At 46.7% G+C, this 144,179-nt stretch overlaps 2 protein-coding genes across 6 annotated transcripts; one reads left to right on the forward strand and one right to left on the reverse strand.

Annotated features, from left to right (window-relative positions):
• Positions 1–7,189: 7,189 nt before the first annotated feature.
• Positions 7,190–8,782, reverse strand: LOC122926110 (tigger transposable element-derived protein 1-like). Its single transcript, XM_044277496.1, has 2 exons — positions 8,710–8,782; positions 7,190–8,655 (listed from the first exon to the last, which is right to left on the reverse strand). The coding sequence occupies exons 1-2, from the start codon at positions 8,780–8,782 to the stop codon at positions 7,190–7,192; spliced, it is 1,539 nt and encodes a 512-aa protein (XP_044133431.1).
• Positions 8,783–41,478: 32,696 nt separating this feature from the next.
• On the forward strand, positions 41,479–118,188 carry A4GALT (alpha 1,4-galactosyltransferase (P blood group)). 5 transcript variants are annotated; one of them, XM_044278020.1, is made up of 3 exons: positions 41,479–41,525; positions 95,484–95,637; positions 116,968–118,188. In XM_044278020.1, exons 2-3 carry the CDS (start codon positions 95,629–95,631, stop codon positions 118,045–118,047), a joined length of 1,089 nt encoding a protein of 362 aa, XP_044133955.1. In that variant the 5' UTR covers positions 41,479–41,525; positions 95,484–95,628; the 3' UTR covers positions 118,048–118,188. The 5 variants fall into 5 exon arrangements, with proteins under 5 accessions (XP_044133955.1, XP_044133956.1, XP_044133957.1 ...); XM_044278021.1 differs by lacking the exon at positions 41,479–41,525 and adding an exon at positions 74,149–74,273; XM_044278022.1 differs by lacking the exon at positions 41,479–41,525 and adding an exon at positions 74,922–75,041.
• The last annotated feature ends 25,991 nt before the right edge of the window (positions 118,189–144,179 follow it).

Raw genomic sequence — 144,179 nt, forward strand, 5'->3', positions numbered from 1 at the left:
CATTTTTACAACATAAATAAATTCAGACCCCCCAGTCCGGACTGATAACCTAATTCACACTCCAGATCAAACTCCAAAATAAAGACACTAGATCAGACCACAAAGTAAAAAAAAAAAAAATCTGTCCCCAAACTAGAATGTACATACTTACTCTGCTGCTTTCTCAGGTCCTGTTCAGCTCTGGGCAGTTGGCACTTGAGTCAGGGAAGCAAGGGCTAGAAGGTGCCAGCAGTCTCTGTAAGGGAGCATGGAACAGAGGCAACAAAGGCTATGTTGGGAAGAGGCAGAAGAGGGTGGCAGGGGCTTTGGAGGTGAGGGTTATCAGTAGGTCACCGGCTATGTGTGGAAGAATTGGGGACATGGGAGACAAAAGGTGACAGTAAGAGGGCCCAGGTGGACTCAGGTTGCCCAAAAAGTGCTAGGGCATCATCTGGTCCACGACATTCCTGGTTTTTGTATGTTTCCCTTATGTCCTTTGCTTGTTTGCCTTTTTGTTGTGTTTCTGTTTTTAATTAAATATGCAAGATGTCTTGGATTGCACGTGGAGGTGCACAAGGGTGATGCTTTAACCCTGTATGGTTCCTGAAGCTGTGAAACTGCTGCTTGCAGCCTGTGTGTTTAGTTTATTTGCACTAATGCACTTTACCTTTCCTCCCCTCTAGACTGTCGGAGTTAGTGTCCCTTGGATGACACTCGTTGGGGCAGAGGCACTCTTAGTTTTTAGTGTTTAAAGTAAGAGAACTAATATTGTAAGAAAAAGAAGCCTGTTCTGTTTCATGCCATTATTCTCATCCACATGGCGGATTTAGCCTCTTCTTCTTTAGGTGCCACAAAGCTGCTCACGGTTTAGCCCCACTGAATGTCCCTTCTTGGCGCAGTCACAACTTTATGCCTCCAGCCGCGAAACTGCAGTGCTGACGCCCAATGAAAATAATAGGTGCTACTTAAGGTCCCTTTACACTGGACAATTTAGGAGGTGATTGTCAGGAACAAAGAGTTTCTTCTCGACAACCGCCTGCTCATCAGTGGAAGAAAAAGTTGTATTTACATTCAGCGATCTCCTCGGCAGCACCTTTAGGGCCGTTCACACGACCGTATGTTTTTTTCAGTGTTTTGCAGGCCATTTTTTCTTTTTCAGTAGTGTTTCCGGTTCCGTTTCGTTTTTCCGTATAGCATATACAGTATACAGTAAATACATAGAAAAAATTGGGCTGGGCATAACATTTTCAATAGATGGTTCTGCAAAAACGGAACGGATACGGAAGACATATGGAGTACATTCCGTATGTGTTCCGTTTTTTTTGCGGACCCATTGACTTGAATGGAGCCACAGACGTGATTTGCGGGCAATAATAGGACATTTTCTATCTTTCAGCGGAACGGAAAAAAGGAAATATGGAAACAGAATGCATACGGAGAACATTCTTTTTTTTTTTGTAGAACCATTGAAATGAATGGTTCCGTATACGGACCGTATACTGAAAGCAAAAATGGCCCGTATACGGAATGCAAAAAACGTTTGTGTAAACGAGCCCTTACATTGGCAGATAATCGCTAACAAGCGTTCCTACAAAAACGCTTGTTAGTAATTATCTGGCCAATTCTCGGTCAGTGTAAATGTCATTTTACTCCTAAACAGTATATGCTTCTCTCTCTCTTTGAACCTTTGGAAGAAGTCCCACATAAATACCTGTTCTTAAAGGTAACCTGTCATCAACTTTATGCAGACCGTACTGAGGACAGTATAAAATAGTGACAGAAATGCTGACCTCAGCGATGTGTCACTCATCAGCTAAAAGTAAGTGGTTGCCGAGAACCAGCATCATAATCATTGCAGCCCAGGCCTGGAAAAGAGTCACAGCCACCTGAGAAGAGTCCTGGTTATACATAGTGTCCTGCTCTTCCACCCATCTGCTGATGGTTGACAGCGTTCTACCTAGTTTTCTCCCTATCTCTATAGGAGAGAACTGCCAGTCATCAGTAGATGAATGTGGAGATCAGGAGATTATAATAACCAGGACTCTTCTCAGGTAGATTTGACTCTTTTCCAGGCCCAGTCTGCAATGATTATGATGCTGGTTCTCGGCAACCACTTACTTTTAGCTGATGAGTGACACACCGCTGAAATCAGCATTTCTGTCACTACTTTATACTGCCCTCAGTACGGTCTGCATAAAGTTGATGACAGGTTCCCTTTAAATGGAATCTGTCACCTCCAAAAAATGCTCTTAACTACATTAATGCAGGAACAGCACTGCTGCAGATGATTTCAGGTCAGTAATTTGTATTTTCATACTCAATCCCTGTTCTTCAGCTGTATACCCCCAAACCGTCCCTAGAAAATAAGTTCTCTCAAAGCATTCCAGGGCTGGCTTACATACGCACAGTATATGTTTGTGTAATATATGTGTATACACACGTATCTCATCCATACATGGAAATATGAGCACACTGCAGAGTTTGAAAAACTTAACATACTTAGATTTCACCTTTTCAGCAAAATCTGAATATTCGGCAGAGCCATAATGAAAGTGGGCATAATATTTTGGGATATAATGCATAGGGGAGGGACTTGGTCCAAATTGTGCTCTGAATCCCATAGGACTATAGTTACACCACTGTTAATTGGTAAGCTGAAGGAATTCACCACATAGGGGGTGAAAACATCCTAGACCTGAGTGGGCTCCCAACCCAGGAAACACATGATTATAACTGCAGATGCACATTGTAATCATAGTGGTTATCAAAGTTGACGAAGTGGAATTCGATCCGAATTTAAGAAAAAATTTGATTTGCAACAAATTTCCTCACGCTTCGTGGTAACAAATCACATTTTTTCCTAAAATGGCTGCTGCATGTGTGAGGACATGGAGCAAGGAACTCTGGGAAGGCGGGATCACCCATAATGCCATGAATCCAGCCAATCAGCAGCCAGCCAGCTCTGTGATATCACAGCCCTATAAATAGCATCAGCCATCTTAGATTCTGCCATTTTCCATCAGCAGGCGCTAGGGACAGTGCTAGGAAAAACTTTATTGTGCTAAAAAACTATTTATAAGTGCAGTGAAAGATTATTCAAGGTGTAGAGAAAGGATAGGAAGGAATAATTCCACAGCATTTATGTTGAACAGGGTTCAGTAGGGGAGGTTACAGCCCGGGTAATAGGAAGAATCCTATTACACCTTGCTGCACTGACTGGGGACCCACATTGCCATTATACAGCTCTGTAATTCCAGCAAACTGTTCTTATTGGGGTGAAAGTGCTGTTTGATAGAACCATTAACAGGGTTTATCACAAGGAAATATTTATATGTCTTATTTGCCCTTTTGACATCAGACACCCCCAGCCAAGAGTCTGTGGGTTCGTCAGACACAACCCTTAGTTGGCATGTCCCGGGAGCAGGCCATGTGCCCTCACCTGTCCTCAACCTGCCTCTGTCCTTTTCTGTTCCCTCAGCCAGACAAGTATTGTATGCTGTGGGCTCAGCTCCACAATACAGTGAGGACGAGCTACTAGAAGACAGTCAGCAGCCACTGGCAAGCCAAGACGTGGAGAAGACATTCGCCACTTCCTCCACTAGGCGGGCAAGTAGTGATGAGGGGAGTGGCGTGAGAGTTGGTGTTGCGAGCGGTCAGGCTCCTGACCCAGAGACCGTTGAGGAGGAGATCAGTGACATGCAGACATTTTTTTTTCTTTATATAATAATGTAATATTATAAAATCCGGTGTATCCATGATAAATCTGCAGCGTGGGTGCCCTGTGTGGCTTCTACACACCTTCAAAATAATCCTACTGCGGTGTGAATAGATGCCGGATGACCATGACGCTCCATGACCTTCCCAGGAGCTTCTGTCAGGAGCAGCGGTTCATTTCTGAGACGTCCGTATAGTGCGGGGGGAATCCAAAGACCCTCTCCATCTCCGTGCACCACAGGATGTCCTCCTTCCCATCTATGATGACTGGAAACTCGTGATGTTTTCCCTGACAGAGACCAGGGACTGGTAGTTATGGTTTGAATCTTGATATGCTTCGCGACTATTCCGGGCCTCAAGCAATCTTGCAGCTGTAGCTTCTAGAGGCCTGTTCATGCTAGGCAAGTTCCCCCAGAAGTATCTGGCTCGATGAGCAGCCGATACTGCACTTGCATCAATCTTGCCAGGATTCGGCTCCAGGTGAAAATAATTTTTTTTTTTTGGAATGCTTTCTCCAAAACTAAAATTTTTATTCGCCAATATATTATCCCAATCATCAAGGGAAATTCCCGGACAATCAATTTGCCAAGCCTTTGGTCCTGGACGTGTATTATTAAATCGTGTTTTAAGCAACATTTTCAGAAATGTTTACCTTCTGTCCCATATTCCCTATAAATGAATAGACAAATCGGAGAGATTGAGAAAACGATTACACAGAGCATGGGGAATGATGGGGTCAAACATGGAGGCAGAGAAGGATACGAATCAATATATATATTCAAACCTGTAACCAGGTCCCAGCCGACACCAAAGATCCAAGGAGGGGGGCGGCAGGAAGCAGCGGAGACCGAGACATCAGAAGGAGGGTGACCACCCCGCCTGTGCATGAGGCAGCAAGCAGACACCGCCAGACAAGGCGGACAAATGCAGGGGATCCGCCGAAAGTTTGATCCAGCAGAACGTAAAGGGCCCACAGGTGGGGGCATCCCGCGGTTCAGATAGAGAGGCTTGTGTCTTGCATAGTGCTGCGGGATAGAACGGTCGCAGGGAGGAGTGACGTAGCGAACCTACGTCATCACATCTTCAACCCCTATGACGAAGGGGTTACATCATCGGGATAAGAGGATGACAGCTTGCCCGTGAGGAAGCGGCGGAGCAAGCAAGTTGCTAGCGTAGCCGGGAGGCAGCAGGGTGGAAGCAGTGGGAGGTTGGTAGCCAAACGTGCCCGGGGTAGACCACCTGCTTCGCAGGAGCCTACCTGCCAGGGAAGTAGCGGGGAACAGGTTCATGGAGGTAGCGGCGGTAGCAGTCAGTGCGTAGTGTTGGGTCAGTTTATGGGGGTTATTGTTCTGACAGATCAGTTTTCTGGGGGTTATTGTTCTGATGGATCAGAAGAAGGGCAAAATAATCAGTGACGTCAACACAAACTTACTGCTAACACCCTCTCCACTCTGCCGGGGGGCTCTACTTGTATAAGCATTTAATAGAACAGGTCCTGTAGACATCTATGTGGAATCAGCTGGCAACGGTGTAAAAGGAGTGTGCTTCTTCTTGGTGCTAACATTGACCTGTAAGGCTAAGTTCATACTTCAGTTATTTGGTCAGTTTTGGCCCTGTGACTGCCCAAATAAGTGAAGTGTGCAGTAATTCTAAAAGTGACGCCTGTCATCTGCATGTCATATGGACTCACAGTATTATTTCACTACCACAGCAGACTACCTATGTGTGTTACTGCAAGGCACAGTGTTCTACACTCCTATAATGGCTCTCTGCAGCCCGGAAATAGCAGTTTTTTTAACACGAATCGCCGCAAACAATTCGTATTGAACCAAATTTTTTCTAAAAATTTGGCAAATCAGCCGACTCAAGTTTTTGAAAAATTCACTCTAGTTATAAGCACCCCCGATACTAACACATAAAATGCCTCCACATAACTATAAAAGCAGAGTGCCCCTTTTAAGTTACATAAAATACATTAGGAGCAGGACATCTGGAGGGTAAAAAACACCTAAATATGCAGAAGGTTTCAACCCTGGTGGGTTTAGCTTATTTCCTTTCCAGTCTTATGCTCATGAGGAATAAAGTAGCAAGAAAAAGTATGTGAATCCTTTGGAATGATATGGATTTCTGCACAAATTGGTCATAAAATGTGATCTGATCTTCATCTAAGTCACAACAATAGACAATCAAAGTCTGCTTGAACTAATAACACACAAAGAATTAAATGTTACCATGTTTTTATTGAACACACCATGTAAACATTCACAGTGCAGGTGGAAAAGTATGTGAATCCCTAGACTAATGACATCTCCAAGAGCTAATTGAAGTGAGGTGTCAGCAAACTGGAGTCCAATCAATGAGATGAGATTGGAGGTGTTGGTTACAGCTGCCCTGCCCTATAAAACCACACACACACACACACACACACACACCAGTTCTGGGTTTGCTTTTCACAAGAAGCATTGCCTGATGTGAATGATGCCTCGCACAAAAGAGCTCTCAGAAGACCTACGATTAAGAATTGTTCACTTGCATAAAGCTGGAAAGGGTTATAAAAGTATCTCCAAAAGCCTTGCTGTTCATCAGTACACAGTAAGAAAAATTGTCTATAAATGGAGAAAGTTTAGCACTGCTGCTGCTCTCCCTAGGAGTGGCCGTCCTGTAAAGATTACTGCAAAAGCACAGCGCAGACTGCTCAATGAGGTGAAGAAGAATCCTAGAGTGTCAGCTAAAGACTTACAAAAGTCTCTGGCATATGCTAACATCCCTGTTAGCGAATCTACGATAAGTAAAACACTAAACAAGAATGGATTTCATGGGAGGATACCACAGAGGAAGCCACTGCTGTCCAAAAAAAAAAACATTGCTGCACGTTTACAGTTTTCACAAGAGCACCTGGATGTTCCACAGCAGTACAGTGATACCTCGGTTCACGAACTTAATTCGTGAACTGACTCTGGTCGCGAACCGAATTGGTCGCGAACCGAGGCACATTTTCCCATAGGGTTCAATGTAAATCCGGTTAATCCGTGCTGACCTTTTTTGGGGGGTTTTTGAAGCACAAAAATATGAAACAAATTACAATACACATTAGTACAGTATAGTAATGTATAAAGAGAGGACACTAACCTTGCTTGAGATGACTTCTGGCATGGAGGAAGGCAGGTGGGAGGCAGTTATTGTTTGGAGGGAGAGTCCCCCTCCATAAGGATATCAGGGGGATCTCCTTCAGGGGTTTCCTCTCTCCTTTGTCTCCTAGCTGCAGGCTCAGTTTTTCTGAAAAATCTGTCTAATGTCACTTGTCTCTTCCTGCGCTGCATAACCCTCCGGAAATGAGAGACCACATTATCATTCATGAGATTTAGCACTCTGTTCACGTTATGTTGGGGTGGTGCTTTTCAAAAAAATCATGGCACTCATTCCATTTTTGCATAATGGATTTTATGGCATCACTGCTAACCTCCTCCCTTTCTTCCTCTTCCTCAGTGGAATGCTCCTAAAGAAGTGCCTTCTGCTGCTCACTGTGGAGTTCAGTAAGTTCTTCCGTGGTCAGCTCCTCCCTATGTTCCTCAACAAGCTCTTCCACATGAGCACCATCAACGTCCAGACCCATACTCTTGCCCATGGACACAATTTCCTCCACTACCTCTGCATCAGACCCTTCAAAGTCATGTTCACGTTCAGCGACACATTCTGGCCACAGTTTCCTCCAGGCTGAATTTAGGGTTCGGGGAGTGACCTCTTCCCAGGCTTTGTCAATGAGGTTAATGCAGTGGACAACATTGAAATGTTTCTTCCAGAAGTCTTTCAAAGTCAAGGACGTCTCTTCAGTGACATTAAAACACCTAGTGAAGAGCGCCTTTGTGTACAGCTTCTTGAAGTTGCAGATGACTTGCTGGTCCATGGGCTGCGGAAGTGGTGTTTTGTGTTGGGGGGGGAGGAACTTTACCTTGATGAAGTCATACTCAGCATCCATATCATCCACCAAGGCTGGAGGGTGTGCCGGGCCATTGTCCATCAGAAGAAGGCACCTTTCAGGCAGCTGGTTATCAGAAAGATATTTTCTGACGGTGGGTGCAAACACCTCGTGCAGCCATTCCATAAACAATTGCCTTGTGACCCAAGCTTTGGCATTGGCTCTCCACATGACGGGCAGTCTGGCCTTGTTCACATTTTGTTCCCTAAATGCACGAGGGGTCTGAGAATGGTACACCAGTAGTGGTTTAATTTTTAGATCGGCGCTTGCGTTGGCACACAGCAAAAGGGTCAATCTGTCCTTCATGGGCTTGTGCCCTGGTAGTGCCTTTTCCTCCTGCGTGATATAGGTTCTGTTCGGCATTTTTTTCCAGAAGAGCCCTGTTTCATCACAGTTGAACACTTGTTGAGGGACGTATCCTTCTGTCTTCATGAATTCCGCAAAGTCAAACTTGTAGGCTTCTGCTGCGGCCTTGTCAGAACTGGAAGCCTCACCATGTCTAATCACACTGTGGATGCCACTTCTCCTGCGGAATTTTTCAAACCACCCCCTACTGGCTTTTAATTCGTCACTTGCTGCACTTGTAGAGGGGCTTCTTTGCAGTAAATCACTGTGCAATTTCCTGGCTTTCTCACAGATCATAGCTTCACTAACGCTATCACCTGCCAGCTGTTTCTCATTCAACCACACCAACAAAAGTTTTTCCACCTCTTCCAGCACTTGCGTCCTCTGCTTGGTTAACATTGTTACTCCTTTTGCAACATCAGCTCCTTTGATGGCGGCTTTGTTTTTCAGAATAGTCGAGATTGTTGACTTTGCCATCTTGTACTCCGAGGCCAGATCAGTCACACGAATACCACGGTCATGCTTTTCTATAATTTCCTTCTTCAGCTCAATGGTTATTTTCTTCACAACCTTGCTGTCACCTTTACTACTGCTCTGCACTTTCTTTTTGCCACCATGCTTGCGCTGCACATTCTTGTCACCTGCATTTCCACTTTGCACATTGTCACTTGCATTTCCACTTTGCACATTGTCACCTGCATTTCTGTTCTTGTTACCTTCATTGCTGCTCCTCACTTTCTTCTTTCCACTATGCTTCTTGGAAGCCATATTGGGTGTCCAGTGAACTGTACAGTACTGTATGTGCTAAAAAGCACACCAAAAATCAAAAAAATCACTTAAAATGTTTGCAGAGTACTCACAGTACTTCTTTCTGTATCTCTTCTTCTCTCCACGGTCTTCCTACAGGAAGTCACGACCATGTGACAGCCTGGAAATAGCATTAAAATGGCCGCGGCTCCTGTTCGTGAACCGAGGCGGAGTTCGTGAACTGGAGCATATTTTTATTAACTTTTCTGTTCGTGAACCGAGTTGTTCGTGAACAGAAGCGTTCGTGAACCGAGGTATCACTGTACTGGCAAAATATTCTGTGGACAGATGAAACCAGATCCCAACTGTGAAGTATGGTGGTAGGGGCAACATGGTTTAGGGCTGCTTTACTGCGTCAGGGCCTGGACGGATTGCTATGATCGAAGGAAAAATTAATTCCCAAGTTTATCAAGACATTTGCACGAGGACTTAAGGCCATCTGTCCACCAGCTGAAGCTCAACAGAAGATGGGTGTTGCAACAGGACAACGACCCAAAGCATAGAAGTAAATCAACAACAGAATGGCTTAAACAGAAGAAAATACACCTTCTGGAGTGGCCCAGTCAGAGTCCTGACCTCAACCCGCTTGAGATGCTGTGGCATGACCTCAAGAAAGCGATTCACACCAGACATCCCAAGAATATTGCTGAACAGTTCTGTAAAGAGGAACAGTCAAGAATTACTCCTGACCATTGTGCACTTCTTATCTGCAACTACAGGAAACGTTTAGTTGAAGTTATTGCTGCCAAAGGAGGTTCAACCAGTTATTAAATCCAAGGGTTCACATACTTTCTCCACCTGCTATGTAAATGTTTACATGGTGTGTTCAATAAAAACATGGTAACAATTAATTCTTTGTGTTATTAGTTTAAGCAGACTGTGATTGGCTATTGTTGTGACTTAGATGAAGATCAGATCACATTTTATGACCAATTTGTGCAGAAATCCATATCATTCCAAAGGGTTCACATACTTTTTCTTGCAACTGTAATCTACATTCCATAAAGCTGTCTCAAGATCTACTGTATTTAGTTTGGTGTAATAAGATCGGGAAGACTGAGAATTAGATTTGGTGTGCAGTTTGGTGCATGCTCTATACTTATGAATAGTGTTGGGCGCGAATATTCGAATAACGAATATTAATCACGAATATCAGCACTTCGAGAATTTGCAAATACTTAGAATATAGTGATATATATTCGTAATTTCAAATATTCTAGATTTTTTTTAAATCAGTAATCTCCCTTCTTGTTTTTGGGCCAATGAGAAGGCTGCAATGTCTTTGTCTGGGCTTAGCAACATCCCTAGCAACCAATAGGAAAGCTGCCTACCCCTCACTATAGAGGAACCTTCCCAGCATCACTTGTATGCAATATTTTGCAGTTCTGAGAGAGACAGCAGTGTTATTGCTGTGCTCTCTGCTTTCCTGTGTCATTACATTAGATAGTTAGCTTATATATATATATATATATATACAGACGTGGACAAAATTGTTGGTACCCTTTGGTCAATGAAAGAAAAAGTCACAATGGTCACAGAAATAACTTTAATCTGACAAAAGTAATAATAAATTAAAATTCTATAAATGTTAACCAATGAAAGTCAGACATTGTTTTTCAACCATGCTTCAACAGAATTATGTAAAAAAATAAACTCATGAAACAGGCATGGACAAAAATGATGGTACCCCTAACTTAATATTTTGTTGCGCAACCTTTTGAGGCAATCACTGCAATCAAACGCTTCCTGTAACTGTCAATGAGACATCTGCACCTCTCAGCAGGTATTTTGGCCCACTCCTCATGAGCAAACTGCTCCAGTTGTGTCCGGTTTGAAGGGTGCCTTTTCCAGACTGCATGTTTCAGCTCCTTCCAAAGATGCTCAATAGGATTGAGGTCAGGGCTCATAGAAGGCCACTTTAGAATAGTCCAATTTTTTCCTCTTAGCCATTCTTGGGTGTTTTTAGCGGTGTGTTTTGGGTCATTGTCCTGTTGCAAGACCCATGACCTGCGACTGAGACCAAGCTTTCTGACACTGGCTAGTACATTTCTCTCTAGAATTCCTTGATAGTCTTGAGATTTCATTGTACCCTGCACAGATTCAAGACACCCTGTGCCAGACGCAGCAAAGCAGCCCCAGAACATAACAGAGCCTCCTCCATGTTTCACAGTAGGGACAGTGTTCTTTTCTTGATATGCTTCATTTTTTCGTCTGTGAACATACAGCTGATGTGCCTTGGCAAAAACTTCGATTTTTGTCTCATCTGTCCACAGGACATTCTCCCAGAAGCTTTGTGGCTTGTCAACATGTAGTTTGGCATATTCCAGTCTTGCTTTTTTATGATTCGTTTTCAACAATGGTGTCCTCCTTGGTCGTCTCCCATGTAGTCCACTTTGGCTCAAACAACGACGGATGGTGCGATCTGACACTGATGTTCCTTGAGCATGAAGTTCACCTTGAATCTCTTTAGAAGTCTTTCTAGGCTCTTTTGTTACCATTCGGATTATCCGTCTCTTAGATTTGTCATCAATTTTCCTCCTGCGGCCACGTCCAGGGAGGTTGGCTACAGTCCCATGGATCTTAAACTTATGAATAATATGTGCAACTGTACTCACAGGAACATCTAGTTGCTTGGAGATGGTCTTATAGCCTTTACCTTTAACATGCTTGTCTATAATTTTCTTTCTGATCTCTTGAGACAGCTCTTTCCTTTGCTTCCTCTGGTCCATGTCGAGTGTGGTACACACCATATCACCAAACAACACAGTGATTACCTGGAGCCATATATATAGGCCCAATGGCTGATTACAAGGTTGTAGACACCTGTGATGCTAATTAGTGGACACACCTTGAATTAACATGTCCCTTTGGTCACATTATGTTCTGTGTTTTCTAGGGGTACCATCATTTTTGTCCATGCCTGTTTCATGAGTTTATTTTTTTACATAATTCTGTTGAAGCATGGTTGAAAAACAATGTCTGACTTTCATTGGTTAACATTTATAGAATTTTAATTTATTATTACTTTTGTCAGATTAAAGTTATTTCTGTGACCATTGTGACTTTTTCTTTCATTGACCAAAGGGTACCAACAATTTTGTCCACGTCTGTATATATTACAGACAGTTAGTGGGAGATAGTCAGTGTAGGTTAGATAGTGACATAGTGTAGCTGATTCATAGTGTAGCAGGTTCTGCTGTCCATACATACATACCGTATTTTTTGCCCCATAAGACGCACTTTCCCCCCCCAAAAAGTGGGGGAAACTGCGATTTATGGGGCAAATTCTGCCATTTTACATCGCAGTCTGGAGGGGGGAGGAGAAGGGTCGGTGTCATGCAAATGCGGCGGGGCGGTGCGGTCACTGTACTCTGGCCCCGCCCCTCACTTACTGCTTTATTGCTTAAACCTTTTATAATAACTTTCATTGACGTTCCGATCCCCAGCCCCATCTGTACTACTTACTAAATGTCCTGTAGCAGGCAGAGCAGGGCGGGCAGACAGCAGTAACTCACTGGCGTCACGTGCCTGCGCCGCCTACTTCATTCATAAAGTATATTTTATTCATGGTATATTAGGGCATCTGTGGATGCCACTATTATGGAGTGGGGGGATATGTGGATGGCACTGTTATGGGGTGGGGGATCTGTGGGTGACACATATATAGCAGTGCCATCCACAGATCCACTCCCCATAACAGTGCCATCCACAGATCCCCCCATAACAGTGCCATCCACAGATCCCCTCCATAACAGTGCCATCCACAGATCCCCTCCATAACAGTGCCATCCACAGATCCCCTCCATAACAGTGCGTCATCCACAGATCCCCCATAATAGTGTCATGCACAGACCACCATTAGTTCAAAACCCACCAAAAGCACACCTTTTGGTTAAAAATATTTATTTTCTTATTTTCCTCCTCAAAAACCTAGGTGCGTCTTATGGGCTGGTGTGTCTTATAGGGCGAAAAATACGGTACATACTACATACATAGTGCTATATGTCACAAGTTCACAACAATACTTAGTGCACCAATCACTAATAAGTAGTCAGACCTGTTGAAATGTGAAGTTGCACGTATTGCGCCAAAATATTTGCATCATTAGTGCCGATTTTGCAATCGTGAATATATTGGAGCACTCTATCTGCATATAAAGCTATTGTAATGTTCTGCCGTGCCAACCATTTTCTCCAGTCTCAGGAAACTTCTAGCAGCTTGGAAAAAAGTAGCTATAGTGACCCACACCTGTATTTTGCGCGCATTTTGTAAATATTACATTGCCGATTATTCGCGATCAAGAAAATAATCTCAAATTTGCGAATATATGACGAATATTCTACCAAATATTCACGAAATATCGCAAATTCAAATATTGCGCCTGCCGCTCATTACTATTTATGAACCATTACAGATTGAATTGTTGGTTTTCAGAGGAGATGGATCTTGTGTGGTTGAATTTGAGTTCCGCCAGAAAGGCAGATCCTCCCTCTTGAGTTAATTCTTCCTAAATCTTAATTTTGGTGCTGTATTTATAGTGGGGTCTGGGGGTCATGTGACGTGGCCAGCGTCACATGACCGACAGACAGACCTGTCGAGCACCCAGTGATCAGCTCGGCGCTCAAGGAGGACCTAGGAGCAGGGAGCCTCCCAGCTAGCAAAACCGCCCTGGGAACGAGGCCAAACACAGATCCTCGCTCCCGAAGCTGAGCTGATGAAACTCTTCATCTCTTCCGCAGAGGATGTCCAAATTCCAGAAGTCTTCGGGATCCAAATTTGTGAGAAAGTCAGGAAGACTGTGATTCCTTTGTCAGGTTCAGTCATGGTTAGTTAGACCTATTCTGATAATGTTGTGTTATTACAGTTCGATATGAAGGTTCACAGGGACATCACATGATTCCTGGGGACTATTTGCTATAATACCTAGTCAGCGGTGATGGGACGCGTCTATTGCCTGAAAAAAGGAAGTTCTCAACCTAATTGTGGTGTTTCATTACTGGTTAGAAACATTTTTTGTTAGAGTTATTAGTTTCCATCGGTCATGATTTTAATATGGCTGGGTTTTTTCTTCTTTGCTTTTTTGTTTTGTTTTAGGGGCACCATATGAGTGCGCCTTTGGAGCCCTGTGACAGCTATGTTTCCTAAGCTCGGGAGTTCTAGTACACGCTGGTAGAAATTCCCCAATATTGTGCTGTTGTTAGGGCAACATCAGAAATCTGCATTGTTGTTGTATTATCTGTTTTCTGCTGTCATGTATTATGTGTTGCGATTTTGTGTTGTCTGTCAGGTTTTTTCATATGTGTTGTGTATTGTGAACTGTTTGTGTTTACATGTTCTATTGCAGTGTATTGCAATATAATATGTTGTGTGTGTAACACCCCAGACTGGTGTTACCACTACTGCTCCCTGCTACTATCTCTAATATAATGTCATCTTATGTATGTCTTTCCAGGTCCTCCACAATGTGCATTCATAATCTTGTTATGTAACTGTTTATTACATGTAATGTGCCTGGTACACCAGCAGGTGGCAGCGTAAATATCAGAGCTATCCTTAGAGAGAATGGAACTTACCATTCAATTGTCCCCCCTTTGGTCAGAAGTGGGCCAATCCTGCTTGCTACCAGAAGCAGGTGGGGCAGTTCTGGGTTTTTTGGTTGAGACTCCATGTTGGAGCTGCCAGGATTCTAACCTACTTTTTGGCTGAATATAAGTCTGACTACAAGAGTGAAGTGCAGCATAAAGAGGAAACAAAGACACCAAGTTATCTTGTCAGTATAGCAGAGTGAGAGAATAATATAGCAGAGTTGAGTTTGCCTGCCAGTTTAATGCTAAAGCCTGCTGGAACCAAGACAAAGCCTGAAACTGTTTGGAGATACGTTTATTTAAGTAAAACTTCATCTCAAGGTCTGGACTCAAGTTATTTCTTCAAATCCCTCAATTATTCCCGTTATTTATTGCTTTGGAGCCAAAGCCTGGGGTCCAGCCGTATCCAGGTAGGAGCACCATAACACACATAAAGAGACAATTTAGGCTGCAACATACCACTCTACATTTCCTACACCTGGGACACGATAGAAAGGGCCCTTGGGGGAGGTGCCCGTTGCATGTGCTTTGTCAACTGTTTTTGTTATGTGTTGAGTTGTCCTGTATTGTGCATTAGCACTTTTTTTTTTTTAATATATCTAATACTGCAGTTCAAGTCAAAATTGCTTCTTATTCTCACATTTTTTTGTCACTGCAGAAACAGTAAATACACCAAGATACAAAGATTAAGAAGAAGCTGACTGATCGGGTTATATACTAATAGGTATTGATAGAATTGGAACTGCTTGGTATGCATCTATGAGATTTATTTGCATTGTCAAATCTTTCATGTATACTGATCACTTGATTGTCAACAGATTTCACAAGAAAATATGTATGTTTCCTATACTCTTATATTTTCTTTAATAAAAAGACAATTATACAAAAAAAAAAAAGAAGAAGCTGAGAACAGGAGGAACAACATTTTACCAGAGCGCTTTTAGCGCCGTTCTCAGTGTGAAGAAGAGCCACAAGAATGTGTATGTTGGTATTAAGTGTATGACACACAGTATGCATGAAAGATGTTTTACATTTTACCTACACAAGCCACGAAAATCTCTCGGGAGTTGCTCTTAGTTTCTGTATACAGCACATGGACCATGCACAATATAACTACTTTTCTCCTGTATGCTAGATGTAATTCTCAGTATCTGCTCTTATTCTGTATATAAGTACACTGCACAGTACCACTTCTCCTGTCCTGTATACTGGGTGTAATTCTCAGTCTCTGCCCTTATTCTGTATATATGGACACTGCACAGTCACACTTCTCCTGTCCTGTATACTTGGTGTAATTCTCAGTATCTGCTCTTATTCTGTATATATGGACACTGCACAGTACCACTTCTCTTGTCCGGTATACTGGGTGTAATTCTCAGTATCTGCTCTTATTCTGTATATATGAACACTGCACAGTACCACTTCTCTTCTCCTGTATACTTGGTGTAATTCTCAGTATTTGCGCTTATTCTGTATATATGGACACTGCACAGTACCACTTCTCTTGTCCTGTGTACTGGGTGTAATTCTCAGTATCTGCTCTTATTCTGTGTATATGGACACTGCACAGTACCACTTCTCCTGTATGCTGGATGTAATTCTCAGTATCTGCTCTTATTCTGTATATATGGACACTGCACAGTACCACTTCTCCTGTCCTGTATACTGGATGTAATTCTCAGTGTCTGCTCTTATTCTGTATATATGGACACTGCACAGTACCACTTCTCCTGTCCTGTATACTGGGAGTAATTCTCAGTATCTGCTCTTATTCTGTATATATGGACACTGCAAACTATATACAACTTATAGATTCAAATCTAACTAACCCACCACCAGTCCAAAGCAAGTATGCAAACTGATAACCCCCAAAGTTCCAAGGGGATAAACCCTGAGCTTTGAGAAGTCCTAGTCTTTCCCCAGTCGGACTGGGGTCAGTCAGTTTGCAAAGAAAACACATTTTTTTTCATATATATATATATATATGTATATATATATATATATATATATATATATATATATATATATTGCATATAATATATAATAGAAAATATAAATATATACACTCTCTCCTCCCTCCCAGCCCCCCTCCCAACATAACATAACTTAACAATACTAATATAATATTATCATAATACTAACATAATGACTTCCGGTTCCGGCGCGGGCATGTAGAGACGTGTGAGACAGTTGCTCCGCTTCACCGCCGCATCATAACTGCTTGTCCTGCTTCTCTGAGCACAGCCGGAGTGCCATTGCTGCTATAGCGTGGTGTAGGAGCTTTGTATGGAGCGTTACCTATTGAGAAGTGGGCAGAAATCTACGACCCAGGCAGCTACTGATACAGTAAGCACGGATGGGCCCTGTCCTAAGATGGCACCGTTTCCTCCCCCCTCGCCAAGGCATGCGTCGGCAGACGAGCAGGAAGCCCCGGCTATTAACACACAGCTGGACTTATTTGAAACGTCGGGCAAAACGGTGGATGTCAAGATGCTGGCCATTGAAGTGGCGAAACAGTTGGCACCTGACATTATAGCCTCATTGTCCACCACCCTGCATGCAGCACTTAACAAACTACAAGAGGAGGTGGAGTTGCAGGACCACAGAGTGTCCGAAGTGGAGCAGCGGGTGGCCTGTGTTGAGGAGGAGGCTACTGATACAGCACAGAAAATGCGGGACCTTTTTCAGCTGGCTGAGAAGCTTAATGATCGGGTCGAGGACCTGGAAAACCGGTCCCGGCGTAGTAACTTACGCTTGGTGAGTATACCTGAGTCGGTGTCGGTAGCAGAGTTGCGCCATGTATTTGAAGTAGTCCTACCGCAGGCTCTGGGTCTCCAGGGAGGAAGAAGGAAAGTGGAGAGATCACAGAGTGGGGCCCTGGAGAGATCAGAAGTCATCTACCAACGGCCGAGCAGATCAGAGGCCAAGACAGGCAATCTGTAAGTACCTGGACTACTCCGATAAGGAGGACATTTTGCGGGCTTACCGTGCAAGAAGGGAGCCGCTGATCCTGAATGGTGTTAAGGTTCTGCTGTTTGCCGATTATTCAGCGGAAGTAGCGCAGAAGCGGAGGGCCTTTGGGGCAGTCTGCACTAACCTCTTTAAGGCTGGAAACAGGTTTCAGCTGGCATACCCCGCAATATTGAGGATACAGCTACCTGATGGAGGTTCCAAGCATTTTACTGATCCTATGGAGGCGGAGGAGTTTGTGCGGCTCCGGTTGGGTAACAGACAGGAGTTTGCGGATGTGGAGGAGAACCGTAGAGATGCCGAAGCACGAGATGGAGGCAATGGGTGGAATCGGGTGTCTCAGAACTTATCATCTCTTCCGCAGAGCATGTCCAAATTCCAGAAGTCTTAGGGATCCAAATTTGTGAGAAAGTCAGGAGGACTGTGATTCCTTTGTCAGGTTCAGTCATGGTTAGTTAGACCTATTCTGATAATGTTGTGTTATTACAGTTCGATATGAAGGTTTACAGGGACATCACATGATTCCTGGGGACTATTTGCTATAATACCTAGTCGGCGGTGATGAGACGCGTCTATTGCCTGAAAAAAGGAAGTTCTCAACCTAATTGTGGTGTTTCATTACTGGTTAGAATTTTTTTTTGTTAGAGTTATTAGTTTCCATCGGTCATGATTTTAATATGGCTGGGTTTTTTCTTCTTTGCTTTTTTTGTTTGTTTTAGGGGCACCATATGAGCGATCAATGTGTAATGATAACCAGAGTGCTGTCGGGCTGGGAGGCAGTGCTTTGATGGATACTATCTATGCAATGACGGAAAGGTGGGGAGGGGTTTTCTGTCGACAGGTGGGTCTTAGGCTGCAGATAAATTCATGAGAATAATCTCGTGGAACGTGAAAGGTCTGAAGTCTCCTAACAAGCGCATGCAGGTCCTGAGACAACTACGTAGGATGAAGGCGGATATTGCTCTGTTGCAGGAGGAGACCCACCTGTCGACGGCAGACATTTTTATAGGATGAAGAAGTTGTGGGTGGGAGAGGTGTATGGGTCTGCAGCTGTAAATAGGAAGGCAGGAGTCTTGGTTCTTATAGGTCGGCATTTATCCCATACAGTTCATTTAGAAGAGGCAGATGACGAGGGGAGGATGTTGCATCTTCACATTTTGGGTCAGGAGGCAGGTAGCGTGGTCGATCAGTCCGGGTCGGCAGCAGAGATGGCAGCGAGGTAACAGCAGGAGTAGACGGAGGCGTGGTCGGTGGTAAGCAGTGAGTCAATGCAGGCAGCAAATCAGCAAGGTCAAAACGGTCCAGGTTGGCAACAATGGTAAATCAGCAATAGTGGTGGAGGAGCAGAGAGGAAGCTTGCTACAGGCTTGGAGGCACAATAACCAGCAAAGGGCTGGGTTCAAGGGCTGGGTTTTATAGGGAAGTAGCAGGTGCAAGAGATTGGAATAATCAGCAGGTCAAGGCAAGGACAAGAGAGGTAGTTAGAAGTTAGCAGTTAGCTAGAGAATAGTCCAAGGAGAGACGGTAGCCTAGTGGGTAGAGCTACTGCCTGGGACATGACTGGCCACGGGTTTGAGTCCTGACACAAGGGAGGGAATTTACTCAGAATTGAGTTGGTCCAGAATTGACTATTTATTCTTGTCCTCAACAATGTTACATAGAGTGGCGGACATTGCCATAGGTGACATGGTAATCTCTGATCACTCTCCAATTCTTATGGATATTAGAGAAATGTATACTGGGGGGAGTGATTTCATCTGGCGGTTTCCCAATTATCTGGTAAAGGATGAGGAGTTTGCGAAATTAATGAGGGGGTGGTGGATGGAATTTGTTGATGACAATAGGGAGCATGTAAATGATCCGGTATTATTTTGGGAGACGGCTAAAGCTGTTCTGAGAGGTAGGTTGCTAGCCTATGTCTCCGCTATTAAGAAGGTTGCGAGGACGCAGTATGAAAAAGCAAGCACGTGTCTACGGGATGCATACAGTAACTTTCTCTTAACTCAGACCCAGACTGCCAAAGATCGCTGGGTTTCAGCTAAGAGAGACTTTGAAGCATGGGCAGAGAAACTAGAAGTATCAAACAAGTCTCAGTTAGAGGCTAGTTTGCACAGGTTTGGCAATAAATCTGGAAAGCTGTTGGCCTCATTGTAATATTAAATCATATTCAGGTGGTAAGGAATAGGGATGGGACCAGGGAGCACTATCAGAATGCTGGGGATAAGGTGGAAGAGGGGAAGGCCTTTTTGGAAAGGATCTCTCTGCCAAGTCTGACGGATGAGCAGCTGGAGGTCTTGAACGCTCCATTAACGGCAGCGGAAATACAGGCTACTATTAAATCTTTTCCCTCTGGGAAGGCCCGGATGGGTATACGTCTGATTTTTACAAAGTAATGGATACGCAGGTAGTTCCGTATTTGATGTCGTTTTATTCCCATTTGGTTGAGGGGGGGGGGGGGGTATTGCCGGAGCGTATGAATACTGCCCACATAACATTACTTCATAAATCTGGTAAAGACCCGGAGAGCATGGCGTCTTATAGGCCAATATCCTTAATAAACCATGATCTTAAAATTCTGTCAAAATTACTTGCCAATAGGCTGGCGGGCGTCCTCCCCTCCTTGATATCTCCTGCGCAGGTAGGGTTCGTAAAGGGTAGGGCGGCTGTCACCAATTTAAGGAAGGTGCTGCTGGCTCAATCAGTGGCAGGGAAGGCGGAATATCTTGGGCAGGACCCAGCCATTCTCACTTTAGATGCAGAAAAGGCTTTTGATAGTATCAATTGGAAGTGGCTGGGTCTTGCCCTGGATTCGGTAGGTGTTAGGGGAATGTTTCGTACGCTCCTAGATGGGTTGTATTTAGGCCCGAGGGCGAGGGTATGTACGGGAGGGTATTTGTCGGATTCGTTTCAGTTACAGAGAGGAACCAGACAGGGCTGCCCTTTATCTCCCCTCTTGTTTGATCTGGCGATAGAGCCATTATCGAGATGGCTGAACTGAGTTGTTTTTTGGGTTTAAGGGTAGGTAAACAGCAGATGCGCTTGGCTCTATTTACCGATGACATTTTGCTTTTTCTGTCTAATCCTGTTAGAGATATTGGGAGGATTATCGATGCGCTGGAGGAATTTGGCTCTCTTTCTGGTTTAAAAATTAATAAATCAAAGAGCGAGTTCCTATTTTTGAAGGGTGGGGGGAGGCGGGCGGGGGGGGGGTGTGACTTGAGAGGTATACCAATTGCACGTTCCCACATAACTTATTTGGGTATTAAGGTGGGGGCCACTCCCGAGTCCATATATAGACTAAATTATGACCCATTGATACATAAAATAGTTAAGGAACTACAGAGATGGCATGATCTTCCGTTGTCGTTACTGGGGCGAAATCATTTAATCAAGATGATGTCGGTCCCATGTGTAACAATACAGCTTGGACCGCAGCGGCTCCCTGTGACGATACGCTGGCTTGCGCTCCAGCGTGGAACGCACCGGCCGTCTGCGATGATACGCTGGCTTGCGTTCCAGCGTGGAACGCAGCAACCGCCTGTGTTGTTACGCTGGCTTGTGCTCCAGCGTGGAACACAGTGGCCGCCGGGCCTTCTGTGACTCCGCCCACTTACCATTCAGCCCTTAAATTGAAGACAGGTGCTAAGCAGGGTGTTCCACTAATGGAGTGCGCACCCTGCTAGCTCCATGGTATCTGAAGACTCTGTCCACATATCCAAACCTGGATGCCTAACTACATCGTGAAGGACTGTCTACCTTCTTGCCACTGGCTTTCTAGCCAGGACCAACTAACCGCAAGTATATGCCTGTTACCTGCTCTGATTAATGTCCTGGAACTCAGAGTGAACCTACTGCATAGTGTATACCAAACTGTGGACATGCTATACTAACTCTGAACCTACTGCATAGTATATACCAAACTGTGTGCATGCTATACAAACTCTGAACCTACTGCATAGTATGTACCAAACTGTGGACATGTTATACTAACTCTGAACCTACTGCATAGTACATACCAAACTGTGGACATGCTATACTAACTCTGAACCTACTGCATAGTATATACCAAACTGTGGACATGCTATACTAACTCTGAACCTACTGCATAATACATACCAAACTGTGGACATGCTATACTAACTCTGAACCTACTGCATAGTATATATCAAACTGTGGACATGTTATACTAACTCTGAACCTACTGCATAGTATATATCAAACTGTGGACATGCTGTACTAACTCTGAACCTACTGCATAGTATATATCAAACTGTGTACATGCTATACTAACTCTGAACCTACTGCATAGTGTATACTAAACTATGGACATTCTATACTTACTCTGAACCTATGGCATACTATATACTAAACTGAGGACATGCTATATACTAACCTTGAACCTATGGCATACTATATACTAAACTGAGGACATGCTATATACTAACTCTGAAGCTATTGGATACTAGATGCTAACTCTAAACGTTGCACAAGCTTATACTAACTTGTGACTCCTGTAATTCTGAGAGTCCCTCCTTACCATCAGTAAAACTAATTAGATGGATAGCGGTAAATGATTTTGTTACCCCAAACTCTCCGCCTAAGACTGAGAGTGACGCCTGGGGTACATACTGAGTAACCGCGAATCCCACAGCCAAACACAAGGGTGGTGGGATAATAGTGGATGTCCATTGCTTCCGCAGTTGAGATCCTAACTGATCAACTAGGTGCGTTACATATTAGTGGAACCCAGATGGATCCAGCGGAGGTTGCAGGTCACCTCGTCACCCTCACTAAGAGGGTGGAGACCCTCAATGTGACTGTACAACATCTCCAGCTAGAAAACCAGGCACTACGGCAACTTGTCACTCAGGGGCCAGGACACCACCGTGATGGACCTGAACCCAAAGTAAGCCCACCTGAATTATTCTCGGGTGACCGAAGACAGTTCAGGGATTTCCTGAACGCATGCAAATTAATGTTTGAGATGCAGCCCCGGACATACCCAACTGACAGATCAAAAGTACTTACCATGATCTCATACCTCAGGGGGGAGCCCAGAGCATGGGCCAATACTTATTTAGAAAAAGAAGACCCAGTCCTGGAATCCTTTCCTCTGTTCCTTGAAAAAATGGCCCTTCTCTACGAGGACCATAGTAAACAGCTGACCGCTGAGACCGCTATACGCAGCCTTAAACAAGGGAAACGACCTGTAGAGGACTTTATTGCGGAATACACTCGCTGGGCCCGGGAGACTGAAAGGAATTATATCACTCTCAGGAATCAGTTCCGCCTAAGTCTTTCTGAGGCCCTGAAGGACGAATTAGCCCGAGGAGAATTACCACTTACACTTAATGCCTTGATGCAGAAGGCCACCATCATTGACAGACGGCTGAGGGAACGCAGAGCCGAGAGAGTCTCAGGCTTCACACCCAACCCAAGACCGTTCTGCCAGGGTCCTGCTGTAGAGATGATGGAGATTGGGGCGATCCGAGGACCTCTGACCGAGAGAGAGAAAGCCCGGAGACGTAACCTCAAGCTCTGTCTATACTGTGCGTCTGCTGACCATACCGTTGACGGATGTCCCGCGATACGTAAGAAGTGCGAAGGTAAGAGCGGCACGTCTTGTACCATAGGCAGTACAAAAAATAGTACTGGTGGTTACATTTACACGTCTCTCACCTTACAGTGGGACCAAAACCGGATTACCGTTGAAGCCATGGTGGACACGGGAGCTTCGGGGAATTTTATCGACACGCATCTGGTCGAGCGAAATAAAATTCCCCACATGAGAAAAAACGTTCCGATATCCGTGAGTTTCATTGACGGTACCACTTCTAGTTCTATCCATAGTCAGACTCAACCCCTCATGGTGACATGTGAAAATAACCACACAGAATTCTTATCCCTTGATATCATACACTCTCCATTGTTTCCCGTGATTCTTGGGTTGCCATGGTTACAAATACACCAGCCAACCCTCCTATGGAAACAGGGGAGAGTTCAGTTCACGTCACCTTATTGTATGGAGACCTGTTTTCCCCTTAAATCTCTCATGCACGTGGGAGTGAACCAGGTCCCCAGCCAATACGCAGACTTCGCTGAGGTGTTCAGCGCAAAGAAGGCGGAATCTCTTCCGCCCCATAGATCTTACGATTGCCCCATAGACTTGCTGCCGGGTAGTGAGATACCCACGGGTAGAATTTATCCATTGGCACAACCAGAACTTGTTCACCTCAAACAGTACCTAGAAGAGAACTTACGAAAAGGTTTTATTCAGCCTTCAACCTCCCCGGCAGCAGCAGGGATGTTCTTCGTGAGAAACAAAGATTGAAGTTTAAGGCCCATTATAGATTACAGAGCCTTGAACAAAGTAACAATCAAAAATCGCTACCCCTTGCCGCTAATATCCGAACTCATAGAAAGATTACAAACAGCAACAATCTACACCAAGCTGGATTTGAGAGGCGCATACAACTTAATTAGGATCAGAAAAGGGGATGAATGGAAGACAGCTTTCCGCACTCGGTATGGACTCTTCGAGTATACAGTGATGCCCTTCGGGTTGTGCAATGCCCCTGCCACATTCCAAAACTTTATTAACGACATCTTTAGGGATCTACTGGACGTATGTGTAATCATCTATCTTGATGATATACTAGTGTATTCTGATAACTTACACGATCACAGGAAACATGTCCGTTGGGTTCTCGCACGGTTAAGTGTTCATCGTTTATACATCAAACAGGAAAAATGTGTATTCGAGACTACCTCTCTTCCCTTTCTCGGATACATAATTTCACCCAAAGGTATCCAGATGGATCCCTCAAAAATCACTTGCATCCAAAATTGGCCGATTCCGGATTCCAGGAAAGCTCTTCAACGGTTCCTGGGGTTTTCAAACTTCTATAGGAAATTTATTAAGGATTTCTCCGCTACCACTAAGCCACTAACCCGTTTAACTAGTGTCAACACGAAGTTCGTTTGGTCCAAGGACGCCTAATCAGCGTTTGAGTTATTAAAGAACAGGTTCACTACGGCACCGATACTGACTCTCCCAAATCCAAACCATCACTACGTGCTGGAAGTAGACGCATCCCAGGCAGCCATAGGAGCTGTTCTGTCCCAGCGAAGCTCTTTTTCAACTCCGTTACATCCTATCGGCTTCTACTCCCGGACGCTAAATACCGCCGAATTCAATTACCCCATAGGCGAAAAGGAACTCCTCGCCATAAAATGCTCCCTGGAAAATTGGAGGCATTTACTAGAAGGATCAATACACCCCATCACAATTTATACGGATCACCGTAATCTACAATACCTGAAAACCAATAAAACATTATCAGGCCATCAAGTACGGTGGAGTTTTTTTTTTGACAGGTTTAACTTCCAAATTACATACCGACCAGGCTCAAAAAATGGAAAGGCCGACGCCTTGTCACGACTGGCTGAAATTCGCACCTCAGACACGGCCCCCACATGGATCATTCCACCGAAGAAACTCGTCCTTGCCACCATAACGTTGGAAACCCAGCTCAAGGATGCTCCAATTAATGACCATGCTAATACCCCCCCTGGTCTTTCGCAGAATCAACAGGGTCTCCTTTACAAGGACAGCCAACTGTATATACCACCCTCCCTCACCAATCAGGTGATCAAACTTTGCCATGATTTACCCCTCGCGGGACATCTCGGCATTGCTAAAACCACAACCCTGATACGCAGGAACTTCTGGTGGCCAAAGATGACCAAACAAATTGAGGAATACGTTTCCACGTGTGAGACCTGTGCCTCATGTAAAACTGACAGGAACCGGCCTTATGGTCTCCTAATGAGTCTTCCCATCGCCAACAGACCCTGGGAATGGGTCTCGATGGATTTCATAGTTGAACTTCCCCTTTCCAGAGGAAACAACACCATCATGGTGGTAGTGGATTTGCTGACTAAAATGGCACACTTCGTGCCCCTCAAGAAGTTACCCTCCTCCAAGGACACGGCCGTGGTATTCCTGTCTAATATTATTAAGTTACATGGAATTCCTAGCCAGGTCATATCAGACAGGGGTTCGCAATTCGTATCCAAATTCTGGAGAGCACTTTGTTCCAGACTTCAAATCGACCACAGAATGTCTACCGCCTATCACCCCCAAACTAATGGGCAGACTGAAAGGGTGAATCAGTGTCTGGAACAGTTTCTCAGATGTCACTGCTCATTTCTCCAGGATGACTGGGAGGGCCTACTTCCTCTCGCTGAATTCGCCTATAATAATTCTACGAATTCCTCCACATTACATACTCCATTCTTTGCTAATTACGGATTTCACCCTAGGTCTCTTCCTCAAACCAGCCTTCCCACAAACGTTCCAGCCACAGACGATTATCTGACCACTTTGCAAACTACCCTTAAGACGCTAAAAGACAACCTTCAACGGGCAAAAGAAAGACAGAAGCGTTACTACGACCATCATAGGAGAGAAAGTCCTCCCTACCAGGTTGGGGACTCGGTTTGGTTATCAACAAAAAACCTTCGGTTGGGGGTACCTTCCAACAAATTGGGAAGACAATTCCTGGGTCCTTTTCCGATAGAAAGGATTATTAACCCCAACACGGTGAGACTCACCCTTCCTCCTCGATTACAGGTACATCCCACATTTCATGTGTCACTACTGAAGCCGTTTAGACCTAGACCGTTCCCATCAAATGACCCTCGACCCTTGCCTCCGATAGAGGTCCAAGGAGAAGAAGAGTTTGAAGTTGAGCAGCTCATTGATTCCAGAAGAAGACGGGGGAAGATCCAGTATCTCGTTAGATGGAAGGGGTATGGTCCCCAGGATGACTCTTGGGAAGATGTGCAAAACGTTCATGCTCCCAGACTCCAAAGATTGTTCCATAGAAGATTTCCCAACCGACCCTCTCCTAGCGGGGTACCCCGGAGGGGTCCCTTAAAGGGGGGGTTACTGTAACAATACAGCTTGGACCGCAGCGGCTCCCTGTGACGATACGCTGGCTTGCGCTCCAGCGTGGAACGCACCAGCCGTCTGCGATGATACGCTGGCTTGCGTTCCAGCGTGGAACGCAGCGACCGCCTGTGTTGTTACGCTGGCTTGCGCTCCAGCGTGGAACGCAGTGGCCGCCGGGCCTTCTGTGACTCTGCCCACTTATCATTCAGCCCTTAAATTGAAGACAGGTGCTAAGCAGGGTGTTCCACTAATGGAGTGCGCACCCTGCTAGCTCCATGGAATCTGAAGACTCTGTCCACATATCCAAACCTGGATGCCTAACTACATCGTGAAGGACTGTCTACCTTCTTGCCACTGGCTTTCTAGCCAGGACCAACTAACCGCAAGTATATGCCTGTTACCTGCTCTGATTAATGTCCTGGAACTCAGAGTGAACCTACTGCATAGTGTATACCAAACTGTGGACATGCTATACTAACTCTGAACCTACTGCATAGTATATACCAAACTGTGTGCATGCTATACAAACTCTGAACCTACTGCATAGTATATACCAAACTGTGGACATGTTATACTAACTCTGAACCTACTGCATAGTACATACCAAACTGTGGACATGCTATACTAACTCTGAACCTACTGCATAGTACATACCAAACTGTGGACATGCTATACTAACTCTGAACCTACTGCATAGTACATACCAAACTGTGGACATGCTATACTAACTCTGAACCTACTGCATAGTATATATCAAACTGTGGACATGTTATACTAACTCTGAACCTACTGCATAGTATATATCAAACTGTGGACATGCTGTACTAACTCTGAACCTACTGCATAGTATATATCAAACTGTGGACATGCTATACTAACTCTGAACCTACTGCATAGTGTATACTAAACTATGGACATTCTATACTAACTCTGAACCTATGGCATACTATATACTAAACTGAGGACATGCTATATACTAACCTTGAACCTATGGCATACTATATACTAAACTGAGGACATGCTATATACTAACTCTGAAGCTATTGGATACTAGATGCTAACTCTAAACGTTGCACAAGCTTATACTAACTCGTGACTCCTGTAATTCTGAGAGTCCCTCCTTACCATCAGTAAAACTAATTAGATGGATAGCGGTAAATGATTTTGTTACCCCAAACTCTCCGCCTAAGACTGAGAGTGACGACTGGGGTACATACTGAGTAACCGCGAATCCCACAGCCAAACACACCATGCAGACTATCCCTATTCTGTTAAAACATAGAGATATCACTAAAATTACTAAAGCATTTAAGAACTTCTTATGGCATGGCAAGAGGCCGAGGATTCCAATGAGTTCTTTAATAAAGGGAATTGAACAGGGAGGGATTGCTTTTCCTGATATTAGGAGATACAATTTGGCTTGCATGGCGAGGCATATTTGCGACTGGATAAATGGATCCGGTTATTACTCTGCATTGACGTTGGAGAAGGAATTCTGTGCTCCCTGGTCTCTGGTGCCGTTGCTGCACGCAAGGTTGCCGGCGATTCCGGGGTGGATAAAACAGTCTTTATTATTTACGATAGCTGCGTGGAGGATTCTCTGGAAAATGTATTGGTTGTCCTACAGGATCTCCAAACACCTTCCCCTATGGAATAATCCTGAATTTATACAAGGGAATAAGAATAAATTATTTGAGGAGTGGAGGAGGAAAGGGATTGTAACTGTGAAACCTCTATTGCATGACACTGAATCTCGATGGTTAACATGTGTAGAATTGATTGCAAAGTTCCTACTGTCCCTCTTTCAAACCATTCAATGGTCTCAGGTAAGGGAAGCGGTGATAAATCAGCTAGGGTTGGTGCAGAAGGAGATCCGTAGGAATATTCTTGATAGAATCTTGGATCTGGGCGATGGGAAGGTCTCGATCTCCACAATTTATGCTGACATGAGAAAGGAAGATGGGATCGGAGATACGAGTATCAGGTTTGGGAAATGGGCCGAGCAACTGGAAGATGAGGATATGGCACAAAAGATGGTGAAAGGTTGTGAAGTGGTTAGGAGACATGTGGTTAATGAGTCATGGAGGGATACGCAGTTTAGGCTAATGTATCGTGCTATTTATGGCTTTAATATCCCCCCTCATCCAGCGAAGCCGGATAGGATAACCAGTTGCCCGAAGTGTGGAGTCGGTCTCACGGATCTATTCCACGGAATCTGGACGTGCCCACAGAGTAAGCGGGTGCGGGAGGAAGTAGGGAACTTAGTCAAGGGAATCTGGGGAAGGGAGTTTCCATTGTCCCCCCAATTATATTTGTTTCATTATGAGGAGGGAGAGGTTGGTCAAGGGGGGTTACCTCGTTTGTTTCACACGATATGCATGGTGGTTAAGCGGAGTATTTTGCAAACATGGCTGCAAGCTGATGCACCGGGGGTACAAAGTATAATAGAACAGTTAAAAAGGGTGTTTTATTTGGAGAGATTGAATTCCCTTGCGGGAAAAGAGCGACAAGCCAAGGGATTATTCCAGAAATGGAAACCATTTATTGCCCACTGTATGTCTGATGAGGAGATCAGATTAATAATGAGTCCGTTCACGTTAACGGAATGGTACCTTGTGGGTCAACTAAAGGGGACCTTGGGTCGTTTATTGCTCCAATCAGTCAATCCATCTTAGATTTATGAGAACGAGGCGTACATGTGTCATTGTTATTGATTGCTTGTACTGACTATATTGTGTTCATAACTACGGAATGCCCCAATGTATGTTGTGCAATTGCTTATTGCATTTGCAGTAATGTTTTGTGTCCAGGACTGTACATTCTGGATATATAGTTTGTCTTGTTGATAAAATAATAAAGAATTGATTAAAAAAAATAAAAAAATACTAACATAATACAAAACATACCTATATAATACAATATAGTACAACATAAATACAATATAAATACAATATAGATACCATAAACCAATACTATTACACGAAACCAGCTATGGTTCGGTACACGTAAGCCTTTCCATACTTACATTACTACAAAACAAAACAAAAACCTATGAGTGTGCTATATCAGCCCACCAACAGGAAAAGATTTTGCGACTCTTTGTTGACACTAAACACCGTGCACACCAGATGTGGTGCCTAACCACTGCACTAACTACGAATAAAGTGCAACGGTCCCTCCCACCAAGGTCTTTGAAAGCCCCATAGGCCCACTCCGCATAGGACAGGGCAGCCAGCCTAGGCCAACCGATGGAAGCCCCCACCATTTTGTATACCTCTATATTAAAGAGACAAGGAATTAGGAAGTGGTCCATGGTTTCCAGCAGGTTACCACACTCCTCCCGGGGACAACCCCTTTCCTCTGAGTTTCTACACTTCACATTGTCCCTTACATATAGCTTACCGTGGAAGCAGCACCAAGTCACATCCCAAACTTTCTTAGGGATCCTTTCTGAATTCAACAAAGACAGCCCACCCTCCAGATCCTGACTCGGGCAGTCCCTCAAGGCCAGTGGGGCCTGAAAAAGGTAAGATAGAACCTTCCTGTCAAGGGAAAACCTCGACATGGTCTCCACCTCTCCCTTCTCCAGACCCCACCGTCTCAGGATTCTTAGAATCGGGGCAACATAAGCCGAAAGATATCCATGTGACGCACGTAGGTCTTTCACTCGCCCTCCTGTCTCCCATTCCTGGAAGAAGCCCGAAACCATTATCTACAGGAAATTACCCACAAAGGAGCCCTCTCTTGCCAGAGGTTTGCAATATAAACTTTCAAAAAGGTATTTGTTAAGAATACCACTGGGTTGACCATATCCAACCTGCCTAGTCTCCTTGTGCGGTAAGTAACCTCTCTCCTGATTAGGTTCAGCCTGTTTCCCCACAACATCTGGAAAAAGAGGCTGTAGACCGTAGCCCAGAGAGACCCTGGCAAAACACAAACACTGCTTAGATATAGAAGCATGGGAATCAGGTAGGCTTTGCACAGGTGAACCCATTCCCTGAGGGATAAAGACCATCCCTTCCAACGGTCCACCTTTTGGGCGACATCTTTTAGGTGCATCCTGGCCAAAATCGATGCCTAAGATCTTAACAGACTTCTGGGATTCTGGAAGAGTGCCCTGGAGATCTGAAACAGGATCCCCTTCCCCCAGCCAGAGAGTCTCACATTTGTGCCGGTTGATCTGAGACCCAGAAACCTCTGAATAGCGGTCCATCTCTGACATCACCCAGCTCAGCTCCTCTTCCGAAGAGGCAAGAATGGAGACATCATTGGCATACGCCACCACCTTCAGAGATGGCCCTGCACCGCCAGTCCCATCCCTACCCCCGCCAATGGTCCACGATCTACTCTTCTAATGAAGGGATCAATCGCAAACACATATAGCAAAGGGCTTAAAGGACATCCCTGGCGGACACCAGAAGCCACCTCAAAAGGTCGACCTGACCAACCATTAATTAATGGAAAACTCTCCGCCCCTTTGTACAAAATTTTTAACCAGTCTACAAACCTCCCGGGTAGACCATACCACAAGAGAACGGACCACAGGTACTCATGGTTCACCCGGTCAAAAGCCTTTGCCTGGTGCAAAGATAACAGAAACCCTTTCCAAAGGCCCGCCCTGCCTCACTCCACGGCTCCTCGGACACTGAGAACGGCGCTAAAAGCGCTCTGACCGGAAAAAGAGCAGTGCGGAGCCTTAGAAAAAAGTCTTGGTACAAACTTCACCAATCTGCAGAAAAGTATTTTTGCCAGAATCTTCCTGTCCACTTTGAGAAGCGATATGGGTCTCCAGTTCTCAATGCGGGATGGATATTTACCCTTTGACAGAATAATCAGGGCTGACTTACCCATTGACTTTGGCAGAGTGCCCGAGGAAAGACACTCGTTAAACACCTCGGTCAAGAGAGGAACTAATTGTTCCTTGAAAGTCTTGAACCACTCGGATGTTAAGCCATCCGGACCTAGCGATTTCTTGGGCCTATGCCCATCAATGGCCAGTCCCTCTTGCCTGATAGGTTCTGCTAAAACATCAAGAGAGGGGTCTATTCCTGCCTTGGGAATAGCTGCAGCCAAAAAAGCTGAAAAATTGTCCCGATTTAGTTCTTTCCTACCCAAGAGGTGAGAGTAGAAAGACCTGACGACCTCCAGGATCCCTGATTTGGACCTATTCAGGGAACCCGTACTGTCGACCAGGCCTACCACAGATTTAATTTTTACCGCCTTCTTACAGTTTCCAAAGGGGTCGGGTGAGCGGTACTTCCCGAAATCCCTTTCAGCGACTAAAGAGGCGTATCTATTGTACTGACACCTCTTGAGCAACGATTTCACACGAGAGATATCGTCACGGCTACCCACCGTCTAAACCAGTCTTTCAAGTTTCTTCCTCAGTTCCTGGTAAAGACAGTATCTGTCCCAGCTCCTGAGGTTAGAAAGCTCACGGAAAAACCTTGCCGTCCTGAATATCTCCCACCACTCCAAATTACTGTTGCAGATTTCCACCAAAGGTTCCTGGCTCTGAAGGAAATCCTCAAAGGACTGTCTTATTGTCACTTCTTCCAGGAGAGATGAATTCAGCTTCCACATTCCTCTGCCCATACAGGGAGTCTCTGCAACATTCAAAGAGAAAATAATCAAACAGTGGTCGGAGAATTCCACTTCCACTGCTTCTAAAGCCGAGAAAACAGCCTCCTCCTTTAAATAAAACCTATCTATTCTAGACCTACGATTTCCCTGATGAAAGGTGAAATCCACATGGGTCTGGCTTATGCCGTAAATGGGCGTCCACCAGACGAGTATCCTCAACTATCCTAGACAACACAACGCTATCAGCATCCAGCCCACCTTTGGAGCCTCCCCTATCACAGGTCCTTGTCACATTGTTGAAGTCCCCTCCAAATATCACTTGCCGGCTGGCAAAAAGAAAAGACTTAATCTTTATGAGACACTTGCGGTCCCACTTACTCTGTGGGCCGTAGATGTTTATTAATCTCAATTCTTGTCTCCCCATGAGGACATCTAAAATCAGGCACCTTCCCATTTGTAACTCGATTATCCTCCTGCATTCCACCCGCTACATGGTTCAGCCGCAAGAGACCAGAAAGACGGACCTAGCCGCCATTCTGGCTTGGCTTTTGCAAAAACAAAATATCAGCTTCAATGCGGCTGAAAAAATCAAAGGCCAGGAAACGAGCTGCGTCTGACTTAATACTGGCAACGTTAATGCTTGCCAGTGTCAACAGGGGGAGTTCCGCCATCATTGATGATCAAGTTAGATGAGTGGGACAGATGGGTCCCACTCCAGAGAGGGCTTACGACCCTCTCCTTTCTTCTTCTTCTTACTCCGCTTGTTCCTCCTAACCTCCAACCACGCTCTGCCGCCCTCGTCAAGGCTTTCGCCGTACGAGGAGACAGGGTCGGCGGATGGATTAGCCTCCACAGGTTGTGCCTCTGGTTCCCCATCGTCGCTGTACCCCAGGTCACTACAACCGGGATCCTCAGACAGACCAGCCGAAAGACCAGCTGAAAGGTCAGCTGCCACCTGTTCCCTATCCTTACGGCGTTTTTTTTACCGCTTGATCCTGGATGGCTCCAGCTGCCTGACCTCCACCATTAGCCTTCCCCCAGACCCGCTTTCATACCCGGAGACAGCCGCAAAGAGTCCGCCTCCGAAACTGGTGTTCCAAGTGCCACCTTCCCCTGGCTCCCAGCCTGCTGCCCTGACAGACTGTGGCCAGGTGTACTGGATAGTCCATACATACACTCAAATCTGCAGTCATTCCGGATTTTTACCAAGAATGGTCCGCCATTTTCCTCCAAAACTTCACCAGTCTGGAGGAGAGGATTGCCTTCTTTGTCTAAGCCGCCATTTTCTCTTGCATTTTTACATTTTTATACTCCATATTCAGTCTTTTTAATTCCCTCTTGACCTCTTTGTGCATGTTGAGAAAATATGCTATTCGGGAGGAAAAGGGTTCTGAAGACTCTCTAGGGCCCAAAATACCCCAATTAAGCAGTCTCTTAGCCGCTGGGCAGGAAGTACCCCCGACACCAGGTTTCCTTATAGTAACTTTGTCGCCGGGCCGAGGTACCAACACAGACATACCACATGCTGAATCACCTAACTCAGCCTCTGGCCTTGTCACCTTCTCCACGGCCTTCCCTGTATCCCGTCCCACTGTCCATCCGGCAGCTTGTCCAGCCACTGCACTTTTCATTTTCTCACCTGCTGCTTGTGCAGGAGGGGCCACGGCCTTCCCCTACATCACGCTGTGCTCCCCCAACTAAAATGTGCCCCCATTCATTTTGGTGTGCTGCAGGCAGGGCCGGACTGGACCGCTCGTCACAGGAGTGTACTGTGTACTGTACATTTCTTCTAAACTCAGATTCTGTATCCTCTCCTCATCCCCAGTAGTCTGACCAGTGCAGAAATCAGTATGCTCAGTATGGTAACAAGTCGACTACAGGTAGTGCGGGCGGCGCGCCTGCTCCTCCCACTAGGCGGCGCAGGCATGTGACGTCACTGTAAGCGCAGCCCGCGCACTGCCCGTAGGCTGTATGTAGCCTAAGCCTGGCCCTACCGAAGCTAGCTGAGAGTAAGGTACTAACTAGAGAGATCTGAGAGCGGCCGCTGAATCTTCCTTTCTGATTTAAAAGTTAAAGTTATCGTCTGCAGGATATGGATTAAAGTGTTTACTGTTTAGAAATGTTCAAATGTGAGAGGCGGGGAGGGGGATCTGGGGTCTGTGGATGACACTGTTATGGTGGGGGATCTGTGGATGACACTGTTATGGTGGGGGGAAGGATCTGTGCCACTCTGTGGATGACACTGTCAGGGCCGGACTGGCCTGCCGGGATACCGTGAAAATTCCCGTTAAGCCGGTAGCCCTGACTGCCGCACGGCGGGCCGGCGGCCGCAGGCTACAGCAAGGAGGCTCCTTGGCCCCAGTGGCGTAGGGATCGCCATAGCAACCATAGCAGTGGCTATGGGGCCCTATGCCACTGGGGGACCGTCCGGGCCGCCTTCTGTTGATTATTATATTTTTTTTTTACACACACACACTACACACAGGCAGGAAGCCAGGCCCGAGCCCAGTGGCGTAACTACCAGCGCCCCGGCAGCATGTGTGACAGTTTATTTTCAAGTTAGGGCTCTTTCACACCTGCGTTCTTTTCTTCCGGCATAGAGTTCCGTCGTCGGGGCTCTATGCCGGAAGAATCCTGATCAGTTTTATCCTAATGCATTCTGAATGGCGAGAAATCCGTTCAGGATGCATCAGGATGTCTTCAGTTCCGGAACGGAACGTTTTTTGGCCGGAGAAAATACCGCAGCATGCTGCACTTTTTGCTCCGGCCAAAAATCCTGAACACTTGCCGCAAGGCCGGATCCGGAATTAATGCCCATTGAAAGGCATTAATCCGGATCCGGCCTCAAGCTAAAGGTCGTTTCGGCGCATTGCCGGATCCGACGTTTAGCTTTTTCTGAATGGTTACTATGGCTGCCGGGACGCTAAAGTCCTGGCAGCCATGGTAAAGTGTAGCAAGGAGCGGGGGAGCAGCATACTTACCGTCCATGCGGCTCCCGGGGCGCTCCAGAGTGACATCAGGGTGCCCCACGCGCATGGATGACTTGATCGCATGGACACGTCATCCATGCGCATGGGGCGCTCTGACGTCATTCTGGAGCGCCCCGGGAGCCGCACGGACTGTAAGTATACTGCTCCCCCGCTCCCCACTACTACTATGGCAACCAGGACGTTAATAGCGTCCTGGCTGCCATAGTAACACTGAATGCATTTTGAAGATGGATCCGGCGTGTAATTCCGGCAAGTGGAGTACACGCCGGATCCGGACAACGCAAGTGTGAAAGACCCCCTAGTTAAATATTGATTCTTGTCTTAATGTTCAGGGCCCCTTCACAGCAGCAGCTGACCAGGCCCCCTCGCTAATGTGATCTAATCTTACTGTCTCCTAAAGTGTCTGGGATTCAAACCCACAACCTCCAATGTATCAGAGGCAAAGCATTAACCCACACAGCCATAAAGGCTGCATTGCAACTGATTGAAAAAGTATGAGACTTCTACTGTTATAGCTGGATAAGTGTACATCTATACACATGACAGCTGCCCCCAACACACCCAGCACTGCTATATCTCTATATGACAGCTGTCCCAGCACACTCAGCTCTGCTATATCTCTATATATGATAGCTGCCCCAGCAAACTCAGCTCTACTACATCTATACACATGACAGCTGCCCAAAAACAGCCAGCTCTGCTACATCTATACACATGACAGCTGCCCCAGTACACTCAGCTATGCTATATCTCTATCTACTGTATAGCAATACTTAGAGATATATAGATGTAGCAGAGCTGGGTGTGCTGGGGCAGCTATCATATATAGAGATATAGCAGAGCTGAGTGTGCTGGGGCAGCTGTCATGTTGAGATATAGCAGTGCTGGGTGTGTTTGGGCAGCTGTCATGTGTATAGATGTAGCAGAGCTGGGTTTGCTGGGGCAGCTGTCATATATAGAGATATAGCAAAGCTGAGTGTGCTGGGACAGCTGTCATATAGAGATATAGCAGTGCTGGTTGTGTTTGGGCAGCTGTCATGTGTATAGATGTAGCAGAGCTGGGTTTGCTGGGGCAGCTGTCATATATAGAGATATAGCAGAGCTTAGTGTGCTGGGACAGCTGTCATATATAGAGATATAGCAGAGCTTAGTGTGCTGGGACAGCTGTCATATAGAGATATAGCAGTGCTGGGTGTGTTAGGGCAGCTGTCATGTGTATAGATGTACACTTAGCCTGCTATAACAGTAGAAGTCTCATATTTTTTCAGTCAGCAGCAAGGCAGCTTTTATGGTCTTGTCTCTGATACAGGAGGTCGTGGGTTTGAATCCCAGCAGAAGCTTTTCTGAAATACAAGCACTGACTCCATATATGGACATACAGGGCAGGACACAGGAAGAGGCTGCATCGCATCGCTGACATGGAGGTAAGTAGAAGTGTTTTTTTTTTTTTTGTACCCGGCTGTTACTGCCATGGGGGGAGCGGGAGGCACTTGATACTGGCAGGGCCGTCTTTACCAAGGGGTAAAAGGGGCAGCTGCCCCGGCCCAGTTGCTCCTGGGGGGCCCAAGGCAGCTGCCTCTTGAGCCCTGCTAGCCACTGCCCCGGGTGTCAGACTGTCAGCTACACAGGGGGTGCTGCCATGCCTGCCGGCACTCCAGACAGCGTACTGTGTCTGTGAGAGCTGTGATCTAGGACCTTAGTGACATCATCACCATGTGACCAGTAACCTAGCAATATTACTGGTCACATGATTATGAAGTCATCACAGGTCCTACCAGGAGTGTTGCAGGAGAAGTTTGCCTTAACTGTGGAGCTTTTTTCGTGAAGATTGCATCAGGAAAAGGTGACAGGGGTTGTTATGCTAATGCTAATATACTGTAAACTACTGTATAGTGGGGTGCTGTATACTGGGGGGGCTGTATACTGTGGGGGGCCTGTATACTGTGTGTCGGGGGGCTGTATACTGTGTGGGGGGCTGTATACTGTGTGTGGGGGGCTGTATACTGTGTCTGGGGGGGCTGTATACTGTGTGGGGGGGCTGTATACTGTGTGGGGGGGGGGGTGTCACGACCATGGCTGTGACTCCTTGGGAGCCACATACAGTTGCCCACGGTTTGGGTTGTAGTTTCAACCGCAGCTGGAGGCATAAGGTTGTTAGCCTCAAGTGCGGTTTCCGCGGACAACAGCTATGTGTGCGGTTCCCTTGGAGTTGTGTGCGCGCTTGTATGCACTTTGGTATGTCTGTGTGCACTCTGGTTTATGTTTGGTGTGCACTGACATCCTTCCCTTAACTGTGGCTGTCCGTGGCAACGTTCGGTTGTATAGTGTACATGTGGTGGCAGTGTCCCGGCCTTTGGGCTGACTCCCAGGACACGGTTGCCACCCATGTCGTTGCCTGCGGCAACAGCCACAGTGTGTTTGTTGTTTGGACACTTCCCCTTTAAGTTGTGTTTTCCCTTCTGTGGTTTTGGAAGGGTTAACTCCCTTTCTGTGTGTGTGAGTCACGGGGTGTGTCTGATTGTTGGGTGTGGCCTCTTGGCCCTATAAAGCCTCAGTTGTAGGCAGTAGCCAGAGAGGGTGCTTCAGCCATGCTGGCTGGAGAGAGCCTCCTGGTTACTTACCAACTGCCAGTGGGGGCCATCCTTCTGGTCATAGCGAATACTATATCTTGTTTGGTGTCTTGAAGATATGTTTGCTTTTATGTTTGTTTATTGCACCTATGGTCCTGTTGTGTGCTGAGTCCTGTTGTCTGTGGGCTGTACTTCCACATGGGTTCCAGGCTTTGTGTCTGTGGCAGGTGAGAGTTATGTTTGTGGCAAGTACCTGCCATTGCCATAGGTTGCATTTGTTCTCCCTTCCTTGCAGCTTGGCCAGTGAGACTCCTGTTCCTCCGTATCCAGAAGGAACAGGTTGTCTTACCCTGACTCCTAGCCCAGGGACCGGTCGGAGGGTGAGTTAGGGCTCCGAGGTTCCTGAGCATGGGTCCTCCTACCTTAAAGGTCGGCCCATGCAGCTAGGAGTTAGGGTCAGGTTAGGGATGCGATAGGAGGTGACCTGCACCCTAATCCTGTGTTCCTGGTCAAGCAGCGACCATCTTCCTTCATTGCACAGCTGAGGGTTTTCCCCATCCTCAGCCGTGACAGGGGGGCTGTATACTGTGGGGGCCTGTATACTGTGGGGGGGCCTGGAGGGCTATACTGCTGTACTGTATACTGTTGGGGTCTGTATACTGTGAGTGCTGTATAGTGTGGAGTGCTATACTGATGTACTGTATAGTGTGGGGTGCTGTATCGAGTATAGTTTGGGGTGCTGTATACGGTGAGGTGCTATACTGCTCTACTGTATACTGTGAGGTGTTGTATACTGTGGGGTGCTGTATACTGTGGGCTGCTATACTGCTCTACTATATACTGTGGGGTACTGTATAGTGTGGGGTGCTATACTGCATACTGTGTGGTGCTGTATACTATAGGGTGATATACTGCATACTAGGGCTGCACGATAAATAAATAAAAATAATCGAATCGCGATAATCGGCAAATGCGATATGGCGATTTGGCCGACCCGAAAATGCCGCGATTATTTGATTATATATAAAGGGGCCCCGCGCACGTAACTGCCTTTGCGTGTAAAGTGTTTTACTAGTGTGTGTGAAACAATCTCTCTCCTATTGATAACAGGTCCGGCCTCTGTACTCACTGTCACTATGAATGCAATGCACTGCAGCGAGCAGGCCGGCTGGCGCGTGACTGACATCACTTAGTAACGCTCCTGCTTCCTGAAGTGGGAGGAGCGTTACTAAGTGACATCAGTCAGGCGCCCGGCCGGCCCGCTCGCTGCAGAGCATTCATAGTGACAGTGAGTACAGAGGCCGGACCTGTTATCAATAGGAGAGAGATTGTTTCACACACACACACACTAGTAAAACACTTAACTGGCTTTGCGTGTAATGTGCGCAGTTTAGGACACATGAGGGGACACATAGGGCCATGAGGGGAACCAGCATAAGATGCTATGTCTTATGCTGGCCCCTCTCATGGCCCTATGTGTCATAGCACACATATCTGTAACAGCGTACTCCACATAAACCCCCACAACACGGCGTCCTCCACAGAAACCCCCACAACACGGCGTCCTCCACAGAAACCCCCACAACACGGCGTCCTCCACAGAAACCCCCACAACACGGCGTCCTCCACAGAAACCCCCACAACACGGCGTCCTCCACAGAAACCCCCACAACACGGCGTCCTCCACAGAAACCCCCACAACACGGCGTCCTCCACAGAAACCCCCACAACACGGCGTCCTCCACAGAAACCCCCACAACACGGCGTCCTCCACAGAAACCCCCACAACACGGCGTCCTCCACAGAAACCCCCACAACACGGCGTCCTCCACAGAAACCCCCACAACACGGCGTCCTCCACAGAAACCCCCACAACTCGGCGTCCTCCACAGAAACCCCCACAACTCGGCGTCCTCCACAGAAACCCCCACAACACGGCGTCCTCCACAGAAACCCCCATAACTATGTCATACCCAGCCGCGTCAGCGGCTCATATGGGAAAATCCAAGCAAATAGACCTCTAGCACAATTCCCTTAAAATATTGCATCGCATATCGTTATCGCAATTTTTAGGGCCCTAATCGCAATCGCACAAAATTCCCCTATCGTGCAGCCCTACTGCATGCTGTGTGGTGCTGTATACTATAGCGTGCTATACTGCATACTGTGGGGTGCTGGGGTGCACTGTAACACTAGGGTGAGCCGAGCCCTGGTCTCCTTCCTTCAGAGCGGTGCCCACTTCCAGCCTGAGCCCAGCTGCCTAGAGCACTGATCCTGAGCCGCTGGAGTCTTCAGAACTGGAAGTATTTATATCACTGTACTCTACCAGATGTGTGGTAGGATTTTTTGTGTGTGTGTTGTGGGAAGGCGGGATCCAGGGGCCCAAGTACATTTTTGCCCAGGGACCAATCAATATTAAAGACTGGCCCTGTACCTGATACTGGCACATGGGGGGGAGGGGTTGGCACCTCATACTGGCACATGGCGGGGAGAGAGGCACTTGATACTGCCACATTTTTTTTTTTTGGGGGGGGGGGGGGAGATGGCACTATGATATACTGGGACATGGGGGGAGAGAGAGAGGCACTTGATACTGGCATGTGGGGGTGGGGGTTTGGCACTTGATACTGGGACATGGGTGGGTTTGGCATTATGATACTGGCACATGGGGGGGAGGAGAGAGGCACTTGATACTGGCATGTGGGGGGGGGGGGGGGGTTGGCACTTGATACTGGCACATGGGTGGGTTTGGCACAATGATCAGAGGCCGGACACTGAGGGGCATCTACTGGAGCCCTATATATGGGGCATTTTATACTGGTACATTATGGGGGGGGGCACTAGGAGGGAGGGGGGAGAGGAGCACTATGGGGGTATTTTATACTAGCAAATTATGGGGGCACTATGGGGACATTAGCTCAACTGGGGGCATTACAGGGGGGTATTTTTTGCACATTATAAGGAGAATTATTTCTACTGGGGGGGGGGGGGCATTATGGTGGGCTTTATTACTCCCCCATGGTATGCCCCTCTAGTAGCAGCACCAGCCTCACCTGCTCTGCTATCCCTCTTCCCCCTTCTCCAAATCCTTATTATGAAATCTTTCTCATTAGGATAAAACACAACATCAGCTCCACCGAGCCCGCGGCCAAAGTGTGGAAGTGGCGTCAGATCCCCAAGGGCCAAGCCAAGTAACTGTGAGTGTTCATGTGAAATATGTTTATGTTATACACCTATAGCCTACACTGTGCCTCACAATGTACAGTATACCGCTACACTGTGCCTCACAATGTACAGTATACCGCTACACTGTGCCACACAATATACAATATACCGCTACACTGTGCCACACAATATACAATATACCGCTACACTGTGCCACACTATATACAGTATACCGCTACACTGTGCCCCACTATATACAGTATACCGCTACACTGTGCCCCACAATATACAGTATACCTCTATACTGTGCCCCACAATGTACAGTATACCTCTATATTGTGCCCCACAATGTACAGTATACCTCTATATTGTGCCACACAATATACAGTATACCTCTACACTGTGCCCCACAATATACAGTATACCTCTTCACTGTGCCCCACAATATACAGTATACCGCTACACTGTGCCACACAATATACAGTATACCGCTACACTGTGCCACACAATATACAGTATACCGCTACACTGTGCCACACAATATACAGTATACCTCTACACTGTGCCAAAGGAGTGGGGTTTACACAGGAGGAGGGAGGTGCGAAGCACGCTGGGGGGGGCCCTTACAAATATTTGCTGTGGGGCCCAGTCACTTATAGTTACGCCCCTGCTTGGCCCCCCACAGTCAGCCTGCAGGACACGCCCACATCTATTCACGTAATTAGTTCCTCGTACAAGCTACTTCTGAAACGCCGTAGTGTTAGTGGATAGCCTGTCTCGTGTGCCACAGCTCATGTCATGATGACGTCACGAGAAGTTTAATGCGTTTTTCCGGTGGCTGGGGAGCGAGTGTACGCCGGCGGCGTGGAGACAGAGGCTAGGGAGGTGAGAACGGGAGCAGGGATGGAGGGGGTTAATGCACTTAACAGGAGAGCGACAGGGGACGGCTCTCCATTCAGTCTGTGTGCTATGTATCTGCATGTTCCCCTCCTACTGTGTCAAGGCTACGAGGGTTTGGGTGAATGTCACTAGATCCTGGTCTGCAGCCGCTGCTGCACTACAAGTACCATCATGTCATACTGCATGTGACATCTGCAGCATGCTGTTGCTTGTAGTTCCACAGATTCAGGACATAAATGAATGACAATGGCATGTAGCTGCACTTTGGGGGGGTTCATTACATCAGTTCTGAGATTTCAGTCCCTCTGCTGGGGTCCTGCATCCCCCACCCCCTCCTCTGTGCCATGCATGAGGACTTCTGGTGACCAGGAGCAGATCTTTCCTTATAGCCTATCTCTGCAGGTGCCACTCTGGGTTCTGGCTTCTAATCACTGATCAAACACTGACGTGTGAGAGCGGTGAAATGATGGTGTGATGCCTGCCTACGCTGTGTAAGGCCGTATGCACTCGCTGTCCGCAGTCCTCTGATACCGACCGTGTGCGTCCTGCACGCCCCCCTCCCCCACCCCATGTTAAAAATGCCTGTTCTTGTCTTCAGAAAGGATATGCTCTAGCTCTTTTGCAGAACGGATTTACGGATGTGGGCAGCTCGTGGTTTGCTGTCCTTATTTTTTGTTGTGTGCAGGAGCCTAGTGGAAAGCTCTGCATATATTAGTGTCTCAAGTTCTCACTACCTCTGCTTGCTGTCATCAGATCGGTAAGTGCATATGAAGATGTAGGGATTGTCACATACCCATTCCATTGCATCAGTTTTGCAGACTGTGTGGCTCAGTGTCACAGGTCGGCCTCTTCTGTATACCCTGGGTCTAGGCTGGCCTCGTCATGTGACCTTCAGTAAGGCACAGAACTGCTTAAATGCCCATCTAGGGGCAGCTCCGACCTCACTGACTGACTCGGTCTTATGGATACCAGGGTTTCTAGTTACCTGCCCGACCTTACGTGAATCCTAAGATCATGTTGGCGGCTGTCCTCTAACTGTCCAATCAGACCAATAGCTGGTGAGTATAACAAAAGATCTGTGTGTGTAAACGGACATCTGACCAATGATTGGTGAGAAAACCAGTCTGTTGGTCTAATACAGCCCTAACTCTTTGTCTTGGCACCGTTTTTATACTGGGTATAAACAATTCTGTAAAGGGAAAACTTGGCAGCTTGAGCCGGGCATGGTTGCCAGACATCGTCCTGTTTACCAAAGCGCCTAAACCAAAGAATTCATAAAACAAACATGATTTTGCAATGCCCAATTTCTTAAAGGGGTAGCAAATCTAAATGTCACATTTCTTGTGTTGCTGGCCATATGAAGGCTGGGGAGCGACTGACCTGGGATGCCTCCATCTTTACTTCATTTCAGTGCTGAGATCCTTGCACCTACATCTAGCTGCTTGTACATATATAAGCTGGGTAATTTAGGGTCAGTGTGCAGTGTCCCAGGGGGGTCAGTAGTGTAGCTATAGGTATGCTGGGCTTTGTAGTGCAGGGTAACCCACTAACCTGGGATTCACTGTCGTCTTCAATCTGGGTAGATACTGGAACAGGCAGTTCATAAATGTTCGTGACGCCAGTGTCAATTGAACGGTGACACGCCGTATAATGTTATGTAGAATAATGGAGTAACCACGTGATAGCCAACCAAAACTGGAACTTTACTAGAATTTTCAATAGTAATCAAGCATGGATGTCATTGGAAGCGCAGTTCCATTGAAGACAGTTGGTTTGCATATGAAGACAGTGGTTTTACATAGCTTACAGACAGGCCGGAAATAGCAAGGTGATTTTCAGAGGGTTAAACACAGGACTTGTAGTACAGGAGGCTTGCACTCTATTCCTGACTGATCCTGAAACATGTGACTTATTCTCCAAGGTCTGATGCCCTAGCTCTGGCGTATCCTTGAATCTGTCTTTATCAAGTACCTCTTCTGTTACCTTGAGTACCTCTTGCTGATTAGACTCGCCTTCTGTTTTATTCTGGGTCTTCAGGCTGTTTAACTATGCCCTTCTTGCTTCTACGAATACGGACTCAGGAGGGGAACCTTCTCCTCGGATCTGGAATCCGGTTACAGGGCTTACGCTACCCTCTCAGCACTGAGTCTAGAAACTTCTGCCTTCCTGAGCTAGGCCCTAGCCTATTTATACTGAACTGGGGGCTCCCTCTGCTGGCTGTGACAAGGATTGCCGGTAACCGGCCTGACTGGCTTAAAGGGAAATACACATTCCAATCTAGCAGTGTCGGGTAGCCTACCCGTATGCTGCAAGTGACCCCTTAAAGGGGTTGTCCGGGCTCAGAGCTGAACCCAGACATACCAATAATCAGCACAGCGCTGCTGCTTGAGTGGCACATCCGACGGCGCATGCCTTTAGTTTAGGCGGGAGCGGCTGCAGAGCACGGGTGCCATTGTCAATGCTCACTAGCACTGCCTGCCATCCACGATTCCACGCTGATGGTCCAGGCCGTCCAGTGCTTGAAGAACCAGCAGAATCAGCACTCGGCCCACTAGGCACAAGGTTAGCACAGATCCCACTGCCCCAGGTACTTACAGGAGGACTATATATCTGAGTATAAATTATATATGTACAGCTGGTATAAGTCATACATCTTCTTGTATATAGTGACATGAACCATGCTGGTATAACCTGGGCATCTTCTGTATATAATTATATATGTAAGGCTGGTATAAGTTATACATCTTCCTGTATATAGTGATATGGACCATGCTGGTATAACCTGGGCATCTTCTGTATATAATTATATATGTACAGCTGGTATAAGTTATACTGTATACAAGATGATGTATAACATATACCAGCTATACATATATAATTATATACAGGAGATGCCCAGGTTATACCAGCATGGTCACATGGTTTAGTATAACATTTTGCACTTTTTACCTCAAAAGGTTTATTTGCATTTTTTTCCCCTCTTGTTTTTTTTTTTTTTTTGCACTATTCATCAACTACTAGTTTTATGTGTGTTGAGTAACTAATATAAAGTAAGAGTTTGAAACTGTGTCTTCCATTCTTTAAAGTAAAGTTCTTTGATTATTCTTAGTTCTGACCCAATTGGATGGGATAATGGTCTACTGTAGTGTTTCCCTACCAGGATGCTTCCAGCTGTTGCAAAACTACATCTCCCAGCATGCCCTAACAGCCAAACGCTGTCTGGGCATGCTGAGAGTTGTAGTTTTACAACAGCTGGAGGCATCCTGGTTGGGAAAAGCTGGTCTACTGTGATAATATGAACAATGGGGGTTCTACAAACGAGCTATTGTGGGGCAAAGTTCATATTCGTGTTTACACACGTGTTTTAAAATGAATGCTTTCCCCTTTTATAAACAAGTAAATAATGACGCAATGCTGTGGGGCTGGTATGCAACTTTTTCCAGGGCTGGTTTTTATCCCCAGTCTGGCCCTGGACACTGTTATATAGGAGGGGGGGGGGGGTAGATCCCAGGATGACACTGTCATAGGGTGGATATGGGGATGACACATATAGCATAAGATGCTATATACGGTATGTGTCATCCACAGACCCCCCCCCCCCATAGCAGTGTCATCCACAGATCCCCCCCCCCCCATAACAGTGTCATCCACAGATCCCCCCCATAACAGTGCCATCCACAGATCCCTCCCCCATAACAGTGTCATCCCCAGATCCCTTATAGCAGTTTCATCCCCAGATCCCCCATAACAGTGTCATCCCCAGATCCCCCATAACAGTGTCATCCCCAGATCCCCCAGAACAGTGTCATCCCCAGATCCCCCATAACAGTGTCATCCCCAGATCCCCCATAACAGTGTCATCCCCAGATCCCTCCCCATAACAGTGTCATCCCCAGATCCCTCCCCATAACAGTGGCATCCACAGATCCCCCTCCATAACAGTGGCATCCACAGATCCCCCTCCATAACAGTGGCATCCACAGATCCCCCTCCATAACAGTGGCATCCACAGATCCCCCTCCATAACAGTGGCATCCACAGATCCCCCTCCATAACAGTGGCATCCACAGATCCCCCTCCATAACAGTGGCATCCACAGATCCCCCTCCATAACAGTGGCATCCACAGATCCCCCTCCATAACAGTGGCATCCACAGATCCCCCTCCATAACAGTGGCATCCACAGATCCCCCTCCATAACAGTGGCATCCACAGATCCCCCTCCATAACAGTGGCATCCACAGATCCCCCTCCATAACAGTGGCATCCACAGATCCCCCTCCATAACAGTGGCATCCACAGATCCCCCTCCATAACAGTGGCATCCACAGATCCCCCTCCATAACAGTGGCATCCACAGATCCCCCTCCATAACAGTGGCATCCACAGATCCCCCTCCATAACAGTGGCATCCACAGATCCCCCTCCATAACAGTGGCATCCACAGATCCCCCTCCATAACAGTGGCATCCACAGATCCCCCTCCATAACAGTGGCATCCACAGATCCCCCTCCATAACAGTGGCATCCACAGATCCCCCTCCATAACAGTGGCATCCACAGATCCCCCTCCATAACAGTGGCATCCACAGATCCCCCTCCATAACAGTGGCATCCACAGATCCCCCTCCATAACAGTGGCATCCACAGATCCCCCTCCATAACAGTGGCATCCACAGATCCCCCTCCATAACAGTGGCATCCACAGATCCCCCTCCATAACAGTGGCATCCACAGATCCCCCTCCATAACAGTGGCATCCACAGATCCCCCTCCATAACAGTGGCATCCACAGATCCCCCTCCATAACAGTGGCATCCACAGATCCCCCTCCATAACAGTGGCATCCACAGATCCCCCTCCATAACAGTGGCATCCACAGATCCCCCTCCATAACAGTGGCATCCACAGATCCCCCTCCATAACAGTGGCATCCACAGATCCCCCTCCATAACAGTGCCATCCACAGATCATAATGATCTGATGCTCTTAGCATTACTTAATGCTAGGAGCTTCAGGTACTTATGCACTTGGCCAGCAGCTGCGGGCGCTTTCCTGAATTCAGCTGTATCACTGCCCTCAGTAAACTACAACTCTCGTTGGCTGTCCAGGCATGCTGGGAGTTGTAGTTTTGCAATATCTGGAGCTCCACAGTTTGGAGACCACTGCTCTATAAGCTAAAGCAGTAGATGGGGGTCTGACCACTGGCCCCCACCAATCCTGAGAATGGGGACATAATTGTGCCTGGAGTGAATAATGCGGACTGCACCTGCGTGTCCACCACTCCATCCATTCCCTATGCATGTCTACATTCTCAGGATCGGCAGGGGTTCCAGCAGTCAGACTTCCACCTATCTGCTTGTTATCCCCGATACTGTAGATATATATAACTTAATGAGATGGGAAAAACCCTTTAACCCCTTCTTACTTCAGGATGTATGCATATGTCCTTGCAGCTGCAATGTTCACACAACTGGACGTATGCATACGTCCTGCATTCTCACTGCACCTCGAGATCGGTGGCAGAACCTGGCTGATTGCCAAGGCAACAGGAAGCCAGTGGATCTCACAGGCAAACTGTCATAATATACTGACAGTTGTACTATGCTGCAGTACAGATGGCCACAGGCCCAGCTAGAGGTGGCACACCTTTTGCATTTAGAATAACATTAAAGTGCAAAAACTCCTATCATCTTATACTGTAAACAGGGATACGCTATTCAAATGTGTGTGTATATATATATATATTTTATTTTTTTTTTACTTTTTTTTTTTTTTAATCATTGCTGAAGGTCCAAAGCACACAAGATAAAACCAGGGACTCCTCAATTCGTGACAGGGGCTACGCATCCTTGTGCGTAATGTTGTTGATCTTACGGTAGTCCACACAAAAATGGATGGTTCCATCCTTCTTCTTTACCAGGACTAAGGGGGCAGCCCAGGGGCTTGTGACTATCCTGGATGACATTGCTTGTCTTCATATCCTGCACCATCTTCTTCACCTGCTGGTACATGGCAGGAGGGACTGGTCTGCATCTCTCTTTGATTGGAGGATGAGTGCCAGTTGGAATGATGTCCTGTATTAAGCGAGTCTGACCATAGTCCAGAGGATGTTTGCTGAAGACTTGATGGTGTTGTTTGACTAAGTCCAGCACACCGTTGATTGTTTCGGTAGAGGTTGTGGTATCCCCAATATGTAGTTTAACCCACCAGGGCTGTTCCGGCAGGTCTTTGGTTTCCTCCACTGTTTGGAGTGATTGTTGGGCCGCAGCAGTAGGGGAATCCAGGATATCCTGCTGATGGATGTGATAAGGGCCCACAAGGGCCTGATAATCCTGAGCTTGGATACTGATGCTAGCCTTGCACCATATCAGAGTCTCTGCTCCAGGCTGGAGTGTGATAGGTTGAGCATCCTTGATGCGGACACGGCAGATTTTGCCCAGTTGATTGCTGAATTTTTGTTAAGCGGCTAGCACTTGAATGGTCTGGTTTATAACACATTGAGTTGCACGGGGGCAGTCAGTAGGGTTTTCTTTAAGGCTTTCAGCACTTCAGGGTAACAGTTGCCGAGTACATTCATCCCCAGGACCACAGGGCAATTGTCATCTTCTGGGGCCTGAATAACGGCTACCCCTTGGCATGGGAGTTTGGTATCTTCCATCTGTAAGGTGGGTTCCCAATAACCTAGTATAGGCACCGGTTTGCATTGGTAGCTATGATGTGGAGCCAAGATTCAGGAGGTTGCGTCAGCTGGGCTCCGTTTCGGCATGTGTCAAATGCTACTTGGCGGATGGTAGTCACTTGAGATCCGATATCAATTAAAGCAGGAAACTTCACTCCGTTGATGTCAACTTCAACCACGGGGTGGGCGCCCATGATAAAGATGCCCTAAATTAGGGCATTTAAGATACACTCTGGTGCTCTAAATCAATGTACCCCCCCCCCCCCCCCCAGGGGTTAATATCCATGCGTGGCTGAGAGACTAGACGCTGACACATAGATGGTCAATGCAATCTCAAATTTTTATTACATGGGGTAAGCGTATATACATCTTCAGAAGAGGGCAGTCCTCTCTGAGGCTAAAACATTGTTTCATTGGTCAAAAAGGAAGAAGAGATGAGAGAGAGGAGATAATACACCTGCATCTGCACACTGGGTCCTACTTTGGAATGTGAACTAATGTAAACATCTTAGGATAAGTATAGGGATGGCACTCTAGTCATAGGTACTGTATGTAAAAGAATATTTTATTAGTGGGCTGGTATATGCCAGCTGTTGGGAAAAAAGATAATAACTAGTAAAAGATATTGTTCTCCTGGAAGTATAAAATATGGACAATATAATAACAATTCACAATTTGTGGATTAAAAAGCAATAAAAATGCATAAAAAAAGAGTAGATTGCTGACATAAGTATATGGCTCGTTTCCGTCAACTGATACGTGTATAAGTAGTAATGGATCCTAGGCAAAAAAATGGCGTTCTCCTTTGAAGTGGAAAAATGTAGAACAGTCGAATAATAGTGTATACAGTACATACAATAAATTGATGATAGTATGAAAGATGAGGTAGTAAAAATCCAATCTTGTCATATAGGGAACAAATATAGATGAGAGGTGGGGGCCCCCTTTTTTTGAGGGAATTAGTGTCCGATCTGAATTTGCTCCCTTTGTTTCAGATGGATATAAAGTTTCACCTCCGGTTGGTGATAATTTGTTTCTACAGTTGTCCCACAATAATGTTGTAATAGAGTACTGCTGTTTTTAGCAGGTACGTTACCCTCCTGTAGATGAGATGTGAGTTGGTGAGCGGCTCCTGGCGGGCTCCTGGCTTCCACGTGTCTTCTTCCCGCTCAAAGACTTACTTCCTGCTTGCGGAGCTGTATGCTCGGCCCGTCTGCTGCTGCGGCTGTGCGTGACTTCCGGTGACGTCACCTGCGCTTACTGACTCTCCCGCTCAATTTCCATCGGCGTTACACGTGCTGTCCGATGGCGGGAATAAGAGGCTGTGTTTTTTTTTCAAAAGTTAGGCGTGCTCCGGAGCTGTTAGAAGTTCGGATCCTTTTAATTTTAGCTAGCTTGGTATGGGTATGGCTACCTCAAGTTACCCCATACGCGTTTCGGAGCTCACTGCTCCTTCATCAGTGGGAATGATAAAGATGCCCTAAATTAGGGCATTTAAGATACACTCTGGTGCCCTAAATCAATGTACCCCCCCCCAGGGGTTAATATCCATGCGTGGCTGAGAGACTAGACGCTGACACATAGATGGTCAATGCAATCTCAAATTTTTATTACACGGGGTAAGTGTATATACATCTTCAGAAGAGGGCAGTCCTCTCTGAGGCTAAAACATTGTTTCATTGGTCAAAAAGGAAGAAGAGCTAAGAGAGAGGAGATAATACACCTGCATCTGCACACTGGGTCCTACTTTGGAATGTGAACTAATGTAAACATCTGGTTACCATCGCCATTTTGTAATGGAGTTTATCCTAACAAGAATACTGCCTACGTCATATGTGACACTTCAAAGAGATGCTTCTCTATAGGCAGTGAATAATATATACATATCATCGAGCCATATAATTGGCTTATGCACTCTTTCACAGTCTATATGACTCTTGGGACACCTGTACAAAGATGAGAAAACAGACACTTCTCACAGCACAGCCCTTTGCCCCCCTCTCTCCTCCAGTCTTGAAACAAAGATGGGGTGGGTGGGCACTTGAAAGTAGAAAAAGTTAACTCATTACAATCCTAGATATACAAAATATAGACTAAAATTCACATATCTTTAACACCCACATACCTAGGCATAAAGTGTGTGACAATGCAGGCATAAAGTGTTTCCTAATGTTTTGATAACCGGGGTCTGACAACCTACCGATTGGCTGGCGCCGATATTCTTGTGAATCGGGTGTAGGGCGGTCTCTGTTTGCAGAAGTCCCTTTTCTCCACCTTTGGCTGCTGTTCCAGTCGCTCTAGCTGTTTCCTTATCCTCTCCAAATTCTCAGCCAAGAGGGAGACTTGAGCAGTCAGAGCTGCTACGGCATCTGGAACGGGTGCCTGAGCCCAATGCTCAGCTATTTGGCAGTGAGTAGCAGGCTGTAGTGCGGGCCCTGCCCTCTTGTTTTCAGGGGGTTCAGCTTGGTGACTTTTCCCTAGGATGCCAATAGCAAGTTCCTTAAAATCCAAGAAAGGGGTATCTGGGTGCTGAGCTGACAGCATCTTCAGCTGACGTTTGAGGGATTCGTCAACTGTTCCCTGAGGGTTTGATCTTGTCCCTCAGCTTTATGGGGATCAATGTGGATAACAGCCCGCAGGGCTTCTTGCAAAGTGCAAAGTCTCTCAAGGTCTCCTTTGACTGCTGCCGCTTTCCAAAGAAGCGCATTTTAAGTTCAGAGGCGGTCCTAGTCTCAAAGGTGGTACTGAGTAAGTCTAGGATCTGTTCAGCGGTTTTCTGCTCTAGCCAAGGCCAGGACTTGAGCTCCCGGAGCGCAACTCCATGTAACTGGCTAATCAGAATTTCCACTTTCTGATCCTGTGATACTGGATATAGCTTAAACGTGGCTAGAATTTTAACACGAAATTCCCTGAGTGAATGGGACTCTCCTGAGTAACGGGAGCCAGGGTGCCCCAAAATAGTATGGCATAGTAAGAGGCATGATGCCGGTGGCTGCAGCTGCTGATGATGGATCACTGCGGTCCAAGTGGGTGCTATCTTCGCTGTCAGACATGACCCTTGATACCCAGTACCAGATTGGAGGGATCAGTATTGGCTACAATGCAGTTTAGATGCAGGTTGCTATGGGCGACTGCAGCAGAATTGGTGCATGGCTCCTTTAACCTCTTTTCCGGACACATGGCGTACCAGTACGCCCTGATGTCCCGGTACTTAAGGACACGTCTTGCGTATTTCCGATCACCGGTGGCTAAATGGCTAAAGTTGGAAAAATAAAGTTTTCCCCCAAAAAATTTTAAGTTTCAAGTAAAAATAAACAAAAACGTAATTTTTACGTAAAAGCTAAATCTGAAAAAAGGTCAGACAAACAAGCAGATAAAGAAGATAAGGTCACGTACCGTGTGTAAAGTACTGTGTGTTTGTCTGACCTTTTTTGCGGATTTAGCTTTTTTGACAAAAAAAACATTTACTATGTTTTTTCTTGTGATTTTTTATTTTTTTTTTATTTTTATTTTTTTATAATTGGCACATGCACTTTATCATTCGTTCAATTGAGTTGAACAGGTGTATATATATATATATATATATATATATATATATATATATTTATTCAGAGACCCACATTGGAGAGTTGTCTCTTTTTCTTCTGCTCACATAGCAGTTTTGCACTTGCACTTTATCTCTTTTGATACTATTTTTATCCTTATCAATAGTGGGTATTCTCTTAATATATATTTCATTATCGAACTTGCAGGTTAAGTCGTCTGCTTGCAGGTTAAGTCGTCTGTGGCGTGCATCACAGACAGCGGTGGAGAATGGGAGTCAGGAAATTTTTTATATATTGTAGGGATTTCCCAAATGGTAGCCTTCAGATAAAGACACAGTAGCCTTTTAGTGGTGGAAATCAAAGTAATAAATGTCTTTTATTGTTGGCACACCACAATTCAACAGGCGGTAGTGATCAGCTTACTTCAGCTGACACTTAAAGAAAAACTGTTCAATCTTGAATATGAACAATCACGTAGATAATTTTAGGGCACAGTACCGTACTCCCCACGGAGTGGATGGGAACCTTGCTTTGTCCTTTGTCTCTCGGCAGAGACCCACTGGTTTTCACTCGGCTCCAAAACACACAGCTACACAGAGCTCCACCATCAGCCAGGTAATCACACCACTGACCCTGCTGGCTGACTTTTTGTAAGCCCGTCAAAACCCGGCCTGGACCATGGGGAACAGCCAACCCTCCCTGCACTTTGGCTGCTCCCAGTAAGAGCCGGCCCGAATTAGCTTTTCACAGCTATGCTAACTATCAAAGTGTCCATCAGCAACTGCTGCGGACATTTACACTACTGGCTCCTACTTCACCGAGGCCAGGAACCTCGGTGACACATATCTTCCATCTATGATGGTCCCTTGTGCCTTTCTACATATCCCCCCCCCCCCTCTGCCCAAAGCCGGGGGTCTGGGCAACTCCAGCAAACATGCAGTGTACTCTGGATAGGGCATCCGCATTTCCTTGTAGCCTTCCCGGCCTATGCTCTACCGAAAACCTAAAGTCCTGTAGAGCTAGAAACCAACGGGTGACACGGGCATTCTTACCCTTTTTCTCTCTTAACCATTGCAGAGGGGCATGATCCGAGACCAGTGTAAATCTCCGTCCCAGGAGATAGTATCGGAGACAATCAAGGGCCCACTTAATGGCTAAGCATTCCCTTTCAATTATAGAGTAATTCCGCTCTGCCGGGGACAGTTTTCTGCTGAGGTAACACACGGGATGTTCCTCCTCATTTATGACTTGAGACATTACTGCCCCTATGCCTACTTCTGATGCATCTGTCTGAACAATAAAGTCCCGGGAGAAGTCAGGGGCTACCAAGATGGGCTGTCTACAGAGGGCGGACTTAAGTTTTTGGAAGGCCTCTTCAGCCTCCTGGGACCACTTGATCACAGCAGACTTCCCCCCTTTTGTAAGGTCGGTCAGGGGTACTGCTATTTCTGCAAACTTAGGAACAAATCTTCTGTAGTATCCCACAATACCGAGAAAGGCTTTGACCTGTTTCTTGGTAAGTGGGCGGGGCCATTTTTGGATAGCTTCCACTTTAGTTACTTGGGGTTTTATTATACCTCTTCCTACGATATATCCCAAGTATCCAGCCTCTTCCAACCCCATGGCACACTTACTTGGATTTATAGTGAACCCAGCCTTTCGTAGTGCATCTCGGATGCTCTGAACTTTACTGAGGTGACTCTCCCAATCTTGACTGAAGATCACTATATCATCCAAGTAAGCGGCCGTTTATTCCCGATGTGGGCGTAAGATTTGGTCCATAGCTCTCTGGAAGGTGGCAGGGGCCCCTTGCAACCCAAACGGCATCCTAACGTACTGGAAGGACCCTTCCTGTGTAGCAAACGCTATTTTTTCCCTAGCTTCTCTAGACAACGGAATTTGCCAGTATTCCTTTGTAAGATCCAGGGTCGTTATGTATCGAGCTGGCCCTAGTCTCTCAATGAGCTCATCCACCTGGGGCATGGGATAAGCATCTACTTTGGACACCTTGTTTAATTTTCGGTAGTCATTACAAAATCGCCACTCTCCATTGGGCTTCGGGACTAGCACTATGGGACTAGACCACCCACTTTTGGATTCCTCAATTACCCCCAGTTTTAACATTCTCTGGACCTCTTTGGAAACTATCTCCCTTCGGGCCTCAGGTATCCTGTACGGTTTGAAATTTACTCGCGCCTGAGGTTCCGTTAGAATTTCATGTTCCACGACCTTGGTTAAGCCAGGGGTTTCTGTAAACAAGTCCCTATTCTGCTGTAACAGGAGCCGACATTGGTATTTTTGGGAAGGGGACAGGGTTTTGGCAATTTTTACATTGTCGATGGTGGCGTCTGGTTGGGTCAACAGACATGGGCTCTCAGGAGGGTCCCTATCCTTCCATGGTTTTAACAAGTTGATGTGGTAGATTTGATAGGGCTTTCTCCTACCTGGCTGATATACCCGGTAATTAACTTCGCCCACCCTCTCAGTTATCTCATAGGGCCCTTGCCACTTGGCCAGGAACTTGCTCTCCACTGTGGGGACTAAGACTAAAACACGGTCCCCAGGACTGAACTGTCTAAAACGGGCGGTCCTGTTGTATACATTCGCTTGCACCTCCTGTGCTTGGAGCATATGCTCTTTCACAATAGGTGTCATTTGAGCTATTCGCTCCTGCAATATAGTCACATGTTCAATGACACTTTTGTAAGGCGTGACCTCACTCTCCCAGGTCTCCTTAGCGATATCTAACAGGCCTCGTGGATGCCTTCCATACAACAACTCAAAAGGAGAGAAACCTGTTGACACTTGGGGTACCTCTCTGATTGAGAACAGTAGATAAGGCAACAGGTAATCCCAATCTCTGCCATCTTTCTCAACCACTTTTTTCAACATGGCCTTCAAAGTTTTATTGAAGCGTTCCACCAGGCCATCTGTCTGTGGGTGGTACACTGAGGTACGCAACTGGTTAATTTTTAATACTTTACAGAGATCCTGCATGACCCTGGACATGAACGGGGTCCCCTGGTCAGTCAGGATCTCCTTGGGCAGCCCTGTTCTGGAGAAAATCTGAAACAGTTCTCTGGCTATAACTTTAGAGGTAGCTTTCCTCAAGGGCACCGCCTCAGGATATCGGGTAGCATAATCCATTACCACTAATATATATTGGTGCCCCCTTGCGGATTTTACCAAAGGCCCGACTAAATCCATCGCAATTCTCTCGAATGGTATCTCGATAATTGGTAATGGTATTAGAGGGCTGCGGAAGTTTGCGACTGGAGAGGTTACTTGGCACGTAGGGCAGGATTGGCAGTAATCCTTAATTTCTCTGTAACACCCGGGCCAATAAAACCTCTGCAAAACCCTTTCAAGCGTTTTCTCAGCCCCTAAGTGTCCCCCTAATACATGGTTATGTGCCAGGTCCATTACCATGCGTCGGTATGCTTTAGGAACCACGAGCTGTTCAACTAATTCTTCCCGGATTTTAGTCACCCGGTACAACAAGTTTTCATTCATTGCAAAGTGAGGGTACCTTTCGTCTGCCCCTGGCTCTTGAGGTGCCCCATTTACTACCCCCACATTGTTTAAGGCCCCTTTTAGAGTCTCATCTCGGAACTGAGCAGTCCCAAAGTTTCCCCGAGACACCTCTAAGTCGGGGACCGTCTCCTCAAGGGCAGAATCTTCCTCATTCTCACCTACCATGGCCGAGAACGGAAAGTCAGGGACCATCTCAGGGTCAAGGAGCACGGGGCTGTCTGCAGCATCAGGGTGTTGCTGCGGTACTGCCTTGGCCCACAGGTCCCAGAACACAGGACAGTCTCGGCCAATGATCATCTCATGCATCAATCCCTGCACTACCCCTACCTGGTGGTATACTGTACACTCTTCTGTTTTTAAGGTCACCTGGGCTATTGGGTAGACCTTAGTATCACCATGAATGCAGGTGACTCCCAAGGTCTTCCCAGGAACCAAATTATGAGGAATACTGGCTGTTAGGAGCGTGACCAGGCTCCCCGAGTCCAGAAGTCCCTTTTGTGGGGTTGCCATTCACATTAATTGTACAAAAAGGGAGTCCTCCCTCAACATTAGGAACCGCACTACACGCAAACAGTGAGGTTCGTCTCCCCACAGAACAGTCCATTTGTTCTGGGCTGATGGGACATTGGGCTGCCATATGTCCCAGGCCATGGCACCTCCAGCAGATGACCTCTCTTAAGGACGGCCGTGGCGTTGGTTCTGATAGACTCTTGGCCTCATAACGTCCACCCCGGGGGGGTTTTAGTCCCTTTTTCTGCACTTCAGTGTCAACCCGTGCCTTCCAGTAGGGGGAGTTCAAGGATCCTGAGGCAGCTATGGTTGGCTCTACGGCATAGTACCTCTCTACCAAACCTATTAAGTCATCTGCAGTCTGTGGATTTCCTTGTGCAACCCAGCACTGTACCGGCTTAGAGAGAGCATGCAGGAATCTGTCCATTACGACCCGCTCCACCATTTTGGCTGGGGAACAGACATCTGGCTGTAGCCATTTTTGGACGAGGTGCAGTAGATCAAACATTTGGGACCTGGGAGGCTTGCCTCTCTGAAACCCCCACTGGTGCACCCTCTGAGCTCGGACGGTGATTGTTACCCCCAGACGTGCCAATATTTCTGCCTTCAGTCGGGAGTATTCCCGTGCATCCTGCAATGATAAGTCATAATACGCCTTCTGGGGTTCGCCTGAGAGGAAGGGGGCCAGCACCTCGGCCCATTGCTCAGCTGGTAGTCTCTCCCGCTCAGCGACCCGCTCAAAGACGGTGAGGAAGGCTTCTACGTCATCCTCTGCGGTCATTTTTTGTAAGGCAGATTGCACGTTTTTTATTCCGCCCACATTCTGTTCAGCCACATACCCCGCTGGTTGTGCGGCCACCCTCTCTCTTAGGGTTGCAATTTGCTCCGCCAGTAGGCGGTTCATCTCCTGCTGATGGGCATTAGCCTGCCGTTTTTGCTCCAATGCCTGTTGCTGCTGTAGATTGCTCTGCACCATCTGCTTGATAAGATCCTCCATTTTCATTGACTCTTGTTGAAGCTCCGCTGCTGCTTTAACCCAGGACATCAATTGAAAAACTTCCTTTCAACAAAAAAAAATCCATTCAGTAATTTAGGCTACTGGCCCTTTAAGAGTCCAACCAGAGAAAAAAAAAACAGCTTCTGACATTTAACTTGTTGCTGCTTCAAGCAATCCTGGGTGTGCCCGCATCCGACACCAATTGTAGGGATTTCCCAAATGGTAGCCTTCAGATAAAGACACAGTAGCCTTTTAGTGGTGGAAATCAAAGTAATAAATGTCTTTTATTGTTGGCACACCACAATTCAACAGGCGGTAGTGATCAGCTTACTTCAGCAGACACTTAAAGAAAAACAGTTCAATCTTGAATCTGAAAAATCACATAGCAAGTTTTAGGGCACAGTACCGTACTCCCCACGGAGTGGATAGGAACCTTGCTTTGTCCTTTGTCTCTCGGCAGAGACCCACTGGTTTTCACTCGGCTCCAAAACACATGCAGTGTCCCAGGGGGTCAGTAGTGTATGCTGGGCTTTGTAGTGCAGATCGACTCACTAACCTGGGATCCACTGTCGTCTTCAATTGGGGCAAATACTGGAACAGGCAGGTATTTAACAGTTCGTGACGCCAGTGTCAATTAAACGGTGACACGCCGTGTATGGTATTGTAGAAGAATGAAGCAAGCATAGGATAGCCAACAAAAACTGGAACATTTACTGAATATCAGTGAATACAGCTGGTTCTTGAAAGTACAGAATGGCCGGTCTTAGCAAGGCATTATACAGAGTGTTGATTACAGGAGATGCAGTACAGGCGGCTTGCTCACTATTCCTGACTGGTCCTGCTACATGTGACTTTCTCTCCAAGGTCTAATGCCCTTTATCTGGCGTACCCTTGAAGCTGTCCTTATCTAGTACCTCCTCTGTTATCTTGAGTACCTCTTGCTTTATCTGATCGGCTTCTGTGGTATTCTGTGTCTTCAGGCTGATTAGCTATGCCCTTCTGACTTCTATGCATGGACTCAGGAGGGAATCCTCTCTGCACTGAGTCTGGAAACTTCTAACTTCCTGAGCTAGGCCCTAGCCTATTTATACTGAACTGGGGGCTCCCTCTGCTGGCTGTGATAAGGATTGCCGGTAACCGGCCTGACTGGCTTAAAGGGAACTACACACTCAAATCTAGCAGTGTCGGGTAGCCTACCCGTATGCTGCACACCCCCAGACTTTAACGTGAGTAAGGCCTCGTACTCACACACATGCCTGAACCAACATAAGCTGATGCATAATTTAAACATTACATTATAAATATAATAAACAACTATTTCACATAAAAATATAACATTTGCAATAAATGACGCAAGAAAAAGGGCGTCTTCTTTCTTCTTAGGCACGGCCGCTGACCTGGCACAGCGGACTTAAGGTGAACCAGGTTAGTCTATTTTTCTTGACTGCGGTATAATAAGGAACTACACAGGGTTTCCCCGTGGGTGTAGAACAGGCAAGGGCTCACGTGGAGGAGTCCATTCTTGCGCACAAACATCAAGCAGGCTATTTCCGATAGTAACTGTTCGGGAGGAGACACCACCAGCATAGTCAAAGTCTCTTAAATGGACTGGCGGACGTCCCCTGGTCATCCGGGTGGACCTTCTCAACACAGGGGTTTCCTCTTCCCTTAGCACCGAGGTAGAAGAGGGAGTAGCAACAGGAGGATCTCCATCCGTGAGACCTTGGTCAGGAACAACGGGAACAACAGGAACAACAGGATCCACTGGAGGGGGAACTGGATCCGGGGCATCTTGAACCGGCTCTTCTGGAAGTAAAGGTACAGTGGGTGCCGGAGCGGGCACCAACAAGTTCAACCATGGTGTCAGAAGCCAATGCATGGGATCGGCGTCATACCTTAGATTTCGGACAGCCTGCATAGGATCCTCGGGCTGTATCGATGACTCTGACACAGGGGGTTCAGATATAGAACTCTCGGCACTGGGTCCTGGTGTCAGGCAGAGCTTTAACCGGTTTCGGTGTACAATTTGGGATCCCCTGCCCTCCCGGGTGATCTCATAAGTGTGAGTTCCAACATTTGGGATTGCAGTGACAACATAAGGACTTTGCTCCCATTTACTGTCCAGTTTACTGGTACGGCGGTTATTTTTTAACCATACCACAGCCCCTATTGTCAAGGGTTCTGCATGGGCTGCTTGGTCATAGTCTCTCTGCTGCCGGTCTCTAGCATAGTCCATACGTTCCTGAACAATAGCTTGGGCCGTATTCAATCGCCTTTGGTGTTCAGCAACCCAGTCGGTATTAGGGAATGGGTTGATGCAATCAGGTACGAGTACATCCAAGGAGTGGTCAGCAGGCAATAATCCTTGGCGCCCAAACATCAAATAAAAGGGGGTATACCCGGTGGAACAGTGTATGGTATGATTGTATGTGAACATGAGCTGTGGCAACAGATTAGGCCAATCTCCCCTAGTTTCAGGAGGCACGGTCCTCAGCATCTCTATCAAGGTCTGATTCATTTTTTCACATAATCCATTACCTTGCGGATGGTAGGCCGTCGTCCGGATCTTCTTACAGTTGTGCAGGCGGCACAGTTCATGGAACAGATGGGACTCAAAAGCAGGACCTTGATCGGTGAGGATCTTCTCTGGACAACCGTAGGGCAGGAGGAAGTGTTTCCAGAACAGTTCGGCTGTAGTCTTGGCCGTCTGGTCTCTCACAGGCACCGCTACAACAAACTTAGTGAAATGGTCAATAATAGTCATAGCGTACACATACCCTGAGCGACTAGGCTCCAGTTTCACATGGTCGATGGCGACAAGTTCAAGAGGACGAGTACTTACAATGGGTCTCAGTGGTGCCCTCTGATCATGGTGTTCACCTCGTTTCAAGGCACAGGCTACACACTCCCGACACCACTTCTCCATGTCTTCTCTCATGCCCACCCAGTAAAACCGCTGGCGGATATTTGCCTCAGTCTTTTGGACCCCAAAGTGACCGGATTGATTGTGGTACATCTCCAACACCATACCTGCATCTCGTCGGGGTATGAGAATTTGATGCACTCTTTCGTTGGACACTGGGTCTAGGCTTCTCCGTAGCAGCAGGCCCTTTTGTATGAAGAGTTGATGGCGCTGTCTCCACAGTTTGATGAGCTCAGGATCTGTACTCTTACGCCGAATCCTCTCAGGGGTTCTGCCACTGGTAATGAAGTCCAGCAATTCACCCAGCACTCTACTTTCAGACTGTAGTTTCACCCACCTTTCTTCTTTGAGTTCCGGCCTACTGGAGGGTGAAGGAACTGCAGCGCTGTTACTGGTAGCCCGAGCCTGATCCTGTTGAGCAAATTTATGGTAGAAGGCCGGCATTTCTACATCTTCCCAGGCATCTCGCACATCATCAGGAGCTGTCTCTGTGGGAAGTCTGGATAAAGCATCAGCATTGTCATTAGTACGTCCAGCACGATATTTTACAGAGAAATCATAGTTGGCGAGGCGAGAGGCCCATCTTTGCTCCAAAGCCCCCAATTTAGCTGTATTTAGATGTGCCAGAGGGTTATTATCAGTGAATGCAATGAATGGGGTAGCGGCTAGATAATCTTTGAATTTTTCCGTCACCGCCCACACTAATGCCAGGAACTCTAGTTTGAAGGAACTATAATTCTGGTCATTTTTCTCAGCTCCTTTCAGGGAGCGGCTTGCATAAGCTATCACTCTTTCTTTTCTCTCTTGAATCTGGGCTAACACAGCCCCCAGGCCTCGTTTGCTAGCATCAGTATACAGATGGAAGGGCTTGCTGTAATCTGGATAACCTAACACGGGAGGCTCGGTCAGTTTCTTTTTTAACAACTGGAACGCTATCTCTCTTTCTTCATTCCACTCAATGAGCACTGGAGTTCTAGGACTTTTCTTGGGCTGCCCCCTCAAGAGTTCCTGGATAGGATCGGCTATTTGAGCAAAATGGGGGATGAAACGTCTATAGTAGCCGGCAAAACCAAGGAAACCCCTCACCTCTTTGACGGTAGTGGGTACCGGCCAGTTACGGACAGCCGCTAACTTATCAGGGTCAGGTTGTACGCCCTCTCCGCTTACCACATGCCCCAGGTATTTTACCGCAGGTTTGAGCAAGTGGCATTTAGATGGCTTTACCTTCAGGCCATATTTGACAAGGATTTCAAAGACCTCTGCTAGGTGTTTCAGGTGGTCTTCATATGTTTTTGAGTACACAATGACGTCATCTAGATACAGCAGCACTGTTTCGAAGTTTTTGTGACCCAAACACCGCTCCATTAGTCTCTGGAAAGTTCCTGGGGCATTACATAACCCGAACGGCATACAATTAAATTCAAACAGGCCCATGGGAGTGGTGAAAGCAGTCTTTTCCCTATCTGCCGGGGCCATGGGTACTTGCCAGTAGCCACTGGTCAAGTCCAATGTGGAGAAATAGGCAGCGGAGCCCAGAGCAGTTAGTGACTCTTCAATGCGGGGCAGTGGGTACGCGTCTTTGTGGGTTATTTGGTTAATCTTCCTATAGTCCACGCAGAAACGGATACCACCATCCTTCTTCTTTACAAGGACCAGGGGTGCCGCCCACGGGCTACGACTGTCCCGGATTACATTAGAGTCTTTCATCTCTTGGATCATTTATTTTACAGTCTGATATGAAGTAGGCGGTAAGGGTCGGTATCTCTCCTTGATAGGAGGATGAGAGCCAGTAGGTATGGTGTGTTGTATGGCACTAACCTCTCCATAATCAGCAGCATGTTTACTGAAGGCCTGGTGGTGCTCTTTGACAAGCCGTAGTATCCCTTCTTGTTGATGTTGGGGGGTAGTCTCGTCCCCGACATGTAGCTCTTCCCACCAGGGTACTTGTGACTGAGGCACCGGCGGACATCCGCTGACTGCAGCTGGCGGCTTTTCTGTCACTGGAAGACGGATGATGTCTTGGAAGAACACCTGAGAAAGCTGGGCAACAGGGTAATGCTTAGTAAGCGCAACAGGATGGTCACTCAGGTTAATCAGACGGACAGGTACTTTACCTTGGGAGACATTCACCAGGCACTTGGCAGCTCTCACATAAGGGTAGTTCTCCATCTGGATAGGTTCCACCAGGGCTGGATAATCTTGGCCTTGGACTCCCAGGACAGCACGACACCATAAGAGAGTTTGGGAATTAGGAGGCAAAGTCACAGGCTTATTATCACGAATCTTGGCAGTACAAATTTCTCCTTTCCGTTAGCAAACCTCTGCTGGGCACTTAACACAGTGATAGTCTTTTGAATCACCCTCTTGGACGCAGAGGAAGCGGTGGGCAGAGTCTGGTGTAATACGGCAAGTATTTCAGCATAACAGTTTTTGAAGACATTGGTGCCTAGAATGACAGGATGTCCTCCTCTGTCGCCGGCCTGTACTACTATCACCCCCTGTTGAGGCAAGGTTACTTCTCCCACCTGCAGGGTGGGTTCCCAGTATCCATGGATCTTTACCGGTTTGCCATTGCTGGCGATAATCTCTACCCAGGATTCAGGCGGCTGGGTCAATTGATTGGTGTCCCAGAATCTTTCAAAGGCGGGCAGCTGAATAGTAGTGACCTGAGACCCAGTATCTAATAGGGCTTCAAAGGGGACCCCGTTAATCTCCACATTGATTTTAGGATGGGATCCTACATACCGTGGCATCCAATTTGGATCTTTTGGACCTAGTGTTCTACCTCCCGAGGGGTGGTCCTCAGCCTCAGGGGTTGCCCGTTTAACTGCCAGCAAGTGGATTCTGTGTGTCCCATCTTTTTGCAGTATGTACACACGGGCCGCTTGCGACCCCTAGTGCGCCTCCCAGGATCCCTGGGGTGAGTCTCTTGGTATGGAGGTGGGAACGGCTTAGAGGGTGACAGGAACTCCTCTTCTGACATCATAGGTTTTTCCCATTCCTCCATTTTTCTGCACACTCTCTCTAGGCTTTTAGTGAGATGATTTACTTGCTCTGTCAGCATGGCGATAGTATCGGTAGCTGTAGCTTGAACAGCTTGACCGGCCTCAGCTCGGTTAATGATAAGCGGTTTTGACCTGCAGGCTGATAACTCAGGTGGGGGGCTCAACTCTGTAGATACTGCTGACCCCAGAATTTTTATAGCCAGTTCTTTAAAGTCCAGAAAGGTACTGTTAGGGTGTTGGGCGGACAGCATCTTTAATTGGGTCCTTATTTGCTCACTAGACACTCCGGTAATAAATTGTTCCCTCAGGGTCTGATCCTGGTTATCAGCTTCCTTGGGATCTATCTGGATTACAGCCCCCAAAGCCTCCTGAAGTGATAGGGCATAGTCACGGAGGGACTCACCGGACTTCTGTTTCTTGCCAAAGAAGTGCATCTTTATCTCTGAGGCAGTCCTCGTTTCAAAAGTGGCCCTGAGGCGGGTGAATATCTGCTCCAGAGTACTCCTTTCAGCAGCAGGCCAGGATAATACCTCTCTGCGGGCAGCCCCCTCAAGTTGCGCTAGCAAGATTTCCATTTGCTGATCGGCATTTATGGGGTACAGTTTGAATAAGGCCAGCAACTTTTCTTTAAAGTCTCTTAGGGTATGGGCCTCTCCGTTATAGCGGGGAAACCATGGGGCCCCAAAATAGTAAGGCATGGTAAAGGGCATCATGCTGGGGGCTATAGGATGATTAGGAGCCGCAAGCTCTCCCGGGTCCGGCCACTCGGCAACTCCCGGATCTGACATGTTAACTTATTACGAGGTGGCCGCTGGTGACTAAAGGGGCCGGAACAATCCCCTTCCCTCCGGATACAAGTTCTTACCGGTATCGGCGGGTTCGCGCAGGCCAAATCTCGTGAGACTCCGGACGTCCTGTGTACGCGGTGACGTTGCTGACGCAGGAAAAGCAGGGCCGCGGCGGTGTGATGATGAAGAGGGGCGGGATTCTCTGTGTCTTTGAAGGGATCCGCCCACGGAGGTCCTCAGCAGCGCGGGAAACTTTACTCCAGGCGGCCGGTGGCCATCTTGATCACGATTCCCTGACAGCAAGCAGGGTGTTGCAAAGTCCAATAAATCACAGTCCACAAATACGATTTTCTCTCTGGGGGTAGCGCAACACAGTACAGCGTCTCTGATTCCTCCCAGGCACAATTTCAATCCACCGGCTTGGAAATAAAGGGTACAGTCCTCGCAATACGGTGGTGGAATAGTTAAAGCACACAGTTCACACTTCTCTGCACTGTCGAAGTATGCGGATCCTGTTCGTGACGCCAAAAAGAGCGATGCAGTGTCCCAGGGGGTCAGTAGTGTATGCTGGGCTTTGTAGTGCAGATCGACTCACTAACCTGGGATCCACTGTCGTCTTCAATTGGGGCAAATACTGGAACAGGCAGGTATTTAACAGTTCGTGACGCCAGTGTCAATTAAACGGTGACACGCCGTGTATGGTATTGTAGAAGAATGAAGCAAGCATAGGATAGCCAACAAAAACTGGAACATTTACTGAATATCAGTGAATACAGCTGGTTCTTGAAAGTACAGAATGGCCGGTCTTAGCAAGGCATTATACAGAGTGTTGATTACAGGAGATGCAGTACAGGCGGCTTGCTCACTATTCCTGACTGGTCCTGCTACATGTGACTTTCTCTCCAAGGTCTAATGCCCTTTATCTGGCGTACCCTTGAAGCTGTCCTTATCTAGTACCTCCTCTGTTATCTTGAGTACCTCTTGCTTTATCTGATCGGCTTCTGTGGTATTCTGTGTCTTCAGGCTGATTAGCTATGCCCTTCTGACTTCTATGCATGGACTCAGGAGGGAATCCTCTCTGCACTGAGTCTGGAAACTTCTAACTTCCTGAGCTAGGCCCTAGCCTATTTATACTGAACTGGGGGCTCCCTCTGCTGGCTGTGATAAGGATTGCCGGTAACCGGCCTGACTGGCTTAAAGGGAACTACACACTCAAATCTAGCAGTGTCGGGTAGCCTACCCGTATGCTGCACACACAGCTACACAGAGCTCCACCATCAGCCAGGTAATCACACCACTGACCCTGCTGGCTGACTTTTTGTAAGCCCGTCAAAACCCGGCCTGGACCATGGGGAACAGCCAACCCTCCCTGCACTTTGGCTGCTCCCAGTAAGAGCCGGCCCGGATTAGCTTTTCACAGCTATGCTAACTATCAAAGTGTCCATCAGCAACTGCTGCGGACATTTACACTACTGGCTCCTAATTCACCGAGGCCAGGAACCTCGGTGACACATATCTTCCATCTATGATGGTCCCTTGTGCCTTTCTACAATATATATATAGGCATTATGGGGGAATGGGGAGCATTATATACTGGCACTACAGCGGGAAAGCATTATATACTGGCAATACAGGGGGAGGAGGAGCATTATATACTGGCACTACAGGGGAGGGGAGCATTATATACTGACACCACAGGGTAAGGAAACATTATGTACTGGCACTACAGGGGAGGATAACATTATATACTGGCACTATAGGGGTGCATTATATACAGGCACTATGGTAAATCATTATATAGGAGCACAATGAGGAAAGGAATCATTATATATGGGCACTACGGAAACATTATATTGTGGCACTGCAGGGGACCATTATATGCTGACACTGCAGGGGAGGGGAGCACTATATACTGGCAATACAGGGGTAAGAGAGCATTGTATACTGGCACTACAGGGGTAAGAGAGCATTGTATACTGGCACTACAGGGGTAGGGGAGCATTATATACTGGCACTACAGGCTGGAAAGCATTACATACTGGCACTAGACAATAGAGGAACATTATATACTGACATCAATGGGGGGGAACATTGTATACTGGCACATGGAGTAGTATTATATACTGACACTACTGGAGGACGGGCAGCTTTATACATACTGTCTCTACAGGAGGGAGCATTATACCTATAACAAAGGAAGGGGAAACACTAGAACTAACAGAGGAGGTTTTTAGGCAACACCCCCCCCCGGTTACGGATTATCTCCTACGAGGGAGGCAGTGTCAGCAATAATGTGCCGCTCACAGGATAATTTACAAATAATCAATCCTTCCAATAAATTCCCAATAAAAGCCAATTATCCCTGTTACGGAGAGGTCTGTTATTTGTACCAACTCTGAAGTTTCAGCCATTTGAGTGGGTCAAAGACATCAATCTCTTTGTCCGGAAATTGAAATGGAAGAAATTCTACCGTACACACGATAAGCGACAATACTTAGAGCTAGGGATTAACCTCGATGACTTGCCAGATGTCCGTATCTTGCCAGACTTATGGACAGAGAGGCAGAGGAATCCTGGCGAGGGATCATTTGCTAATTTATGGTTGCCATCTTGCCCCCCCTGTAGGTGACAAGTCGCTTCTGGACAGCTTCGTAGAATTAGTGACAGAGGAATCGCGTCACCTAGAGAATAAGGTCCCTCAACATTCTAACATTAGTGTTGATCGCGAATATTCTAATCGCAAATTTTTATTGCGAACATCGGCACTTCGAGAATTTGCGAAGATCTAGAATATAGAATGTAATGTATCTTCGTAATCACGAATATTCTTATTTTCATCAATACCCTTCCTGCTTCTTGCTTGTGGGCCAATGAGAAGGCTGCAATATCTTTGTCTGAGCTTAGCAACATCCCTAGCAACCAATCGGAAAGTGGCCTACCCCTTACTATATAAGAACCTCCCCAGCAGCCATTTTCTGCTGTTTTTTGCAGTTCTGACACAGGACACAAACTCTAATCTATAGATTGTGTGGTATATAGTGTGTGTGTGTGTGTGGTATATAGTGTGTGTGTGTGGTATATAGTGTGTGTGTGTGTGTGTGTGTGTGTGTGTGTGGCAAGAAAATAGATGTGCAATGTGCATGTGGGAGATGTTTCTCTGCTGTCCATACATACAACAATACTTAGTGCACCAATCAGTAATATGTAGTCAGACCTGCTAAAATGTGAAGTTGCATGAATTGCGCCCAAAAATATGCGCATCATTAACGCAATCGCAAATATATTGGAGCACTCTATCTGCATATAAAGTTATTGTTCTGCCATGCATGCGAAATGTAATAAAAAACTGTGCTGTAATGTAATGAACATACCTAACATACAAGTATATAATCAAGCATGTTTTCTCAGACATATTATAGACTGGATACGACACACTAGTTTTCATTCAGACTATGTGCTAGAGAGTAACCTCTGCGTCCCCTGGGCCTTTGCACCTTACTGCACACGAGTCTGAAGAATCTACCAAGGCACTTGCGGAACTCAATATTATTTCGACACATTTGGGCAGCTTCTATGCCATAGAATGTCGAAACATTTGCCTCTATGGGGACACCCAGAATTTGAGCAGGGCAGGAATAGTGCTCTGTTTAAAGAATGGAGACGAAAAGGAATATTGACAGCTCAGCAAATGATGCATAACGCTGAGAATAGATGGCGAACATGCCAGGAAGTTAGGGACACAAACCAGCTAAGCCCCTTTCAGACGATACAATACACACAAATCAAGAAATTCTTGACAGACAGATTAATAGATGTTTCTGGAGAGGTAATTAAAAACGACTTTGACAGGATACTGTTGAGAGGGACGGGCCCCCAGTCCATTTCTCTCTGATATTCCCAATTACGGGAGAGATAGGGTGATGGGTTGCTGCAGCAGGCATTTCGACCTTGGGCTCCGATACTGCAAGATGGAGGAGCTGGGGAAAAGATTCTAAAAGGTTGGTGGGCTCTAAGGAAGTCTATATTAAACGAGACGTGGAGGGACACTCGTTTTAGACAAATGCATAAAGCCATATATGCTTTCAATCAGTGGCGTAGCGTGGGTTGCCAGCACCCGGGGCGAGCCATGTATTGCGCCCCCCCCCTCCCAACCTGTGGACACGCCCCTTTTACAGCTAATGTAGCAGTCCTATGTAACACCACAGATAACATGGTGACAACGCTCTAAGTACAGATGATGTAGTAGATGGGTATAAGGCCCCAGAATTCAGAACACGCACAGTGTGACCTGAAGTCTGGGGCCAGGATGCAGCAGGGATGCGCCAAATTCTCAATCCACCCCCCCCCCCCCAACCCTACCGTATAACAAATATGTGTTTGGACATTACATACATCACTACAAAATATACAGTATAATACAGCACCACATACCTCATCCATCCAGTGACGTCTCCTGTGATGTAGACTTTCCTCAGCATCTTCATTCAGAGATAAGACCGCCATGACACCTTCTTTCAGCCACGTCACATCTCTGCAGAGTTTTATTAATATTAGTTATTATTATTATATATAATGCCCCACTCTGTATAATGACCCCTCTGTAATATTAGGATATATAATGGGCCATTATATATCCTAATAATACAGAGGGGGCCATTATATATAATAATTATCCAGAGGGTCCATTATATATCCTAATATTACAGAGGGGTCATTATATATAATAATTATACAGAGGGGCATTATATATATATAATATTAATACAGAGGGGGCCATTATATATCCTAATATTACAGAGGGGTCACTATATATAATATACAGAGAGGCCATTATATATTATAGTTATACAGAAGGGGCCATAATAAATAATTATACAAAGGAGCCATTATATATTATACAGAGGGGCCATTATAATAATACAGAGGGGCCATTATATATTATAATAATACAGAGGGGCCATTATATATTATAGTTATACAGAAGGGGCCATAATAAATAATAATTATACAAAGGAGCCATTATATATTATACAGAGGGGCCATTATATATTATAGTTATACAGAGGGGGCCATAATAAATAATAATTATACAAAGGAGCCATTATATATTATACAGAGGGGCCATTATATATTATAATAATACAGAGGGGCCATTATATATCCTAATATTACAGAGGGGCCATTATATATTATAGTTATACAGAGAGGCTATTAATAATGGGCCCTCTGTATAATTATTATATATTATGGCCCCCTTGTATAATTCTAATATATAATGGCCCCTCTGTATTATTATAATATATAATGGCCCCTCTGTATTATTATAATATATAATGGCCCCTCTGTATTATTATAATGGCCCCTCTGTATAATATATAATGACTCCTTTGTATAATTATTATTTATTATGGCCCCCTCTGTATAACTATAATATATAATGGCCTTCTGTATAATGTATCATGGCCCCTCTGTATAATATAAAACGGTACCCATTCTTTAAATATACTGGCCACCTCCATAGTGCCCCCAGTATGGCCCCCAGTACTTACATAAAAAAAAAAAAAAAGTACTCACCTCTCTTCATCACCTCTTGCAGTCTTTGCTTGGGCGTCCCGGCGCAGGCAGTCAGGAAAACATCAACGTGGCCTCCTGCGCCGCGTCATCGCGTCATCTCGCGAGACCCGGCGCAGGCAGTCAGGAACACATCACCGTGGCCTCCTGCGCCGCGTCATCGCGTCATCTCGCGAGACCCGGCGCAGGAGGTCACGGTCATATAATCACGATCTCCTGGACTCCTGCGCCGCTCTACTGCGTTTTAAAGCTTGATGCCAGGCGGAACGGAGGGGATGGGAGCCATAGGCTTCCATCACCCTCATTTTACTGCCTTCTGCCTGGCGCCCCCTACAATTTGGCGCCCGGGGCAACGGCCCCCCTGGCCCCCCCCACGCTACGCCCCTGCTTTCAATCTGCCATCAGCCCCCAGCAGACCTAAGAGGCTTATCAGCTGCCCAAATTGCCTTACACCACACACGAATCTACTGTATATAACGGTCTGTGGACTTGCCCCCAAATTTATAGTTTGTGGCAACAAGTAGCTCAGATAATCAAAGATATCTGGAACCTTATAATCCCACTAAACTCTATGGTATATCTGTTCTACTATTGGGAGAGGACGAAGGACGGGGTCTTCACGGAACAAAGGTTGACAGCGCTTTTCCATGCAATCTGCATGGTAACCAAAAGAAGCATACTGCATCTTTGGCTGCAACCCTCGATTCCCTCTAGAGACAGCATTTTATTAAACCTGAAAGGTTTATTGGCCATGGAACGCAGGGAAGCGGAGAGAAGGAAAGGGGGGCAAGTTTTTGAAAAGGTGGCGAGGTTTTATGACGCAAATTTTGTCTGATTCAGAAATAGAAAATACAATGAAACCCTTCACACTCACACATTGGTACTTGTAAGAGCAATTGAAAGGAGCGCTAGGCCGTTTGGCACAGAAATAATCATTCTACACTAGTGCGGAGTGAAAGTGTACACAACAAGTGCAATCTTCGCTAATTCTGTCTATGTTCATGGAATATGCTAAGGTTTCGTTCCGAGCAGGATGTTTATTAGTTTAATTAAAATAGGGGGAGGGGGGTTTAGGGGAGGATAAAGAAAATAGGGAATTTAGAAACAAGACTTACACATGTCTACCGGTATCTGTTGAAAGCTATTTCCTAATGTGAAGTTGTATTAGGAAACAATGTAACTTTCATACCTATGTAGTTGCAGTAATTGTACTGTCAAGAAATATTCATGCCTCTTCCCTTAATAAAATTAGTTTACAAAAAGCACGGCACCACAGACAAGGGCTCACAACGGATCGTTGTATAACTAGTCCCTTCTCCGTTACATGTGTATATATTGAACAAAAAAGAAAACAATTAGCTGCGCTCACCTGTGTTCCTGGTCAAGCAGCGACCATCTTCCTTCATCGCACGGCTGAGGGTTTTCCCCATCCTCAGCCGTGACAGGGGGGCTGTATACTGTGGGGGCCTGTATACTGTGGGGGGGCCTGGAGTGCTATACTGCTGTACTGTATACTGTTGGGGTCTGTATACTGTATACTGTGAGTGCTGTATAGTGTGGAGTGCTATACTGCTGTACTGTATAGTGTGGGGTGCTGTATCGAGTATAGTTTGGGGTGCTGTATACGGTGAGGTGCTATACTGCTCTACTGTATACTGTGAGGTGTTGTATACTGTGGGGTGCTGTATACTGTGGGCTGCTATACTGCTCTACTATATACTGTGGGGTACTGTATAGTGTGGGGTGCTATACTGCATACTGTGTGGTGCTGTATACTATAGGGTGCTATACTGCATACTAGGGCTGCACGATAAATAAAAAAAAATGCGATATGGCGATTTGGCCGACCCGAAAATGCCGCGATTATTTGATTATATATAAAGGGGCCCCGCGCACGTAACTGCCTTTGCGTGTAAAGTGTTTTACTAGTGTGTGTGAAACAATCTCTCTCCTATTGATAACAGGTCCGGCCTCTGTACTCACTGTCACTATGAATGCAATGCACTGCAGCGAACGGCAGCGAGCAGGCCGGCTGGCGCGTGACTGACGTCACTTAGTAACGCTCCTGCTTCCTCAAGTGGGAGGAGCGTTACTAAGTGACATCAGTCAGGCGCCGGCCGGCCCGCTCGCTGCAGAGCATTCATAGTGACAGTGAGTACAGAGGCCGGACCTGTTATCAATAGGAGAGAGATTGTTTCACACACACACACACTAGTAAAACACTTAACTGGCTTTGCGTGTAATGTGCGCAGTTTAGGACACATGAGGGGACACATAGGGCCATGAGGGGAACCAGCATAAGATGCTATGTCTTATGCTGGCCCCTCTCATGGCCCTATGTGTCATAGCACACATATCTGTAACAGCGTACTCCACAGATCCACCCCATAACAGTGTCCTCCACAGAAACCCCCATAAGTGTCTTCCACAGAAACCCCCATAAGTGTCCTCCACAGAAACCCCCATAAGTGTCCTCCACAGAAACCCCCATAAGTGTCCTCCACAGAAACCCCCATAACAGTGTCCTCCACAGAAACCCCCACAACGGCGCCCTCCACAGAAACCCCCACAACACGGCGCCCTCCACAGAAACCCCCACAACACGGCGCCCTCCACAGAAACCCCCACAACACGGCGCCCTCCACAGAAACCCCCACAACACGGCGCCCTCCACAGAAACCCCCACAACACGGCGCCCTCCACAGAAACCCCCACAACACGGCGCCCTCCACAGATCCCCCCACAACACGGCGCCCTCCACAGATCCCCCCACAACACGGCACCCTCCACAGATCCCCCCACAACACAGCGCCCTCCACAGATCCCCCATAACTATGTCATACCCAGCCGCTCTCATGGCCCTATGTGTCATAGCACACATATCTGTAACAGCGTACTCCACAGATCCACCCCATAACAGTGTCCTCCACAGAAACCCCCATAAGTGTCTTCCACAGAAACCCCCATAAGTGTCCTCCACAGAAACCCCCATAAGTGTCCTCCACAGAAACCCCCATAAGTGTCCTCCACAGAAACCCCCATAAGTGTCCTCCACAGAAACCCCCATAACAGTGTCCTCCACAGAAACCCCCACAACGGCGCCCTCCACAGAAACCCCCACAACACGGCGCCCTCCACAGAAACCCCCACAACACGGCGCCCTCCACAGAAACCCCCACAACACGGCGCCCTCCACAGAAACCCCCACAACACGGCGCCCTCCACAGAAACCCCCACAACACGGCGCCCTCCACAGATCCCCCCACAACACGGCGCCCTCCACAGATCCCCCCACAACACGGCGCCCTCCACAGATCCCCCCACAACACGGCGCCCTCCACAGATCCCCCATAACTATGTCATACCCAGCCGCGTTAGCGGCTCATATGGGAAAATCCAAGCAAATAGACCTCTAGCACAATTCCCTTAAAATATTGCATCGCATATCGTTATCGCAATTTTTAGGGCCCTAATCGCACAAAATTCCCCTATCGTGCAGCCCTACTGCATGCTGTGTGGTGTTGTATACTAAAGGGTGCTATACTGCATACTGTGGGGTGCTGGGGTGCACTGTAACACTAGGGTGAGCCGAGCCCTGGTCTCCTTCCTTCAGAGCGGTGCCCACTTCCAGCCTGAGCCCAGCTGCCCAGAGCACTGATCCTGAGCCGCTAGAGTCTTCAGAACTGGAAGTATTTATATCACTGTACTCTACCAGATGTGTGGTAGGATTTTTTGTGTGTGTGTTGTGGGAAGGCGGGATCCAGGGGCCCAAGTGCATTTTTGCCCAGGGACCAATCAATATTAAAGACGGCCCTGGATACTGGCACATGGGGGGAGGGGGGTTTGTACCTGATACTGGCACATGGGGGGGAGGGGTTGGCACCTCATACTGGCACATGGCGGGGAGAGAGGCACTTGATACTGCCACTTTTTTTTTGGGGGGGGGGGGAAGATGGCACTATGATATACTGGGACATGGGGGGAGAGAGAGAGGCACTTGATACTGGCATGTGGGGGCGGGGGTTTGGCACTTGATACTGGGACATGGGTGGGTTTGGCATTATGATACTGGCACATGGGGGGGAGGAGAGAGGCACTTGATACTGGCATGTGGGGGGGGGTTGGCACTTGATACTGGCACATGGGTGGGTTTGGCACTATGATACTGGCACATGGGGGGGAGAGAGGCACTTGATACTGGCACATGATGGGGGGCATCTATGGGGACACTTACTGGCACATTATTGGGGGGCATTATGGGGGACACTAGGCCGGCAGCCTATCAGAGGCCGGACACTGAGGGGCATCTACTGGGGCCCTATATATGGGGCATTTTATACTGGTACATTATGGGGGGGGGGCACTAGGAAGGAGGGGGGAGAGGAGCACTATGGGGGCATTTACTGGGGGCACTATATAGGGGTATTTTATACTGGCAAATTATGGGGGCACTATGGGGACATTAGCTCAACTGGGGGCATTACAGGGGGGTATTTTTTGCACATTATAAGGAGAATTATTTCTACTGGGGGGGGGCATTATGGTGGGCTTTATTACTCCCCCATGGTATGCCCCTCTAGTAGCAGCACCAGCCTCACTTGCTCTGCTACCCCTCTTCCCCTTCTCCAAATCCTTATTATGAAATCTTTCTCATTAGGATAAAACACAACATCAGCTCCACCGAGCCCGCGGCCAAAGTGTGGAAGTGGCGTCTGAGATCCCCAAGGGCCAAGCCAAGTAACTAAGTTTTCATGTGAAATATGTTTATGTTATACACATATAGCCTACACTGTGCCCCACAATATACAGTATACCGCTACACTGTGCCACACAATATACAGTATACCTCTACACTGTGCCAAAGGAGTGGGGTTTACACAGGAGGAGGGAGGTGCGAAGCACGCTGGGGGGGGCCCTTACAAATATTTGCTGTGGGGCCCAGTCACTTATAGTTACGCCCCTGCTTGGCCCCCCACAGTCAGCCTGCAGGACACGCCCACATCTATTCACGTAATTAGTTCCTCGTACAAGCTACTTCTGAAACGCCGTAGTGTTAGTGGATAGCCTGTCTCGTGTGCCACAGCTCGTGTCATGATGACGTCACGAGAAGTTTAATGCGTTTTTTCGGCGGCTGGGGAGCGAGTGTACGCCGGCGGCGTGGAGACAGAGGCTAGTGAGGTGAGAACGGGAGCAGGGATGGAGGGGGCTAATGCACTTAACAGGAGAGCGACAGGGGACGGCTCTCCATTCAGTCTGTGTGCTATGTATCTGCATGTTCCCCTCCTACTGTGTCAAGGCTACGAGGGTTTGGGTGAATGTCAATAGATCCTGGTCTGCAGCCGCTGCTGCACTACAAGTACCATCATGTCATACCGCATGTGACATCTGCAGCATGCTGTTGCTTGTAGTTCCACAGATTCAGGACATGAATGAATGACAATGGCATGTAGCTGCACTTTGGGGGGGGTTCATTACATCAGTTCTGAGATTTCAGTCCCTCTGCTGGGGTCCTGCATCCCCCACCCCCTCCTCTGTGCCATGCATGAGGACTTCTGGTGACCAGGAGCAGATCTTTCCTTATAGCCTATCTCTGCAGGTGCCACTCTGGGTTCTGGCTTCTAATCACTGATCAAACACTGACGTGTGAGAGCAGTGAAATGATGGTGTGATGCCTGCCTACGCTGTGTAAGGCCGTATGCACTCGCTGTCCGCAGTCCTCCGATACCGACCGTGTGCGTCCTGCACGCCCCCCCACTCCATGTTAAAAATGCCTATTCTTGTCTTCAGAAAGGATATGCTCTAGCTCTTTTGCAGAACGGATTTACGGATGTGGGCAGCTCGTGGTTTGCTGTCCTTATTTTTTGTTGTGTGCAGGAGCCTAATGGAAAGCTCTGCATATATTAGTGTCTCAAGTTCTCACTACCTCTGCTTGCTGTCATCAGATCAGTAAGTGCATATGAAGATGTAGGGATTGTCACATACCCATTGCACCAGTTTTGCAGACTGTGTGGCTCGGTGTCACAGGTCGGCCTCTTCTGTATACCCTGGGTCTAGGCTGGCCTCGTCATGTGACCTTCAGTAAGGCACAGAACTGCTTAAATGCCCATCTAGGGGCAGCTCCGACCTCACTGACTGACTCGGTCTTATGGATACCAGGGTTTCTAGTTACCTGCCCGACCTTACGTGAATCCTAAGATCATGTTGGCGGCTGTCCTCTAACTGTCCAATCAGACCAATAGCTGGTGAGTATAACAAAAGATCTGTGTGTGTAAACGGACATCTGACCAATGATTGGTGAGAAAACCAGTCTGTTGGTCTAATACAGCCCTAACTCTTTGTCTTGGCACCGTTTTTATACTGGGTATAAACAATTCTGTGAAGGGAAAACTTGGCAGCTTGAGCCGGGCATGGTTGCCAGACATCGTCCTGTTTACCAAAGCGCCTAAACCAAAGAATTCATAAAACAAACATGATTTTGCAATGCCCAATTTCTTAAAGGGGTAGCAAATCTAAATGTCACATTTCTTGTGTTGCTGGCCATATGAAGGCTGGGGAGCGACTGACCTGGGATGCCTCCATCTTTACTTAATTTCAGTGCTGAGATCCTTGCACCTACATCTAGCTGCTTGTACATATATAAGCTGGGTAATTTAGGGTCAGTGACCCCTTAAAGGGGTTGTCCGGGCTCAGAGCTGAACCCGGACATACCAATAATCAGCACAGCGCTGCTGCTTGAGTGGCACATCCGACGGCGCATTCCTTTAGTTTAGGCGGGAGCGGCTGCAGAGCACGGGTGCCATTGTCAATGCTCACTAGCACTGCCTGCCATCCACGATTCCACGCTGATGGTCCAGGCCGTCCAGTGCTTGAAGAACCAGCAGAATAAGCACTCAGCCCACTAGGCACAAGGTTAGCACAGATCCCACTGCCCCAGGTACTTACAGGAGGACTATATATCTGAGTATAAATTATATATGTACAGCTGGTATAAGTCATACATCTTCTTGTATATAGTGACATGAACCATGCTGGTATAACCTGGGCATCTTCTGTATATAATTATATATGTAAGGCTGGTATAAGTTATACATCTTCCTGTATATAGTGATATGGACCATGCTGGTATAACCTGGGCATCTCCTGTATATAATTATATATGTATAGCTGGTATAAGTTATACATCTTCTTGTATATAGTGATATGGAGCATGCTGGTATAACCTGGGCATCTTCTGTATATAATTATATATGTACAGCTGGTATAAGTTATACATCTTCTTGTATATAGTGATATGGAGCATGCTGGTATAACCTGGCATCTGCTGTATATAATTATATATGTACAGCTGGTATAAGTTATACATCTTCTTGTATATAGTGATATGGACCATGCTGGTATAACCTGGCATCTGCTGTATATAATTATATATGTACAGCTGGTATAAGTTATACATCTTCCTGTATATAGTGATATGGAGCATGCTGGTATAACCTGGGCATCTCCTGTATATAATTATATATGTAAGGCTGGTATAAGTTATACATCTTCTTGTATATAGTGATATGGAGCATGCTGGTATAACCTGGGCATCTTCTGTATATAATTATATATGTACAGCTGGTATAAGTTATACATCTTCTTGTATATAGTGATATGGAGCATGCTGGTATAACCTGGGCATCTTCTGTATATAATTATATATGTACAGCTGGTATAAGTTATACATCTTCTTGTATATAGTGATATGGAGCATGCTGGTATAACCTGGCATCTGCTGTATATAATTATATATGTACAGCTGGTATAAGTTATACATCTTCTTGTATATAGTGATATGGACCATGCTGGTATAACCTGGGCATCTTCTGTATATAATTATATATGTTGAGCCGGTATAAGTTATACACTGTATACAAGAAGATGTATAACATATACCAGCTATACATATATAATTATATACAGGAGATGCCCAGGTTATACCAGCATGGTCACATGGTTTAGTATAACATTTTGCACTTTTTACCTCAAAAGGTTTATTTGCACTTTTTTTCCCCTCTTGTTGTTTTTTTTTTGCACTATTCATCAACTACTGGTTTTATGTGTGTTGAGTAACTAATATAAAGTAAGAGTTTGAAACTGTGTCTTCCATTCTTTAAAGTAAAGTTCTTTGATTATTCTTAGTTCTGACCCAATTGGATGGGATAATGGTCTACTGTAGTGTTTCCCTACCAGGATGCTTCCAGCTGTTGCAAAACTACATCTCCCAGCATGCCCTAACAGCCAAACGCTTTCTGGGCATGCTGAGAGTTGTAGTTTTACAACAGCTGGAGGCATCCTGGTTGGGAAAAGCTGGTCTACTGTGATAATATGAACAATGGGGGTTCTACAAACGAGCTATTGTGGGGCAAAGTTCATATTCGTGTTTACACACGTGTTTTAAAATGAATGCTTTCCCCTTTTATAAACAAGTAAATAATGACGCAATGCTGTGGGGCTGGTATGCAACTTTTTCCAGGGCTGGTTTTTATCCCCAGTCTGGCCCTGGACACTGTTATATAGGAGGGGGGGGGGGGGGGGGGGGGAGGGGATCCCAGGATGACACTGTCATAGGGTGGATATGGGGATGACACATATAGCATAAGATGCTATATACGGTATGTGTCATCCACAGATCCCCCCCCCCCATAGCAGTGTCATCCCCATAACAGTGTCATCCACAGATCCCCCCCATAACAGTGCCATCCACAGATCCCTCCCCCATAAGTGTAATCGACAGATCCCTCCCCCCATAACAGTGTCATCCACAGATCCCCCCCCCCCCCATAGCAGTTTCATCCCCAGATCCCCCATAACAGTGTCATCCACAGATCCCTCCCCATAACAGTGTCATCCACAGATTCCCCCCCATAAGTGTCATCCACAGATTCCCCATAACAGTGCCATCCACAGATCCCCCTCCATAACAGTGCCATCCACAGATCCCCCTCCATAACAGTGCCATCCACAGATCCCCCTCCATAACAGTGCCATCCACAGATCCCCCTCCATAACAGTGTCATCCACAGATCCTCCATAACAGTGTCATCCACAGATCCTCCATAACAGTGTCATCCACAGATCCTCCATAACAGTGTCATCCACAGATCCTCCATAACAGTGTCATCCACAGATCCCTCTCCCATAACAGTGTCATCCACAGATCCTCCATAACAGTGTCATCCACAGATCCTCCATAACAGTGTCATCCACAGATCCTCCATAACAGTGTCATCCACAGTTCCCCATAACAGTGTCATCCACAGATCCCTCCCCCATAACAGTGTCATCCACAGATCCTCCATAACAGTGCCATCCACAGATCCCCCTCCATAACAGTGCCATCCACAGATCCCCCTCCATAACAGTGCCATCCACAGATCCCCCTCCATAACAGTGTCATCCACAGATCCTCCATAACAGTGTCATCCACAGATCCTCCATAACAGTGTCATCCACAGATCCTCCATAACAGTGTCATCCACAGATCCTCCATAACAGTGTCATCCACAGATCCTCCATAACAGTGTCATCTACAGATCCTCCATAACAGTGCCATCCACAGATCCCCCATAACAGTGCCATCCACAGATCCCCCATAACAGTGCCATCCACAGATCCCCCATAACAGTGCCATCCACAGATCCCCCATAACAGTGCCATCCACAGATCCCCCATAACAGTGCCATCCACAGATCCCCCATAACAGTGCCATCCACAGATCCCCCATAACAGTGCCATCCACAGATCCCCCATAACAGTGCCATCCACAGATCCCCCATAACAGTGCCATCCACAGATCCCCCATAACAGTGCCATCCACAGATCATAATGATCTGATGCTCTTAGCATTACTTAATGCTAGGAGCTTCAGGTACTTATGCACTTGGCCAGCAGCTGCGGGCGCTTTCCTGAATTCAGCTGTATCACTGCCCTCAGTAAACTACAACTCTCGTTGGCTGTCCAGGCATGCTGGGAGTTGTAGTTTTGCAATATCTGGCTCCACAGTTTGGAGACCACTGCTCTATAAGCTAAAGCAGTAGATGGGGGTCTGACCACTGGCCCCCACCAATCCTGAGAATGGGGACATAATTGTGCCTGGAGTGAATAATGCGGACTGCACCTGCGTGTCCACCACTCCATCCATTCCCTATGCATGTCTACATTCTCAGGATCGGCAGGGGTTCCAGCAGTCAGACTTCCACCTATCTGCTTGTTATCCCCGATACTGTAGATATATATAACTTAATGAGATGGGAAAAACCCTTTAACCCCTTCTTACTTCAGGATGTATGCATATGTCCTTGCAGCTGCAATGTTCACACAACTGGACGTATGCATACGTCCTGCATTCTCACTGCACCTCGAGATCGGTGGCAGACCCTGGCTGATTGCCAAGGCAACAGGAAGCCAGTGGATCTCACAGGCAAACTGTCATAATATACTGACAGTTGTACTATGCTGCAGTACAGATGGCCACAGGCCCAGCTAGAGGTGGCACACCTTTTGCACTTAGAATAACATTAAAGTGCAAAAACTCCTATCATCTTATACTGTAAACAGGGATACGCTACTCAAATGTATATATATATATATATATATATATATTTTTTTTTTTTTTTTAATTTACTTTTTTTTTTTTAATCATTGCTGAAGGTCCAAAGCACACAAGATAAAACCAGGGACTCCTCAATTCGTGACAGGGGCTACGCATCCTTGTGCGTAATGTTGTTGATCTTACGGTAGTCCACACAAAAATGGATGGTTCCATCCTTCTTCTTTACCAGGACTAAGGGGGCAGCCCAGGGGCTTGTGACTATCCTGGATGACATTGCTTGTCTTCATATCCTGCACCATCTTCTTCACCTGCTGGTACATGGCAGGAGGGACTGGTCTGCATCTCTCTTTGATTGGAGGATGAGTGCCAGTTGGAATGATGTCCTGTATTAAGCGAGTCTGACCATAGTCCAGAGGATGTTTGCTGAAGACTTGATGGTGTTGTTTGACTAAGTCCAGCACACCGTTGATTGTTTCGTTAGAGGTTGTGGTATCCCCAATATGTAGTTTAACCCACCAGGGCTGTTCCGGCAGGTCTTTGGTTTCCTCCACTGTTTGGAGTGATTGTTGGGCCGCAGCAGTAGGGGAATCCAGGATATCCTGCTGATGGATGTGATAAGGGCCCACAAGGGCCTGATAATCCTGAGCTTGGATACTGATGCTAGCCTTGCACCATATCAGAGTCTCTGCTCCAGGCTGGAGTGTGATAGGTTGAGCATCCTTGATGCGGACACGGCAGATTTTGCCCAGTTGATTGCTGAATTTTTGTTAAGCGGCTAGCACTTGAATGGTCTGGTTTATAACACATTGAGTTGCACGGGGGCAGTCAGTAGGGTTTTCTTTAAGGCTTTCAGCACTTCAGGGTAACAGTTGCCGAGTACATTCATCCCCAGGACCACAGGGCAATTGTCATCTTCTGGGGCCTGAATAACGGCTACCCCTTGGCATGGGAGTTTGGTATCTTCCATCTGTAAGGTAGGTTCCCAATAACCTAGTATAGGCACCGGTTTGCATTGGTAGCTATGATATGGAGCCAAGATTAAGGAGGTTGCGTCAGCTGGGCTCCGTTTCGGCATGTGTCAAATGCTACTTGGCGGATGGTAGTCACTTGAGATCCGATATCAAAGCAGGAAACTTCACTCCGTTGATGTCAACTTCAACCACGGGGTGGGCGCCCATGATAAAGATGCCCTAAATTAGGGCATTTAAGATACACTCTGGTGCCCTAAATCAATGTACCCCCCCCCAGGGGTTAATATCCATGCGTGGCTGAGAGACTAGACGCTGACACATAGATGGTCAATGCAATCTCAAATTTTTATTACACGGGGTAAGTGTATATACATCTTCAGAAGAGGGCAGTCCTCTCTGAGGCTAAAACATTGTTTCATTGGTCAAAAAGGAAGAAGAGCTAAGAGAGAGGAGATAATACACCTGCATCTGCACACTGGGTCCTACTTTGGAATGTGAACTAATTTAAACATCTGGTTACCATCGCCATTTTGTAATGGAGTTTATCCTAACAAGAATACTGCCTACGTCATATGTGACACTTCAAAGAGATGCTTCTCTATAGGCAGTGAATAATATATACATATCATCGAGCCATATAATTGGCTTATGCACTCTTTCACAGTCTATATGACTCTTGGGACACCTGTACAAAGATGAGAAAACAGACACTTCTCACAGCACAGCCCTTTGCCCCCCTCTCTCCTCCAGTCTTGAAACAAAGATGGGGTGGGTGGGCACTTGAAAGTAGAAAAAGTTAACTCATTACAATCCTAGATATACAAAATATAGACTAAAATTCACACATCTTTAACACCCACATACCTAGGCATAAAGTGTGTGACAATGCAGGCATTGGTGTTTCCTAATGTTTTGATAACCGGGGTCTGACAACCTACCGATTGGCTGGCGCCGATATTCTTGTGAATCGGGTGTAGGGCGGTCTCTGTTTGCAGAAGTCCCTTTTCTCCACCTTTGGCTGCTGTTCCAGTCGCTCTAGCTGTTTCCTTATCCTCTCCAAATTCTCAGCCAAGAGGGAGACTTGAGCAGTCAGAGCTGCTACGGCATCTGGAACGGGTGCCTGAGCCCAATGCTCAGTTATTTGGCAGTGAGTAGCAGGCTGTAGTGCGGGCCCTGCCCTCTTGTTTTCAGGGGGTTCAGCTTGGTGACTTTTCCCTAGGATGCCAATAGCAAGTTCCTTAAAATCCAAGAAAGGGGTATCTGGGTGCTGAGCTGACAGCATCTTCAGCTGACGTTTGAGGGATTAGTCAACTGTTCCCTGAGGGTTTGATCTTGTCCCTCAGCTTTATAGGGATCAATGTGGATAACAGCCCGCAGGGCTTCTTGCAAAGTGCAAAGTCTCTCAAGGTCTCCTTTGACTGCTGCCGCTTTCCAAAGAAGCGCATTTTAAGTTCAGAGGCGGTCCTAGTCTCAAAGGTGGTACTGAGTAAGTCTAGGATCTGTTCAGCGGTTTTCTGCTCTAGCCAAGGCCAGGACTTGAGCTCCCGGAGCGCAACTCCATGTAACTGGCTAATCAGAATTTCCACTTTCTGATCCTGTGATACTGGATATAGCTTAAACGTGGCTAGAATTTTAACACGAAATTCCCTGAGTGAATGGGACTCTCCTGAGTAACGGGAGCCAGGGTGCCCCAAAATAGTATGGCATAGTAAGAGGCATGATGCCGGTGGCTGCAGCTGCTGCTGATGGATCACTGCGGTCCAAGTGGGTGCTATCTTCGCTGTCAGACATGACCCTTGATACCCAGTACCAGATTGGAGGGATCAGTATTGGCTACAATGCAGTTTAGATGCAGGTTGCTATGGGCGACTGCAGCAGAATTGGTGCATGGCTCCTTTAACCTCTTTTCCGGACACATGGCATACCAGTACGCCCTGATGTCCCGGTACTTAAGGACACGTCTTGCGTATTTCCGATCACCGGTGGCTAAATGGCTAAAGTTGGAAAAATAAAGTTTTCCCCAAAAAAAATTAAAGTTTCAAGTAAAAATAAACAAAAACGTAATTTTTACGTAAAAGCTAAATCTGAAAAAAGGTCAGACAAACAAGCAGATAAAGAAGATAAGGTCACGTACCGTGTGTAAAGTACTGTGTGTTTGTCTGACCTTTTTGCGGATTTAGCTTTTTTGACAAAAAAACATTTATTATGTTTTTTCTTGTGATTTTTTTTCTTTTTTTTATAATTGGCACATGCACTTTATCATTCGTTCAATTGAGTTGAACAGGTATATATATGTGTGTGTGTGTATATATATATATATTCAGAGACCCACATTGGAGAGTTGTCTCTTTTTCTTCTGCTCACATAGCAGTTTTGCACTTGCACTTTATCTCTTTTGATACTATTTTTATCCTTATCAATAGTGGGTATTCTCTTAATATATATTTCATATGGCAGTTCTGTTTCACTCATAAATATCTATAATTAGGTCATTTATCTTTCTACATTGTTGTACTCTACAAACTCTCCCAGGATTGTACTGCACTTTTGTGCATTTGTCTGTCATCTTTGTATGTTTTTAACTATATATTTAATAAAGCAATATTTTTATAGCTTATTAGTTCTCAGTGTCGTTTTATAGGTTATCTATGTATTATAGAAGTAGAGAAATTAAAACTTGGAAATTTGCAAATTTTCTAAAACATTTAGGCAAATTTGGTATTTTTTTATAAATAAAAATGTTTTTTTTTTTTTACTCCATTTTACCAGTGTCATGAAGTACAATATGTGACGAAAAAAAACTATCTCAGAATAGCCTGGATAAGTCAAAGCGTTTTAAAGTTATCACCACATAAAGTGACACTGGTCAGATTGGCAAAAAATGGCCTGGTCCTGAAGGTGAAAATGAACCCGGTCCTTAAGGATTTAAGAGTCCCTACAGCTGCTCAATTTCAGGAAGTATGGTGCTCTGGCAGACAGATTATAACTCTTAACAGTCTTTAGCAAGGTTATTTTCGCAGTAGTACTCACTCAGATCCACGGTTGATGTTTCTTCAACATCCAAGGCAGAAAAGACAGTATTTTCCCTTTTTCAAGATGGCCGCCGCTTCACTTCCTGTATGGGCAAATGCAGAGATTTCTCTGTCCTCCTGGGAACTTGTATTCAGCACTTTAGTTCCTGCTGCTGTAAGACTGGTTTCTCTGTGGAGGCGGGCTGTTTGGTTCCCTCCCCTCTGCTGAGTGGATGTATCTAAGATGGCCGATCAACCCCTGCTCTGCCACTGTTCTGCAACTCATGCAAACCCACACTCTTCAGCAGTAAGTAAATGCAATAAAAGTCTCTTTTTCTGGGGGTTTGGTGATTACTATAGCCTGTAGTGTATAGGCACAAAGGTAAATCCTGTTCGTGACGCCACTTTTGCAGTGACCAGGTATGGGTGGTTAATGTTCTGTATTTGTTGTGACGCCAATTGCAGCGTGCACAGGGTACTATCCCAGGGCCCTTCCAAAGTGTTATAACGCACGTTCCAGATTAGGAATGCCAGAATGGTGAAATGGCCTATAATGTCTCTGTAGGGTAGTGATAATTGTGTCACCGTGTCTCCTACCTGGGTACGGCTGGACTCCTGGCTCACTTGCAATAAATTTGAGTGTAGTGATAGTAGGGGTAATAGAGGAATTTACAGAGTAAATGATGTCCAGACCTTGAGATGAAGTTCAAACGTTGCTTCACTTAAAATAACTTGCATCCATGCAGTATACAGCTTTGGTCTCTTGGTCCCAGCAGGTTTTGGCAAGTATTGGCAGGAATACATACTTCTGCTTCACATTTCGAACTTGCAGTTTAAGTCGTCTGCTTGGTAGCTCTGTAATTGTGACAGGAATGAATCTTCTGCACTTTTCTGTAACTTCTGCTGTATGAGGACAGACTAGCTAAGGAGGAATGGCTTCTTCTAGGTCTCTGGACTTAACTCACAGATTCTCAGGGTATGCTTTCGTCCTGGAACTCTAGTGGTTGTCTGCAGTTTCTGCTTTTTCACCCAGCTGAGGCTAAAGGTGCTCAAACTGGGAATATGATCAAGTCTCAGTCTTCCCTATGCAGGGGGTAACTGCAGTAAAGGTAACAGCAGTTAGTGTACTGATATCGTGTGGGACGCCACAAGAGATATATGAAAGTACACAACTGCTATCCTATTTTCCTTTTTTTTATATATATATGGCATAAGAGGACATTCCTTAATATATAGCACAAGAGAACAATCTCGACATAAGGAGATCTATTTAAATAATCGCATTGCAATCCAGTTGCTACTGCTAAATGCAGGGTGGACATTGGAAGACATAAAACTGAGTTGATGGAATATAAGTTCTACTCAGGTGACTTTGATGTGGCAATATATTACTGCTAGCATATGAAAATACCAACCATTGCGATTTTCTTCCATTAGGTGGCCATTTCTGGTCGCTACAAAGACTAGACCCACACTTATGCCTATTTCCTATTGAAGAGAGACTAGTTACATCTTTCCTTTCATTGGTCCATATCAACTATAAACATTCTAATGAAATTTGCTACGATATGTATATGAGATACTTTGTTGCAGCGGAGGTGATGATTGACTGTGTGGGCTCCAACACTCATTTTTACCATCTGTAGTATGGTGGCTGCGTGTGCAACACACAATCGCAACTGCAAATTCCAGTGGGTTAAAATTGTGTATTATATTTTACATTTTATATTTTTATCTTTTTTCAGGGATTTCTGTTGTGTCATTTTATTTTATTATATTATATATTAAAGTATGTATTTTTTAACTATATTCTCTCCGATTGGTGCCAGATGAAGAGTGCCTGTCCTTATACAAGCTGTTAATTATTATATATCTGATAGGGTGAATCAGTTGGACATAGAGCACCTAGTCCATGTTAGTAGACAGGTGAGCCACTATAATATATTAATTCCTATGTCTTACTATGTGTATATTACTCACCTCATTATCTCCAGGAACAATGTGACATCAAAGTAACATTAACGTAGTTAATACCAAAACAATCGTACAGATGCAACAGAGGTGGATTTGTCATGTACCATTCATGGAATGGGTATTTTATTAATTGTCTGAGCAGGGCCGGTGTTAGGGAGGGCAAACTGGGCAACTGCCCAGGGTCCCCATCCCCAAAGCTGCCCCCTTCCATATGGGGCAGCAGTTTACAGTGGGTAATGAGAGCTTATGGCTACCGTCCCGACTGTTCAGATTCACAGGCAAATGGTATATCCCAAATCAGGCCACAGACTAGAAGAGTTCTGTGGCGTGCATCACAGACAGCGGTGGAGAATGGGAGTCAGGAAAGTTTATTTATATATATATATATATATATATATAGGCATTATGGGGGAAATGGGGAGCATTATATACTGGCACTACAGCGGGAAAGCATTATATACTGGCAATACAGGGGGAGGAGGAGCATTATATACTGGCACTACAGGGGAGGGGAGCATTATATACTGACACCACAGGGTAAGGAAACATTATGTACTGGCACTACAGGGGAGGATAACATTATATACTGGCACTATAGGGCTGCATTATATACAGGCACTATGGTAAAGCATTATATAGGAGCACAATGAGGAAAGGAATCATTATATATGGGCACTACGGAAGCATTATATTGTGGCACTGCAGGGGACCATTATATGCTGACACTGCAGGGGAGGGGAGCATTGTATACTGGCAATACAGGGGTAAGAGAGCATTGTATACTGGCACTACAGGGGTAGGGGAGCATTATATACTGGCACTACAGGGGTAGGGGAGCATTATATACTGGCACTACAGGCTGGAAAGCATTACATACTGGCACTAGACAATAGAGGAACATTATATACTGACATCAATGGGGGGGAACATTGTATACTGGCACATGGAGTAGTATTATATACTGGCACTACAGGGGGTAAGAGGGGACATTATATACTGGCACTACTGGAGGACGGGGCAGTTTTATACATACTGTCTCTACAGGAGGAAGCATTATACCTATAACAAAGGAAGGGGAAACACTAGAACTAACAGAGGAGGTTTTTAGGCAACACCCCCCTGGTTTCGAATTATCTCCTACGAGGGAGGCAGTGTCAGCAATAATGTGCCGCTCACAGGATAATTTACAAATAATCAATCCTTCCAATAAATTCCCAATAAAAGCCAATTATCCCTGTTACGGAGAGGTCTGTTATTTGTACCAACTCTGAAGTTTCAGCCATTTGAGTGGGTCAAAGACATCAATCTCTTTGTCCGGAAATTGAAATGGAAGAAATTCTTCCGTACACACGATAAGCGACAATACTTAGAGCTAGGGATTAACCTCGATGACTTTCCAGATGTCCGTTTCTTGCCAGACTTATGGACAGAGAGGCAGAGGAATCCTGGCGAGGGATCATTTACTAATTTATGGTTGCCATCTACCAAAACCCCTCCTGTAGGTGACAAGTCGCCTCTGGACAGCTTTGTAGAATTAGTGACAGAGGAATCACGTCACCTAGAGATCTAGAATATAGAATTTAATGTATCTTCGTAATCACGAATATTCTAGTTTTCATCAATACCCTCCCTGCTTCTTGCTTGTGGGCCAATGAGAAGGCTGCAATGTCTTTGTCTGAGCTTAGCAACATCCCTAGCAACCAATCGGAAAGTGGCCTACCCCTTACTATATAAGAACCTCCCCAGCAGCCATTTTCTGCAGTTGTTTGCAGTTCTGACACAGGACACAAACTCTAGTCTATAGATTGTGTGGTATATAGTGTGTGTGTGTGTGGTATATAGTGTGTGTGTGTGGTATATAGTGTGTGGCAAATAGATGTGCAATGTGCATGTGGGAGATGTTTCTCTGCTGTCCATACATACAACAATACTTAGTGCACCAATCAGTAATATGTAGTCAGACCTGCTAAAATGTGAAGTTGCATGAATTGCGCCAAAAAACTTGCGCATCATTAACGCAATCGCAAATATATTGGAGAACTCTATCTGCATATAAAGCTATTGTTCTGCCATGCATGCGAAATGTAATAAAAAACTGTGCTGTAATGTAATGAACATACCTAACATACAAGTATATAATCAAGCGTGTTTTCTCAGACATATTATAGACTGGATACGACACACTAGTTTTCATTCAGACTATGTGCTAGAGAGTAACCTCTGCGTCCCCTGGGCCTTTGCACCTTACTGCACACGAGTCTGAAGAATCTACCAAGGCACTTGCGGAACTCAATATTTTTTCGACACACTTGGGCAGCTTGGAGAGCTCTTAGGAAAAACCTTCACTTATGCCATAGAATGTCGAAACATTTGCCTCTATGGGGACACCCAGAATTTGAGCAGGGCAGGAATAGTGCTCTGTTTAAAGAATGGAGAACGAAAAGGAATATTGAAAGCTCAGCAAATGATGCATAACGCTGATGGCGAACATGCCAGAAAGTTAGGGAGAAATACCAGCTAAGCCCCTTTCAGACGATACAATACACACAAATCAAGCAATTCTTGACAGACAGATTAATAGATGTTTCTGGAGAGGTAATTAAAAACGACTTTGACAGGATACTGTTGAGAGGGACAGGCCCCCAGTCCATTTCTCTCTGATATTCCCAATTACGGGAGAGATAGGGTGATGGGTTGCTGCAGCAGGCATTTCGACCTTGGGCTCCGATACTGCAAGATGGAGGAGCTGGGGAAAAGATTCTAAAAGGTTGGTGGGCTCTAAGGAAGTCTATATTAAACGAAACATGGAGGGACAGTCATTTTAGACTAATGCATAAGGCCATGTATGCTTTCAATCTGCCATCAGCCCCCAGTAGACCTAACAGGCTTATCAATTGCCCAAATTGCCTTACACCACACACAGATCTATATCACGGTCTGTGGACTTGCCCCCAAATTTATAGTTTGTGGCAACAAGTAGCTCAGATAATCAAAGATATCTGGAACCTTATAATCCCACTTATCCCTATGGTATATCTGTTCCACTATTGGGAGAGGACATGGACGGGGTCTTCACGGAACCAAGGTTGACAGCTCTTTTCCATGCAATCTGCATGGTAACCAAAAGAAGCATACTGCATCTTTGGCTGCAACCCTCGATTCCCTCTAGAGACAGCATTTTATTAAACCTGAAAGGTTTATTGGCGTTGGAACGCAGGGAAGCGGAGAGAAGTAAAGAAGGAAAGGGGGGCAAGTTTTTGAAAAGGTGGTGAGATCCTGACTCACTATTTGCATCATTTTTCTTTGGTGCCGGTAACAGGGAGAAGGGTATCTCTAAGTTTTATAGGCTACTCTTGGAAGCTTATAACAAAGAGTCTGTGACGGGGTTAGACAAATGGGCCAAAGATTTGGGTCTGCCTGTGGATCAAATTGCATGGGAACATATATTCTCGCTTGCCCAGAAACACTCTAAATGTTCGTATCATCTGGAGGCTACTAGGAAACTAATTTACAGATGGTACATGACTCCAGAAAGGTTGTCTTTGATATATCCAGAAGTATTAAACGTGTGTTGGAGATGTGGGAAGTATGGGGGGGATATGATGCACATTTTCTGGGAATGCGCAAATCTGAAATCCTTTTGGAAGGAAGTGTCTAACATGCTTACCGTATTTCCTAACTTAACTCTCCCCTTTACTCCAGATTTCGTTTTATTGCTTAATGGGTTGCAATTAGTGCCGAAGGCATACCGAACGATCGTCTTTCATGTATTAACGGCCGCTAAAATCCTCATAGCTAAATATTGGAAATCTGATAAAGTTCCCTGCATCACAGAGGTAATCAACCGTGACAGCTTTCACTGTGAAATGGAAGGCACCTTGGCATCTTGTCAGGGCAGGTTTAAACATTACCTGAATAATTGGGGGGGGGGGGGGTTTTGGTCCATCCGACACAGACCATTACCACCATTGGTCATTTTTGAGGGTGCTGCACAAAGATCCATAAGCATGCATTCCTTTTGTCAGGTTAATGGACCTTTATGCCTTTTAGGGTACTGGCGTTCTACATCTTATTCTAGTAGCCTCTGAGCCATATATCTCATCTGCCTGTTTTTGTAATCTTATGTGGGTGAAAATTACACTTCTTTTATTGGCTTTGTAATAATATATATATTTTTTTTACCATCTTGGACAGGCAGTTAGACATTATACCTATTGGCACTATGTAACACCCCAGAGTTGTGTTACCACACGCCTCTACCCCACTACTATCTCCTAAGAGCGTTATACTGTCATCTGATGTGATTTTCCTCATGTCCTCCACAAATGTGCATGCAAAACCATGTTAAAAGCATTTGTTCATGTAATTTGCCTGGTTACCAGTAGGTGGCAGCAACCCCTTGGCAAGTCACAGTTTAGTATATCTGAGCTGGAATGGATTATTCCAGCTTAGCTCCCTCTCTATGGAGAGGGTGGGCTGGTCCCACATCCTGCAGTCTGGGGGTGGAGAAGGAAGTTAGAGTTAATGTATCCCACCCCCTGCTAGGGGTAGGTGTGTGTGTGAGGAGCTCCCCTGCATAGGGAAGACAGAAAGGACCTAATCTCGGCTGAGACTTGGCCATATACCCAGCTTGAGCACCCTCAGCTCTGCTGGATGAGGAAAGCAGAAAACTACAGACAACCTCCAAAGTTCCTGGAAGAAAGCATCCCCTGAGAATCCATCTGTGAAATAAGTCCAGAGTCCTGGGAGAAGCCATTTCCTCCTCAGCTAGTCTGTCCCCACAAAGCAGAAGGTACCAGATAAGTGCAGAAGTTAACCCTGCCACAATTACAGAGTTACCAAGCAGCCGTTTTTATCCTGCAAGCTCCACATTTAAAGCAGAAGTATTAATTCCTGCCAATCATTGCCAAAACCTGCTGGGACCAAGAGACCAAAGCTGTATACCGCTTAGATGGAAGTTATTTCAAGTAAAGAAACGTTTGAACTTCATCTAAAGGTCTGGACATCATTTATTCTGCCAAGTTCCTCTATTACTCCAACTATCACTATACTCAAATGTATTGCAAGTGAGCCAGGAGTCCAGAGGTACCCAGGTAGGAGACACCGTGAGACAACTACCACAAAACTATAGAGACATTATAGGCCATCACACCACTCTGGCATTCCTAATCTGGGACATGCGTTATATATAACACCTTGGAAGGGCCCTGGGATAGTACCCTGCGCATGCTGCAATTGGCGTTACAAACAAATACAGAATATTATCCACCTGACCCTGCCACTGCATTAAAGTTGTGTCAGCGTACCCGTTCCTGGTCACTGCAACTACAGGGGCACTATAATACAGGGGACAATACATACTGGCACTACAGGGGGGTTATAACTGTGGGGGGGGGGGGCATTATAAATACTAGGGGGCACTATGGTGGAAATATTACTACTGGGAGTACCATGGAGGCATTATTATTGGATAGAATTTGGAAGGTATTCCTACATTAATTAATGCTGAGAAAATCTGATCCTGGCTGGCAGCCTTGAGTGTAGTGCCTGGAGCAGGGATACTTTTGAAGTCTGGATATTTGTCCCTGTTTCCCCTATGCAAAGTCATCAACTCATTACCTTATTTCACTTTAAAGGGTTAAGTTACTTTGGCTTATACTGTTTAATAATGTGTATATAAAGGACACCTACAGAACAATGTGAATACCCAGATCATGGAACTGCACATGACCATTTAATAAACAAAAGAAGCTTTATTGAAATCCAATTAATAAAAGACATACAATGGAGTCTGCATGATTCAGTGGAATAAATTACCTTTACAAAACGGGACCACGGGAGGGGGCTAACAATGAGTTAATCATACAAAGGGAGCAAATGATCTATGAACATGATTAAATAAAGATATATGCAGTAAAAGCATCACAGCAGTAATAAAAAGGTGTCTGACTAAAGTCTCCCCAGAGGACAATGCCTATAGGGGTACCCGGACAATATAAATGCATATAGTGCCATGTGCCGCAAGTACCAAAGAGAGCACAATTATCACGGTTCACAGTTCATAGAATATATCTTCCAGACCAAAAACCCATCCCAGTGTCCTTACTTACCCAACGCGTTCGCTGACTGACCCGGTGCGGTGTAATAACTCTCATGTGGCCCAAATAGGTTGTATTTATATGTTTGGATATATAAATGGTAAAAAGTATAAATCTGAAGGTGTCGGCCCTCTACAGAGCAATGAGGGGGAAGTTGCAGAGAGAGATGAGGAGAAAGCAAAGCTATTAAATATTTTTTCTCCACTGTATTCACTGAAGAAAATAAACTGTAGATGAAAAGCAGAATGTAAAAGTAAATTCCCCATTAAAAGTACCCTGTCTGACCCAGGAAGAAGTACAGTGGCGTCTTAAAAAGATTAAAATCACCGGGACCAGATGGCACACACCCCCGTATCCTAAGATATTTAAGTAATGTCATAGCCAGACCCTTATTTCTGATATTTAAGGACTCTATATTGATAGGGAGTGTTCCACAGGATTAGCGCATAGCAAATGTGGTGCCAATATTCACAAAGGGTCCAAAAACATAGCCCGGAAACTATAGATTGGTAAGTTTAGCATCTGTTGTAGGTAAACTGTTTAAAGGTTTTCTAAGAGATGCTATCTTGGAGAACCTCAACAAAAATAAGCAAATAACACCATATCAGCATGGCTTCATGAGGGATAGGTCATGTCAAACTAATTTAATCAGTTTCTATGAGGAGGTAAGTTCTAGACTTGACAGCGGCAAATCAATGGATGTCTTATATCTGGACTTCTCCAAAGCACTTGACACTGTACCACATAAGAGGTTAGTATATAAAATGAGAATGCTCGGACTGGGAGAAAACGTCTGTATGTAGGTAAGTAACTGGCTCAATTATAGAAAACAGAGGGTGGTTATTAATGGTACACACTCAGATTGGGTCACTGTCACTAGTGGGGTACCACAGGGGTCAGTATTGGGCCATATTCTCTTCAATATATTTATTAATGATCTTGTAGAAGACTTACACAGTAAAATATCAATTTTTGCAGAAGACACTAAACTGTGTAAAGTAATTAACACTGAAGAGGACACTATACAGCTACAGAGGGATCTGGACAGACTGGAGGCTTGGGCAGAGAAGTGGCAGATGAGGTTTAACACTGACAAATGTAAGGTTATGCATATGGGAAGGAATAATGCAAGTCACCCCTACATACTAAATGGTAAAACACTGGGTAACACTGACAAGGAAAAGGACCTAGGAATTTTAGTGAACAGCAGACTAAGCTGTAGAAACCAGTGTCAGGCAGGTGCTGCCAAGGCCAATAAGATAATGGGTTTCATCAAAAGGGGCATAGATGTCCGTGATGAGAACATAGTCCTGACACTTTACAAATCACTAGTCAGACCACACATGGAGTACTGTGTACAGTTCTGGGCTCCTGTGAACAAGGCAGAGCTGGAGAGGGTTCAGAGGAGGGCAATTAAAGTAATAATTGGAATTTGTGGACTACAGTACCCTGAAAGATTATCAAAATTAGGGTTATTAACTTTAGAAAAAGATGACTCAGGGTGATCTAATTACTATGTATAAATATATCAGGGGTCAGTACAGAGATCACTCCCATCATCTATTTATCCCCAGGACTGTGACTGTGACGAGGGGACATCCTCTGCGCCTGGAGGAAAGAAGGTTTGTACACAAACATAGAAGAGGATTCTTTACGGTAAGAGCAGTGAGACTATGGAACTCTCTGTCTGAGGAGGTGTTGATGGTGAGTACAATAAAGGAATTCAAGAGGGGCCTGGATGTATTTCTGGAGTGTAATAATATTACAGGCTATAGCTACTAGAGAGGGGTCGTTGATCCAGGGAGTTATTCTGATTGCCTGATTGGAGTCAGGAAGGGGGAAATTGGCTTCTACATCACAGGTTTTCTTTTCCTTCCTCTTGATCAACTTATAGGATAACAGACTGAACTGGATGGACAGATGTCTTTTTCAGCCTTATAAACTATGTTACTAACTGTATTTCATATGTTTGTTGTTAAATATATCTCATGTTCATTTGCACTGTATTTGCACAGCATTGTGGACAGGGTTAATGAATACTGAGAAACCGTGACTTTGTAATTAATAATGAGAAGCTGGTAATTTCCATATCTACCATAAGGTTTTAAGAAGAGCATGTTTTGGAAGGAAAAAGCCAGACAGACTTAGGCTACTTTCACACTAGCGTTCGATCGGATCCGTTCTGAACGGATCCGATCATAATAATGCAGACGGAGGCTCCGTTCAGAACGGATCCGTCTGCATTATTTTTAGCATATAACAGCTAAGTGTGAAAATAGCCTCGTACGGATCCGTCCAGACTTTCAATGTAAAGTCAATGGGGGACGGATCCGCCTGAAGATTGAGCCATATTGTGGCATCTTCAAACGGATCCGTCCCCATTGACTTACATTGTAAGTCTGGGCGGATCCGCACGGATCCGCACGCCTCCGCACGGCCAGGCGGACACCCGAACGCTGCAAGCAGCGTTCAGCTGTCCGCCTGTCCGTGCGGAGGCGAGCGGAGCGGAGGCTGAACGCCGCCAGACTGATGCAGTCTGAGCGGATCCGCTCCATTCAGACTGCATAAGGGCTGGACGGCTGCGTTCGGGTCCGCTCGTGAGCTCCTTCAAACGGAGCTCACGAGCGGACCGACGAACGCTAGTGTGAAAGTAGCCTTACCTTTTGAATAACTGCTACTATGTTATTATGTCTGAAAACATGTTTAGTTTTTTTCTGGAAAAACTGCTGTCATTGCCATTGAGTATCATTGAAGCTGTAATGCAAGTCTATAAGAGATGAAAAGTGTAACATTGTATTTGTTTGGATTGTGTTTCTCCACTCCACTCATCCCTCTAGGTGAGAGATGCTACAGTTACTACACCATGTGGTATTTTCCTGCCACCATTCTTCTCTGTGCCTGTGTGTCGCAGGCATCCATCACTCATTAGCTATAATGGCACCCATTTAGAATATAGGTTATGGAAAACCATTGAAAAACACTTGACAAATGCGTTTAACGGAGCCTGTGACAGATGCCATATAGGAGCTTTAACAGACTGCCATGGGATAACATAGTCTACTATATTTTATTTTGTGGTATACTGACATATATAGAGTACACTCTGTCTGGGTAATGTAGCCTATAGGCATGTACATGTGTAACACCCCAGAGTGGTACCACTACTGCACCCTGCTACTATCTCTAATGGGCTAATATAATGTCATCTTATGTATGTCTTTCCAGGTCCTCCACAATGTGCATTAATGATCTTGTTATGTAACTGTTTATTACATGTAATGTGCCTGGTTCACCAGCAGGTAGCAGCGTAAATGGGAGAGCTATCCTTAGAGAGAATGGAACTTACCATTCCATTCTCCCCCTCTTTGGGCAGAAGTGGGCCAGTACTGCTTGCTACCAGAAGGAGGTGGGGCAGTTCTGGCTTATTTTGGTTGAGACTCCATGTTGGAGCTGCCAGGATTCTAACCTACTTTTTGGCTGAACATAAGTCCGACTACAAGAGTGAAGTGCAGCATAAAGAGGAAACAAAGACATCACGTTACCTTGTCAGTACAGCAGAGTCAGAGAAAGATATAGCAGAGTTTGGTTTGCCTGCCAGTTTAATGCTAAAGCCTGCTGGAACCAAGACAAAGCCTGAACCTGTTTGGAGAAACATTTATTCAATTAAAACTTCATCTCAAGGTCTGGACTCAAGTTATTTCTTCAAATCCCTCAATTATTACCCCTATTTATTGTTTCAGAGCCAAAACCTGGGGTCCAGCTGTATCCAGGTAGGAGCACCGCGACACATGTAAAGAGACATTTAGGCCGCACTACACCACTCTGCATTCCTTCTAAACCTAGGACGTGATATAGAGAGCCCTGGGGGGAGGTGTCCCGTTGCATATGCTAAAGGTAAGCAATGCCCTTACTTCCCTGATACATTGTAACAAACTATCAGCACAAGAGACAATTGCGCTACTGATGCATTTACAGGAGATTGCCTATTTACAGGGGATAACTAGATTGCAGGTCCTGCTGCTGGGACCCCCACAAATCACAAGAACAGGGCGCTGTACCCTGTGGAACCCCCCTTTGAAATGGACAGAGCGGATTGTCAGAAATACTCGCTGATGCTCCATTAATTTCTATTGGAGTTCCGGAGATAATTTCTGATTAGCCACTTTGTCCATTTCAGGGGGGCTTCACAGGGTATGTGGTCACCCATTCTCATGATTGGTGGGGTCCCAGCAGTAGGACCCCCACCAATCTAAATGTTAGGGGGCAAATTTTTGTCACCGAAATACCCCTTTAAATTTGGCACATCTTTAAAGGGAACTTGTCACATTGAAAATGCAGTGCAGTCTGCAGGCAGCATATTATAGAGCAGGAGGAGCTGAGCAGATTGATATATAGGTTTATGGGAAAAGATTCAGTAAAACCTGTAAATTATTCAGTTATATTCCTGCTCATTCTGGGCTCTAAAGTCCAGGAGGCGGTCCTATCAGTGATTGACAGCTCTCTTTGTATACGCAGTCAAAGAGGGAAAGCTGTCACTCACTGATAGGACCGCCTCCGTGACTTCAGAGTCCAGAGTGAGCAGGAATATAACTGAATAATTTACAAGTTTTACTGAATGTTTTCCCATAAAACTATATATCAATTTGCTCAGCTCCTCCTGCTCTACAGTATAGCATGCTTACATTGCATTCTCATGGTGACAGTTTCCCTTTAAACACTTCCACCTACAGTAGATATGCTACTCCAGTTTTTTTTTTTATGTCGCCCCCTACTGGACTGATTTTGTGACTTTTTTTTCTAACGTTTGAAAAGATGATTAAAAAGATGCAGTGATAAATGTGCAACAAAACAAATTAACATAGCAAACACTTTCCCCACCCACGTTTGAAAAGCGGCGTAAAGCGGCAAAAAGTCACAAATATGTGCGCAAAATGTTACTTTACAGCTAAATGCTACTTTTTAACAGCCTAAGGCCTCATGCGCACGACCGTTTTTTTTTGGTCCGCATCCGAGCCGCAGTTTTTGCGGCTGGGATGCGGACCCATTCACTTCAATGGGGGCGCAAAAGATGCAGACAGCACTCCGTGTGCTGTTCGCATCCGTTGCTCCGTTCCGTAGCCCCGCAAAAAAAATATGACATGTCCTATTCTTGTCCGTTTCTAGAATGGGCCGTCCGTTCCGTTCCACCAATTGCGGAAGGCACACGGGCGGTTTCGGTTTTTTGCAGATCCGCGGTTTGCAGACAGCAAAAAACGGAACGGTCGTGTGCAAGAGGCCTTAAACTGCAGTTCAACTTCAAAGTCTCCCCCGTTGTTCCGTTTTTTGCAGTTTAACTTCAAAGTCTCCAGAAACTTGGAGAAGTGAAGCACTTGACCGGTTCCCTGAGCACTTTGGACTTCACTCATACAGACAAATAATATGTAAACGTCACGTTAGATATCCAGTGATGTCCTTATGCTTCTGCTTTACGCTTACAGACCTCATTTAAATGGGCACGCCACCAGAAATACTTATTCTAACACAACCTACACCCTGAGAGATCTGGGGTTGAAAACCTGACAACCTTTCTGTAGGTCACTTTGGTCCCAGATGTTATTGTCACTTTTCTAGGCTTACACTGAAGTGATGCACAAAGAGCAGGGAGGTCCTATACCAAGAATAAAAAAGGGTGCCCCCTGCTGTTGCTGGTTGATGTCTGACGCAGGGGCAGCGGTCAATACTAAACTATATTTACCTATAACAAACAGATGTAAATGATAATTTATGGGAAACGGTCAACAAGGTGCCGCCATCTCCTAAATGCTGTGCTCCGTCTGATCTCGCAGATGTACTTCAGGTGGTTTTAGTTCCTCAGAGATCATTTTGCAACAAACATTGTTGAAACAATTTATGTTCTTAACCAATGACAGAATTTCAGGCTAAACACTGAGGCGCTGCAAACCTGATACCTCCCTCCAAACATCATGTAAGGGAGGTGTCAGCTGTAGGAAAGTAGTCTGACATCTGGGATTTGCTCTCACGCTATAAGACGACCGGAGCCCAATAGATCAGGTAGGACTTCTTTCTGCAATATGACCGTATCCATGTACAGAAGCAGCAGAGCTGAATTTGTCATGGACTTGTTGCTTTTGTGAATAGTGGCATTGGAATGACGGAAGGTAACGTGGCAGGTTTACCTACAGTCCTATGGAAAACCAGCACCGTGACCTCAGTCTGTCATATATCTATCAAACGCAGCTCTGCTAGTTAGCTGACAAATTCAAGACTACTAGATGTGAAAAACAAAACTCTACTCTATTTAGCAAACTCTACTATGACTGGCTTACTATGTCAGCTATGATCTATGTAACAAACTCATATCTACTACATCTGACGAACCGATTTACAGTGCAAACACAGCTCCATAACTTTGCAAATTGAGCAGTGCTACACTACAATCTCAGCTCTGCTACATTGATAAACGCAGTGGTTCTAGGTTAAGTCTACTGCTATTTCACAAGATAAGCTCTGCTCTGCCAATTTGAATCTGTATCTGAAATTCATTCAACCACCTTTAGATCGGCCACAAACCAATAATTATCAATGCCCAAACCAGCATTTCTCTAGGCGAGGGAGCAACTTGTAACAATCACAGGAGTCCCCACTATTGCTTCATTGCTAAGAGACAATTTGGGTTCCTAGTCTAAATGGGTCCCCATCATATAAGTAGATTGCAACTGTTGAGGACCCCAAAAATTTTACCTAATGGTTTTTACCAAAAGCTACCAAACAATGCCAAAAATACTGCCATTCACTGTCCAAAAATACTGCAATACAATGTATCAATAATACCTCCAAATAATACAAAACATATAGTGCTCCCATAGCCCTGCCCTATGTTCTCCACACATAACTTCTATTCAGTGGCCACATATACCGTAATCTTCATACAATAATATAATTGATTGCACAGATAATACTACCATATAATGTACAGATAATGCCGTCTTGAGTGTCATTCCCCTTTAAGAATACTTTTACTAATTCTGTAGATACTATAGGGAACATTTATGATTTGCGTTTGATTTTGTGCCACCTTAATAGTATATTTGGAGTGAGTACAATCTGGTTTATACCTATATAAGTAAGGCCTCTTGTAAACGATCTTATGGCCTTTTCAGTATTTTGCGGTCCGCAAAAAACGGATCCGCAAAAAATACGGATTACGTCTGTGTGCATTCCGTTTTTTTGCAGAACAGAACAGCTGGCCCCTGATAGAACAATAATATTCTTGTCCGTTATGCAGACAATAATAGGACATGTTCTATCTTTGAACGGAACGGAAAAAAGGAAATACGGAAACGGAAGGCATAGGAAGTACATTCTGTTTGAAATGAATGGTTCCATATATGGTCCGCATACGAAACGGAAAAAAAATAAAAAAAGCACCAGGGGGGTTACCTGGTGTGGAGTTGTGACCTTTTTGTATAATAAATGTTCAATAATCCAGGTCTAATCTCACTTTTAGCCTTTAAACATAGACCACATTGAAAAGTCTCAAAATATGTCTAAAAAAAATGCCGCAATCTCCATGAATCTTTAAAGCCACAAAACAGACGTATCTGATTTGATAAATGACCCCCACTACGCCCTCTTCTTTCTGCTGCTACATCGGTTTCTTCTACCATTTTATAGCGTCATTTACTGCATTTCTTTTTCATGTGGTTTGAGTTCAAGGATGTGTCCCCAATGTGAGGGTTATATCCCAGGCCATTATATTCAAGACATTTATGATCTGCTGTGTTATCTATTAACGGTTTATGGGATTTGTCAAAATCACAGACTTAGGTCCCTTTCACACGAGCGAGTTTTCCGCGCGGGTGCAATGTGTGACGTGAACGCATAGCACCTGCACTGAATCCTGACCCATTCATTTCAATGGGTCTGTGTACATGAGCATTGTTTTTCACGCATCAGTTCTGCGTTGTGTGAAAATCGCAGCATGTTCTATATTCTCAGTTTTTCACGCAGCCCTGGCCCCATAGAAGTGAATGGGGCTGCGTGAAAAACGCATTGCATCCGCGTTCAGTGTTACTATGGCAGCCAGGACGCTATTAAAGTCCTGGTTGCCATAGTAGTAGTGGGGAGCGGAGGAGCGGTATACTTACAGTCCGTGCGGCTCCCGGGGCGCTCCAGAATGACGTCAGAGCGCCCCATGCGCATGGATGACGTGTCATGCGATCACATCATCCGTGCGCGTGGGGCGCCCTGACGTTACTCTGGAGCCACACGGACGGTAAGTATGCTGCTCCACCGCACCCCACTACACTTTACCATGGCAAACAGGACTTTAGCGTTCCGGCAACCATGGTAACCATTCAGAAAAAGCTAAACGTCGGATCCGGCAATGCGCCGAAACGACGTTTAGCTTAAGGCCGGATCCGGATTAATGCCTTTCAATGGGCATTAATTCCGGATCCGGCCTTGCGGCAAGTCTTCAGGAATTTTGGCCGGAGCAAAAAGCGCAGCATGCTGCGGTATTTTCTCCGGCCAAAAAACGTTCCGTTCCGGAACAGAAGACATCCTGATGCATCCTGAACGGATTTCACTCCATTCAGAATGCATTAGGATAAAACTGATCAGGATTCTTCCGGCATAGAGCCCCGACGATGGAACTCTATGCCGGAAGAAAAGAACGCAGGTGTAAAAGAGCCCTAAGGGCTGTTTCACACGAGCGGATGCCGTGCGTGACATCCGCTCCGTGAATGACAGCCAAGACCCGATGCGGACAGCAGAAGCACGGAACAGTAACATGACTGATAATGCTCCGTGCCTCTCTGTGACCTCTTTACTATGAAATCACAGTAAGATAAAGTTGTCACTGTGATTTCGTAGTAAAGAGGTCACAGAGAGACACGGAGCATTATCATCCATGTTACTGCTCCGTGCTTCTGCAGTCTGCATCGGGTCTTGGCTGTCATTCACGCAGCGGATGCCACGCACGGCATCCGCTCGTGTGAAACAGCCCTAAGAGATGTTGTTTGTTAATCTTCCGTTTTTTATCACGCGCGTGAATAACGCATAAAAACGCATTGCACCCGCGCAGAAAAACTGAACAACTGAACGTAATCACAGACAAAACTGACTGAACTTGCTTGCAAAATAGTGCGAGTTTCACTGAACGCACCCTGAACGCATCCGGACCTAATCCGTCACGCTCGTGTTTTGCGTCCGCAAATTGCAGATCCGCAAAACAAAGATGGCGTCCGTGTGCGTTCCGCAATTTCCGGATACAGACCAAAACAACGGCCGTGTGCATGAGGCCATAGGGTACTTTCACACTAGCGTTTTTCTTTTCCGGGACTGAGTTCTGTCAAAAGGGCTCAATGCCGGAAAAGAACTGATCAGTTATATTCCCGTGCATTCTGAATGGAGAGCAATCCGTTCAGGATGTCTTCAGTTCAGTCATTTTGACTGATCAGGCAAAAGATAAAACCGCAGCATGTTATCTCCGGCGAAAAGAAATTAAGGCTACTTTCACACTTGCGGCAGAGTGATCCGGCAAGCAGTTCCATCATCGGAATTGCCTGCCGGATCCGTCAAAGTCAACATTACCGGATATTTTTCATGCAACGGATCCGTCGTTCCGGCAATAGTATTTCATGCCGGATCCGTCATTCCGTTGCATCCGACATACACTTTTCGACGGATCCGTCTGCCGGATCCGTCGTAATAGCGGATCCGTCTGTTCCGTTTCCTTCCGTTTGTAAACGGAAGGACGGATCCGTTATTCAAATTTCAGAGATAAAAAGATGCAATCTGTTAAGCAAATACTACAAGTGGCTATAAAAGAAAACCAAAGGTCACTTACCACTCAGAAGTTCCTTCTGCAGAGTGTAAAGATGATGCCGGACCATATTAGTTTTGGATTTCAGGCTCTAATTCTGGTTTCGCGCTGGAGAAGACGTCTTTGAAACAGACAGCGTAGAAAGCGTCGCTATTGGGTGCATCCAATAACCTCTGCAAGAATAAGAAGTGGAGTTTTTGAAACTCTGTTTCTCGAATTGAGGAATTATCCTGACAAATTTTTTAATTACTTACGGATGACGGTAGAAAGTTTTGATGATCTCTTACAACGGGTGTCACCTCACATTCAAAGACAAGACACCACTTTCCGCCACTGTGTTTCCCCAGCAGAACGCCTGTTGTTGACCATAAGGTAAAGTAGATAAATATTATATATAGTACCAATTCTGTCTAAATTTTTTAAAGCTGCTCCTTGGTAGCTTGGTAGTGTAAAACTATAAAAAAAAAAAAAAAAAAAAATTTATTTCCTATGATCATTGTAGAAAGTGGATAGGCCACAAGTGATGATCAGCATTATTATTTTTAATTATGCTTAAATCCAAATAATGGTCAAACAATGTCAAATGAACTGTGATCAATATCGGTTACCATGGAGAAGAAACCTTTATCCTTTTATTTTTTACATTATTATTGTCTACATAAAAAATCTTCTGAAACCTTATTCAAGCCGCGGATTAAATTTAACAAAACGGACATACAACTACCGCTTGACCAGGGCTCGAAGAATGGTTGAATGTACATTTGGAATTTTGGTTGCAAAATGGCGGATTTTTACCAAACCAATTCATATGAAGGTGGACGAGGTTGTAAAGTGTGCTGTTGTGTTACACAACTACCTCCTTAAAAAGGAACCACTGAATTTGGAACAGATACAGGAGGACAGCAAGAGGCCAAGCATTGAAAGTTTTGGACCACGGTCAAGTGTTGCGGTATCACGGATGAGAGACTGTTTTGCAGATTATTTTTGCTCGGAGGCAGGAAGGGTGGACTGGCAGGACCGATTTGTATAAACATTTTGCATTTATTTTTGAATTACTGTTAATTTCTGTTTATTTGGTGGTTTACAGATTTTTGTATTAGTTTTCAATTGGATTTGTGTTTCAATAAATATTGTTTTTCAAAGTATTTGAAATTTTAATTATATATTATTTTTACCACGATAGAAGAGAAATACATTCTTGATTTGCTACACTGCAGATATATTATTGTGTTGATACTCATTTTCAATTTTCTATATCGCTAGAGGAGCGACACATCTTTGTGTAGCTCCGCTGGCGCAGGTAGATTTCATCAGGCCTGTTATTGTGTAGTAATCTGACCAATGCCAGAGGAGTGCCACATACTTGTGGTGCAAGTGGCGCAGGTAGATTTTATCAGGCCTGTTATTGTGTCGTACTTTGACCAACGCCAGAGGAGCGCCACATACTTGTGTCGCTCCTCTGGCGCAGGTAGATTTTATCAGGCCTGTTATTGTGTAGTAATCTGACCAACGCCAGAGGAGTGCCACATACTTGTGGTGCAGGTGGCGCAGGTAGATTTTATCAGGCCTGTTATTGTGTCGTACTTTGACCAACGCCAGAGGAGCGCCACATACTTGTGTCGCTCCGCTGGCGCAGGTAGATTTTATCAGGCCTGTTATTGTGTAGTAATCTGACCAACGCCAGAGGAGCGACACATACTTGTGTCGCTCCGCTGGCGCAGGTAGATTTTATCAGGCCTGTTATTGTGTAGTAATCTGACCATCGCCAGAGGAGCGTGTCAGGACTCGAAACCGTGGCCAGTCATGTCCCAGGCAGTAGCTCTACCCACTAGGCTACCGTCTCTCCTTGGACTATGCTCTAGCTAACTTCTAACATCTAACTACCTCTCTTGTCCTTGCCTTGACCTGCTGATTATTCCAATCTCTTGCACCTGCTACTTCCCTATAAAACCCAGCCCTTGAACCCAGCCCTTTGCTGGTTATTGTGCCTCCAAGCCTGTAGCAAGCTTCCTCTCTGCTCCTCCACCACTATTGCTGATTTACCATTGTTGCCAACCCGGACCGTTTGACCTTGCTGATTTGCCGCCTGCATTGACTCACTGCCTACCACCGACCACGCCTCCGTCTACTCCTGCTGTTACCTCGCTGCCATCTCTGCTGCCGACCCGGACTGATCGACCACGCTATCTGCCTCCTGCCTCTGTGGGCCTCTGCCACTGGACTCCATACTTCCAGCTCGGGTGTCCTCTGACTCAGGTGAGCCTCGATTGACACTACCATCCTTAACAGAATAACCAGCCCAAAAAAAAATGGAGTCCGCAGTAGCCACCCTGCGCAAGCAGGTGTCTGAGCTGCAAGATTTCGGCACCACCTACCAGGAGAAATTTTCGCAACTCCAAGGCCTGGTACAGAGTCAACAGGGGGAGATCATTGAGCTCCAACGGCAACTCCTGGACGTACGTGGCGCGGCTGCAGACACCCGCATGCCACTACCCTCGAAATTCAATGGAGATCGTCGCCAGTACCGGGGCTTTCTCAATCAGTGCCGTATCTACTTCCGGATGCATCCGGCCCCCTTTTCCACTGACGAGAAGAAAGTATTGTTCATTGTTAACCTCCTGACGGATGAGGCCCTGGCATGGGCGTCTCCATACGTGGAAATCGATAGCCGTCTGCTGCACGATCTGGATGATTTCATCACAGCTATGAGCCAGGTCTTTGATGACCCCAATCGCTGTGCGACAGCTGAGGCAAGACTACACAGTCTTCGACAAGGAAGACGCTCTGTCGCCGAGTACGCCGCCGAGTTCCGCCGCTGGGTCTCAGACACCAACTGGAACCCAGCTGCTCAAAGGAGCCAATTTCGGCGAGGTCTATCTGAGGCGATCAAAGATGAACTTGCCAGACTTGAAGCCCCGGATGATTTGGACGACTTCATTCAGGTGTGTGTCCGTATTGATCAGAGGCTCACCGAGAGAAGGAAAGAAAGGCTCTGGTTCCAAGGTGACAGACCCACTTACTCTACTACCCAGCAGGTCGCCCAACCTCCCATCGAGCCGATGCTGGTTGACGCAGTGCGCAAGACTCTGTCCGCAGCAGAAAAAGAACGACGACTGGCCGAAGGCCTTTGCCTCTACTGTGGGGAGCCAGGGCACATTGCCATCAAATGCCCCAACAAATCCCGCAGAACCATTGCTGTCACTAAACTGCGAGAGCAGTGGCAGGCCGCAACCCCACCGGTGACGGCAGAGACAACTGAGTTAACAGCCACCGGGTCCCACTTCACCTTTCCAATTGTCATTACCATCGGGGATCGACAACTTCTCTGTTCTGCAATGCTCGACTCCGGGGCTGGCGACAATTTTATGGATCTAACTTTTGCTCACGAGAACAACATTCCACTTGTAACCAAGACAGCCCCCATCGATCTGGAAACGGTGGATGGGTCCCCACTCTCCTCGGGACCAGTTACACATCAGACCGCAGATTTACAGCTCCACATTAAAACCGACCACCACGAGACGATCCACTTCTCTTTGATTGCCTCCCCCAAGTTTCCGGTGATCTTGGGCATCCCGTGGTTAGCCACTCACAACCCTTCGGTGGACTGGGAAACCCGCTGTCTACAGTTCACATCCGAGTTCTGCTCTTCGAACTGTCTGCATGAACCTGCTTCCCCAACGCCCAAAGAATCTATCATCTCGGAACCAACTGTCAAGGAGCTGTTGCCTCTACAATATAGCGAGTTTCAGGATGTCTGCGACAAAAAAAACGCAGACAAGCTGCCCCCGCATCGACCATACGACTGCCCAATTGAATTATTACCTGGGGCTGAAATACCCTTCGGCAGCATCTACTCCCTCTCGGAGCCTGAACTCAAGGCCCTGAAGGACTACTTGGACGAGGACCTAAAGAAGGGCTTCATTCGACCCTCCACCTCCCCCGCGGGAGCACCCTTCTTCTTCGTGGAGAAAAAAGACTCCTCTCTACGCCCTTGCATTGACTACCGCAAGCTGAATAATGTTACGGTAAAGAACCGTTACCCTCTCCCCCTGATTTCGGAACTTCTCGAGAGACTCCGGGCAGCGAAGGTCTTTACGAAGCTCGATCTTCGAGGGGCCTATAATCTGGTTCGCATTCGCCCCGGGGATGAATGGAAGACCGCCTTTCGCACACGATACAGACATTTTGAATATTTAGTTATGCCCTTCGGACTTTGCAATGCCCCAGCCACTTTCCAACATTTCATTAATGATGTTCTTAGGGACATGCTGGATCTGTTCGTAGTGGTATACCTGGACGATATTTTAATTTTCTCGGAAAATCTCGAACAACATCGCGAACATGTCCGTAGGGTGTTACAAAGACTCCGCGAGCAGTCCCTTTACATCAAGCTCGAGAAATGCGAGTTCGAACAGACCACCACCCAGTTTCTCGGTTACATCATCTCCCCGGAAGGGCTGAGTATGGATCCTCGGAAAATTCAGGCTGTAATAGATTGGCCTCCCCCTAAGAATGAAAAGGAAATACAGAGGTTTGTCAGCTTCGCCAACTTTTACCGAAAATTCATTCGGAACTTCTCAAAAATCATTACTCCAATTACCCAGTTAACCAAAAAGACTGTGCCCTTTTCCTGGACACCCGAAGCACAGGAAGCCTTCACCAAGCTTAAATCCCTCTTCACATCTGCTCCAATTCTGATCCATCCTAATCCCGAACTGCCATTCACAGTCGAAGTGGACGCTTCCGACACCGCAGTAGGCGCTGTCCTATCACAACGTACGGGAGAAAAGATGCTTTTACACCCTTGCGCCTTCTTCTCTCGCCAAATGTACCCCGCAGAGAGGAACTATGACATCGGGAATAAGGAATTGCTGGCAATCAAAGATGCCTTCTCGGAGTGGAGACATCTATTGGAGGGGGCCATCAATCCCATAACTGTGTTTACTGACCACCGAAACCTCGAATTCATCCGTTCTGCCAAGAGGCTTTCCGCCAGACAAGCCAGATGGAGCCTTTTTTTTTCTCGATTCAATTTCATTATCACATATCGCCCGGGGTCGAAGAATGGCAAAGCAGATGCCCTTTCCAGGATGTTCTCTGAACCTTCACAGGACAACAAGGGCCAAGCCAGCATTCTACCTGAGAAAAAGGTCTTCGGAGCTACCTATCCAAAGGAACTCCTGGGGTCAATCAAGAAGGCTTATGAAAAAGACCCCTTCCTCACCCACCCAGCAGAAGACGTCAACCTCACCCTCAAGGGTGGCTTCTGGGTATACCTGGATCGACAACTGTACGTACCAGAAATGGCACGGCTCGATGTACTAAAATATAACCACGATACCAAGTTGGCTGGCCATCCAGGTAAAAGAAAGACCCAGGAACTCCTGTCCCGCTCCTTCTGGTGGCCGACGTATAAGGAAGATACTAAAAGGTTTGTCTCCTCATGCACGGTCTGTGCCCGCAACCCGTGGGGCTGCTGCGACCACTCCCCATCTCCTCCCGCCCTTGGGGTTCAATTTCTATGGACTTTGTGGTTGACCTACCCCCTTCAAAAGGGATGAACACCATCCTGGTCGTCGTGGACCGCCTTACCAAGATGGCCCATTTCATCCCCTGCAAGGGCCTACCCACCGCCAAACAGACGGCTGACCTGGTATTTCGTGAAATCTTTAGGTTACACGGGGTTCCGGATGATGTGGTCTCTGACCGAGGAGTGCAATTCACCTCTAAATTCTGGAAAGACTTCTGCCGGGCCCTTGGGATCACGGTAAACCTGTCCTCCGCTTTCCATCCCCAGTCTAATGGGCAGACAGAGAGAACGAACCAGACCCTCGAGCAGTACCTACGTTGTTTCATCACTCATTTGCAGGATGACTGGTTGGACCACCTTCCTACGGCCGAGTTTTCCTACAATAATGCGGAACACAGTTCCACCCATTACAGTCCTTTCTACGCCAACACTGGCCTGCATCCAGCTTTCATCCCACGCCTGCCCATCACCTCCACGCTTCCAGCTGTGGCCGAACGCCTGGCAAATTTACAAGAGGCACAAGAGAACATTTCAAATAATCTCCTTTAGGCTCAGAGACGCTTTAAGCGGGCAACAGACAAACGTCGTAGACCCGCTCCGGACTTTCAGATAGGAGATCAAGTGTGGCTCTCCACAAGAAACCTAAGACTGAAGGTACCTGCTCAGAAATTGGGCCAAAAATACTTGGGGCCTTTTCGGATCTCTGGCCGGATTAATGAAGTCACCTTCCGGCTGGACCTCCCACATTCCATCAGGGTGCACCCAGTCTTCCATTGCTCCCTTCTCAAACCGTTTGTAGAGAACACCTTCCCTGGCCGCCATCCTCCCCCCCCCCACCAGTAAGGGTACAAGGCGAAGAGGAATACATTGTCTCAAAGATCCTTGACTCCAGACTCCACCGGGGCAAAATCCAATACTTGATTTCCTGGAAAGGCTATCCTCCAGAAGACAACTCCTGGGAACCAGAGGAGTACATTCATGCTCCCAGACTTGTCAGGGAGTTCCATCTGAGTCACCCAGATAAGCCTTCCCCTGCGGTGCCCAGAGGTCACCTTGGAAGGGGGGGGGAGTACTGTCAGGACTCGAACCCGTGGCCAGTCATGTCCCAGGCAGTAGCTCTACCCACTAGGCTACCGTCTCTCCTTGGACTATGCTCTAGCTAACTTCTAACTTCTAACTACCTCTCTTGTCCTTGCCTTGACCTGCTGATTATTCCAATCTCTTGCACCTGCTACTTCCCTATAAAACCCAGCCCTTGAACCCAGCCCTTTGCTGGTTATTGTGCCTCCAAGCCTGTAGCAAGCTTCCTCTGGGCTCCTCCACCACTATTGCTGATTTACCATTGTTGCCAACCCGGACCGTTTGACCTTGCTGATTTGCCGCCTGCATTGACTCACTGCCTACCACCGACCACGCCTCCGTCTACTCCTGCTGTTACCTCGCTGCCATCTCTGCTGCCGACCCGGACTGATCGACCACGCTATCTGCCTCCTGCCTCTGTGGGCCTCTGCCACTGGACTCCATACTTCCAGCTCGGGTGTCCTCTGACTCAGGTGAGCCTCGATTGACACTACCATCCTTAACAGAGCGACACATACTTCGGACAATTTTAAAGACCTTTCCTACATACACTAAAGTAATCTCCCATCGCTGGTGGGGCAAACCAAGTATAGTTCACTTCAAAAGCGATGTGAGATGTTCACTTTTATTTAATGAAAAATTAAATAAATACAAAACAAAATTTATAAACAATAACATTTTTATTTTAAAAATAATTTTTTTAAAATAATATAAATAACTTTTTAGAATAAAAACAAAGTAAAAAAAAAGGCTACAAATGCCTGTAAGTAGGACCGGTGGGAGTAGAAGGTTGGGTGGTGGAGGTTTCAACACTGGTTGGTCCCCCTCGTTCCTGTGCCCCTGCTGACATAAAAGTGTGTGTTGTGGCAAGCACAACAGAAGGAGTATTCAATCTGGATGGGGGAGCGGGAGAAGGAGTGTTGAAACTGGTAGCGGGAAAATATTGAGGAGGAGAAGGAGAAAAGTGGTGAGAAAAGTGCTCGGTGGAATGTGGAGGCTGGGATGGGGGCTGAGGAGGTAGGAAAGGGGGGTAGGTAGTTTGGGTAGGGGGTTGTTGAGGTTGTGATGGGGGATGGGGGATAGGGCATGGATGGGGGATAGGATGTGGGGCGGTGCTGAACTTGCCACAAGACACTGTCCACCTGTCTTCGGGCCCCAAACAACTGGGCGTAAATCGTTCCATCACGGGGAGCAACGAATACCAATAGTGATGCACAGGACCCAATTGCGACGTATGCACCGCCCCCTCCTGCAGACGTTGCACCTGTTCCTCCAAAGCGGCAATTCTATTGGTATATCCCATCAAGGACTCGTAAACGAACCTTGTGAGATCCTCGTAGTCCGCCTGACGGCTCCTACCGGTCCTCTGGCGACGCATCAATGCCTCAAAAAGTGGTGCCATTGTGGCCATTGTTGCGTTGCCAGAGGGCACAGGTAGGGGAACATTGAGGTCCCGACCAGCTGTTGGGGTAGGAAGTGAGGGACCCGCGGTGGGCGGCTCTTCGGGGACCGCATCTTGAGCTCCGGCCTCTGGAAGGACTTCACGAGGAGCTTGGTGCGCCCGAGTACTGCTAGATGTGCTGTAAAAGGAAAAAAAAATTAATGGACAAATAGGGAACTATATGTGAATGTCCCAGACAGAGTGTCAAATGACAGTCTGCCTAGGCCACACACATAGATTGGAGATTAGTATTCATAATTATTATAAACATTACAGTTTACCTTCGCAGCTGTAGGGTTCTACGAAGAAAACCTAATGCGGCCGCATACCGGTACGCCGCTTTTGGCTTCCTCTTGAACCACTCGGGCGCTTGACCTCCTCGTTGTAGTCCTTCTTATAGCGGTCCCTCATTGACCACCACCGCACCAGGATTGTAGTCCCTGTCTGCAAGAAAAAATTAATTAAATTAATATTATAATAATTTATTTCAGACATCAGAAATGGTTTAGTATTTGTTTGAACCTGCTACAACAACAATAAAAAAATTATTGATGTTCACTATAGGTAGCATTGAGTGACCAACTTCAACCAGACACAAAACCAATTTTTAATGAAAAGTACACATGTGCATTATACTAGAGTATACTTACGGCACTCCTCCCGTTGACTCTCATTGAGGTCGTCCCAATTAGGCACTAAAACTTCGCATATCTCAAGCCAGAGGAGCCGGGTAGCATGATGGTCAGCATGGCGGCGGTCCGTGTGGTACCACAGTGGTGGTCTGTCCTCCACCATCTGGATGAGGAGTTCATTGTCAATTATACAACTGCCAAATTCCTCCTCATCCGTTCTGGTGGAGCGTCATGAACCCTAAAAATATATTTAAAAAAAATGTATTATAATCTCATGTTTAAAGGGATTCTAACACCAGGTTTGGGGCTATAGAGATAGGACCTGCACGGCTAGATCGCCGCTAGCATGTTCGCAATATGTGTCCTACAGGCCTGTGTGGTTTTAATAAAAAAAAAGAAATGATTTTATAGATATATAAATGAGTGTTGAATGTGTCGCTCATGCGCTGTTCTCGGCATGAAGCTGATGTCAGGACAGGGAAGGAACACTATACCGACACTGCGCACAAGGAAGGTTAGTGCAGCCCCTTGGACACATTTAACACTCATTTACATATCTATAAAATACTTTTTAAAATAAATTAAAACCACACAGCCCTATAGGACACATATATTGCGAACATGCTAGCGGCGATCTAGCCGTGCATGTCCGTATCTCTATAGGCCCAAACCTGGTGACAGAAATCCTTTTAACAGATTTTAAATTAAAAATACTCACACGAACACGACCGCCGCGGGCTTCCCGACTTCCTCTGGCTTTAGATTGACGACCTCTGTTGAAGTCAACGGGACGAGCGAACTGTAATAGAAATAACAATAATAAAAAAAAATTAAATATACTAATCATAATATTGAGCTAAAAAAATAAAAAATATTTACCGCTTCATGTCCTCCACCACCAACTTCCTCCTCTCCAGCGGTCTCTGGTCCGCGAGGCCTCTCCTCTGCAGATGATGACTGTGAATTTAAAAAAATATATATTTAAAATGCGTTCATAATGTAAATGCAGAATGCTTAAAATTTTTTTTTACCATATCATGTCTCCGCCTACGTCTTGGAGGAGAGGTCCCGGCCTCGGTAGAAGATGTTGAGCCTGTAGAAAAAAAAAATATTACTCTGATTATTATTAAATATTATTTTAGTACAAAAAACCCAGACAAATAATATTTACTTGACATTCTATTTGAAAGTTTTCTTCCAATTTCTTTTTCACTTGTGCCAAATAATAGATTTTGGACTACATGAGAAAAAACATAAAATGATTTGACAATTTGTAAGACTACTACCCCTAGCCTCAACTATGTACTTGCACCACATGCAGTGCCCATGCTAAACTACATAGGCACTGCATGTGGTGGAAGTACATAGTGGATGATAGGGGTTGTAGTCAACAGGACTACTACCCCTAGCATCCACTATGTACTTCCACCACATGCATTGCCTATTCAAAACTACATAGGAACTGCATGTGGTGCAAGTACATAGTGGATGCTAGTGGTGGTAGTCAACAGGACTACTACCCCTAGCATCCACTATGTACTTGCACCACATGCAGTGCCCATGCTAAACTACATACGCACTGCATGTGGTGGAAGTACATAGTGGATGCTAGGAGTAGTAATTAACAAGACTACTACTCCTAGCATGATCTATTTACTACAGCTCCTATGTATAATTACATAGGAGCTGCTTATATTTATTTTCTTGCAAAAATCGCAGACGAAACAAAAAAAATAAAATAAAAAACTTTCTACTCACCTACAATGGCGTCCTCCCTTCTCCCTCGCAGGCAGGATCGAAGAGTGACAGGAAGTTGACGGCGCCCACAGCTCCTCCTATTCGTTTGCGCAGGCGCAGAAAGAAGAACCGGATCCATCGATCAGGCAAACAACTGAAACCTTTGCGACGGATCCGGCTCTAATGCATTCCTATGGAGTCTTTTCTTCCGGCATAGAGTGCCGTCGTCGGGGCTCTATGCCGGAAGAATCCTGATCAGTTTTAACCTAATGCATTCTGAATGGAGAGAAATCCGTTCAGGATGCATCAGGATGTCTTCAGTTCCGGAACGGAAAGTTTTTTGGCCGGAGAAAATACCGCCGCATGCTGCGCTTTTTGCTCCGGCCAAAAATCCTGAACACTTGCCGCAAGGCCGGATCCGGAATTAATGCCCATTGAAAGGCATTGATCCGGATCCGGCCTTAAGCTAAATGTCGTTTTGGCGCATTGCCGGATCCGACGTTTAGCTTTTTCTGAATGGTTACCATGGCTGCTGGGACGCTAAAGTCATGGTAAAGTGTAGTGGGGAGCGGGGGAGCAGTATACTTACCGTCCGTGCGGCTCCCGGGGCGTTCCAGAGTGACGTCAGGGCGCCCCACGCGCATGGATGACGTGATCGCATGGCACGTCATCCATGCGCATGGGGCGCTCTGACGTCAATCTGGAGCGCCCCGGGATCCGCGCGGACTGTAAGTATACCGCTGTCCCGCTCCCCGCTACTACTATGGCAACCAGGACTTTAATAGCGTCCTGGCTGCCATAGTAACACTGAAAGCATTTTGAAGACGGATCCGTCTTCAAATGCTTTCAGTTCACTCGAGTTTTTTTTTCTGGTGAAGGCCACACCCATTGCCGCAGGTGTTGCTTATGTGGTCATTTATTCTTCCCTATTTATTGTGGCTTCTCCCACCATGCTGTGCGGTTTATAGCTTCAGTCTGGTTTTGGATTGCTGATGGTTGGATCTCGGCCGAGTTCCTGTGCTTTCATTGCTATTTGAAGTTAAGTGTCTTCTTCCCCTTTTGTTTATTGTTTGGGTTATCTTGTTTTGCTCTTTTCCCTTTCATTTGTGTTTAGGCCTGAGGGAGACTCCTGTTCGTCCTACCGTTTGGAGGAACAGATTGTCTCTTGTCCTGACCTTAGTTCCAGGGTCCTACAGGGTAAAATAGGACTTTAGGTTCCTGTGTATGAACTCACCTAACTCTGGGGTCAGTTAATATTTGCAGTCAGTCAGGACTCTGACTAGGGTTTCTCTAGGAGCTGACCAGCTCCCTTCTCTAGTTTCCAGTCCTTTTCTCCTCACCCCTTTCCCTCCTATGTTTGGGGTGGGTTTCCCTCCCACACTGAAACATGACAGCTGTACTAAACAGTGAAGATGCTCCTTGCTGCTGCCCTCAGTGCCTCCCTCATATATAGCTAAAACTGTCCAGAAATACTATTGGGACATTTATCAAGACTGGCGTATTGTACACCGCTCTTTTTTCCCCTTTTCTTGCCATTTGTGAAAAGTGTCATGAAGGGAGAAATATAGCAAATTTTACCGCATAAATGTTATGCGACAAAATTTATGACCTATTTACGCCAGAAAAGTGGTGTAAATATTTTAGCAAATTTAGAGATTTCAAAAGTAGGGCAGGACTCCTTATATGTAGCAATCAGGGTGTCAGCGTTCAACCCTTAATCCTAAGTAAATGAATATGCAAAAAATCCACGGCACTCCGCTGTAGATGGTGAGAAAAAGGTGTATTTATTCACACATATCACAGCGACGTTTCAGTCCCCTCACGGAACCTTTCTCAAGCAAAGTGAATTACAAAGTTTCAGTGCATATATTTATATATCCCATAATTAATTAATTAATTAGTGACCAATATAAACAATCACATACAGTGTCAACATGATTATATTCCAATCTAGTGCATATACTGTATATACACACATATGTATAGATCCAATAAAGTGCATAAGAGCCAGTGCATAAACATTAAAAGCTGCTTGGCCATCAAAAGAATATCAGGTAGGGAATCATGGTCATAAAATCTGTCAGATAATTATCATATCAGTGCATGTAGATCGCACGATGCTTCACCCCTAATAACCTCCTATGCTCACCAACAGCGGTCGCCATCTTGCTTAAGGGCAAAGTAATGGGCAACTTTATAATTCTATAATTATACAGCCATCTGATGCAGGTCCAGATCAAGAAGGGACGCATCGCAGATTGGGATACACCTTTTTTGATCACGCTCTCGTTCAGATCCACTGTGCTTCGTTAAAAACACAGACCACTCAATTCAGGCATCGCTGTAGAGAATTAACCCCTCTCGGGTTTACATAAATGACCTAAAAAAGATATATACCTATAAATCACCAACTGTTGGTAAGAGAAATCCCAAAAAAATCTTGCTATATTTAGAAATATCAAGACAGTATGCAGGGGCACCAAAATACATAAATTACCCATGAAGAATCACATGTCAGGTAATGGTTGTTTTCAAACCTCTCATCTGTATCAGGATGTACAAAAGAAGAACCCTTAATCATTAACCTACAGTTGACACACCCTAAGCATGGGAAACATCCCCCACGTATGGGTTTGAGTAGATTAAATTCACTCTGACAGCTTCTGAGAAGCGTGTCCAATTTCTTGACACACATGGATAATGGTATTCTACACACTGATTAAAATATATTTTTTTAAACAGACAAAAATACATTCTTACATTATACGAGTTGTCATCCAAGGAGAATGGTGAACTCATTGCCATCTAGTCAAATGTTGAGGGTAAGGGGAATTGTAGATATGGAGGAACATGCTGATAAGGCTCTGAACATGATGGAGGATTCATTTATATCAAGAGGGTATCCAAAGAATCTATCTAGTACATAGACATTTAACTAGAGTTAAACAGATCTCGAGAAATAGTTTATTAATGCCTGTTATTAAACAAACAAGTGAGAGGTTACCCCCTTAACTTTCAGTCCCATGTAAATAACATCACTCTACTCCACTGTCCCATGTAAATAACTTCCCTCCCTTCAGCCCTAACATACAGTCCCCAGTCCCAGTTAAATAACTACAACTCCCAACATTGCTCTGCCACTCACACTGAGTAATCTACCCCTTCACTTACCTCTCCTTATGTAGCAGACCTCACCACAGTTTCTTCCCAAGACTTCTCTTCACTGCTGAGCCCTCCTCTCCTGAACTGGTTACATGATGGTGACATCATCGCAGCTCCTTTTCATCTACTGCATTTAGAACTGATCACATGGACTGTGATGTCATCACAGGTCCTTTAGCTCGTGCAGGGCATTTCCGTCCTGAGAATGGCAATACAGTTGGATCTATCTGGCAGGCAGTACATTCGGGAACTGGGACAAAACATCAAGGGCCCAGGCCCCAAATGTTTTAACCTAGCCACGCCCCTGATGTCGACCATGCTTCCTGACTAACTAGCCACCGGGAGATGCAAGAGATCACTGCCCATTCTCATGCATCTCCCAGTGGCTCATTAATTACTCAGCATGCCAGACATACAAACTGCACGTACACTTTTCTTCAGCAGGGACAGGGAAGCTAGTCAGAGTTGATGGGAAGATAGATGGAGCTAAAAACACGGCAATCATGGAGGAAAACTTGTTAGAGGCTGCAAAAGACTTGAGACTGGGGCAGAGGTTCACCCTCCAGCAGGAAACAACCCTAAACATACAGCCAGATCTACAATGGAATGGTTTTGATCAAAGCATATTCATGTGTTGGAATGGCTTAGGCCTCTTTCACACTTGCGTTGTCCGGATCCGGCGTGTACTCCACTTGCCGGAATTACACGCCGGATCCGGAAAAACGCAAGTGTACTGAAAGCATTTGAAGACGGATCCGTCTTCAAAATGCTTTCAGTGTTACTATGGCACCCAGGACGCTATTAAAGTCCTGGTTGCCATAGTAGTAGTGGGGAGCGGGGGAGCAGCATACTTACCATCCGTGCGGCTCCCGGGGCGCTCCAGAATGACGTCAGAGCGCCCCATGCGCATGGATCATGTGATCCATGCGATCACGTCATCCATGCGCCTGGGGCGCCCTGACGTCACTCTGGAGCGCCTCGGGAGCCGCACGGATGGTAAGTATGCTGCTCCCCGCTCCCCACTACAGTTTACCATGGCTGCCAGGACTTTAGCGTCCCGGCAGCCATGGTAACCATTGAGAAAAAGCTAAACGTCGCATCCGGCAATGCGCCGAAACGACGTTTAGCTTAAGGCCGGATCCGGATCAATGCCTTTCAATGGGCATTCATTCCGGATCCGGCCTTGCGGCAAGTGTTCCGGATTTTTGGCCGGAGCAAAAAGCGCAGCATGCTGCGCTATTTGCTGCGGCCAAAAAACGTTCCGTTCCGGAACGGAAGACATCCTGATGCATCCTGAAGGACGGACTGTCCATTCAGAATGCATTAGGATAATCCTGATCAGTATTCTTCCGGCATAGAGCCCCGACGACGGAACTCTATGCCGGAAGACTATAACGCAGGTGTGAAAGGGCCCTTAGTCAAAGTTCAGACCTAAATCCTATTGAAAATCGGTGACAAGACTTGATGTTTACAGATGCTCTCCATCCAATCGGACTGAGCTTCAGTCAGTTTGTTTGTCCAGTTTGTCATGGCTAGTAGTGAGTGTATAGCATAACGAATGTTGACCAATTGTTTGTTCATCAGTTGTCCATAAACCCACTTTATCTAATGTTTACAGCCACCTTTAATGTACAAAACAAAACCTTTACCACACCCCAAGTACTCATAAGAATCAGAAGTTAGCAGTCTTTGTTAAATATTCAAATGTATTCAGATTGATTGTAGGCTGTCATCAATTTCTGTCATTTAATGTCTTGTAAAAGATGAGGAGCTCTATTCAGCTTTGGTTCACTGACCATTTTTTCCCTTGCAGATATTAAAAAGGTTCAACAATTTGACCAACAACATGAAACTATCGAACTATCTGTCCTCAACAGTAACTCTAAATGTTAAGTCGATGTCATTGGCTTCTTTTAGTTCACTTTCATTGATATTCATCTTCATATATGTTAAGTTCACTTTCATCACAGAAGAAAAAGCTCACCTACATCATTTACCTAATGAGATGACTTGTCCTGATTCAATCCCAAATGAACTTAATAGTTCTCAAATGAATGCAACCAGTGGTGGCATCTTCTTCTTGGAGACCTCAGACAAGACTAGTCCAACCTTTCAAGTAATGTGTGCTGTAGAGTCAGCAGCTCGAGCCAACCCCAACACAAAAATAACTATAATGATGAATGGGTTAACAGCCAACAACCAATCAATACCTCTAAATTTTGGCATTTCTCTTCTCAGTTGCTTCTCAAATGTAGAGTTTGTTCCACTTGACTTCAAGAAACTGTTTATGGATACGCCTCTGAGCATGTGGTACTCCAAAGTAGAAAAGCACTGGGAATCAGTGGACTACCCAACTCTATCAGATGCCTGTCGGTTGGCTACCCTCTGGAAATGGGGTGGGATTTACCTGGATACAGATTTCATAGTCCTCAAGAATTTAGTAAATATCACAAATTCGATGTGCCTACAATCATTGTACATCGTCAATGGAGCCTTCCTCACCTTCCAACCTCAGCACAAGTTCATTGAGCTCTGCATGAGGGACTTTGTAAACACTTACAACTACTGGTTGTATGGGCATCAAGGTCCTCAGCTTCTGACTAGGGTATACAAGAGGTGGTGTGGGATTCATAGACTTAGAGACAAGAAGAGCTGTAGGGGAGTAAACATTCTTCCCAAGGAAGCCTTCTATCCAGTTGACTGGCAGGACTGGAAAAAGTACTTTGAGGTGATTGACCCAAAAGAGATGAAGATGCTATTGAGAAACAGCTATGGTGTGCACCTTTGGAATAAAAAAAGCCAAGGACGTCGCCTGGAAAACGGCTCTTTTTTGGAACATCTTCAGTTGAAGCACTGTCCTACAACTAACAGTTTAATGAAGATGTATCTTTAAGAAGATGTCAAACTAATCACAATGGCCTATCCTCTGGACAATCGGGACCCCTGGCGATCAGCTGTTTGGGAAGGCACAGGTGTAGGGCTGAAACGATTATTCGAATAACTCGATTAAATCGAGTCAAAAAATTCATCGATGCAGTTTCCCTGCATCGAGGAATCGTTTACACCACGTGATCACGGAGTGGGAGTGAAATTAAGCGTCTCACTCACCGCTTCCGTGTCCTCCGGAGGCCAGAGAGGCAGGACTGAGCCGGCCGGCACAGCGGAGGGAGGAGGGAGGAGGATGGAGTCTCTCCCTCCCCACTGTGCGCGGCTTCCGCTGAACACCAATGAGGACAGAGTAGGAGGAGGAGGGGAGGGACTGTGGCCACTGCACTACCAATGAATCTGCCGGCCATATCCCACAGGGTCCCCCTCCCCCCCCCCCCCATCATTGGTGGCAGTTTGCAGTTCCGATCGGAGCCCCAGCAGTGTAATGCTGGGGCTCCGTTCGGTTACCATGGCAGCTACTGAAGTCCTGGCTGTCATGGTATGTTAGTGAGCAGAGAGCAGCGCATTATACTCACGTGCGCTGTGGCCGCTCCTTCTCATAGGTCTGTGCGGCGCATTGCTAATGCTGTAAGCATTAGCAATCCGCCGCACAGACAGAAGAAGGAGCGACCGGCGGCCACAGCGCACGTGAGTATAATGCGCTGCTCTCTGCTCACTAACATACCATGACAGCCAGGACTTCAGTAGCGTGACTCCTGGCTGCCATGGTAACCGATCGGAGCCCCAGCATTACACTGCTGGGGCTCCGATCGGAACTGCAAACTGCCACCAATGATGGGGGGGGGGGGGGAGGGGGGGAGGCAGATCAGAGGCTGGGGGAGGGGGGGAGGCAGATCAGAGGCTGGGGGAGGGGGGGAGGCAGATCAGAGGCTGGGGGAGGGGGGGAGGCAGATCAGAGGCTGGGGGAGGCAGATCAGAGGCTGGGGGAGGCAGATCAGAGGCTGGGGGAGGCAGATCAGAGGCTGGGGGAGGCAGATCAGAGGCTGGGGGAGGCAGATCAGAGGCTGGGGGAGGGGGGGGAGGCAGATCAGAGGCTGGGGGAGGGGGGGAGGCAGATCAGAGGCTGGGGGAGGGGGGGAGGCAGATCAGAGGCTGGGGGAGGGGGGGAGGCAGATCAGAGGCTGGGGGAGGGGGGGAGGCAGATCAGAGGCTGGGGGAGGGGGGGCAGATCAGAGGCTGGGGGGCAGGCAGATCAGAGGCTGGGGGGGAGGCAGATCAGAGGCTGGGGGAGGGGGGGGCAGATCAGAGGCTGTGGGGAGGGGGGCAGGCAGATCAGAGGCTGGGGGGCAGGCAGATCAGAGGCTGGGGGGCAGGCAGATCAGAGGCTGGGGGGGCAGGCAGATCAGAGGCTGGGGGGGCAGGCAGATCAGAGGCTGGGGGGAGGGGGGGAGGCAGATCAGAGGCTGGGGGAGGGGGGGCAGATCAGAGGCTGGGGGGAGGGGGGCAGGCAGATCAGAGGCTGGGGGGGAGGCAGATCAGAGGCTGGGGGAGGGGGGGGCAGATCAGAGGCTGTGGGGAGGGGGCAGGCAGATCAGAGGCTGGGGGGCAGGCAGATCAGAGGCTGGGGGGCAGGCAGATCAGAGGCTGGGGGGGCAGGCAGATCAGAGGCTGGGGGGAGGGGGGGAGGCAGATCAGAGGCTGGGGGGCAGGCAGATCAGGGGGAGGGGGGGGGCAGATCAGAGGCTGGGGGGAGGGGGGGAGGCAGATCAGAGGCTGGAGGGGGAGGCAGATCAGAGGCTGGGGGGAGGGGGGAGGCAGATCAGAGGCTGGGGGAGGCAGATCAGAGGCTGGGGGGAGAGGGGGAGGCAGATCAGAGTCTGGGGGGAGAGGGGGAGGCAGGCAGATCAGAGGCTGGGGGGGAGGCAGATCAGAGGCTGGAGGGGGAGGCAGATCAGAGGCTGGGGGCAGGGAGATGGAGAGAGAGTGGTTAATGGAGGCTGCAGGCACCACCTTGGTATGTATAAAGTTATTGGTTTAGAGAGGGGTTAATGAAGGCACCTCCAAGGTGCTTTCATTAACCTCTTCAAACCAATAACTTTATACATGCCTAATGCCAAGGTGCTTCCATTAACCCCTCCAAACCCAATGGGCATGTATAAAGTTATTGGTTTGGAGGGGTTAATGGAAGCACCTTGGAGGTGCCTTCATTAACCCCTCTCTAAACCCAATAACTTTATACATACCTAATTACGTACGTTATTTTAAGTAGCTTTTTCTTATTAGATTACTCGATGAATCGAGAAATATAATCGATAGAATACTCGATTACAAAAATATTCGTTTACTGCAGCCCTACACAGGTGCTCCTGTGAGTGCCGGTGCCTTCTCTCAGCTTATCAAGCACAGCGCTGTATATTGTATAGTGGCTGTGCTTGGTATCCTGCTCAGCCCCATTCACTTAAATGGGGCTGAGCTGTGCCTAGGCCACGTGACATATGAACGTGTCGTCATTCGCCTAGGAAAAGCAAAGAGAAGGCCACAGCGCTCACAAATGTGGTAGTCAAATGAATCCCGTTTTTTTTTTTTTACTTGACTACCACATTAGTGGTCATTGGTCTAACTCTAAACCATCAGAGGAGATTTTTTTTTTTATGTTTACTGGCTTAGGGTCTTTTGTTTCCCTTGGGGTTCCCAATGCTGTTTTTGTCCACCTGATCTATGGTATAGAGATTCATGTAAAAAATGTCCAAGCATCCCAATCATTTCATAATTAGGAGTTAATAAATGGCCCTGTGGTGATAAGCAAGGTGAGTACTCCAAAACTTGGACATAATAGAAAATCTTTATGTAATGATCTCCATATTTATTATATTGCATAAAGGACAGGCAGAGTTGTCCTTCAGACTGTTATGGAAGCCTATCTTTACAGCTTTTACTTTCAAGGTTCCTATACTGTAGAATCTCACTTTATGGTGGCTGTAAACTGAAGTTTATGAATGTGAAAGAAAAATAATAGACTTCTTACAGGAAATTTTCTCTACCTCTCTGATATATCGCCATTATTTTTGTATCCCTTTATTGAAAGAACTGTCCCTTTAATTGTCACATGTTCTGATGTACCTATTTTAATATTATGTCCTTTGGGTTCTTGAAATATATTAACCACCGGCGCTAGTTACACCAAGCAAGCAGCAGTGTCTATACAGCTCCGTAATAGCTGCCACAGAAAACTTAACAAATCACTTGTATGTAGATGCAATTTTTGGTGCTTACAGCAGCCCGTAGCTCAAAGTGGTGACGTCACCGACTCCCGTTGTGAGCGTGACAGTGAGTATTAGTGGAGTTTCGCTACCGGCCGGGGCGAACTCCAAACAGCCTTTTACCTGTGAAACCCACTGCGTAGAAGAATCCGTACAGATCGAGACCTTGGACAAAGCGGTACTTCGATTTCATACATCAGAAACAAGGTAATTTTGATGACAAGGCTGATGTGAAATGGTACCACATGGTCCTAGTAAGTTGGCAGTTAGGGCTATCAGTGATAGGCTGAGCGCGGTGTCATTGCATCTACATACAAGTCCTTTGGGTTCTTGATGGCAGTGCTCTCACCATAATATGGGAACAGCTTGGCTTATACTTCTTAATAAAAGATTCCATTGAAGTAACCAGCTACACACAGAGCCCAAACCGAAGTTTACTTGACTTCCCCTGCTCAGTTCTGGATTAAGCTACTGCAAATACAAATATTTGTATGATGTCAGGTGAAGTCATGGAAAAATAGTAACCCAACTACAACCTGATCTTGTCTACAGGCTGTATTGTACTTGTAAACTGTTGGGTTATATATACGTACATACACACTGTATGGAGAAAAGTATTGGGATAAACCTCTTAATCACTGAATCCAGGTGTTTCATTCAGCTGCATAGCCACAGGGGTGTAAAAGCCACCCCCTAGCCATACAGTCTTCCTTTATAGACATTTGTGAAAGAATGGCTCATTCTAAAGAGCTTCAGTCAGGGGCGTAGCTAGAAATGACTGGGCCCCATAGCAACATTTTTTTTATGGGCCCCCCTTTCCCGGATCTCCCACCCCCACATACCTCTCAGACCCCCACCACTTCCAGAGCTCCCACCCAAACACCCTTCCAGGACCTCCCACCCCAACATCCCCACACCCCTCCTAGACCTCCCACCCTAAATCTTCCACCGCCAGTCCCCAGATATAATGGTCCAGACATCAAGTGTCCTGCTCCCCCCTCCTGCCTATATAATGGTCCAGACCTCCAGGTTCATGCTTCCCTCTACTCCCCATATATAATGGTCCAGACCTACAGGATCCTGCTTCCCCCTACTCCCCATATATAATGGTCTAGACCTCCAGGATCCTGCTTCCCCCTACTCCAAATATATAATGGTCCAGACCTCCAGGGTCCTGCTCCTCCCTATATAATGGTCCAGACCTCCAGGGTCCTGCTTCCCCCTCCTCCCCAAATATAATGGTCCAGACCTCCAGGGTCCTAATCCCCCCTTCTCCTTAAATATAATGGTCCAGACCTCCAGGGTCCTGTTCCCCCTCTCCTCCATATATAATGGTCCAGACCTCCAGTGTCCTGTTCTACCCTATATAATGGTCTAGACCTCCAGGTTCCTGCTCCCCCTTCTCCTTAAATATAATGGTCCAGACCTCCAGGGTGCTGCTTCCCCCTCCTCCCCAGATATAATGGTCCAGGACTCCAAAGTAAGTTTTACCAGTCCCAGAGTCAGCCAGCCCTCACCTCACAGCCACTTGAACGTCTGCATGCCCACACTCCAGCAGCGCTGCCAGGTCCAGCAACACGCAGCTTCGCTGTACGCTCCGCTGTACGCTCCGCCTCCTCTCCTTCCGTCCAGTTGGACTGCCGCCCAGACTGGGAGCGGGACCACTCCATCTCCTCACTGCAGGTATGCCTCTCTGCCTCCGGCTGCGCCTTATCGCACCGCCCACAGCCTGCAGGCCCTGCAGATAGCGCTTTCTCTGTCTGTCCCAGAGGGGCCTGCGACCCCTGTAGCTACGCCACATGAATTAAAAAAAATATATAATTCTTAGCCGGTGGCCCGGGCCCCCAGTGGCGTTGGGCCCCATAGCCATTGCTATGGCTGCTATGGTGATCCCTACGCCCATGGCTTCAGTGTGGACTGTAACAGGTGTCCCCACTGCAACAAGTCAGTTCATGAAATGTCTTCCCTCCTAGATATTCCACCATCAACTGTGAATGGTATTAATGTAAAGTGGAAGTGTTTAGGATCATCAAGTGGAGACAATGTAAAGTTACAGACAAGGTCACCGAGTACTGAGGCACATATGGGGTCATTTATCAAACTGGTTTAAATAAGAACTGGCTTAGTTGTCCATAGCTACCAATCAGATTCCACCTTTTATTTTCCAAAGGAGCTGTGAAAAATCAAAGGTGGCATCTGATTGGTTGCTATGGGCAACTAAGCCAGTTCTACTTTACACCAGTTTGATAAATGACCCCAATAGTGCATAAAAGTTAATGTTTTGCAGAGCTCCTGTGGTATTAATATCAGCACAAAAACTGTGTGCTGGGCATGGGTTTCCATGGCCAAGCAGCCCTATGCAAGCCTTACATCACTAAGCACAATGGCAAGTGTCAGATGGAGAGGTGTAAGACATGCCACCACTGGGCTCTGGAACAGAGAAACGTGTTCTGTGAAGTGATGAAACAAGCTTCTCTATCTGGTAGTCTGGAGGAGAAGGGATAATGCTGTGAGGTTCTTCAACCAGGCCTCTTAGTTTCAGTTAAGGGAAATCCTAATGTTTCAGCATATCTTTTGGATAATTTCATGCTTCCAACTTTGTGGGAACGGCCCTTTTCTGTACCAGCATGACTATGCCCCACTGCACAAATCAAGTTCAATAAAGACATGGTTGGGTGAGTTTGGTGTTGAAGAACTTGACTGGCACAAATTGAGACCTCAACACCATCAAAAAACATTGGGATGAACTAGAGCAGAGATTGGGCCTCTCCTCCAACGTCAGTGTCTGACCTCACAGATGTTTATCTGAATGAATGGGCAAAAATTCCCACAGACATACTCCAAAATCTTATAGAAAGCCTTCCCAAAATAATGGAAGTTGTTTTGTCTCCAAATAGGAAAACAACTACATATTAAAGGGGTATTTCCATCTCAGACAATGGGGGCATATCGCTTGGATGTGCCCCCATTGTCTGATAGGTGAGGGTCCCAGAGAGTACAACAAAAACCAAGCTGGGAGAGCTGTAGCTGGATTTCCCGGGCTCCGTCCACCACCAAGCGCTGCTCCCAAAGAACTGAATGGGAGCGCACACGCGGCCCATGTTCCCATTCATTTCTGTGGGGCAGACGGAAATAGCCGAGCCAGCGCTTGGCTTTTTTCGGCGGCCCCATAGAAATGAATGGAAGGTGGCTGCGCATGCGCAGTGCGACCTCTGTTCATTTCCCAGAGGTGACACCCGCACCTATCAGACAATGGGGGCATATCTTAGTGATATGCCCCCATTGTCTGAGATGGTAAAACCCCTTTAATGCTTATAGATTTAGATTGGGATGTCATAAAAGCTCATTCCTGTAGGTGTAATGTGTAGGTGTCCCAATACTTTTGGCCATTATGTATAACAAGTCACTATGCAAGACTATAGACAAAAGAAAATGCCTTTTTAATGTCATAATGAAAAACCGAAATAACTGCATATTCATCTATGTACTGGTAAAATGAATTGTATGCCTAACTACCTCCTTCAAGTCAGTGTTCTTTGCATGACCTGTGCTGTTTGTAACTAATTTTTGAGTTGCTCTGGCTATTTAACCCCTTCCCAGTCTCCACCATACATGTGTGGCCAAAGTTGGTCTCACATGCTGCTTGCTCAGAAGCTTAGTGGGCACCATAGCTTCTGGGTGCCTGCAGTTTTACACAGCAGACACCCAGATGCAGTCTGTAATCGGTGATAATGCCGATCACGTGGCCCCGCTAAAAAAATATAACATGTCCTATTCTTGTCCGCGCTTTGCGGACAAGAATAGGCATTTATATTGAAGGCTGTCCCTGCCGTTCCGCAAATTGCGGAACGCGCAAGGACGCCATCTGTGTTTTGCAGATCCGCAATACACACCAGGTCGTGTGCATGAGGCCTAATTATGTGACAAAAATCTTTTGCTCTTTACAGCAATGATTTAGGTGTTGTACAGGTGCGAATAGTTATGCAATGAATTATTATTATTGGTGAATTTCATTTCTTCCAAGGGTGTAAATACCAACGCTGTATGTAATGTGGTGGATGATGTATGTTAGGCCTATTGCAAATTCCGGGGGTTTATTCATCCCAGTGATTATTTACTAATGTGAGTGCATATAGGTTTTGTCTAAAATTGTGACAAATTGTGCGCATTTAGGTTTAGGGTACTTTCACACTGCATTGCTGGATTCGGGATCCAGCAATCTTTATGCAAACGGAAACCATTTGTAGACGGATCCGGATGCTAATCGGTCTCACAAATGCATTGCAATACTGGATCCATCTCTGGAAAAACGGATCCGGTATATATTTTTTAAACATTTTTAAAGGTCTGCGCATGCGCAGGCCGGAAGACCGGATCTGTCAATGTGGCAATTTTAATGCCGGATCCAGCAAGTGTTCAGGATTTTTGGCCGGAGAGAGAAATGCAGCATTTCTCTCCGTCCAAATACCGTAAAAGGACTGAACTGAACGGATTGCTTTCCATTAAAAATGCATTAGGATAAAACTGATCAGTTTTTTTCTGGTATTGAGCCCCTAGGATGGAACTCAATACCGGAAAACTTTGACGCAAGTGTGAAAGTACCCTTAGCTAAATTATCAGTGCTCTTTCCAAGGTAGGTGGTTTACCTGGAAAGTTGGTGTGGCTTTGCAGGAAAATGGGAGTAACCTAATATACATTCACCGTCAAAATTGTGCCGCGATTCTGGTGTAAAATTCTGCCCCAAGCTAAGCCAACCAATAGCTGGTTGAAATTTAGGTAAATTTGTCTATCCTGCACGACATTTATCATCCAGCGTGAGCTACTGGGTAAAACTGGTGCAGGATTACACAGACTGAGGGGGTTATTTATTAAGCCTATATTAGGCGTAGTTTAGGCGCGAATTGCTGCGCAACAGCTACCGGTAGTTGTACCACAATCTGTTACTTCCCCCTGCTCACGCCAGTTCTAAAAAAGTGGCTGTGGTGTGGTCGGGGAAGGGGACTGGCCATTTTGTACACCTGTTTCAGGTGTAGAAAAAGGGCTAAATGTAAGACAGCTCGGAAGCTGTCTCACCTTTAGAAGTGGTGGAGGATCAGCTGAAGTTATGTAGAGGCGGATTCACTGCCAGTTTAGGGGTTTATTAAGACCGGCGTCTAAAACGCCACCCACAGGATTAGTAAATCTGCCCCAGTACAGCCTGTGTGTTGTGACATTGTCGCTATAAACAGTGTGCATATTTTTGCTCCTTTTTTTTAACTCCAATGCATCTTCCATATAAAAATAAGCAGCTTGTCATATAGTCAGCAATGTGTGTACCTGGTTACAGACTACAACCCTTTGGTAGTCTGACCATGCAGTCATATCTTAGGCTGGCCATACACATTACACGTTTGTCGGGCGAACCCGCAAGAGTATCATGTTTGGCCAACATTCTAATGTTTGTGGGGAGCTCCGACTCTTCCCCAAAAGGTGATGTGAGGGGAGACAATGATTGGTCGAATATTTTGGCCAAGCTGATCGTGCATGTGTATGGGGAAGTCGGGTGGGAGTCTGGAGAGATAGCTGTCAGCCGACAGCTATTGAATGTGTATGGTCGCCCTTAAGGTGGATTTACATGTGCAGAGGAGAAGCCGACAACCGGCTGCTCATTCAGTGGGGGGGGGGGGAGTGCTTCATTTACATGCAATAATCCCCTCCACAGTATGAACACTGAGTATCACTATTGTGATCGCTCGTCCTCATACAGCTGCGTTGTTTCGGGGCAGCAGGGGTTTAACCCAGGGGTGCACCACCAATGAGGCGGTCGAGACGTTTGCCTCAAGTAGACCCAGGTAGGGGCAAGAGGGGGGCAGCAGAAGGGGGATTATCTGTTTCTGCAGTATAGTATTGGGAAGCACAATGGACAGAGTACAACATGCCAGTACGCAGGGGAGAACACGTAAGGTTCACGGTGGGCCGAAAGGGTACAACAGTTCATCGTTACTCACGGTTTAGCAGATGTCTCCCTGGGCCAGCAGTGCAGTGAAGGGGAGAACAGCACTGGATTCTCCGGGGCACACTCGGTGACAGGGGACACCGGCCAGGTGGTGATCGAGGTGCCCTTGATGGTGATTGGGTTTCTGAGTGCTTGGGCGGCTGGGCCCCTGACTTAAGCAATATTGTGACGCCAGCACCTTGATCGTGCAAAATGTTGAGAGTGGTAGTAATATGGAGATAGAAGAAGGAGGCAGGTTTGAATCCAACGGAGAACTTTACTATAACCAGGTACTTGATAACAGTTTACATCCAGTAATAAAGCAGTCTCTGATACACATGCAGGTTGGATGTGATGAATCCCAGTATCAGGCTGTGCTGGTAGTAATGTGTCAGGCTAGGGTGATTAGTCATGTACTCACTGTTATCCTGTATGTTTTGTAGCCCTGTATGTAATGTTTTCCAAGCATGTCTTTAACAGTAGGGCCGGAGGAAAGGGTTAGTTTAAGAAATTTGCATCGGGGGTTGGGGCGGCGTTTGAGTGTTCAGCTCAGGCAGCAGAAAGGCTAGGTGCACCCCTGCTGAACAAGCGTCTCACTTGTTAATTTGGTGATCAGCTGCACCTTTAGATGGGCAGATTGTTGGGAATGAGCGTTCGCAGGAATGCTTGTTCCCAATAATCTGCCCGAATACCAGGCGGTGTAAATCCACCATTACTCTGCTCCATCTGTCCTGTCTTCTTCTGACTGTACAGTAGTTTATCAAGAATGGGAGGTGTAGTTCATGCCTGCAGGATGAGACAACATAAGGTTTGTTTGTAACCATGGACACAGGGGTCTGCATGGGAGCTGTATACACAAAACCATAAGTTATATTGAAGAATATTAACAAAGCTGCTCCATTCTTTACTTAAGATTTAGTTGAGTAATAAAAAAAAAATGGTTTCAAAAATCAACATCTTAGTGAACATATGTTGCTATACATTATGTGGAACTTCATTTTACGATATTGTAAACTCTACAGGCACTATGGAGGTTTATAACCTTTGCAGTAAACCAGGGGCTAGAAGCCGCTGATCTTTTAGGTCAGTAAATATACTCAAGGAATTATTCCTGGCAGACTTGTCATCTAGGATCCTGAAAGGTTGGGTGACTACCCCTGTTAGAACAGGCCATAACCGATATCACCAAGCTTTACCAGATACAAGTAGTAAAAGGCTGACATGTCAGCCTGCATTTGTGGGAGGGGCGTAGGCTTGCTTAAAAGGGAGCACGCCCCCTCCTTCACTTGCGTGCGCTTTTCGGTGCTATCTCCCACCACGAGCGTCACGCCCTCCCTCACAGCGCGCCATCTCAGGTAAGCAGGGCTCCTCTGGTCCACCGTCGCACTCGTCGGACTAACTGGGTAAGTGCTCCCCTCCTCTGCTTTTTCGCTTCTTACCCCGCGCCCTCATCGGTTCCCACGATTCCCCACTCAGCTCCCGGCCGGGCTGCGCCGCACTTCCTGCTTGCCCAGGGTCACGTGGGACGCTAGGTCTGGGGTTGGCGGCTCGGCCCCCTGGTTTCCCCGGCAATGAGCTCGCGTCCCCAGCTTCCACCCACGTGACCTCGGCGCTGGCAGGTGCCGCGCGGCGTTCGCTTCTCCCGTCATGTCGCCGGTTCAATCCATGGCCCCGGCACCCTTGGCATGGGGGGCGGAGCCGGCGATGTGATGGGGTGCTCTATGTGGCCGCGCCATCCGGTCCCCGGCTGTTCTCAGGCCGGGGGCGGCATTCCGGCCATGAAGGCCCTTGGGTGTTCAGGCAGGTACTCCATGTGGCGTCTCCGTTGCCTCAGCAACGGTGTCGGCACCCCGCCCTGCAGCATGCCTTGAGCGCCCCCTCCTGGCTGGCGGGTGTCATTACCGTTAATCATAATCAGTGCACCAGTATGGGGGTATCTGAAGAATGGCTTGTCTCATGGTAGTGCAATTGTGGTATTGAGGCTATTAAACCCCGCATGTCGTAGCACGGTTGGCAAGGAGTTAGGGTCAATCAGCGCCCCCTTCTGGCTTGCGGGTGTCTTTTTCAAAAAAAAAAACATGGGTTGTTATTTTTGGCTGTGATGACGCGCGCAGGTCCGCGGTTCTCCCACTCACGGCATCTAATTCTTTTCTGAACCCCAGGGCTACGCCTTTTTCGGTGCGCATCAGCCAGTTTTGCTCTCACTCGATCCAGTCCGAGCCGACCGTCGCTCTGCCACTTCGCAATCCACGGATTTTTGGTAACTGCCATTGTTCTTATCACACATTTTTAGTGCACGTGGCTAGGCAACTTGCTTGGTTCTTCTCACCCGCGGGTAGGGTCACTTTCAGTCACTGGTTGTCACGTTATGTACCAAGTCACGTTCATCACCATGCCGGCTGCACTTTCATGTCAGTTGGCGGTTTTGGGGCAGGCCTATGGATCGATGGACGGCACGGTCAGGCTTCGCCTCTGGCCTTCCCACGGCCGCACCCTGCCAGGCATCCGCTCCTCCGTCCATCATAGGCCTGTCACTTTCAGACTTGCGCTTTTTGACCATTTGCAGCCTGCGGCTTCCCAGGCCGTGCAAAGGTCTCATCCGGTGCCTGTCATGTTCATAGCTCACGTCAATTTCCGTCCGGGTGTCTGTCACACTCATGCTGCTCACTCTTGTCATGCATCATCTGTCATCTGGTCACGCCTCAGGCTTACGTATGTTCTTTTTCATTTTATTCTATTGCCGTTACTTTTTTGTTTTTCATAATCTGTTGCCTGTTACGCTTCAGGCTTACGTTTTGTTTTCTATTCATAATCTGTGGCCTGTTACGCTTCAGGCTTACGTTTTTTCTTTCCAGGTTGGCTGCCTGTTACGTTTCAGGTTTAAGTTAATTTGTTATCTGTTGCCTGTCACGCTTCAGGCTTATGTATTTCATTTATCATCATCTACTACCTGTTACGTTTCAGGCTCACGTACCTAAAAACCCCACGATTGTTATCTGTCACGGGTCAGGCTCTCGTCGCTAATGTACCATGACTGTTATCTGTCATTTGTTGCCCGTTCATGGTTTATTTTGCAAACTGTTGCGTATCAGCGTTGCATTGTTATTTACCAATTCTATCGCTTATTACGTTTTTCAGACTCGTTTCCATTTGTTTTTCGTCGGTACAAATCCAGGTTTGATGTTCTATAAAAAAAAAATAAAAAAAAAATCACGGCCTGGTAGCTTGTACGTCACTGCACACCTTAGTCTGGCATGGTCCTCCACGGTAACGCCCGTTTTTTGTAGAACTAGGCACTCGCCACCTTAAAACTCTTCATTCACCAGTCACGCCTCGGGTGTCGCCTCTCAGTACGGGGCCTCCAGCTCAGCTCTTATTTTTGGTTTGTCACCTCACAGCTGCAGCATGTCGCATATCTCCAACATCGAGGAGGCCTCATCCGTTCCCGAGACACCCGCATCCGAGCAGCCCAGCTCCTCATCACTAAGGAGTTGGACTATTGCAAAGTTGATTGCGGAACTAAACAGAAGGGGGATTCAACACCCGGCTTCCGCCCGGAAAGCTGAATTATATAGGCTGCTCATGGCAGAACCGGCTGCCCCGGACTTAGAGCAAGTCTCTATGTCCACATTGCAGGTGTCACTGACGCAGCTGCACGCCATGATGAACATTATTGCCTCCTCAGTCTCGGACGTGCAGTCCAGACTCCTGGCTGTCGAGTCCCATCAGGGGCTGGCATCCGTCCATCCAGTGTCTCCTTTGCCTGTAGCCTCCACTTCCGTGCTCGTTCCCCCAGGTAGGGTCCCTTGCGCACCTGAGGTAGCTCCTGCATACTTCATCCCTAGCAGCATCAAAAAGGATATTCTAGAGGGCAAGGACGTCAATCTGGCGTCCATCCTAATAGCTACCCATGACACGATAGAGAGCAAGACCATAGCTTGCGGCGACATGTCAATCGTCCTCAAAGCTAGGGATCCCCGCCTGAACAGAAAATTATCCATCACGGAGTTTGTCCTGGCGTTTAGCTTGTTCAGGGACGTCATCTGTTCTGTCCATCCTGAGAGGCGGGACGAGTTAGATACATATCTTTACAGGGTCACGGACTTGGGCCACAAGTACGGTGGGCACGCTTTCTACGATTACCATCGCTCCTTTTCAGCCAAAGCGGCCGCCGCGCTGGTCCAATTCCAGCATATCACGAACTGGGCCGCTATGGACATGGAGCTCTTTTGCCGGCATTTCGCAGGGCTCAGGGCCCCAGCATGCGCCTCTTGCCAATCAATTGCCCACTCCGCAGAGTGGTGCCCCAACTCAGGTCCCTCCACGTCCCAGGGCAGATCCCTCCCCGGCAGCTCTGGGGCCCTTCAGCGGTCTGGCCCATCCACAGACAAGCTAGGGCGGCCGATAGTGTTCCTGGGCAACAGCCAGGTGTGTAATAACTTTAATCAAAATGCGTGCTATTACAACAAATGCAGGGCCCTTCACGTTTGCGCAGGCTGTTTCAGGGCTCACCCCCAGTTGGCATGTCCTCAAAGGTCCAGGCCATCCTGACTAAGCGGGGTCAACGTGGTTCTGCTAGCATCCCTGCTACAGAATCATCATAACCCTCAGTTCGTGCAGTTCCTGGTTTCCGGGTTCACAGCAGGTTTCCACACAGGCCTGATAGCTCTCCCACAAGCTTCTTGGGAAGGGCCCAACCTGCTGTCGGCAACCAGTGATCCTGAGCCGGTGGGTGCGTTGATCAGGTCTGAAGTAGAAAAGGGGTTCCTCATCGGCCCCTTTTCCTTCATACCCTTTGACCTTTGGAGGATAAACCCCGTGGGCATCGTGTCCAAGCAGTTCACTAATAAAAAACGCTTAATCTATGATTTGTCTGCTCCACATGGCTCCAGCACACCCAGTCTGAATTCTTTGGTGCCCTCCGAGGAGTTTTCAATGAGCTACGCCACCATAGATGAAGCCATTCAGCTGATCCTCAAAGTAGGTCAGGGGGCATGGTTGGCAAAGGCGGACATCGCCGATGCTTTTAAATTACTGCCCATTCATCCACAGCTCTGGAGGTTCTACGGCATCCGGTGGGAAGATCAGTATTTCTTTGCCAATCGCCTAACGTTCGGGTCCAAGAGCAGCCCCTGGCTGTTCGACCAGTTCGCCCAGGCATTGCATTGGATCCTGGTCAACCACTGCGGTTGCCCTCTGGTCATCCATTACTTGGATGACTTTCTGTTAATCGAAAGCCCAGACTGCCAGCCAAGCAAGCTCCAGGCGCTGCTTCAGCTGTTTGCCCAACTCAACGTCCCGGTGGCATCCTCCAAAACAGAAGGCCCGGCGACGGTAATCACCTTCTTGGGCATAATCCTGGACACAGGGAGGATGGAAGCCAGGTTGCCAGCTGAAAAGTTGGTAAAAATCAAGGAGGCCATTGCCAGGTCAGCAGGTAGCAGGACTTGCACCAAGGTAGAGTTGCAGTCCCTGCTAGGCATGCTCAATTTCGCCACCAGAGTCATGCCCCAGGGCAGGGCCTTCATGTCCAGACTCCTGCAGCTACTCCCTTCTGCCCCCGAGCAAGACAGTCTCGTCACCTTGGACACCCAAGCCTTGGCTGATCTGGCCATGTGGCAGGACTTCATGGCCTCATGGAATAGAGTCTCCTTGTTCATACCTCAGCCGGGTCCAGCTTCCACATTGGTTTTTTCGGACGCCGCCGCCTCCAGAGGTTTCGCAGCGATCTGTGGAAACCAATGGTTTGCGGGCTCCTGGCCAGCAGAGGTGTCATCCGCTAGAGCCGCGTTGAAATCATCCCCCTTGTTGGAAGTTTACCCGATTGTAGCAGCAGCCCAGGTTTGGGGCAGTACGTGGGCCAACTCTTCCGTGGTGTTTGTGACCGACAATCAGACAGTGGTGGACATAGTCACCAGGGGCAGATCACAGTCTCCCCAGATCATGTCCTTTGTCCGCAGGTTAGTCTGGCTTTCATTGGAACATAACTTCCATGTGGCATGCAGACACATTCAAGGACGCATAATGTGGCCGCAGACGCCTTGTCCCGCTTTAATTTTAAAACTTTCTTTCAGGTCATGCCAGAGGCAGACCGTGTGGGGCTATCTCCTCCGATGTACCAAAATCTGGTGATGGATTAAACTTTCTCATTGATTCAGCTAAATCTTTGATGCAGGAGTCTTTATCTCACAACACTGCCAGAAACTACAGGACCGCGTGGAACACCTTCAACAGGTTCACGGGCCTGCATCCGAGACGAGACACCGATAAGACCATGTATATCACAGCTTTCATTGCCTACTGTCACAAGGATCTCAAGCTATCCTTCAACACCATCAAATTGTACTTGGCCGGGGTCCAACATTTCTCCATGTTAGAAGACCCCGAAAGCAGGTTGGTTTTCCTTTCCCAAGCAGTCAGGGCAACCCTCAGGGGCGTTCAGAAAAGCAACCACGTAGCCATCCCGTCCAGGCAGCCGGTGTCAGGGGATTTGTTTAGAAAGCTTTCCTCCTCCCTAGACGCCTTTCCTTTTGGGCTCCTTTCCAGCACAGTCATCAAAGCAGCAATGTACCTCGGTTTCTACGGGTTCTTAAGACCCGGCGAATTCACCCGCAGTTCAGCCAGGGCCAAGGGTTTAACCAGGGGTCAGCTGGCATGGCACTGACGACCATTTCTCCTTATACCTCCTCACGTCCAAAACCATGCAGGTAGGTCCACCGGTGGAGGTACGGTTCTACCAATCTGCCAACGCTTGGTGCCCGGTCCAGGTGCTCGGGAGTTTGCTAGCAGCCCTGGGAGACGCAAGCCCAGACAGCCCGTTGCTCCCGTTCCAGGCCTTGGCCCTCACGACCTCCCAGTTCATCTCGCACGTGCGCACCCTGGCTTCGGGCTTGGGTTTCGACCCAAAGGCCATTTCAGGGCACTCCTTCCGTATTGGAGCAGCATCCGCGGCTTCAAAGCATAACGTTCCCGGCCACGTCATCCGGAGAATGGGCCGCTGGCGCTCCTCTTGCTTCACTCGCTACATACTGAACCCCCAAGCCGAAATTTCACAGGCTTTTCACAGTTTGGTACTGTAATTGATCACTGCAATAAAGGTTCTCTCTTCCTACTCAGGTGTGGTTTTTGCCCCCTTTTAGGTCTACCCTCGGCATGGCTAAGGGCACACCTCCAGCCATATTAGTCAAGTAGACAGGTTCCTCTCTGACAGGTTCCCGGCTCGTCATAGCGCTTGCTCTCGGCTGTAGCCTCGACCACAAGTAGTAAAAGGCTGAGATGTCAGCCTGCATTTGTGGGAGGGGCGTAGGCTCGCTTAAAAGGGAGCACGCCCCCTCCTTCACTTGCGTGCGCTTTTCGGTGCCCCACCCTCCCTCTCCTTTTTCTTTCCTTACTCATCAGGTATGCCCCCTTTTAGGTCTACCCTCGGCATGGCTAAGGGCACACCTCCAGCCATATTAGTCAAGTAGACAGGTTCCTCTCTGACAGGTTCCCGGCTCGTCATAGCGCTTGCTCTCGGCTGTAGCCTCGACCACAAATATATCTAAGAAATGGCTGACTGACATGTCCAGGAATGCTCACCAAACTGGAAAGACTTGATAATGCAGTAGATGTCCAATGTTGTTCCTCTACGCACTTAGACCGCCCTATGATCAGATTCTGGTAGAGGAGACCCACAATAAGAAAATGGGACACAGGAGGTGGTTTGACATTGAGCAGTATTATTGAAAGTCAAGGTGAAAAGTATCATGGGTCTTGGATTCAGGGACAATGTTAAAATCCATGTACTTGCTGTTTGACTACTATGGTTCTTAAAGGTAGACTGCCACCAGAATTCATTTCTGATAGATTAGAGGACCGGTGTGATGTTCTATCAAAGCCCAGAAAAGTAGGTGCAGTTGCATCTAGTAAATTCACGGGCCAGAAAAAAACATAAACCTTGCCTTCTCTGTACTGAGAAATGAGGCTCTTCCTGTATCTTTGGCGTCAGGGCTCCATGGAAATGTGTCTTATGATCCAGTTCAGCTCCTCTGATTGGTTGAGAAGGCTCACAGAAGGGAGGAGCTTATGTGATAAGCTATACATAAGCCAAGCCTCAGTCGCACCCCATAGTTCAGAGTTGTCAGGGCATTTGTGACAGCTCCTCTTTATAAAGGGTGCAGTCAGGATAACATCGCGTCAGTCACTTCCTCAGACGACAGAATGACGAGGAAGTGTTGTCTCTGCAGCTCCTGACTTTGTGAATGGAGAGAAAAAATTGCTATTTCAAGAATGGTAATGCAATGCTGCACCTGAAATTATAAAAGATTGTGACATAATAGTATATTGTAAAATAAAGAGATCTTATGATTAAACTACAATACAAATGTGATTTTTCTTTAATAACATTTATAGAACTTGCCCCCAAAGTTTTAAAGTTCTGATTAAATGCTACACATAAAAGTACATACACCACATAAAAGTATATACACCTGTCAGCGGACAGGTCTGTACCTCCTGGGAAGCACACAAGAACAAGAGGGTATGCTATAGTCTCACTCCTGCTGTCTGCAGTGACCTCTAGTGGCTGGTAAGAGCAGTACTATTTCAATCCCCAGTGTTTGGTCAAAAGAAAAAAGTCTGGTTCTTATTAAGGGGCTATTCACATTTTTTTGCGGATTGCACGTGGACCCATTCATTTCAATATCCGCATCCATATGTGTTCCACGGCCTGCAAAAAAGATAGAATGTGTCCTATTCTTTTCCGTTTTGTGCACAAGAATCGGCATTGTTACAATGTGGCCTGCAAAAAGTACGGGATGCACACAGACCACTTCCGCAGAATGGATACAATTGTGTGTATGCGTATCCATCTGCGGTCTGAAAACTGCAGATCCACAAACGGATACTGGCCATGTGCGTCCCGTAGTTTTCTCGGCCCCCATCGTAGAAATACCTATTCTTGTTAAGGCACAGAACACAGATGAGGACCCATAGAAATGAATTATATGATATCTTGCCACTTGCATACTGTATAGCTGCGGGGGAGGGACCATCTTCTTGCTGCCTACTTACCTGTGGCTGTGAACTACATCACGCTGACGCTGCACACAGAGACAGAAACCATCCCTGCCGCCCGCGCATACCCTGGAGTCTTTATGCAGCGCATCTGCTGGATTTCTGTGTTACAGAAGTAGCCTGAAGAGTAAAGAGAAGGTGGTCCGTGGAAGAACCAGCCGTGGTGCTTTTTACATACTGTGTGACCTGCAGGCACACATTAACAGCAGTGCGTTATCACTGGCTGATGGCATGTTCTTTTGGTCTCCGGACTAGACACATGCTAATTGCTACTTTAAGCCAGGCCAATTATTGGGAACTAATGTGCTCATTCCAGGTAATCTACCTGTCTAAGGCCTCTTTCACACTTGCGTTGTCCGGATCCGGCGTGTACTCCACTTGCCGGAATTACACGCCGGATCCGGAAAAACACAAGTGTACTGAAAGCATTTGAAGACGGATCCGTCTTCAAAATGCTTTCAGTGTTACTATGGCACCCAGGACGCTATTAAAGTCCTGGTTGCCATAGTAGTAGTGGGGAGCGGGGGGAGCGGTATACTTACAGTCCGCGCGGCTCCCGGGGCGCTCCAGAGTGACATCAGAGCGCCCCATGCGCATGGATGACGTGCCATGCGATCACGTCATCCATGCACCTGGGGCGCCCTGACGTCACTCTGGAGCGCCCCGGGAGCCGCACGGACGGTAAGTATACTGCTCCTCCGCTCCCCACTACACTTTACCATGGCTGCCAGGACTTTAGCGTCCTGGCAGCCATGGTAACCACTCTAAAAAAGCTAAACGTCGTATCCGGCAAGGCGCCGAAACAACGTTTAGCTTAAGGCCGGATCCGGATCAATGCCTTTCAATGGGCATTCATTCCGGATCCGGCCTTGCGGCAAGTCTTCAGTCTTTTTGGCCGGAGCAAAAAGCGCAGCACGCTCTGGTATTTTCTCCGGCCAAAAAACGTTCCATTCCGGAACTGAAGACATCCTGATGCATCCTGAACGGATTTCTCTCCATTCAGAATGCATGGGGATAATCCTGGTCAGGATTCTTCCGGCATAGAGCCCCGACGACGGAACTCTATGCCGGAAGACCATAACGCAGGTGTGAAAGAGCCCTAAAGGTGCCACAGATCACCTGACGAACAAGCGAAATGCACGTTCCCGGGCAGCAGGTCTAAACAGCAATCTGCGATGACAATAGCGATCCCTCGTCCTCATACTGTACAGGTGATCGCTGTACTTATATGCAGCACTTTACCTCCGCTCAGGGCCAGGCTGCGCTCCAGTTCATTAGGATTTCAGGTGCCCCTGCACTGGTTTATTGCCACTATTAACCAGCCTGCGTTGGGCAGGCAGAACTACTGAGAAGGCAGCACTACTACTGGATTAGGGGTACTAAGGGGGCAGAACTAACGGATTGGGGGCACAAAGCGGCAGAGCTACTGGACTCAGGGCACTAAGTGGGCAAAACTACTAGATGGGGAAACTAAGGGGGCAGAACTACTGAATTGGGGGACTAAGGGGGAAGAACAGCTAGATTAAGGGTACTAAGAGGGCAGTACTACTGGATGGGGGCACTAAGTGGGCAGCACTACTAGATAGGGGAATAAGCGGCCAGCACTACTGGATGTGTGCACTAAGGCAGCAGAACTACTGGATGTGTGCACTAAGGCAGCAGAACTACTGGATGTGTGCACTAAGGCAGCAGAACTACTGGATGTGTGCACTAAGGCAGCAGAACTACTGGATGTGTGCAACTGGATGTGTGCACTAAGGCAGCAGAACTACTGGATGTGTGCACTAAGGCAGCAGAACTACTGGATGTGTGCACTAAGGCAGCAGAACTACTGGATGTGTGCACTAAGGCAGCAGAACTACTGGATGTGTGCACTAAGGCAGCAGAACTACTGGATGTGTGCACTAAGGCAGCAGAACTACTGGATGTGTGCACTAAGGCAGCAGAACTACTGGATGTGTGCACTAAGGCAGCAGAACTACTGGATGTGTGCACTAAGGCAGCAGAACTACTGGATGTGTGCACTAAGGCAGCAGAACTACTGGATGTGTGCACTAAGGCAGCAGAACTACTGGATGTGTGCACTAAGGCAGCAGAACTACTGGATGTGTGCACTAAGGCAGCAGAACTACTGGATGTGTGCACTAAGGCAGCAGAACTACTGGATGTGTGCATTAAGGCAGCAGAACTACTGGATGTGTGCATTAAGGCAGCAGAACTACTGGATGTGTGCGCTAAGGCAGCAGCACTACTGGATGTGTGCACTAAGGCAGCAGAACTACTGGATGTGTGCACTAAGGCAGCAGAACTACTGGATGTGTGCATTAAGGCAGCAGAACTACTGGATGTGTGCGCTAAGGCAGCAGCACTACTGGATGTGTGCACTAAGGAAGCAGAACTACTGGATGTGTGCACTAAGGCAGCAGGACTACTGGATGTGTGCGCTAAGGCAGCAGCACTACTGGATGTGTGCACTAAGGCAGCAGAACTACTGGATGGGGTCATTAAGGGGGCCTTTTACCATGTAGGAACACTAAGTAGTCATTGGGAGACACTTAAGGGGCTTAACTAATGGATGGGGGAACTAAGGCATAAATACTGTGTGGGGCACCAAGGGGGCGTAACTACCATGAGGGGTCACTATGGGGGCATAACTAGTACATTCAGCCACTAAGGGGGCATAAATACTGTGTAGAGGCACTATGGGGGGGGGGGCATAACTACTTAGGGGAATAACTGATTTGTGGGGCACTAAGGGGGCATAAATACTGTTCAGAGACACAAAGAGGGTCTAATCTGAGGGGTCGCTAAAGGAGCATTCTACTGTGTGAGGAGCGCTATCAGTCGATAACTACTGTGAAAGGGCAGGCACAAGCTGCAGCTGCAACATTCTGCAGATGCCGATATGACTTCTTCTGGACGGCCCTGCATGTGCAGAATATTGCAGATGGTGCAGTGATGTCATTGCGCCACTTACATCACAAATAAGCGCAGAATGGTGAGGCAGGTAACCAGTAGTTCTTTGCCCTGCTATTTGGAGTTTTTTTTTTGCTATGCAGGTGGCGTTACAACATTCAGCAGATGCAGACCTGTGCAGAAGTGGTTATAGCATGAGGTGCACTACGGGGGGCACAGAGCATGAAGCATTATGTAAAGGTGGTCACTATATAAAGGGGACACCAAATCTGGCACTATATTAATGGGATACATGGCAACAGGTGCTATATAAAGGGTTCACATATCCTGGCGCTATTTAAAGGGGACACAGATCCTAGCACTAAATACAGGGGCACAGAACCTGTCAATATATACATTGGGCACAACACAAAACAGGGGGCACAGAACATGAGGTTATATATACATGGGGCACAGAGTGTGTGGCACTACCATTAAGAGCACTGTGTGTGCGGTGCTTTATTCTCAGGGGGCATAGCATGTGACATGACTGTATATAGGTGCACAGTGTGTGGCACTAAGATGATCATGTGTTAGTATGTAGGTTGCTGATGTGTTGGTAAAGCGAGAACTGAAGACATCTGAAGTCCTGGCTGAGAGATGTCATTACAGTATCTGAACCGGATGGAAAGAAAAGGAGAACTCCGGAGGAGACGTCACATGTAAGTCACTAAATGCAAATGTTTATTCTGCCACTGACTGTGCAGTGATCACTTGTATGGTCTATTGCAGGGGTGGCCAACCTTACAGACACAAAGAGCCAGAAAAAAAATCGTATGACTGCCAGGAGCCACAAGCTATACATTTACACAAATATGCGTGCACACGACAGTATTACTGCAATAGAGTTTTCAAACATTTAAAAGTGCATTGAAACCACCTCTCCTACCTGTAGTGTAGACAGCTCTAGTGAGAATTCTGGCAATCTTTGTTTTTCACAATGTGTTTCAAATCTGGCCTGCATTCAGTCCGCCCCATGCTCAGATGACCGCCCCATGCACAGATGACCGCCCCATGCACAGATGACCGCCCCATGCACAGATGACCGCCCCATGCACAGATGACCGCCCCATGCACAGGTGACCGCCCCATGCACAGGTGACCGCCCCATGCACAGGTGACCGCCCCATGCTCAGATGACCGCCCCATGCTCAGATGACCGCCCCATGCTCAGATGACCGCCCCATGCTCAGATGACCGCCCCATGCTCAGATGACCGCCCCATGCTCAGATGACCACCCCATGCACAGATGACCGCCCCATGCACAGATGACCGCCCCATACACAGATGACCGCCCCATGCACAGATGACCGCCTCATGCACAGATGACCGCCTCATGCACAGATGACCGCCTCATGCACAGATGACCGCCTCATGCACAGATGACCGCCTCATGCACAGATGACCGCCTCATGCTCAGATGACTATCCCATGCAAAGATGACCGCCCCATGCTCAGATGACTGCCCCATGCACAGATGACCACCCCATGCACAGATGACACCCTCATGCACAGATGACCGCCCCATGCACAGATGACCGCCTCACGCACAGATGACACCCTCATGCACAGATGACCGCCTCACGCACAGATGACTGCCCCATGCTCAGATGACACCCTCATACTCGAATGAACCTCTCACCCCCATTCTGAGATCATGTGTGTGGGGGTGATTTGACATAGCGGAGATGTGAGCATGGGGTGTCTGATTTTAGGTGTCTTATGTGGGCACTGGGGGGGGGCTTATTTTGTGGGTCTGATGAGGATTTGAGGGTCTTATCTGAGCTGCCCCCCCCCCCAATACTTTAAAATAATCTGAACCCCCTCACAGTAGTATCGCCCTTATTGTACAACCTTCACAGTAGTTTTGTACAGATGTGTCCCCTTACAATAATTATGCCCACATTGTGCCCTCACAGTAGTTATGCCCTCTGTGCCCCTTTCACAGTTGTAATGCCCTCTCTGTGCCCCTTTAATCCCCATTGTACCCCCTTCATAGTAATAATGCCCATTGTGTCCCCTTCACAGTAATGCCCATTGTACCCCCCTTAATAGTTGTAATGCCCACTGTGCTAGTAATGCCCTGTGCCCCTCCATAGTAGAAATCCCCATTGTGCCTCCTTCACAGTAATAATGCCCACTGTGCTCCTTCATAGTAATAATGCCCACTGTGCCCCCTTCACAGTAATAATGCCCTCTGTGCCCCCTCCATAGTAGAAATGCCAAATGTGCCCCCTTCACATTAGTAATGCTCTGTGTGCCCCCTTCATAGTAGTAATGCCCTCTGTGCCCCCTTCATAGTAGTAATGCCCTCTGTGCCCCATCCATAGTAATAAAGTCCTCTGTGCCCCCCTCCATAGTAATAATAAAGTCCTCTGTGCCCCCTCTGTATTAAAAACAAAAAAGCACAGTACCTACTCACCTTGTCCTGTTCCTGAAGCTCACAGTCCTGTCTCCCCTGCAGCACGGTGTGGGCGGAGCTTATGCAGATTACATGGCTACAGGCTCCGCCCGCACATGCCGGCGGCACAATCCGTGTCTGCAGGCTGAATGGTGGGGCGGGGGGAAAGTCTTCCTGCTCCACCATTCACAGCTCCGCCGGCCTGAAGGAGGGGAGGAGCGCAGGGAGCACAGTGCTGAGTGACAGGACCCAGATCCCTGCGCTCCAGCAATGAGCGCTTCCATCTGTATTGATGGAAGCGCTCATTGCTTCTGTGTTCGGCAAAAATATGTATCAGATATAAAATATACAGTTAATATAAAACGACATTAATGAAATAAAACCAATAGTAAAAGTTGATGTTTGGTCGTCACCTACAATATCCAAGTGGTTCCACTATATATTGGGTTAAGTCTAACTTCTTCTCATTTGGATACTGTGGATACGTGTGATCTAATACGTCATAGATGGATATATAGGTGGCCAAGTGTAGAATAGTTCAGGTGTATATACTGCTCAGCAGTCATTTCCAAGAATCTTCCTGGTTCTATCGCACTTCTATTGCAGATGCTTCGGGAATTTGGATGCGTAGTAATAGACTCACGTTACATGAATGTCCAGAGTCGCTTTTTATAGTAGCCCAGTAATGGGCACTTACCTCTCCTCCTTCTCATCCCTTTGGCTGAAATCTATAGAGCTGCGAGGTGGTAAACTTCCTTTACATTTATTAACCCCTTCCTGACATCCATTGTACACGTACGGCGGATGTCAGCTGTCACCTGTACTATGCTGCCCTCGCTGAGCGACACACCTGCTGATTTCAGTGGTCGGTCACTTTTGAGCTGGCCGTCAGTAATTTTAAAGCACTGACATATCAAACCTCGCAGCGCATACCAGCAATGTATGAGGATAGGTCATCAGTATAAAAAATTAATAAAAAATTTGGAAAACCCGTTCACCATGAAAAGGAGCAACAGCGCCCTCTAGTGTCCATAAGCAGTCACACACGTACAGCAGACAGTCTAGTTAGTAGGCGATACGTTAAGCATTATCTTTATTATATTGAAATGGATAAAATAGTATTTTTTGCATACATTTTCAAGAAATAAAAAAAATCACAATAGCAGAGTAATAAACTTAGAATTCCTTCCATGGATATTTGCAGCTGTGTACCACAGAAATCCTTTAGGAGGCGCCATACCATTTAGCCTTGCCAGTTATCCATTTACTCATCCATGCAATCCACTGCAGTAGAGTTTCACAGCTCTCTTATCTGGGCAGGACTTCCTGATCTTCCTGGTGCACGAACAGAATGGCAGAACTGCGGTGAACACTGACACTCTAATGGGGCAAAGGCTATGGAGGGCTGTTTGTAGTCACTTAGAACCCATTGACATACTTGGATCTCAGCTCTCTCCTTCAAGTGTGACAGCATACATCACTGTGAGTCAGAGGATAAGGAACGCCTGCGCTGAAGGAAGAACAACCACATGACAGCCCACAAGCCATAGGGCTGCTAATTCCATCTCTTACTGTAATGTACATTACACTCAATATGAACAGATTGAAATGTTTAAAGAGGACCTTTCACCTGAAAATGAAAGTTAAACTAAAGATATAGCCTTACTTACATGCCCCCGGTATTGCTTATTCAGTCATTCATTTTTCAATCTGTGCCCCCGTTTGTCCGCACTGCCCCCCGGAATATTTGCCACCTTGTATGCTAATGAGCCATTTGGCTCAACTGGGCAGGCCTTCAAAAGTTCTCCTTGGCGTGTCATTCCAATCAGCGCGCTCCGCTCTTAGCCGGGGAGAAGACGCCCCAGTTCTCGTGAGATTCGCGAGAACTGGAGCGATTTCATCCATCCGGAGCCGGCGCCATCTCGCGAGAACTGGAGCGTCTTCTCCCTGGCTAAGAGCGGAGCGCGCCGATTGGATGCGCCCCGTGCCAGGGAGTAGAATGACACGCCCGGGAGAACTTTTGAAGGCCTGCCCAGTTGAGCGAATGGCTCATTAGCATACAAGGCGGCAAATATTTCGGGGGGCAGTGCGGACAAACGGGGGCACTGAGTGCAAAATGAATGACTGAATAAGCAATACCGGGGGCATGTAAGTAAAGCTATATCTTTAGTTTAACTTTCATTTTCAGGTGAAAGGTCCTCTTTAAAGGCACAACATAGGGACATTGGGCTTCAAAGCAACCAATCAGAAGCCAGCTATTATTTCTTTACCTATGATAACACTGAGCTGCCGATGCATGGGGACAGGAAGTGTTGTCAGGTAAACAGGGAACATTTATTAAGACCAGCGTTTTTGACGCCAATCTTAATAAACCCCTAAGCCGGCGGTGGATCCGCGGAAGTTATGAAGTGGCGCAGGCCTCTCTATTACTTCGGCGCATCCAGCGCCAGTTCTAAATGTAAGACAGCTTCCTTGCGGTCTTACATTTAGA

The sequence above is a fragment of the Bufo gargarizans genome, chromosome 2, assembly GCF_014858855.1.
Source record: "Bufo gargarizans isolate SCDJY-AF-19 chromosome 2, ASM1485885v1, whole genome shotgun sequence".
NCBI lineage: Eukaryota > Metazoa > Chordata > Amphibia > Anura > Bufonidae > Bufo > Bufo gargarizans.

What these genes read in the sequence shown, in the direction of transcription:
- LOC122926110 (XM_044277496.1), bottom strand. Translation starts at nt 8,782, where the DNA reads ATGGCTTCCAAGAAGCATAGTGGAAAGAAGAAAGTGAGGAGCAGCAAT. An exon ending in TAACAAGAACAGAAATGCAG is followed by an intron (nt 8,656 to 8,709) that starts GTGACAATGTGC and finishes GTGGAAATGCAG; the next exon opens with GTGACAAGAATGTGCAGCGC.